This window comes from Lycorma delicatula, chromosome 1 (genome assembly GCF_047948215.1).
Source record: "Lycorma delicatula isolate Av1 chromosome 1, ASM4794821v1, whole genome shotgun sequence".
Classification (NCBI taxonomy): Eukaryota; Metazoa; Arthropoda; class Insecta; order Hemiptera; family Fulgoridae; genus Lycorma; species Lycorma delicatula.
In genome coordinates, this window is record NC_134455.1 from 63,731,108 (window position 1) to 63,875,286 (window position 144,179).

The window sequence follows — 144,179 nt, forward strand, 5'->3', positions numbered from 1 at the left end:
AAAAGTAAGATTAATCTTTGTTTATTGTTACGTAAAAGTATTTCTTCTGGCTCAATTCAGTGAAATGTAATTAACAATACAGTTAGAATAACCGACAGTCATATTACATAATGCATTCTTTCAGAGCTTAACTAATTCTAGTCATAATTCGATGCTCTTGAATTTTTGAAATTTTAATATAAAATAATATCATTTTTGGAACATGTATTTTTTCGTTGATAAAAATTGGGAACCCTAAATAAGGGTAACTGATATTTCATATTTTAAATTGGAAGTACATCTGAATTATTCAGAGTTACTCAGGAAGAATATAACAAATTATCAGATATGTTCTACTAGTGAAAATAAAGAAGAAAGTTCATATAAACATAGGTTCTGAAACGCTTCGTTAGCGAGTGTGGTCTGGCAAACATATGGCCCTGATTTCTGCAGCTTCGGTAAAATTAAGCTAGTTTGTAATTTTTGAGGCCCAAATTAAGGGGTAGGTTTAATGGTTTTATGTGAAATTTGAACTAATACATTGAAAAAAAGTCCTAGAACTGTAGTTTTAGTAGCTTTCGAGAAATTCCGGGTAAAAGAACGAAAATTGAGGTCGAAACTATTTATGTTTGGCGTAAAATGATTTTGTTAATTGGGTAAAAAACACATAAATTTCTAAAACAAGACCTCGAAATTATTACTTTTGCATTTAGTTTCTGTATAGTTTATTCTTATCACTATTCTGAATCAAATCCTCTACAAGTTTTGCTTAAAATATTTATAAAACTTCCGACAGTTTTTTTAGAAGACTAGAAGTTTGGAAAAAATGAATATTCTCTGGTCAGTCTAATTTTATCAAACTAGAAAAATTAATTGAGAATTTAAAATTCCATTGGAGTCGTAATAATCTTCCAGAAATAATTGTAAACATCTTAAAAAATATTAGAAAAAATTATTTGCATAATAAAAGATTGCGTAGGTAGAAGAATTTTGTTATTAGGGAAGTAGAATTACTAAAGATGGACGAAGCAGGAGCGATATAAAATGCCCAATAGCACAGGCGAAACGAGCCTTCATTCAGAAATATAATTATTTTACATCAAAAATTAATTTAAACGTCAGAAAAAGATTTTTGGAAGTTTATGTTTGGAGCGCAGCTTTTTATGGAAGTGAAACTTGGTCGATCGGATTACCTGAGAAGAAAATATTAGAAGCTTTTGAAATGTGGTGCTATAGGAGAATGTTAAAAATCAGTGGGTGGATAAAGTAACAAATGAAGAGGTGTTGCGGCAAATTGATGGAGAAAGAAGCATTTGGAAAAATATAGTTAAAAGATGAGACAGACTTATAGGCCACATATTAAGGCATCCTGGAATAGTCGCTTTAATATTGGAGGTACAGGTAGAAGGAAAATATTGTGTAGGCAGGCCACGTTTGGAATATGTAAAACAAATTGTTAGGGATGTAGGATGTAGGGGTTATCCCGAAATGAAACAAGCACTAGATAGGAAATCTTGGAGAGCTGAATCAAACCAGTCAAATGATTTAAAACAAAAAAAATATAATGTTTGTTTAAAATGGTAGGAGAGAAACTGAAATATTTGCTTGAAGAAGAGGTGTGACCGCTTTTAGAATAACTGACTATTACCATGTTAATTTAAATCCAGTTTTCATGTTAGATGGCGGTAAGCCTCTCCGTATTACCTATATTATACATAAGGAAGTGGTTGAATGAATAACTTAAATATAAATTAAGAGGACGGATTTTTTTTTTTTTTTTTTTTTTTTTTTTTTTTTTAAGTGTTTAAGTATATACATTTAACTTATATAGAAAAAATTTTGCAAGTCAAGCGACAAGCTCTGGCTTGTTCGTGACGTCATTGAAATACAAGTAAACAAGGACTTGTAAAATTTTAAGAAGTTTTACTCTGTACTAGTAGACATTTTTCTAAGTGTTTGCGATACTTTACACGGGCAAACTCCTATCCTCCATATCTCCTATAGTTTTTACCATAGAACCAAAATTCCCAAATATCTATCCGAAACCAAAAATTTCTGACCTTCTGACCCCCCTCATATTTTGACACCGGATTTGGACACATACATTTTACTTCCCCCCCAAACCCCCCCAAATTTTTTGGGAGGCACCCGCCCGTGTGGGGTATCATAGGACTCGGAATCAACCCCTGATTTCGAATCCGAGTCATGAGAAGACGAAGCTCGCTTCCAATAGAAGAAAAGGCCTCTCCAGAGGATGGGCCCTTGAGGGGAACTGCCGGAAGGAGGGATAGTGTTTCTAGAAGACATGGACATTACAGGATTAAATCAAGGAAAAGCAAAGTGGAAGACAGTAGAGGGGAGTACCGCCAAGCGGCCGAGAGCAGGCTTATCAGAAGAAGAGGAGGCCCCCCTTAATTTGAAGGAGGTTACGTACAGTCTGGGTAATGCACTATTACAGCTTAGGCAACTAACTGGCAAGGCCAGTGTAACGGCAATCAAGGCTCATGAGAGGGAGCTGACAGAAATTTATAAAGACTTATAACGAATAAATGATGAGACTCCAGACACAGTTGACCAAAGTACGCAAACCGAAAGTCATGGCAGGAACGAGATGTCAGATATTCTAGATGTAGAGCTGACAGATGAACAACTGATAGACAGATTACCCACACGATGGTCAACCTGGGTAATGAACAGGCTGACCCAGGAGAAAGATCTAAGACCAGGAGATGACAGCTGTTTTTTCATAGATTTGAATGGATTAAAGCCATCCAGCCGGTATGCTGGGACGGCACCTGGGGCAATGATCTTACAAGACTCCACCAACCTCGAAGATGGAAAGATCACAAATACCGGAACTAGGTACACGGTAATCTATGACTCTAGAGAAGGAGATAAGATAATGGCCTCTCATATTATAAGGGCCTTACGAAGAGCTGTAGGTAAGCCGGAGTCAGCTGTCTTTGTGGTTCCCAGTGGTCCAACGGGCATCATAGTGAGAAAAATAGTAATATACATGATGAGGAAGGGTAAGACCTTGCCGAGGATGTTACTCTCCAGCCTGAGCGAACAAGGGAGGGCAAGGTCGAGGTCGGTATCAACAAGAAGGGGAACCCCCCCGGTCGATGAAAGTAAAACGGTAGTAGTAAGGCCCCCCGGTAAATCTTATGCCGATCTGTTGAAAACCATGAAAGAAAAGGTTAAGGTTGAGGAGGCCGGCGAAATACTGTCAATTAAACAGGGAAGGGATCAACAACTAGAGGTCCGAATTAGTGGGGCGCAGAAGGCGAGGGAGTTTTCCTCCCTGCTGAAGAACAGAGCAGAGGATCTCCAGGTGGATATAAGAACAAGAGGGGACCGCAGAACAGTCGTTCATGTAAAAGATATGCTGGGCGACACTACTGAGCGAGAGGTCAGGGAAGCGGTAGAGAAGGTACTAGGACAAGGAGAAAACTTTCAGGTCACATCACTAAGGGAGGCATTCGGAAACACAAAAAATGCCACGGTGGTCACAAGTCAAAGGTATGCAACGAAATTAATTGCAGCAAGGCTGAGAGTAGGGTGGGTGAGTTGCAGGCCTACATCCGGACGGATATAGAGAAATGTTATCGATGTTGGGATGTCGGTCACAGCAGAAGAGAGTGCAGAGGCCAGGACCGTTCAAACCTCTGCTTCAACTGTGGTAAACCCGGCCATGTAATTAAAGATTGCAAGGAGGCGACCATATGCCTGGACTGTGGAGCCACTTCACATAGGACCGGGAAGCCGTGCTGTAACAAAGGTCATGACTAAAGTAATACTAGTTAATAATAACAGGAGCCTACTCTCTAGTTATTTGAGCATAGAAATAGCAGATAGATACGAAGCGGACTTCCTGGTGGCCACCGAACCTAATGTGTATTCGGTGGCCAGAGAACAGTGGCTGACCGATGGGAACGGATGTGGCAATTAGAAAGATCGTTGGAAATTTGGATTATGATCTGTATGGTAGAGGTGACGGACTCATTGCTGTTGAGGTAAGCGATAAGATTATAATTGGTGTACGTATCAGCCCTAACTGCAGTAGGGAATCTCTTAAGAACAGACTCGACCTTCAACAAGTCATTATACGAGCTCGGAAGAGAATAGTAGTCCTTGGAGACGTTAACTGCAGGACTGTTCTAGCTGGAGCGGTCTCCTCGAACGCTAGAGGAAAACTCCTGGAGGAATTGCTGGCAGCGACAGGAATGACATGTATTAATGACCGGACAGCCACCTACCAAGCAAGAGGGCATCAATCGGTCCTGGATTTAGTTATAATTGATGGAAGGATGCGCACTGATGCAGGTGATTTCATGGTTCTTAATGACGAAACAGCCAGCGATCACAGAGCCATCTTTGTTAACTTCAGAGTGCAACGGCCAGAAATAAGACAGATAAATAACAATATCAGACTGCCTGTTCAACAGATATATAGAGTGGCTAATAATGCGGCAAATAGAATTAGAAATAGTACTCAGATAACACCTGAAATATTCCAAAATATAGTTAAAGAAGAGATGGCGAACATACCGAGGAGAAATAATATTAAACACAATATGGTCTACTGGTGGTCCAGGGAGATAGAGGAACAGCGTAGAATTATGCAGACACAAGAGGACGGCCCAGAGGTTGCGAGCTAGAGTTGGTTCGGAAATAGGATGTAACATTGCGACAGAGCAATATAGGCAAGCGAGAAAGACGCTTAACTTCGTCATAAAGCAGGACAAAAGAAGGAAATGGTTAGAACTATGCGAGGAGTTGAATGCTGATCCGTGGGGAAATGCTTTCAAAATAGTAACCAAGCGGCTTGGGAGACAAGTGCCGACACTGAATGAAGAAACGGCTGCGTTGCAGATCAGAAAGTTATTCCCCAGAACGGAGGAGCAATATAATAGAGAGGTGATAGAATGCCAGGGAGGAAGATTTACACAAAAAGAGGTCATGGAAGCTATAAATAAATTAAAAAATAAGAAAAGCCCCGGCCCAGATGGCATCCCAGCGGCCAACATTAAGATAATAGCTAGGATCGTACCCTGGAAAATAGTCGACGTAGCCAGCTACGGCCTACAAAATAGAAGCTTCCCTGAATGCTGGAAGGAAGCAAGAACAGTCTTCCTCTCAAAGGCAGGACAAATTCAAGAGAACACAGCATATAGACCGATTACGGTCATAAACAATATGGGAAAAGTAGTTGAAAGGTTGTTAGAAAATAGACTTAGAGAGGAAATAGAGGAAAAACAATGTTTACATCCGGAACAATACGGATTTAGAAAGGGACGGTCCACGGTGACCGCAGTCGAGAAGGTAAAAAACTGGGCATTAAATTGCAGAAGCGGTACATGGAGGACTAGAAAAATCCCCATGATCATAATGCTTGATGTTAGAAACGCATTTGGTACGGTCTCCTGGACAGCCATCATTGAGGCGCTTCAAGCCATGCAAATAAGTAAATACTTAGTAAATCAGATAGATCAATATCTGCAAAATAGGTTCATAGAGGTCAAAACCCTAGAAAGGAAAGCGATATTTCAGGTATTCGGAGGGGTGCCGCAGGGATCTGTCCTTGGCCCAACCTTATGGAATGTTTTCTATGATAAAATCTTCAGGCTGAACTACCCCGAAGGGGTATCGATAGTAGGATACGCGGATGATATCGCAATATTAGTAGAAGACAGAGATATTAATGAACTGGAGAACAAGGCAAACCAAGCGCTTAGAACAATAGATGAATGGATGGAGGATAACAAATTAGAAATAGCTCCTAATAAATCCTGTTGCCTGGTCCTCTCGGGTAGAAGACCATTAAGAAGTGTGAATCTAAATATCAGAGGACAGAAAATTGATGAAGTAAAAGAACCAAAATACTTGGGGGTACTTCTGGACAAACGTTTAAGGTTCAGCAAGCATATTGATATGATTTGTGGAAGAGTTACTCCTGCTGTAAAGGGATTAAGAGGATTATTTCAAAACCACGGCACACCTAAAATGGTTATTCGAAGATTGATAACCGCGGCTATCACTTCGGCGGTACTGTATGCGGCTCCCATATGGGGGGCGGCAATGAACATACAGCGAAATAAAAAGAAGTTGAGAAGTGTCCATAGACTGGCATTGCTGCGTGTAGCTGCTAGTTACTGTACGGTATCGTATTACGCGCTGTGCGTACAGATAAAAGCCAGAACCCTCAGACACAGCGGTATGTCGAAAGAAGAGATGGAAGGGATTATAGAACAAGAATGGCAAGAAGAGTGGGCAGGGTCCAGAGTGGGAGAATGGACCAGACGTCTAATCCCTAATATTAAAACCTGGAATAACAATAGACTCGGAGATGTCAATTTTTACATGACACAGTTACTGTCGAGGCACGGCTCTTTCGGTCAGTATCTGTATAGGATCGGGAAGAGAGCAACCCCGCAGTGCATCTATTGTCCAGAGAACGACGATGCCGAACATACGTTGTTCATATGTCCAAGATGGGCCGTTAACAGAGGTCAAATAGTAATTAATGGTCTTACACCAGAAAATCTCATAAACTGGTTGGGGTACAACAATGAGAACTGGGAATGGTTCCGCAGGTTCGCCGGGGAGGTCCTGCGGGCCAAAGAGGATGAAGACAGAAGAATGGGAGTATAAACAGTAGGGTAGGGCGGGCAGTCACTCCATGGAGGGCCCGTACGCCTTGGTGTGCGGGTACCTGAGAAGGGGGTGAACTCCAGGGGAGTTTGAGTTTGGGTTAAAATAAAAGACCAAGTCCCGGTCGGCGGGGTCGTCCCTGCGGAAGCCTAGGCTCTTTGTGGGGTCGGCGCTGTCGATTAGAGGCCAAAGGCGTAAAGACCGAGTCCCGGTTCCCTGCTGAGGTGCTGGGGGACGGCATAGCCGGACCTTGGCTCTAAAGCGGGGGATTAGAGGTAGGCAATGTAAAACAAAAGTTCCGGGACTGGAGAGGCCAACCTGCCGTGGCGGACGTATAGCCGGCGGGTGGGGGATGCCTCCTTTGAGAGTAAAAGGACACTCTCCCCGACTGAGTATACTTAATTGGATATCCGGTCGGGGAGAGTAGGGGAAAAAAAAGAGGACGGATGATGCATTTTAGTGGTCATCGCTCTAAATACCTAACCTTGATATCTTCTTTTAGGGTTATCTTAAAATTACCATTTACCCAAATAAAAAGTTGATATTTTATTATTTGTCTTCGTTTATTTTTTTCTTCACAATCTTCGTTTGTGAATATAAAATAGTATTCAAAGCGAAATAAAAACTTTGGAAATCATGCAGTTAATATGGTTTTAAAATTTTGATTATGAATGAATGATTTTATTTTGAAAATTATTATTTTGTATTTTGTGAGTAAATCTATTCTTTTCTTAAACTATATTGTTATTATTATTAACAAATTGAAAACTAAATTTAATCGAAAAACAATTTAAAACTTCTTTTATCATTTTTTTACAAATAAAAATCCGTGGTATAATTTCTCTATCACTGTATTAATGTATAATTTTCATGTTTTTAATTAAACAGATAATTAAATTATTATTAATAATTAATTCTGTTTATCAATTTAAATATAAAAATTGTTTTCAACAAAAGAAATTCATAAATTTATCAATATTTAGGATGTTTTTTAAAATCTTTAAAGTTCTAGTAAAGAAATTTCAAACAGTTTCTAATTTAATTCAAATTTAATGTTTTTATCATGTATAATTAAATTTTAATTTACGGTGAATGGTGGTGTTTAATTAGTAAACCAGAATACAAATTTGAATGAAAATTATCGGAGCGGCCTATATTTTATTACAGTATTTGTTTCTGAACAAAACAACTGAAGCAATGTAAAGCTAGCACAAAGTGAAGTGTTATTCTACTTTGAAATTTAAATAACTGTAAGCATAAAGTTTTACTTGGAATTATCAAGAAGGTTATGAGACTCACTTTATAAATTATATGTTTGAAGTTTTCCTTGAAATTTCAGGAAGATAAGTTCTAAATGAATCTTAAAATAATTTAATATAATACATATATAAAACGAAGCCTTATAATTACCGTAGCGTAATTCCTCAGATTCATCACAAATAATCCATAAGGTTTGATCTCCATTGGTTTATTATTAAAGCTTATCACAATTGATAACATTTTTCTAAACCATTTCGGTTTGTTTAACCATTGGCTTCCATATAAGGCTATTCTTAAATTTTCCCACTGTAAAAAATAATAATAATAATAGTAATAGAACATAAGAATGCTTTATAATTTGAATGATAAAAAACTATTATAATTTATATCTTCATAGTATTTATTCATGAAAAAATACACAAGTTTATCTTTTAAGATTCATCTTGCAGGTGAGATCCGTCTCTCTGTAGACATTCCTGCAGTCTCGTAGTGAAACTCTACATGGTTCGAGGCAATATTTCAACTGGAATTTCGGCAATTGCTTGGCCTTTAGTTTTTCAATTGAAGCAGCTCAACTATTATACACTTTCCTTTTAAGTTGACCCCGTAAGAAGAAATCACACACCGACAGATAAGGAGGCCTGGGAAGGCATGGAATATCACTAGTTATCGAAATTAAATTGTTGCCAAATAAAAGGCGTACAGCAGCCATCGATACTCATTCCGTTTCAACGTTCATCCATCTTGTTAAAAAAAGTGTTGTCAATAATTAATGGAAATGTCTCTGTAGTTCTTGCGCAAATATATTTTGCAGTATCGCGACGTATCGATCTGATGTGACTAGTTGCGAGGCCATCCTAGTTTTCAAAAAAAATACGGACCTATTATGGCATACGATGAGACAGCACACCACTCGATAACCTTGTTGTCTGTAACGAGTTCTAATAAAGTATAGTATAGTATAGTATAGGTGTATAGGATTCTCATATGTACAAAACTGAAAAATTTTTATTAAAAAATCCTTTCAGGTGAAAACGGGCTTCATTCTAGCCTAAGGACCCCGGAGTCCCCGGTTGATCATAGTAACCGACACACCTCGGCATGCCGGCCCTCACGACCAGGGCTATCCGCCCTTCCCTAACTATAAAATCCACGCTGGCGCCCCTTCTCGACTTTTTTGCGTAGCACTTTAGTGGCAAACGAATTAAAAGCCCTCCAATTTTCATGTGATGTCAAAATAAAACATATTAAAGTCTCTGGCTGAAGCCCATTCAGGCTAACCTGAATACGTAAAACGCGCTGTTCCTCACACTCGAAGATTGTATGTTCCTCAGTATTCACCCTAATACAATACATGCAGCAGTGGGAACTACGTCTGCCGAACCTATGCAAATAGGTGAAAGTCCCATGACCTGTTAACATTTGTGTCATGAAGAAATTCATTTCGCTATGATTCCTATTTAGCCAAACATCTGTGTCTGTAATTAGCCGCCTGATCCAATTAGAACCTCCAACTGTCATCCATATCATTTTCCAGCAATTTCTTGTAGCCGCCATCGCATCACGTTTCCTCGTACCTTCATATCGCTTAATTCGTTCTATCACTTGCAACTGAATTGGCGGAGCTGAAGCTAGCAAACAGTCTGCGTCATATGAAACGGTCCGATATCCACATATCACGGCTAACAACGTACGGCGATGTAAACTTTGAAAAAGAGTTAAATTTCTTTTAACGTCTACGGCGGCATCCCAAACATACAGAACAGAAGATATAACTGTAGACACTATTAATCTCGTTTCTTGGAAGCTCTCGGAGCAGACTGAGTAGAAAGCAGCATGTTCAGCGACTTGAAAGTCTTCTCAGATCTCGCGCAAGAGTCAAGAATGTGTTGCGTAAACTTACAGGATTTAACAATCCTGACATCCAAATATTTAAAGTTTTCACTGAATTGCAACGATTGGTCACCCAGTCTTATGTCTATTCCACCAATACGTCTTCTTCCCGTTAGGGTGGTGAACATACATTTCTGTGGAGCAAGCTCCAGCCCTTGATTAACCATCCACTTAGTAATACTAGTTAACGCCATATTGCCACGTTCCTTTATATCTGCTTCCGTCCTGCCACTCACCAGGACTATGAGATCGTCGGCATACGCCACTAATTGGGTATCTATCGGCATGGAAAGGTTAAGAACCCCATCGTACACCAATAACCATAATAGGGACCCAGGACTGACCCTTGAGGCACCCCGCCAAAGACTTGGAATCTTAATTTACCTCCCAATGTGTCGGCCTCAATCCACCTCTCAGTCAAGTACCCTGCTGTTTGTCTTCTTAGATAGCGACTAATTCCCTTCCTTGCCAGCGCTGTCATTATTGAATCCCAGGTAACAGACCCGAACGCATTGCGTACATCCAGTATAATGATCGTAGGTATCTTCCTGGTCCTCTAGGTGCCCCTTCTTTTTATAACAGCTCAGTAAACCACTTTCTGAATAGCCTGCATCGTGGATCGTCCTTTCCAGAAGCCGTACTGACTTGTATGAATGCCAACATCCGCATTAAGCTTCTCAATCATACGAGATGCTAGCATCCTTTCCACGGCCTTCCCCATGTTGTTAATCATAGTGGTCTATAATCAACATTAGGCACGTTTTCAGCAGATTTTGGAAGGAAGACCAATCTTAAATCCTTCCAACTCTTGGGATAGCTTTTGGTCTCAAGACCGAAAGTAGCAATGTCGGTCAGCTCCCAGGGCACTTTACTTGCTAGACCTTTTAAGACCGCAGCAGACGGTATTCCATCAGATCTGGGGCTCTTTCGATCACGTAGCAAATTAATCGCTTTTTAAACTACTACCTCCTGCGTGAATCTCTTACGATCCGAATGTGTAGATTATACGATTTCGGTTAAGTCACTCTCTTCCCTATTGAAGAGTTTAGATATCTATTTAGAAGCAGACTCTTCCATAAGGACGGGTAATCGCCTACCAAACCGCTTCATTGCCATCCGATAGGCTCGCCCCCACTGATCCGCGTCGAATTCACCACATAACTCCCACCATTTCATCTCTTTTGACTAATCTCGTAGTTCAGAACGCGTCTCGCATTCACATAACTCCTGGTAGCCTCTTCATACCCTTCACCACCGGTTCATACTCTAAACCGCTGCTTTATGCGTCCAACTGCTGTAAGTTCCTCCTAAGTTGATCAGTATTTTCGGTCCACCAATACACCGAATGATGCCTACCCACTGCCTTTGGTATTTGCGCAATATCTTGAAGAACTTCAGGTGACAGCCTTCCACCATCTACCAGCTGTCTTGCGACATTGTCAAAAACTTTTGCAACCTGTCTCCGACTCAATCTCGGTGGCTTCTGCACTCCAGCTGTCTCTAGACAGGGGGTCTTCAATCTCTAACATCGTGGCAAGATGGTCACTGGCAGTCTCGTCCTGCAGGAACCTCCAACTGCACCTGGAGTGGTCCCAGCCTCCACCCAAGATGGTCAATTCCAGCACGGACCGACGCTCTCTCGCTTCAAATGTAGGCATCTGATTATTTAAGCAGTACAAACCAAGACATCATAAATTCTGTCAAGATTTTGCCTCTTCTATTCGTATAAGAACTGAACTGCCTGCCGCGACAGCCTTACAATTAAGAATGCCCATCAGGATGACCTTTTTCGATGATCTTGTGATGACGTCATGAAGACTCCAGATATAATTTTCGAAGGCTTTATAATCGCAATTTGGGCTGACACAAGCCCCTATCGAAACAGCATCTGTCAATTCAATAGCTATGATACCCTGAGTTCTATGAAGTAATTCAAAGCCCCATCTGCCACTGATATTGCGTGTGGCAACATCTCCCGTCATATCAGAGAGAGCACCACTCTCTTTGGGGCTGTAAACTGATTAAGCTCCGTCGTGATCAAGAAATCAGCTCCCAGACTCCGTTCCCCCCCACTAGATCTTGGGAGAGAATAATCCTATTTACATTCGATAAAACAGCTCTAATCATGCTTCCGTAAAGCGCACATCAAGTGCGATGATCAATACTACTACAATCCAGACATTTCATTTTTTCCCTACACTCTCGAATCTTGTGACCCTGCCGCTATAATTGTAACAGAGATCGGCCCGATTGGGCTTATGACAATCCGCACTCCTATGATCGGTGTTCCAGCATCGGAAACATCGATTACTTTCTTCGCGTATATAAGTGCGACAATGGACCCAGCCTACCTTGATGCGTTTGCTCACTAACTGACGGGCCGAACGATATGTCGTCACGATCGTCGCGTTGAGCGTGTCCCCATACGCCCGGCGAAACGACTTAACGCGGAACTCCTCTGTCTTGTCAATATTATTCTCAACGGCCTCTCTAACCTCCTGTTCTGTGGCATCATCTTCAATATCTCTTATATTCACCACAGCGCGTCTGCCGCCTCAAGATCGGAGGTCCACTTGTAAATCCGCGGCCTTATCGCGGAGTGTAGCTGTAACTTGAGCAGACTTCTCTGAGCCTTTGATTCTGACTTGTAACTCGTCCTTCCGAAGTGAAAGTACCTCACCGGTTTCTTCCTCAGTAACAGGTTTTAAGTAGGTCAGCGTAGGATTTACCTTGTGTCTTGACTGTGACCACCCTGGTGTCCTCAGCGGGAGGATCTCCTTACAGATAACGATCTTGATCTTGATCTATTGGATATCTTGGTAGCGCTATGAACAGCCACGGCCATCGATTTCTCACTTTTCTTAAGGAAAAATACTAAGATCTTTCTTATTATTATCCCAATAGAGCCACCTGGCAACGCAAACACCGAAGCTGGGAGACTTTACTAACACTCACCTAATAGACTTCAGGATTACTTCCGACTCCAGACGATTACTTTCCCTCGGTACCCTCCAGACGAGTTATAATAAATATTTTCATTTCAACGACAGTTGAACTAATAATTCCACATCTGTCACATTCCCAGCAAGTGCATCTCAACTCTCAACTCATCAGTGAGACTGGCTGGGCTAATGCTAATTATCGGGGGCGAAATCTCACATAATTGCCCGAATTTTTTATACAGTTCACACAAACCCTTAAGATATTCTATAATATATCTTTCCATACCTCTGCCGAGATTCTGTTGCAGTGCAATAAAACACTTACCCAATTGTGAGGTCAATGTCTCTTGTGCCACCGGGGGGGAGTTCCTCCTCCTCAGGTGATACCTGCCCCAAGCGTTTCTGCCCCTTTCCGCCCTATTCTCAACGTCCATCTCTTCAGTCAAACGTCGTGAATCACCAACACTTTCAATAGTCGATTTCGTGGGTTTTGAATCACAAACCACTCTCAACTGCAAGCGTCTTTGACTCCCACTCCCCGCTGTTTTGCTTGCTGTTGCGTCTCGCCATCTTTAGCCGCTACGACCTTTTCTTTTCATTTAGGCTTCGGTTCCATGTTTTTAATCACCTCTTAGCTTCTATACGGTTTCATTGGGATTGAAAAAGAGTTCAGCTACCAGTAACGTATACTACTTCTAAGTCCGAGTAATTTGTTACCCACTTGACTGCGTTCGGAGGGGCCCTTTTTGAAACCCCCCGAACTTCTCACTGGTACTTCCAAATTAAAAACTGAAACCGGATTCAGAATCAGCTCTCAAACTTTCTTTCAACGACACCCCATTGCGCCTTTATTTGGGGAGCCCAAACAAATTTGGAGGGGTCCTAAAATGTATCCGTCGAAAAATGAGGTCGGGGAAAACAATAAAAAAATAAAATTACGTATCCATGTGATAATTGCATGTGCTGACGGTACACGCGGGCCCTAAATTAAACTGGCGGAGAAATTGTTTACGCGCAGCCTCTTCAGTAACTATTTTTTAAAAACGTTTGATGCCAAAAGCACGTCGCGCAGTACTCAAAGTACCCATGAAAACTAAATGGAAAACAGGCATACTACTGTTCCAGGGCTGCCAACACAAATTTCAAAATTTCTCGTTTCCCTGAACCACTCTGTAGTCGGATAATTTCCTAGGCCATGCGTTATTGGGGGTGAGCAAGTTTGTTTCTTTAGGAACGCCTATTTTCCTGTGGCTTAAGAAACACAAGTTCTGTTTTCCCTTGTAAAATAGAATGTTGTTATTTTTAGATATTTTGACTCAAGCTTTTATAGTACGAGATTTGCATGATTTTCATGTAACATACCTCAATATTGATCCTTTCACCACTTACATCGTATAAGTACATAAGATAAAATAGGAGGATACACGTGGTTGCTTCGGCTAACTGAGATATGATATCATTTTTCTAGACAAAAAAAAAAGAAACATATATAATTTCTTATTGCATTATATAAAGAAATAATTTATCGATTTTTCTACTGTATATTCAGTGAAATACTTTTAGCAGCAATAACATATATATTTCAAGAAATGCACTACACTTCATTAAAGGCACAAAAACGATTGCTAAATGTAGTAAAGAGAACTTTTAAGAAGACAAACGTGAATTAAAATTCGTGAATTAAGAAGGTGAAATTAAAGATAATTTCATTAAAATGGTTTCTTAGAAAATTTGGTTACAGCATCATTCATTGTAGGTGATTCCAGTTCAGATAAGATAAATGAAATGGATATGTCCGACAGGAATACATAATATAATTTAGAAAGATGTAAATTTTATTAGGACAAGAAAAGATAAGAATTTCCCTTTGCAACAATAAAAAAAAATTGATGTGGACACGACATGACTTCCTTGTCCGCCTATTAAATTACATTTACACATTTTTAAAAGTACATAATTTTTTTTTATTTTTTGATATTATTGAATTATTATTTATTGTAAATTTTCGTTTTACTTCAGAGGTTAATAATTATTAATAAATCAATGTATTTATTTTTAAAAAAAAGTTAAAAAGGGAAATTAAAAAAAGGAAAAGTAAGAAAATGTTGCAAACAAAGAAAGAATATAAAAAAGATTAAGAGAAGATAAACATAAAGAGGAAGAAAACGTTAAGATCAAGGAAAGAATAAAACGATTAAGAGAGGATGATGAGTGAAAACAGAGAGAAATTTTGAAAACTACAGAATGCGTACAAAAATTAAGATCAGAAGAATTATATCAAACAAATGAGCAATTTAATAATTGGCAACAAAAGCAAATAAACGAAATGATGATCAACTCCGACTCGGGAAGTACACTTTCTGACAATATCAGAGTAATGAACTAAACAATAAGAATTTTTTTGCAATTTATTAAAGATCGGGCATGCGTCTCAGTGTATACTTGTGAGGGTCTATTTTTTCAGTCACTCAGTATTAACTTTAATGTAGATAAAATTAAACAGAAAATTCTAGAATAATAAAATAAACAGAAATTAAACTAGAAAATCCTAAAATAATACGATTTAACTCATAATTTTCAATTAATATTAAATAAGCAGATGTTTCACCAAATCTTTTACATATACACATATGCAATAATGCCTATTAAATTACACATACACATTTTTAAAAGTACATAAAATTTTATTTCACTAGTAACTTCTGATTTTATTTCATAATTTTTTATTATTATTATTGAATTATTATTTATTGTAAAAGTTTTTTTTACAATCACGGGTTAATAATTATTAAATAAATATATTTAAATAAAAAAAAAAAAGAATTAAAAAAGTATATGAAGTCGGATTCGAGCCGATGTGCCTTCCCCTTGTAAGATCCGAATATTTCATTAATTAAAAGATTATTTGGCTATTACTCTGAAACCAACGAAAACAAGTGGCACTTATATGAAATGTTGTTGAAAAGCTCTCAATGTGAGGGCTTATTAGTGCAGTTAAGAAAAAGTTCAAAATCTAAATCTATTTGAATTTTGGGCTTTTTTTTGGACGAAAAAACAAAAAAAAAAAAAAATGGGAATGAACCAAAAATACGAAATAAATTAGGTTCCTTTAAATGGTTTTTTTTTTGTTTTTTTAATCGATTCAATACGAATAAAATTTACACTTATTTATAAATTTCAATAAATATAGGCGAAAAAAGATTGGAATGCAATAACTTAAGCATTCGGTGATAAAATATTTAATTATTTTTTAAAGGATAGATTAATGAAATGATAAAATAAAACAGGAAGCAAAATAAGTTTCACTTGAATAAACAGCCGATTCTGAAAAATATTTTAACCTGATTTTTTATGCGGTTGAATAATATTCTTAGATTTATTTACGTTGGTAACAGAATGTATCTTATTTTATTACCACCAAAACTAATATTTTATCTAAAAAAAAAAAAAAAAATACAAATACAAATAAAAAAAACATGTATTTCAAAATACTACGAAATCAGAAACAATAATAAAAATAATTATAAACAAAAAACAATAATAAAAAAATATCGAACATCCAACAAAAGCTAAAGATTACTCACAGCTTTCAAACAACAATAATAAGGTTTTTGCAAAATGTAACTTGGCTATAGCACCCTATGTGTATTGTTTCGTTTGATTACATCAAAAGAAAACAAAAAATATGTAAACGAAAACTAGGCATAGTTCATAGAAATAAATAACTACTAAACGTAATCTTTTACGTTTATTTGTATAAATAATCTTTACTCTCTTAGCTACATCTCTCTCGTTGGTGAAACAGCAAAGCTAAAAAAAATCTACAACGATGGGGAAACATTTTTTTCGAAATATTTTGCAAATATTCTCGTTTAAAGATTTTCTTAGTCCAAAAGTTATTAAAAAAAAGGTGATAACACAGTTAGTTGTGTGATTTTTCCTCACGCCGCTTTTTTCTGATGCAGGGCTTACAAATACAACTTAATTAAAAATATTTATCATTTTATTTAAATATAATATTTATTTAATTCAATGATTCCAACTAAAGCGTGCGCGTATACTATACTTCATTCGCGCGGGTGTGGCGGTACTAGCGGCCACTTTAAATACTTTTTTACATTTTACTTATTATTCATTTATTTAATTCTATCGCTCACCTGTCACGCCACAACATACTAGGCGACTACAACAGCTGTTCATCAGTACTACACTAGTGCTCGTTGTGGTGAGTACTATTGAGACAGTATCCGCTAGTGTACCCACGTAGTTGCTAGTTTATTTAGATAATTTTTTTGGGGTGGTGTGTGATTTTGCAAAACGTTTTTTGGAAATATTATTTTTTAATTGTAGGTCTTGTTTTTCTTAGGCACAAATCTGCCTAAGAAAAATAAAACCTCAATTAGGCAAAATCTTGGAATACTGACGGCGACCTTGCTCTACAGCCTCACAGCTTGACCTTTTAAGTTGAAAATTTAATGACATCAATGCTCCATATATAGAAGTAGTCTGACCAAGTTTGGTAAAAAATGGTCCAGTAGTTCTGGAAATATAAGGAATGAAAGACCGAATATACACACGTACATACTACGAACATCCGAAAAAATTCCCGGTTTTTGGGGTTCCTTAGATGTCAAAACATCAACATCCGGTGAAAACTGCACATGCCCAAATTGGGCCGATTACAATGCTTTCCCTTTTAAAGCTATAGCACTAGACGGGAAAGTAAAAGTTATAGAAATCTCCGGAAGATGCATTTACTTATACTTATGTCGGCCAATATATTAATTATTATCTTTGAACTGGCTCAAAAAATTCTTTGAAAATGACCCAAACTTCTTCTATATGTGGGAAAGTGGTGGTATTAAATTTTGGGAAAAATTAAATGAGGAGGAGTAGGAGGTGTAATTTTCGCATTTTTAATTTATTTTTTTTGTAGTAGTGGTAGAAAATTGAGTTTTACTACAATGAAAGTACTTAGAAAATTATTTAAGATTCGAAAGTTTTTAGTCATTCATATATAAGGATAAGGGGTTATTCAAAAATAGTTTATAAACAATTTTTGTCTCTTCGTTATTCCGCTGTCCAAAAATGTTGAAGTTCGTGATTTTCGACCCCATCCAATAAAGGGAAATCATTCCACTTTTTTTTTTTTTTTTTTTAGTAAACATTATTTTTTTAGGCTTGTTGAATAAAATTGCACCAAATTGGTGAAATTAAAGTAAATTAAGTAAATTTAGTATATTATAGCAGTATATTTATTATATTACTACTAAATATGCAATTTAGTGTATTAAGTAAATAAACCTTTTCTCTCCAAAAAGCAAGTCAGCTAATTGGGACCCGTACTTATTTTATATCTTAATTTTCAAGATTGAAAATTCAGGTGTATTTAATAGTTATGTGGTTGATGTAGGGACTTTTTTTTTAAAAACGTAGATGCCATAAGAAAAGTTAAAACTTTAACATTTTTTTTACTTTATTATGAGTTTTATTTTGATTTGTACTGAATTAAGTTATGAAAATTTAACAACACTATCACGTATTTGAAATAAAAAACTGTCAAGGGGAGAGCCGGGGACGTTATGAAACCCTTGGGAGGGTTTATATAAGAATTGTGTCTTATAAAAATAAGTTTGATTTTACGATGTAAATATATTTGTAAATATAAAATGAATTTCTTGAAGAAGTTATACGATTTAAATTCTCGTATTTTAAATTTAAAAACAAGTAAATTTTTTTTCAGTTTCTATTGAAACATTTCAATCCACTTTTTTGTCATTGCTTACAAACATTACGATCGAGAATAATGTTAAATTAAATTTAATTTTTAAATTGAAAAAACATCGGAAACTGATCTTTTGGGTATGAACAGAAGGGAGAGGATAAGAAAATTACCATTTACATAATTACACTATATGAAATCCTGCTACCTATATGAAGGCTGAGCATAATATGAAACACCAAAGAAATGCCCTTTTTTATCTATCGATATTTTACACCTTACATTTTTTTTACTTTTAATGTTTTTTCTTTTATGTAGAAAAGTTAATTTTGTAACTGTTAATTAATGTTTTTTAATACAATTAAATACCTACAATCTATTTCCTCGGAACAATGAACAGACATGATGGTTTTTTAATTGAATTGTAGGAAAGGAACTCAACAGTCATTAACTCTTCTATATTTCATTTATTTTATCTGGACAATGCAAAAACTACCGAAATTAATTGTTTTTAGCGTGTGAAAAAGTGCCATCCCTGACCAGGATTCGAACCCAGAATCACCGGATAAAAGGAAAGGGTACTACCATTCCGCCAGACAAATCGACCCGAACCATAATAATGTTATTTGTTAAATAACTATTCATTTTTACCGTTATTATTCTTATTTCATAATTAGATTCTACTTCTTTTAAAAATTTATTAATAAAACGTTCTTTGATGTAATCTGAAATATTTCGATTTGATTCCATTAATGAAATAAAATATATCTAAATGACGTAATCGTCTGGATGTGGCAAAGAATTAAAGTAAAAACATTAAAATTTACTTTTTATATACCTTCACAATAAAATAAATAGACGTACAGCAAACAAAAGCAGCGATAGCTTTAAATATTACTGATATAGCTTGAATACCTTTTTCAATTATATGAAGTTTCCTGAAAATAAATCACATATTTTGTTATATAATACTGTAATTGAAAGTAACAAATTATTTTTTAAAATTTAATTTCCAGAATTTCTAACGTATTGAAATTAATTGATATTCTACACGAAATTAATAATATACACGATTTAAAAACTAGATTATTTTTTCAAAGAATTGTCATTTAATTTCTTCTTTTTTTATTTTAAGAATATACCGTTCGTTCTCCAGTCCGTCCGTTTCTCCAATATTATCATACTTGTATATTATTCTTATAGGTATAGAAAACATTATACAGTGTATAATATACCTACATTATATTGCATACCGTATATACGGTCACCCAAAAATTTTACCTTTGAGGTATTTGCTAAAATAATAGCATCGCCTGTCAGCATTACTAGGTAATATGAAGAATGAAATGGTTACAAAATTGTTTTTTTTTTACTCAGCCGTTGTCTTCTTTACTGGTGTATTATTGCAAACCAGCATGCCAATAACACAAAACTTCACTTGAAATTCAACACAAGTTATATCTTCATTCTGTTTTCTTAAAAACTGGCTGTTGTTATTACACTCCTAGAACTCATAGAAAAGAACACGAGTCAAAGCCAAAAAAGATTACTTCGATAGATATTGCAAAGTCACAAATTAATGCGTCGCTACTCTTAGCAACGACATATGTATACAATTCGCCACAGTAGGAAATCATGAAGTATCTCGGGTTGTGGATTAAAAAGAACGCTACGCTTCAAGACAAGTAAGAGACGTGTCGATCAAGACCAGAAAACGGCTATCACCATCTGTCAGACAATGACCAACAGTGGGGGTCCCTGCACTTCAAGGCTGAGGGTCATGTCCCAGGTGGTACTGTCGCATCCTTTGTACGGAGCATCAGTCTAATCCGTTACGCTGGAAAGGGGTAGAGTCCGTGCAATTCTTAATCAGGTATCAGGAGGAATAGGATCAGTCAAAGAAGATCAGATCAATAGACAGATTGATCCCGGATCTCCAGAGATTACTGGTTCGCAAATACGGGAAACTAGGGTACGAGCTGACCCAGTTCATTACCGGTCACGGTTACTTTAAGGCATATCTGTGTTTGCGTACATTGAAATCCTACGAGGAGTGTGGTTATCCCGTGGAAAAGGATAGCGCAGACCACACGATGTTTATGAAAATGGATCGGTTCCTGCAGCATACAGAGGTATGCCGAAGAGAATTCGATGTTTTTACCCCAGAGAATACCATTGCAACTCTGCTGCAGACCGAGCAATCCTGTTATGCGGGTCCAACTTGTTAGTTAAGATTATCTAGACAAAGATGGCGGAAGAAGTAGGAATTCGTTCTGAATCTCCCTTGGGGCTGTGTTTATATGAAATCAGGCTCCGCGTTAAGGTGGCGATACCAAAATTAAAAAAAAATCTAGTAAGGAATTCCAAAAAAATAACACCGAAAAATAATTACAATATACAGAATTATCACGAAGTTCTCCCGGGTCATTCAGAAAATAATGGAAAAATTTCATACAAACTTATGTCCTAAAATGTTTTGTTTGCGAGTTACGACTAGGGAAAGATTTCGGTCGGATTTCAGTGAAATGAGGTCGTCTGAAATTTTAGGACGTTAATTACGGATTAGACTTAATGATTTCTTATAGTTTCTGACCTGAAAAATCGAATAAAGTATGTCCCAGAACCGTAACTTCCGTAGGTTTGGAGAAATTCGGGGTGAAAACCAATAAATTGGGGTAAAATACCGGATCTGTATGTTTGACGTAAAATAAAATTTGTTAAATGGGTAATTGACAAATAAAAATTTTAAATGTAGAGAATTTAATTCTGGGTAAAATGGTATCAGATAAGTTGAATAAAACGAAAGAAAGTTAGAAAAATTCGAATTCTATTCAGAATATAAGATAACTTAATCGGATATAAGAAAATCATGGTTATCGAGGGTAAAAAAGTATGTTGTGGGTGTGTGTGTGTGTGTGTGTGTGTGTGTGTGTGTGTGTGTATGTAACAAAATTAAATTAAAAAATATAATAAAGTAAATCCTGTTTTATTATTTTTAATTTTGAAAAACTGCTCAATTCCATAAATTTTATTATTAAACAATTTTTTAAATTATTTTTGTACTTCGCCTTTTGTTTATTTATAAATTAGGCATTTTTATAATAGTGAGTTCTACATCAATAAAAGTAAGAGTTACATACATTTTTATATTTTACTGTTTCAACCTTTGAAAGTAGATTTAAAAAAAAATATTTTTTCCTGAATGAGATTTATTAAACTGGGAGGAATCATGAAATCGTAACAGAAAGTAGGGGTAAAAACACTCTTTGCCTTTAAAATAAGACATTTTAAAGGCTATTTGCAAAGTTATCTAAAGTTAAGTAGCCTTTTTTTTATGAACCGTATTATACTGTAATTTTTCAACCTTTTTTATAGTTTTTAGAAGACTATTTTAAAATTAGAACAAAAATGTATGTGTAAAAAAATATAGGCTTTGAAATCTTTATAATTCTATTAAGAATCTTTGTCAGAATAATAATAACAAATTATTTGTTTTTAAAAATACATTTTTATTTTTAAAACAATCTAAAGACCAATTAACAGATTCTTATACCGAAAAACGACAAATTCATTGAAATACTTTTAAATTCATGTACATGAAAATCATTGCTTTATTTTTGGATTTTATTGCTCCTAAAAAAAAGATACTTTGATGATTATCTAAATAATCATTTAGATAATAGTTAGCTATTTAGATAGTACTCTATTTTATATTAGTTGTACTTAAGTAAATAAATATCACAATAATATCTGAGATATAAATAAATTTTCATTTATCGTAATAATTATTTTCCTTTTTAATTTTAATTCTTACCTGTAAATTAATTGATGATATTCAATAATATATATGAGATAATTTTTCAAAAATTTTAATTCCGTTTCTGAATATTCTTGTCTAATATTTTCATCGTATTTACTTTTTTCTGAATTATTATCTTCAACATAATTTTGATAATTCTGTTGATTATTAATTGATTTTATATCTGATTTTAAAGTTACACAATCTAATTCATTTACTGTTAAACAAAGTAATTTTATATCACTTACTACTATTTTAATCGATAAAAATGGTACAGAAGTCATTATGTACGAATAACAAGAAATTATAGACATAAATATTATTTGTAATAAATACCACATAAAATAAACGTATAATTTTCTAAAATTCGATGGATAATATACAGGAAGAATTAAAGGTAAGTTTTCAATTTCTATGGTATTAAAATCTTCTGCAGTTATTATATTCGAAAACGCACTCATTAAAGTTAAAATATTGACTGCTGTATCATATATTATTACTGACAAACACATTTGTTTATTACTTTTTAAGAATTCTTTGGTAATAGATTTTACTAAATTCTTTCTTTCATCTGTTATTTTATACGGAAATGTATTTTCAATACCCTGAAAAATTATTGTACAAGCTGCAAAAAATTCTTTCCATGTTACAGCAAACACAATAGTATACATTAAAAATGCTGCGTAAATACTGATGGCGTTTGTCGCTTTGATTGTTTTATCCAAATCATTCCAGTAATTTTTGATATAGAATATAGAAAATGAGAAAAGTAATATTATTTGTACGTTAAACAGTACAATTTTTGCACTGAATTTTCCAGAATTATAAGAATTTAAACCTAAAAAATTTAATATAACTTGTATTGTAATAGAAGCTTCCATTTTTAATTTTTCGTCGCTTAATGACGAGTGGATCTGAAAAATAAAGTATTGTATAGTGAACTTTTATTTACTCACTTATGTTATTACTGAAAACCAATTTTTTTTTAAATAAAATGTTTCTTTAGAAAGTAAAATAAATTATGAATCCAGAAATTACAAGCGATGTTAATTTGATTTCAAAATGTTGACAAACACTTCTAGACATTTTACTCGAGATTAGATGATTGTTAACATTAAATTCACCAGGAATTGGTTTGCTTGGCATTTCTCCCGTCATCACCCCTTTCGGTCGCCCTAAGACTTAATACTAAGCCCTAAGTCTTACACTTAAGCATAAGACTTAAAAAGTATAAGACTTTGCTACAAACGGCTACTGAGCCTCGAACAGTTTAGCGACCAGTATCCTAACATAGCTCCTGGAGCTTACCTAACAGCGTGAGCGGACTAAGCGTGGTGCCATATACCACCGGATTATGTGTCCCGACTGCTCACTTGTCGTATATTTGCTAAAATGGGTAGGCGTACCCCGTGAACTACTAAAAATTTGTATGACATTCATAAATAAAATTTATTTCGTCTAGACAGCAATTAGCTACCACGCCTAGGTCACTGAATTTCCTCCATATTATAGCGCTTGGAGCCATAATAATTGGCTGGCGGTCAGCTATACTCAGGGTTAGCTTCCCATGGCAATGCAGTAAGAGTCATTCCCTTAAGTAAACTACAGATGCCTGTTGAACATAGGAACCGCATCTAGGAACTCCCACACGGTCCGACAATGTGGCTCTCGCCACATTGACTTGCCGCTTGTGAGTGGCCAATTTTCCCCTTGAACTTTAAGTATCAGGGTGGTCCGGTCTCTGCTACCCACCACCAACAGCAGTGCAATCAAACATCAGGTGTTAGTTTGACTGGACCTACTCGCAGACGCACAGCTCATCATTTTAAATTGAAGTTTTAAGACAATTTTTTTTGTTTAATTTATTTTTTTCTGAGCTGCCAGGCGGTACCGAAACAGATATTGGGTCAACTTTACGTGGTTGGTGAGCAGCTGGGCATCCGTTACCTTTAAAAACGTGCTCGAGGCATACCATCCCCCTCAGATCCCGTATAAACATATACAAGGATCTTCCCTTAGTCGTAGTGTCCCATTCTAGCTGCCATGCTTCCATCACGAGGCTCTTCCGCAGGTGGGAGATGGGCAACTGAACGAAATTTAGATCAGGTGCATTGTGATCACCGTTCCGCTCCGGTACTGGCCCGGCCCAAAACCTCATCCCAAATACCTCGGCCTCCCGGCTTCTTCGCAATCTCCACATGGCTGCCCGAACTTTCACCACTAAATCGACCGGGAGAATCTTTCCCAATACGGTGGTAGCCTCGCAAGAGGTTGTTCTAAAATACCAGTGCATACAACTAAGGTTCTGCGCTCGGCACATCTTAAATTTTGAATAAATGCTCTATTCATATCCAACCAATGCGTCCAAACCGGCGCCGCGTAAGAGGTCATGCTTTTGAAGAAACCTCGGTACACCATGTACACTTGACGGTCCGACTACCCGTAGTCTTTCCGAGCAATCCTTCTAAGTTTGTACATCACTGAGACGGCGTCCGCCGCTATTGCTTAATGTGGTTGCTAATGTGGTAGCAACTTTTCATCAAACAAAACACCTAGGTACTTATGAACTCTAACTCGGCTGATTACACAGCCTTTATATTTAATAATGGGGTTACGACTGTACGATAATTTTTCTGCGCCCTTGAGAAGCATAAACTTCGTCTTGGGCACAGAAATATCTAAAGTTTGCATGTTCATCCAGCCCTCTGCGGTTGACAAGGCCGCCTGCGCTCGGTCTTCTAGCTGTTGTCATAAATTACCACGAACTAAAAGTTGACAGTCATCGGCGAAAGCCTGGGCTGTGACCCCTTCTGAAAATTTCAATTCCAGAAATCCGTCGAATACAAGGTTCCACAGCAGGCGACCTAGGACGGAACCCGGCGGACTTCCCCTGGTAACGGACTTTTCCACAGCTAGATGCGCATTCTTAAACAGAGCCGTACGGTTAGACAAATAGTCACGTACCACGGCCTGCAGGACTACGAGAACATTACGGCGTTCCAACTCATAGAGGACAGAACTCCAACACAAGGAAGGAAATGCTGTCTCTATGTCTATAAAAATTACCAAAACTTACAATCGCTGCTTTTCACCTCGGTAAGAGCATTTAAGATGCAATCCTCGGTCCCAACCCTTTCATGAGCCATACTGGCCAAATGGGTAACATGTACCTAGATCGCGAAATTGCCCAATGTATACAAAGGAGGTAGCTATCTAGGATCTGAAGAACTTACAGAAAATTACCTACTTTGAGGCAAAGAAAATAATTCCTAATAAATCGCCAAAATCAGTGTCTTATGCCCAGGTTGCAGCAGCTCCTTAAACTTTTCTGAAACTAAAAGAACTTATATCCGAGTTAGCACCAGCCTTGGCGAATATGGTCGGAAGGATACTCAATCAGAATCTCAGAATTCGACCAATTAGAGAAATTAGGAAAGAAACTCGCAACAAGTTTATTAAACTGGCACCAATAGATCATGAAGTAACAAAGGAAAATAATTCTCAACATAATCATGAACCATCGACCAGTAATATAACAAAGCAGGGTAAGAGAAAAACACAACAGCCTCAATATGATTTGAGAAACGTTGAGGTCCAGTTAGAGAAAGTTCCTCTCAGGAAGATCAGAAAGACGAGTCAGTGATTGATTCAAAAGAAATAGAAGTTAAAGTTGTGAAACATCCAAAAGAGCAGAGACCACCAAAAGAGAGGGCGAGCATCTTACCCGCTCCTATAATAACTTTGGACTTTGGACATCTAAGTCCAAACATGGACTTAGATGTAATACTCCCTTCTCCATATGGGTTGGTATGATTAGATGCTTGGCGCAAAACTTCCTTCCCACCACCATCGGTGGCATCAGAGGGGAATAAGCAGATTGTAGAAGATAATGTCTGCGAGGCTTAGGACACCCTATCTTCAGAGGTAGAGATGTGAGAAGAATAGAGAAAAAATTAGCCTAAGGGAAGCCCTAAGCGTTAAACCTTAAATTGCAAAATGGTCTGTGTAAATGAGTCGATTTTGTAATGGAACATCTATGGATGTTTATTGAATTTGAGTGAGTTACAGCTACTAATAACAGAGTTAAATCCTTTATGCGTTTGCTTACAAGAGACGCATTTAAGAAATACTGATCCTTTGAGACTAAAATGGTTTAACATAGTTAAGCTTGAACAAGCGCCTAACCAAAGATCAAGACGAGGAGTTGCCATCATCTCAGCAATTTGTTGTGCCTTCGAAGAAGTTCATGGAATCAATACCTCGCCTCGGTTTCAGACAACCACTCCTCGGTGTTCAGGCTAAACAAAAAACTATGGAAGGAAAGAAGCCCCGCCATCCGGTTGTGAGGCAACGAGGCCTTCTGGCACATTCGGAGGCGGACAGCGCGAAGGTTTTCGCCGACACTCTGGAGAACAAATTTACTCCAAACCCCCCTCCCACCACGAACGATGACCACACAATCGAGGTGGAGTTATTCCTCGTAGATTATTTAGCACAGGTGAAGGAGCCCCACTAGAAACAGACCAAGTCACTGAGGCGGAGATTTCCGCTGCAATCAAAGCGACAAGCCCCGACAAGGCTCCGGGTGTTGATGGGATCGGTGCTCGCGCATTCCGAATGTTTCACCCGCTTTTATAGCAACCATAACCACAATATTCACGTCAATTTTGTACGTTGGATATTTTCTGAATTTCTGGAAAACTGCAAAGGTTGTATGCCTACCCAAATCTGGGAAAAGTCTGCTCTTTACCCAGAATTACAGGCCAATCTCCTCACTACTAGTGTTGTCAAAGCTAATCGAAAGGATTTTCCTGGAGAGACATTTGGGAAAAGAAGTACAGCCTGAGCAATTTGGGTTCAGGGAGGGTCACTCGATGACCCTCCAACTGTTTAAAATAATCGACAGTCATGTCGGAGGCCTAAATAGAAAAGCGGTAACTGCAACCATTTTTCTAGATGTGGCTAAAGCCTTTGACAAAGTTTGGTATAGCGGCTTGCTACTCGCGCATACGACGATTACCTGTCGCTATGTCACATTGATACGGTCTTATTTACTTCACCGACAATTTGTTGTACGCGTAGGGGAAACAATCTCCTCCACCAGAGACATAGCCGCTGGATTCCCCCAAGAAGCAGTGCTTTCACCGTTCTTGTATACGGCCTACGTCAACGATATGCCGCTGTCAGAAGGAGTCAAAACAACTCTATAGTAGACGACACGGTATATTATTATAAATACAGAAGTGTAGATTACGCGATTGAGAGACTCCAAAGGCAATTGGATCTAGTAGAACCGTGGCTCGATATGTGGAGAATCAAGGTCAACGGTGAAAAATCGGTGGCAGTGATGTTCACATACAAGACACGCGCTCCAGCCAGGCAAGCTGGAAATCTCTGGAGAGAAAATCCCATTTGGAAAAACAATCAAGTACCTGGGAGTAGTCCTGGATAAACGGCTTACCTTAGGAGAATATGTTAAATATGTGACCCAAAGGGCAAAGGCCGTCAGGGCCTCACTATACCCAGTACTGAACAGTGCCAGCCCATATCCACTGGCAACCAAACTGCTCATTTTTCGGCTATACGTCCTGCCGATTCTAACATATGCTTACCCGGCATGGGGAGCTTTTTTGAACTCCACGCTTAAAGAAATTAGAAGCCGCCGTTCCAAAGAAGTTCATATACGCACTGATTTACAAGCGGTAGCTATATGCATACACAGTTCAGTCAACATAACTTTATGTAATGTGTATCTGCCTAAACTAAATTGGAGAGAAGAGGATTTACATAACTTAGTAGAACAAGTCCTCCTGTCATCTTTGTGGGGGACTTCAACACTCATAATCCTCTTTGGAGATCTAATCGCTTGTAATCCGCAGGAAGATTAGTTGAAGGTTTCCTATCAAAATCAAATTTCGCACTATTAAATACCAGTACAGGAAACATCCTGCATTGATTTAGCTTTTGCCAGCGCCTCCATATCGCATAAAGTGGATTTCAAAGTAAATGAAGATTTACATGGAAGCGATCACTTTCCAATCGTGGTGTCATTAAATACACCAATTAAATTGTATCCCATACATAAGAATGGGTTTTTGACAAAGCTGACTGGAATAGTTTCACTAGATATGTCCATTTTCAAAATCTATCTGGAGACGTCTACAGCAATATTGAAATATGTGACAAATATTATCGCTAACACATCATCATCAAGGCACAACCCTCAAACCTCAGGGATGATGCAATGTCCACCTATTCCTTGGTGGTCGGATGCTGTACGAAAAGCCATTAAGAAGAAGAAAAGAGCTTGTAACATTTTTAAGAAGCCCTACGCAAGAAAATTTAATAAAATTTAAAAAATGCAGGGCTAGCGCCAAAAGAGTTATTTTAAATGAAAAAAGAGCCGCCTGGCAAAAATGTCTCCTCAATAACAGGACAGATAACTTCGGCAGAGGTATGTAGCAAAGTCAAACGGTATCCGGTGGATCATCGTTCCACCAAGTTACCTGTATCAGTGATGAAGAATAGCTCCTTGACTCGCCTTTGGACGTAGCTGAGAAATTTGCGAGTCACTATGAAGCTATCAGTGGAACGGAAAATTATGATGATGATTTTAAAAAACGTAAGGTTGTAACTGAAATTGATATATGATTTGATATTCAGACTAATTTGTATTATAATGAAGAATTCACTAAGGAAGAATTTAATTATGCTCGAGTAAGACAGCGAACACTGTTACTGGTCCAGACAACATCCGATATGAAATGATCAGAATGCTAAACGTCATTGCAAGGAAGAAAATGCTAGAACTCTTTAACCATATTCAGATTTCTGATGTATATATCATGGAAAAAAGCGATTATAGCTCCTATTTTAAAGAAAGGGAAAAATCCCTTAGATGAGTGGAGTTATCGACTTATCTCGCTTACTTGCGCTCTGGGAAAAATTTTAGAACGCATGATAAATTATTGACTCATTCGGGTCCTTCAAAAAGAAGAATGGATTTCACCCCGTCAAACGAGATACCGTAAATTTCACTCCACCTTAGACCAGATGATTAACGTTTACAATTTCGTATTAAATAGTTTTATAAATAAAAAATATTGTGTTGCCGTATTTTTCGATTTAGAGAAAGTCTTAAATATGACTTGGAGATACGGCATCTTAAAACAACTAAATGATTAGGGAATAAGAGGAAACCTCCAAGCTATTTGAAGGAAAGACACATTTGCGTCAGAATTGGAAACGAATATTCCTCGCCCAGGAATTAGAAAATGGCGCATCCCAAGGATTACCGCTTAGCAGAACCTTGTTTACAATCACAGTGAACAGGCTTATTCCCGCTCTACCATCTGGTATTGGAAGAAGTCTATATATGGACGAGCTTGCGATTTTCTTCGCCAGCAGTCAAACCGCAATTGTCAAATATAAACTACAGATGGCTATTAACGAACTCATGAATAGTTACCTACCGGTTTTCTGATAGCAAACAAGTCTGAGAAGGCTTGTAGTGTGCACTTCACTAGGCAGAAATTGGCATACAGAAGTCCAGTTCTGTCAATGGACAACATATAAAGAAACAGTTTGTTAAACTGATATGATGTTAAACTTGATATAAAGAAACAATTTGTTTCTTAGTTCTCACTTTGGACAGATGTCATCATCTGAGTGCATATAACAGAGCTCAGAAAGTGCATATAAAAGTGTCAGAAAGCCCTAAATGTTTAAACGTTTGTCAAATTTGAATTGGAGCTCTTATAAGGAAGTATTGTTGAGACTCTACAGGCACTGGTCTTATCTAGAATAGATTACGGATCAGTGGGGTGTGGCTCCACCAATAAGTCTCATCTTAAGAAACTCGATGTGATCCATAACAAAGAAATCAGGCTTGCTACAGCAGCTTTCCATACCAGGCCGTTGACAGTACTTTCTCAGAAGCAGGAGTTATGCTGTTGAATTACAAAAGGGAAAAAATTCCACTAAGAAATGCAGCTTATGCCTTGGCTTTCCCAAGACATAACAACTTTATTTCCGTTTATAAATACAGTTTGGCTGAACAGTACTGGAAAATACCCACTTTTTCTTGACCACTAGACCAGCTGGAATAAGATGAATGGAGATCTGAGGAAGCTATGGTATTGATCTGCCAGAAGTTCTCCCGGTCTCCAGAAGAGAAGCCCCGCCGTGGTTGGTGTCTAAGATGAAGGCCGCATAGACTTGAAGGAGAAGATAGAACAGGGATTACAAGACGTTTATATTCAAAATGATTTTCGACGACTGATTGCTGAATATAAAAACTTTACCCATGTATTCACTGATGGGTGAAGATCGACAACAGAATCGGAAGCTCTTTAGTCGTGTTTTGACAAATTCCACTTTTGGGGCTTATCCGCAAGAGCCAGTGTCTATACAACAGAGTTATATGGAATATTCAGAAAGCTTTTCGTTATGTATTGCGTACAACGAGAAGAAAGTGCTCTGCTCCGATTCCTTAAATGCAATCAATACTTTAAGGAATAGTCTCACGCATGATGTACTCATTCAAGATATACTGGCAGCTTTTAAAAACCTTAAAGATAACTGTAAACAATGCATCTTGATAATGGACACATGGCCACGTCGATATTCCTGATAATGAAGCAGCTGATAAAGCAGCCAAACAAGCGGCAAATTGCAAAGAAGTCGACATTTCATTAGTTTGGTTAGATGACCTTAAAAACTATAGGAAACAGGTCTTAAGAAAGGAATGGATAATGAGGTGGGGTGGACTTACTACAAGGCTTAATTCCATTAACAATACCCCACTTCCTATTAAAAGAAGAAACACTTTAACTCGTCGATAAGTAGACCTTACAAGACTTCGACTAGGTCATACTAGACTTACTTCGACCTATATGCAGGTAGGGGAACAGAGACCAATATGTGGTGGAAGCTGTGATACATATGATACAAACTTCATAGTGAAACATATAATAGAAAAGTGCACGTTGTATAGAGACCTCAGAATGAGGCTCAAACTAACCGGCAATTTGGCTCACGATTTGTCATATAATGATAAAAGAGAAAAGAAAATGATCAAGTTTCTCTGGAGAAGCGGTTTACTGGAACGACTATGATCCATTAATTAATTGAATAAACATGGAAATCACTTTTAGATGCGTTTGTATCTTAACTGTGATTTTTGCTTTCTCCAGTTTCGTGTACTAGTGTATTAGTGTAGTTGACGAATTTTTTAAGGATGTGTTTTAATAGTTGTGGGCCCTTTACACCCGCTTTAATAATTTTACGACATTTCTACAGAAATGGATTGCACATTTTAAGTAACAAGGGTCCCATACACCCTTGTCATGTAATGGTATCTGGGAGTTTTTTGATTTGCGACAAGTCTCTTTTTCCAGATGATTTATTTGACATTTGGCCTAGTCACATTCACGAAAGAGGGAAAGTTTTAAATTTGTTACAAGGGCTAATGACCGTAGTAGTCATGCCCAATATATTCTTAAACAAAAAAAAAAAAAAAAAAAAAAACAATATGAGCGGCTCTATTTACCCAGGAAGAAAGGTATGAGAAGTTTCATTGATTCCCTTGAGCTACAAGAAAAATCAGCTGCAGAACTTAAGAGATTTCTTTAGCGAAAGGAGCATCCTAACTTACTCCAGAGGAAGGTAGCAGGAGGTGATACTCATTTAACTCCTTTACAGCAAAATAAGGATGATTTCCAACCCTTCGTGGAGGCCCCAACGGTTGATGATAAGATGGATGGATGAAGAGGAAAAGAGCTCTCCGTCGGATTCATTGCATACCTTATACGAGGTGTGTGAGAAAAGTAATGAGATTGGTAACACTGCGAGCGATCTGGCAAGGCTGTGACTACCGGTCTGTGCTAGACCGGTTTGTTCATCCCTTCCACATGCTCAGTACGATTTTCAACTTCGTTTAGCCAACACAGTGCCATTTTTGACAGCGCCATCAGAAAATGGAGCACCGAAAGTTTGAGCAACGTTGTGCAATCATGTTTTGTGTTAAACTTTGACAATCTGCGTGTGCGACCTTTGAAAAATTGCAAAAGGCCTATAAGGAACATTGCTTATCAAGAGAACAACTTTTCCGCTGGCAAAAATAATTTTTGGAAGGCCGAGAACACGTTGAAGATCAACCTCGCTCAGGGAGACCTTCAACTTCAAAATCTGACGTAAACGTTAGCGTGTGAGGGTTCTTGTGAGATCAAATAGTCGTTTAACAATAATGATGATGAGTGAACAGTTACATTTAAACACTTTCACCGTACATCAAATTTTGACAGACGATTTGGACATGCGAAAGGTTTATACGAAATTGGTGCCGAAAAACCTACAACGGAACAGAAGGACAATCGAAGAAACGTGTGCGTTGATCTTCTTGAGAGGATTGACAATGACCAAGAATTCTTCAATTGTGTGATCACAGGTGATGAATCCTGGATATTTGAGTACGATCCTGAAACAAAGCGGCAAAGTGAAGAGTGGCACACTCCGTCATCTCCTCGACCGAAAAAATGTCGAATGAGCAAATCAAAGATCAAAACCATGCTGATTTGCTTTTTTCACAGTAGGGATATTGTGCATAAAGAATTTGTTCCTTCAGGACAAACTGTCAACCAAGTGTTTTACAAAGTTGTCCTTGAAAGGCTCAGGAAAAGAGTGATTCGCGTGAGACCAGACATTGCAGACAAGTGGATGCTTCATCATGACAATGCCCCGTGTCATACGGCCATTTCCATCAGAGAATTTTTGACCTTAAAACACAGTCCTACGGTTTCTCAACCCCCCTATTCACCTGATTTGAGTCCTTGTGACTTTTTCCTTTTCCTGAAATTGAAACGTGTCTTAAAAGGACGTCATTTTGGAACTCTGGAGAATATTCAAAAGACTGGGACCGACCAGTTGAAGCCCTACCAGTTGAAGCCTTCCATCGCTGCTACCATGAGTGGGAACAACGACTCCGCCGGTGTATAGCTGCCCAAGGAAACTACTTTGAAGGGGATAATATTGTTTGAAAAAATAAAAACTTTGGTAAGTAAAAAGTCAGTCTCATTACTTTTCTCACACACCTCGTAAACGGGGTGGTGAACTACGGTTCTTCCTTTCGATGGCTGAAGAGTGCAGGGCTGTTTGCTGAAACTGAGAGCCTTGCATTCACCATACGGATAAGGTCGTTAGCTCCCTCAGTTACAAAAAACATACAGTGAAAGATCCTATGGTTCAGACTTATGCAGTCTATGCGACAAAACCAGCGAATAAATTGAACATGTAATTAACAGTTGTCAGGTTTTGGCCCCGAGAGACTACACAATGAAGTGGCCAAGATACGCATCAATTAATACTTCTGGATCTGAAGATTCTTGAAGATTCCCTCACGTACTTTCGACACGCTCCTCTATCTGTACTTGAAAACAAAAGGTACCGTGTTATTATGACCATACGATTCTCACAGATTAGTCAGTGAATCATAACGGACATTATAGTACAGACAAGCAGGAAAAGATTATGAGGCTTTTTATACTGGCAAAAATTTTGAGAAAGAAATATTGTAAAGAGGTGAAGTACAAAATTTGGCGGATTAAGAAATGTGTTCCAGAAAGAGGAATGAACTGATCCTGCTCTTCTGGGTGCGATGGGTGAGATTCTGCACTTTCTATGTAGAACTCTAAAGCCGCTTCATCTTCCAGCTGGTTTATTTCTGTCGATTTCAAAGCCTATGTTCTCTTGGACATGTGTAGATTAGTAAGGAGGCATTAAACATCTGATCCTGCGACTCACCAGTTTGTGATACGGGATGGGAGACTTGGAAGTGTAATGTAACAGCTCTTTTGGCACACAGTTAGTTATTGTCTCATGTCTTTGTAATACCGGTCCAGTATAGATAAAATAGATTCCGGCGGTGACTTGTCACAATTGCTGAAAACTGGTGGTAAGTCATGGGATGATTTATAACAACAAACAACAGCAAGCTGTGCTGCTGCATACATACATGGTTAGGGTATAGGTATATATACATCCTAAATATATTGTACTTTTTTTGGGCAGTCGTATAATAAAAGGTCTTCCCTGCTATCACGAAACAAAAAAAGTTGTGAGATGAAGATAGTAAATAATAATATGTAATAATGGAAATAAAAGACTAAGGTATGCTATGTTTTACAGTTATACAACAGTTAAATACGTTTACTTAAATATGTATGTATTGTTCAGTTTCATGTCCTCCTTATTAATGATAAACAAACTATGTAACTCTTTTATTCTTACTTATGTAAGCCATATGTTAATCTAAGTTGAATTCTACAGTTGTTTTGTAATATATATTTTGTCTTTAATACTCTTGTTAATGATTCCGATTCAGTTAAAGATGTTGTTAAGTTAAATCAGTTCAATAAAAGATGTATTAAAGATTAATTCAGTTCTGTTAAAAATGGAACTTAAAATGTGAGTCTAAAAAAATACTTAGATATAATACTACTTAAAATATAATAGTGTACATGTACATCGTAATTAACCTAAACAATGTGAAATAAGTTACTAATAATATGATGAAGTAAATGAAATGTATCTAAATCTGTTATAAATTACGTATAATAAAAATATAATTGATCACATTCACAATGAATTTATTGAAAAAACATTAATGATTCAGCGGCAAAGTTCTGAATATTGGAAGGTGCATTTAGGCACAGTTATTCGAACATGTATATGTTATTTAAAAAAAAAATAGTTTCAATTCTTTTTGACAAATTATATATTATTAAATAAAACAGGGGGATAGTTATCAGTGTACATTTTTTCTACTTCAAATAACAGATGGACTTTACCGTTTTAAAATTACGTAATTACTGATTCGTTTTACTTCCAGTTCAGTTTTTTCATTATATGTTTTACATATTTTTTATTTTCATTTTAAATAAAAAAAAGTTATTTAAGTACAATTATGTTTTACATAATACCATAAAACTAAAATAATTTCTCTCATTTTTTCTCAAATTTACTACGTATTTTTAAATTATATGTAAGTGATAATGTTATATATAAATATATATATTTATATATAACATTCATTTATATATAAACAAACAAACATTCATTTATATATATATATATATATATATATATATATATATATATAAATGAATGTTTGTTTGTTTGTCCCGTATGCGTTCCTGTACTATTCATCCGATTCCGATAAAACCTTTGTGAGTTGTGCGCACTCCCGCGAAGGATTCTGAATTAGTTTGGACCCGCTAGGTGTCGCTGGGGTTGAGGTATTTCGAAAAATTGTATTTATGGTCTCATTTGGCTCATATTAAGAATATATATTAGTTACGTGAAAAGAAATATTTTTTGCGAAAAAGGGATGGAAAGAGGAATATTAGTGAAGAGGGGAAGGAGTGAAAACGGGAAGCGGTGAAGAAGGGAAAAGGGAAAGGTTAAATTTTGTGATGTTTTGTAATGTTCAGTTTCTTAATGTTTTATCAAACATTTATTTGTGTTCTTTAATCTATATATATATATATATATATATATATATATATATATATATATATATATAGGCAGATGATATCCACTCCCTCAATATTTTTATGTCATCGTGTAAAAAATGTATTTCTTCTCAATTTTCGGTTACATCATGGAAGATCTTTAAGAGATACTAAAGATATTTAGTAATACAAAACCCTCATCGTATGTGCAACAAATTTTATTTTTCTAAATTACGAAATTACGTAACATTTAAAAAATATCATTTTTCAACGGTATTTAGATGTGTGTTCAAAGTAGTATGGTAAACGTTACATTTATTTGTCGTACATCAAGTTCTATTTCTAACATTCGTTTCCTGGTTATAAAGATTTGATCATTTAATACAAATATTTTATGCACATAGAATCTAATTCAGTTTCCACTTCAGTGCCGCAGCTATCATTAAATAAAATAATTCAATTTTAATAACAATTAATTATATTACATTGAATAAACTGAGATTGTCATAAATCCATTTCCCTAACTAAGTGGGAAAGTTACTTTTATACGGATTTGAATACTAGATCGTGGATACCGGTATTCTTTGGTGGTTGGGTTTCAATTAACCACACATCTCAGGAATGGTCGAACTGAGACTGTACAAGACTACACTTCATTTACAATCATACATATCATTCTCATTCATCCTCTGAAGTAATACCTGAACGGTAATTCCTGGAGGCTAAACCGGAAAAAAGAAAGAAAGACTAAGTGGGTTTACGCCACAGGGTTCTGATATTTTTCTAAAATTCATGTGTCTATCTTAGATCTCTAACTGGACGAAGATACCAACAGTACAACACAAAAAAGAGCATAAATATCAAATCCACGATATAATAATATTTTCACGAATTTGCTATACTAAAAAACAATGTATATTTTACTGCAATTAAAGTGGTAATAACTAAAATATTTAAATAAGGAACCAATCTGTGTTGATAATTCTGTAATAATGAATTACGTTGATCTACAAAAAAAAAAAAAAAAAAAAAAAAAATCAGTTACATTCATTCAATAAGTTGTCATATACTGATTTTAAATCTGCAACCTAAAGTTTAACGGAGGGCAAGAAGTTTTTAGTAACCCGAATTTAGGAAAAGTTATGGGGAACTTCAGCAAAATCCAACGTAAGTATATTACAACGTTTTCAAGACAGATTTTTACAAAATTATATTTAATTTTTTAACATTACACGAGTACATCCAGATCTTGACATACCTATGCCGAAGAAGAGTTCTTAAGATTTGCTTCAATTTGCAATTCAACACACAATGTACCAGCCAAACATTCTGGAAATTAACCTTTTGGATAACAGTGATAACACTCGATGTCTGCGGCGTTTACATCCTACAGATTTTATTTTAAAATTCAAGACTTCTAAGGATTAAATATACATATAACATTTAATTGCTGTTGGGCTTTCCTCACTCAACACATTTAAGATCATACACCTCATTTACTCATTGCTCCGACAGAACAGATTATGAATTTCTAATCGTTAAAAAAAAATTATAAAAAAACTTAACCTATATTATGTATCAGATTATCTTACCTAATATCTACCTTTCTTTTATTTTCTTCTGCATTCAGCCTCTTGGAATGTCCTTTTTCCCAGCGGTAATCGGCAAGCATATTCAGGCTCCGTTTTCTCCTCTAGATTGTTTCCATCATGATATATCCTGGTTGTACCGTTTACTGTGCTCATCTCTTATATTACCGAGATTAGGAGGGAAAAAAGCTCAAATATGAATGTAACATTTATAGTTTTAGAGATATATTGCATTCCAGTTTTTTCTAGTTTTCAAGAAGTTCACTTACCAATTTTACATAATTCCAATTTTACCAATTATTTACACAAATACCGATAATTACACAAAGTATACAAATATCGCTCTCTATAAAGTATTTAAATATGTTAAAAAATAGGGTTACATGAAGATTTTATTATAAACAGCTTACATTGTGTACTGTGAAACCGGTTAAAATTAATTAAATACTTACTAAATTCAACATTTTCATGTTGAAACCTAGATAGCTAGGAGTATTTGTGACCAAACTTGATTTATTTGCGGTCTTAAAAGATTACTATCGAGAAAGGACTTGTAAAATAACATTCGCTTTCAATTTAAGCTTTACTGCGCACTGGCCCACTGCTCAGTGCAGAAATCTTAACAATTTAACAGCTAGATAAGTTCATAAAATTAGTCAGAAATTCATAAAAAGATCATAAAGAGAAATCGTCACAGCGGTTCTTGAGTTTTAAGCAAATATCTTTAACTACAAAGTTTCAAAACAAAGTACATACAGAGATATTCAGGTTTGCATTTGCTTATTAATCAATTCGAACAACTTTGTATATTAGATTGGTTAAATCCTAAAATTCTTATTTAGAAACAATAAATCAGCAATACTTTTTGTGGTTTTGTGGTGAAAATGAAAACTGTCTGATCGGTTGGTATATTCTAGTAGCTATGAAGTGTAACGTGTTAAAGATAATGTTCAACGATTTATCGTTTGTAAAACCATAATAATTTTGTATTAGAAAATTTATATTAGCCGCCCGTAAAAAAATATCTATGAATAAATAAAAAAATTGGTCAAGAGCAATCACTATTTCAAAACCATACAAATTTGATTATAATCGGATTAAACATTTTCAAATTTAGCATGACGGCTTTATACATTGGACTTTTGTTTTATTACTTAGCCCCCCGATCTGCTACAGTGGTTAACTTGTCGTCACAAATTTTCGTTCGTTAAATCTTAGTACAAGAGATAAATATTAAAAAATAAAAAAACATGATCGCCAAAAAACATTCCGATAACATTGCTCTTTATTATATATTGATCTTTAATATTGGCTATTTAAAGAGCGTACGGGTGACAATTTTGTATATAGTGTAATTTTTTCAAATGTTTAAACACACACACACACACACACACATATATTTTTTTATTTATTGATATAGCCTTTGACACTCCCGGTAACGTAATTTATTTCACAACCGATGATGAAATGAATAGACCAATGGGAGAATCTTAATTGTATTAATTTAAAAGTTAATCACGATATGTACTTAATGTTTTCTTTCCTTTTATCAGTTGTGGACCAACAAGTAAGATGTATTTCTCATAAAAACAATTGAAATGGGTCTTTACTACTTCAAAAAATTGAATAACAATTACATTAAATTTACAGCGGAGGTTTTTGAACAATTAAATTTATTAATTTAAATATTTTGAAAGTTTTGTATAATAAAATAAAGTGAACTGAAAAAATCATTTATGATTGTAAAGAACAATTACAATACAGTTCCATAATTATAAAATTTACAGTTCAGTGAAAATTATCGGTTATCAGAAATGGCTATATAAACATTTAATAGAGATTCAAATCTACCATTATGTTAATTTGAAATTTGTTTATATTGAGTCCTGCTTCTTACTTTACAAATAAATATATTCATATGAATAACATATGACTACAAAAAATTGCTCATAATATGAGGAACAATTGGTCTTTAGAAATAAAATACTGTAATGAAATGAGTACAATAATTATGAGTGTGAACAAGTTCATTTGGTTACGAAAAGAAAGTAAGTTAAAAAAGTAGTGGAAAATAATTTAATTAAAAAAAAAAAAATATAAAGTTAGTTATCTTGACAGTTCGTCTTATCAGTCTGACATCTTTAGTAAAGTAAATTTTTTTTTTATTGGTTTAGTGAATATCCAAAGTAAAAAAGCTGTTCTCAGATCAGTCCAGTTCCAGATATTTAGAACTAAAACATGCAAGACATATTCCAAACTTTATTGTTCGAGTGTGTGTGTGTATACACATAATCTACACTATATCTACTATTATATGAAGAGGAAGAGAGTTTTTGTTTGTTCGGGATAAACAAAACATTTACCCGATCAATCGCAACCAAATGTTTACCCATTTTCTTGCATAAATAAGAAGGTTTTTAGATACATTTGATCTCAAAAAATTTCGGAAAAACAAAATTATATATACGAGTATATATATAAATCGGAGATTTGCCGGTTGAAGCACAAACTTTAATAAATTGTGAACTGTGATTGTTATCATTGTATGAGATGGTTTGTAACTGAATTATTATGAATATCTATAAACCAATTTCTAGATTTTTGAAATTCCGGGTTTCAAGGGTTAAATTTACTTTTTTGAATTCCTATTTTTTTTTTTAAATTTCTTCGTCACAAATTAAGAAATCAACCAGATTATTGATGAGTGCAATCTTCATGTCAATATAGCAATTTCTAGATTTTTGAAATTCGGGCTTGAAAGGTAAAAAAAATCATGAACAATGATTGCAAATTTTCCCAATCCCGACTATAGTAAACGAGATATTGACTAGGTCTGGGCTTGCAAATATACTCTTCAGGTAAATATTTAAAAACTATTTTTGGGTTTTTTTAAATTCTGATCTTTTTAACGGGTAAAAAAGTATACTGCGCTGTAGTTCAACAAAAACAGCCACTGCCACCGTTACTGTACGTGTGACTGGCTGCACCTGCCTCCAGTTACTTGACTAAAAAAATATAAAATAAAACAATTGACCGCTACAGGAACCGCAAATAACCGTAAAGCGGGTGAAGCTGCTGCGGGGATATATATATCTCACACGCGCGCGCGCACACACACACACACACCCTCAGACAACACAGGTGTGATATATATGTAGTGCTTTTAGATTGTCTATATATGTATATATATATATATATATATATATATATATATTAGTTATTTTACAGTAATATCCTTTCGCATTGCATTCCATAGACCATTGTTTTTCATATCAGTTTAATACATAGAAATCTACTGTGTGATGGAATGCAATGCAGCTGCATCCTTTGTCCAGCATGAGAATAATTTAGTTAGTTCTATAGCAGCTCTCATCGGGTGAAGTCCTGTATTAGTAGATATGTTCGATATTGCATCTCCTATTAAAGTCATTTGGATGTACACGTAATGACATTTACAACTGATTCTGAACAATTAAATGTATAATAATTATAACGATTTTATTTGTATAAAGTTCATGTTTTTTAAAAACGCAATCATTTAATCTTAAACTTCATTTATATATATATATATATATATATATATATATATATATATATTTGTGCGCGCGCGTGCGTTTATGTATGTATGTATTTTTATTTACCAGTTATTTACTGTTCAGGGCTAAAACGATTTCAAAGACTCAAATTATAGGTAATTTGTTTTTAGATTGATATAGCATTAAAAGAGACTATAATAAATTCACTTAAAAAAGGAAAACGATGTGCTTAAATACATTTACAGAAATTATAATATCCTTGTGGAGATAACCTTTCAACTCCTTTCAAAACAAATAGAGCTGCTAGCAGTTGGTTAAACTTTCATTTGAAGTAACTAATTATTAGAATATGTAGGCAATTATTTTTATATGATATAAATATGATCCTATTATAATTATACGATAAAGTATTGATTGAAAAGGTATCATTAAAGTGCTCTTCTGATAAACTGGATAATAAAATCAAAATTAAGTATATCAAAATATTTAAAAAATGTATAATATAAATATAATTTCAAGAGAATTTAAATGTATAATAAAAAATCTGGATGATAAAACAATACCTAAAACAGCTGCTTTATTTTAAAAAGGTGGATTTCAAATGGTCATTCTAATGTTCAAAATTTCTTTTAACATATAGATTAACCTTTAAAAAAAATTCCCCTGTTTTATAGTTATATTACAACCACAAATAGTTCATCTTAGAATCATGCTGACAAAAATTTAGTTCTTAATTTCTATCTCTCTATGAACAGAATCTTTTTTTTCAAAAATGTTAATTTCTTGCGTTTAATAATGACGTGTTTTAGTCTTTGTTCAGGTCATTAGATTGCATAAAAATTAAATAAAAATTTTTTATGAAGAGCTTTTAGAATAGTGTAATTATAAACTGATTTATATTCACTAAAATCATATTTACCTGAGAAATAAAATAATTTTTTTATATTTTTCTGAAAAAATTAATTTCTTCAATAACGCTGTTTTGCACGCAAAAAACTGCTTTACTAACTTGTTAAAGAAATTCAATTTAATAAAAGCTTTTTCTCGGAGTTATAGCTTGCGAAAATTTTGCCCCGATTTCTCCTCTAAGGGTAAAATGAATACCTCTCTTTTCCTGTTTAGCCTCCGGAACAACCGTAAGGTTGTTCAGAGGTTGATGTGTAAATGAAGTGTAGTCTTTTATAGTCTCAGATCGACCATTGTCTAGATGTGCGATTAATTGCAACCCAACCACCAAAGAACACCGGTATCCACGATCTACTATTCAAATCCGTATAAAACTGCCTTTACTAGAATTTGAACCTTAGAACTCTCAACTTCGAAATCAGCTGATTTGCGATGACGAGTTCACCACTAGACCAACCCGGTAGGTAAAATGAAGACTACTGAAATTCGTAGAACTTAAATTAAGAGTATATTTTAATGATTCTTGTAGTTTTTGACCTGAAAAACTGAATAAAACAGATTCCAGAACTATATCTCTCGTAACTTTTTTTTTAAAGACTAATTTAAAATTCAAAAAATTAGCGTCGCAAATCACAATTTTTTAAGTTTGAAATACATAAACTTTGTTAGATTGCCAGTAAAAAATAAAATTTTGCTTAAATATTTATAGACGTTAAAAATTGTACGTAGGAAAATGTATATGTGTAATGTCAACTGAACATGAAAGAATGTTCAAAAAATTTGACTTAACTTAAAAAGAAAGTAACCGAAATCTTGCAGAAAAATATATTATAATTTTAAACCGAAATAAGAATCATTATAAAACTGGAAAATAAAGTAAATTAATTTTAGAAAAATGATAAAAACCTATTGTAAACTTATATATATATATATATATATATATATATATATATATAAATGTAATTATTTAAAAATAATGTTTAATATTCCCCATCCAGATGGACGATTGACTTAAAGCTTTGTAATTTTAAACAAATTTATAAGTATCATCATCGTATTAAAACTCAATTTTCTACGATCACGATACAAAGAACATGGCAAGGTTCAACATAACTATTCCGGCTACAACGGTGAACTTTTATGAACTGATGAAATAAATTGCTTTTCATTTTGGGTCCATAATATAACATAGGTCCTACAACTACTTTAATCTTAATAGCCCTTTACTTTATAAAGAATAATTTTATTTTTAACAATAACAATTAGAAACTTTAGAGCCAAAAATCAGAATATTTCTTTTAGAGTTGGGGAATAAATTTTAAGAACCTTTTTTTAAAAATATACGTACATAGGTTAAATTTAGCAAATTTGCTTAAGTAAATTTGTATCTAAATTCAACACACCCTTAAATAAAGACTAATAATAATTAAAAAAAATTCCGAAAATTATTTCTGGATTTTAGGTCCAGGGTCTAAATTTAAAAAAAATTATAGACATTTCATGATAGCTGTAGTTTTAAACAAAAATCTCCATACCCAAAATGTTGTTCTATCAATATAGTATCTACTATGATAAAGCAGTAATAGATTTATAGACGGGAAAATAAAGATTTTTCTTATATAAAAAATTTGTACATACCACAGTGGATCATTATTTTTAACTTGAATATTGATAATATATAAATTTAATTTATTATGAATTATAAATGTATTATCATTTCGAAATAATATAATTTTACGTTGTAAAACTTGTATAAAAAGTTAATACAGATGTAAATATAATAAGTGTTCCATTCAGTGTAAAACATACTAATCTGAATGGTGTTTGTAAATGCATTTCTATTTTTTAGATAATTAAGTGATTAGATTTAATTATACAACAGTATAATTTAAATAAAATACATTATTATTCAATTTATACAGAATAAATGATATATAAAGTATATTTCCTTTAAATATCAAGAAAAATATAATCAAAAAGTAAGATTTCTTACACGATAACTTAAAGTACTGAAGGAATTTAATTTATATTTTTGCCTTATTTTCAATCAAATTGATGGACAATATTTTGTAAAGACAGGAGAAAAAACTTCAATTATAATTAATCATATTAACTATACTTTTAATTATTTTTCGTATAAATTAATGTATATTAATTAATAATATTTTTACACGAGTTATATGGTTTCTGATTATCTTTTCGATACACAATAATTAATTACGTACATTATTTACATACATTATGCTTATCTTAAGAGAGTTGAAAAAAAACATCTTTGTATTAATTACCAATAAATTAAACATAACATAAATTTTTCATGAAATCATTTAAGAACTTTAAAAAAAAAATGGAAAATATTTTCTTAACGAAACAAGTAAATAATTTACTTTAGCTTAATTATAATAAAAATAAAAATAATGAAACAGAAACTTTACTTAATGTTAATCATATTAATTATAATTTTCATTATTTCTGGTGGAAATTAGTGTATATTAATAATATTTTTACACGAAGTTATATGGTTTCTGATTATCTTTTCGATAAACAATAATTAATTGCGTACAGTAATGCACTTCTACATTATGCTTATCTTATGAAAATTGAAAAAAGAATATCGTTGCATTTACTAGATTTAAACATAAACATAATTTTTTTCATGAAATCATTTAAAAAATGGAAAATATTTTCTTGACGGAGCGACTAAATAATCATCTACTTTAGCCTAATTATAAGAAAAAGAAAAATAATCAAACGAAAATTATTATTTTAATGTTCAATGCAACCAATAACTCTATAAGAAAACTCAATTTTTAAGGTACTTTTAAGTATACTGTTTCAAAAACAGTTTAATAAAATTATTTCTTTACATTAACACGATAAATATTATTTTTTTTTTAAATCTCTAGTCTCATTTAAAAAAAAATTAATGAAAGAATAAAAAACAAGCATAATAGTTAATTTAATTGAAAATACATTACAAAGAAAAACTTACGCCATTTTAGACTGACAATATCCGTGTGTTGTTTCCAAAGGAAGAAAGGAGATACTGATGAAATTCGTTTTTTTTTCAGTAATAATAAAATAATAAATATATGTAGTATATAGAAGATTCTAAATAAAATTTCCTTTTTTAAACTTATAAATAATGAATTTATGATATACTATTTTGATTTACTGCTGAGGACTTGACGGTTATAGAATTTAAAAACATCGCGTGTTTAGGATTTTATTTTCAATACCTTAAATTATTATTTATTCACTTGACTTCTATGATATCAAAATAAATTTATTCATGAAGTAAAGATCAGAATTAATTTTTCATCACCCATCCCAGACAAAAAGAAAAATATTTTTCTTTAAAAAAAAGCATTTTTTTTATTACACCACATTTTTACTAGAAACCTAATATTTAAATTATTGTTCAATAAAGTTGAAATCCTTGTACGTTAATTGATTTACAAACGTAAATTTTGCTGTAGAAAATTACATAAGAATCATTATTTTGAGTTGTTGGGTATTCTTTATAACAGAAACAATTTCCTTATTCACACTTCAAAATCTGATTTTGTCTATAACAACAACAATGTTAATCACTTATTCCTTACGCACAAACAACCCCCTCCTCCCGCCAACACACACATCTACAATATTATACAAAGAGGAAGAAGGTTTTTTGTTCGGGATAAACAAAAAACTACCCGATCTTTCGCAATTAAATTTTTACCCATGTTTCTTGGCATAATAGAAAAGGTTTCTGGATATATTTAATTTCGAAAAAACAAAAAAAAATATATATATAAATATAGTAGGGATGTTTGGTGGTTGAAGCAAAAACTTTAATAAATTGAATTAACAGGATTAGAACTGAATGATTCGAAACAATCGAATGAATAACATTACATAATAATAGAATTAAATTTTTTTCTCTTTTTTTGTTGTTTAGCCTCCGAAACCACTTTAAGGTATTACTTTAGATGATGAATGAGAATGATATGTATGAATGTAAATTAAGTGTAGTCTTGTACAGTTTCAGGTCGATCATTCCTGAGATGTGTGGTTAATTGAAACCCAATCATCAAAGAAACCGGTATCCACGATCTAGTATTCAAATCCGAATAAAAGTAACTGCCTTTACTAGGATTTGAACCTTAGAACTTTCGATTTCGAAAGAAGTAAAGTTCTCATAATTTTTTTGAAACCCTGTTATTTTTTTAATTTGTTGGTAACAAATGAAGAAATTAATTTGATATTTGTTGAGTGTAATCTTCATGTCAATCTACCAATTTCTAGATCTTTTGAAATTCGATCTTGAAAGGGGATGAAGAAAGGTAAAAATATCTTTGAACAACGATTGTAAATTTTCCCAATCCCGACTACAGTAAATGACAAATTTAGTAGATTTGGGTTTGAAATACTCTTCAGATAAATATTTAAAAACAATTTTCAGGTTTTTTTTAATTCCGATTTATTTTTTTAAGGGGTGCGAAGGTATACATGTGTGACTGGCTACACCTGACTCCGGTTGCTCGACTAATGATCATAAAATAAAACGATTGACCGATACGGGAAACGCAAGAAACATATAGTGAAGGCGAAGTTGCGACGGAGAGCTAATAGCTAATATATATATATAAGCTTAAGAAGTTAGTTTTTTAAATTTGTTTTGTTGATTTACAGGACTATTCTAGTTATTTCTCAGAACACCTGTACAAACTTGTCCAATATTTCATTAGTACATTCCTTACATCAAATTAAAACACTTTTAGAAATATAGGTTGGTTTTCGTACCTTGTTTAAATTTTTTCTTATAAACGTATTTTTCATCCATCTTTTATTACCTTTACAGTACCCTAACTAACTATTACCCATAATAGTTAAGCCTAATGTTCCTAACTAACTCTGATTATTATCATTGTTATAATATTTTGTATGCTTATTTACAGTGAGATTCTCTAATAAATAAATAAAAATGGTGAATTTATAACTTAAATTTTCAAAATGGCGACTTTTATAATAAATAATCATTAATACTTATGTGTTACTTTAATAAAATTATTTTTTATTAGATAAATATTAATAATTTTATTGTTAAAAAGAACAATAAGACCTAATTAAAAGTTTAATTAAATAACAGGTACCCAAAATTAAATCAGATGATTACTGCACTAAGTACGATACAACAACAATAAACAGCTCTTGTCCAAGCCCGCAAAAGAACGATATTTCAAAATCAACCAATTGATGCATCACAATTTACACCTTTTATTTTTACTTTCCTGACATCATAGCTCTAGAGCTGTGCTGCAACGATAGTTCAGTATTCAAAAACTGCGGTATGGGTCTTTTTACATTTCTCGAGCTTTCATCATCCAGGAACCCCAAAAAACAGAAAAAAGATCTTATCTTACCATTTAAAAAATAATTTTATCCCCAATTTTCCCCCTTCCCCAAAAGTCAAAAAAAGGTTATCTTTTTATTTATTGAATATTTTTTAATATTTTTTTTCCTAAGAATAGTAGTAGGGAAAGTGGTCCGAAAAGAATATTCTGTGACGGAATATTGTGGGTGGGGGAATCGATCGAAGGTTAAAAATATCGATTTTTTTAAAATCCTTTGAAACTCTTTTTGATTTATATAAATTTTTAATAATAATATTACAATAAAGTTTTTGGTAAATAAATTTTAGGTAATTTTTTAATTGTTGTATATTTTTCAGTGGAGTTTTTGTTGCTTTCTTCCATTTAACAAAATAAGCGTAGAAAAGTTAAAAAAGTTTTCTTTGAACCGATGTGCCTTCCCCTTGTAAGATCCAGATATTTAATTAATAAAAAATTTATTTGACTATAACTCTGCAACCAGTAAAAATAAGTACCACTTTTGAAATATCGTTGAAAAGCTCTCAATTAGAGCATTATTACTGCAGTTAAGAAAAAGTCCAAAATCAAAACCTTTTTGGATTTTGGGCTTTTTTTGACATATTTGGATCAGTCGATTGCAATCAAAAGGGAAGGTGCACAACTAGATGTTATAGAAGTCATAAATTAAAAATTTCAACATACTACGGCTAATAGTTTTTGAGTTACGTGAGATAAATACGTACATAGATACATACATTTTACATACATACATTTTCACTAGTTTCGACGTAACATGTGACTAGTTTCGACGTAACACGTCGAAACTAGTCACATTAGCAAAATGGAATCAGGGATGGTCAAAATGGATATTTCCGTTGAAATCTGTAAACCGAAATTTTTCGCGATCGCAATACTTCCTTTATTTCGTACAAGGAAGTAAAAATGCGTTGTTGCAGAGTGGCTCTGCGATATCATTTAGTAAACTTAGGCGCCCTGTTGACTTAGGTAAAAATGACGAATAGAGACGGAAGTTCTTTCAGAGACAGAAGGTCTTTAGGTTCATAAGGAAGAAGGAAGTGATGATGGAACCAATAATACATTAAATTCCAGCAAGGGAATCTTCTGCCATGACTGGCTGGTATTGAACCTTTTGAGATATCAAAGGTACTCTCCCTGCAGTCAGTCACTTCTGTTCAGAGGATATTGAGGAAGGAGAATGGTGTTGATAAACCAACATCCTCACTTATTACAACCTTTTCTACTCCGACGGTCTCTGAGCGAATAAAAATAGTTTAGCTGTCTCTCCTTGTGCAACCATACATACCGAACTGGAGACGCTGTTACCAGTGTCCCAGTTCAGTGGGTACCAGTTGGGTGTTCAGTTCAGTGCTACCAGTGTCCAGTGGGTTTTGGTCCCACCAAAATTGGTTGCACTAAGGAAAACGTTGCAGCTGTATGGGACATGATAATAGCGCATGTAGTGAAGCTGAAAAGTATGTAAATTGTAAGGGTTCATATTTGGCAAGGTCTCGAAAATGCCTCATTTACAAAACAGAACAGACAATATTAAAGATAATCAAAAGAAAGTGTCCTTTCTTGTGGCACGTCGGGAGTACGGAAAATCCCTCAACATGAGGAATCCTGTACAGCTAGGTGTTAGTTTTCTAAAGACATACAAAAACTTTACATGTCCAAGCAGCCCAATTACTTCTAAATAAAAGTGTAACTTACTATGAAATCTCTTTCGACGGACCGGTCAATACGGTCAAAGTCGTGTGTTTTCGATTGAAAGTAAATCTAGTAACGATGTGAGTTGGTAGATTCCATTTTTTCTGTAGGGATTGCATTTTAATATGAGAAAAATTTTTCATCCTGCAACGAATTGTACAGGATGATTTAAATGAGATGCGAGTCACTGATTACCCATACTATTTAAAAATAAGTTGTGATACATTTTGTCTACTACATCTGTTTCGTTAAGATGTAGTATATAATGGGTTTGATGAAAACATTAGCTCAACATAAATATGTTCAGGCATAGAGTTGTATGTAGAAAAAAAGTTCTATATTGAAATAAAAAAGAAACTTTATGTAATAGGCAAATTATTGAATGAAAGTTTAATCCGCAAAGTGGTGCGAACCCTTAAGTCACACTTGCTCATAAATAATCTTTTTTTTTATAAAAAAGAATGATCACTTATTTTGAAAATAAATTTGAAATAAAACAATTTCTGTTTTGAAAAAGCGTGAATGTATACGTAAACAGTATTCAATATAAATATTAAATAAATCATGAAAATACTTAACGGGATGTGTTTTATATAATTATGTCTATGTATAAAATTTTGAAACTCAAAAACCTCTAAACTAGTACATCATTTTCATTTGAAATTTAGATATGCATGTTAAAAATATTTTATGTAAATTGGTTGAGTCGTTTCTGAATCGTTCTTGATCGATCAGTATCAGCTGAGCTCAGCTGAGCCGATTTTAAAAGTAGTCTGACTACTTTTAAAATCTAGATAATTTTTTAATAGTTACAGTGGGATTTTAATACGCTCCAATAAAAAATCAAGAATGCTAACCGAAAAACTCTTTTGCGCGTAAGATTATAATTTTATTCAGGATTCTTAAACACAAAAATTCATAAAGACATCATTCTTATTTATTTAATAAAGTGAATTTGAAGGTACTGAAGGTGTCGAAATACCCTATTTTAAAAATGATAGAGGTAGCGTCGCCGCCCCTCTGTTAATTTATCATATTTGTCAGATGAGCCGCAAGCGACGCCCCTCGATTATGGTTCTATTTTACTTTTTGAGTATTTAGTTTTTAATTTAATTTTTAATATTTATTTACGTACTATATAAATACCGTATCTGGGGGCTGATAACGACACTTCATTGAGCGCCCAGGGAAAAGAAATTAAAATAATGTGACATTCAATGAAAGAGTATGAGTTGTTAAATTTTTCTATTTGATTCAATTAGATTTTTGTTTTTAAAAAAAGTTGATAAAAAATGTTGGCAGTCCTCAGAGCATCGATTTCTCACTTATTCGAGCATATTTCAAGATGCTATTGATCTGCACCGAGTTCTCTTAATTTACACCGTCGTTAAAAACGAGATCGACTTTCGAAATTTTCTTGAAACAAGATAAATCCGTTTTAGATAATGATGGATCCAATTCATTATCTAAAACTTTAATTTAATTTAATTAACAGAAAGTAAAATTATCGTTGCTTTTTATATTATTTAAACTTTTATTTTCCGCTTTTATGTACTGCACGTTCAAATTAACACTGCATCTGGAATTGATCGCCATAGTGTGGCGATCAATATTAATCTACAACGTAACCAACTTCCATGGCGGAGTGGTAGCGTCTCGGCCTTTCATCCGGAGGTCCCTGGTTCGAATCTCGTTAAGGCACGGCAATTTTATTCGCTACAAAATTCCATTTCCGTATCCCACGCACAAGCTTCAAGCTTATCTGGTGATTTAATCAAGCCAAAAAACAAATGTCACATACAGGAAATATGTGAACTGCTTACGATCAAAGTAAACGAATGAATATTCTTCCTGTTTTCCCCCTCTTCGTTAGAGTATTTTTTAATCATGGCTATTAATACTTCTATCTTCTCTATGAAAACAGGTTTTCTTTTAACTGCGGACATTTCCTTATTTTTGGGTCTTAACCATTGCTAAATAAATACTAAGAAGACAATGATGACAAATAATAGAAGTCTCGTAAACTACATCTAATGATAACTGAAAATTACAGAAATAGACAATTAAAAATTAATATTAATATTCGTAGTGAAAAAAACATTGTTATATATATTATAAAAGAAAATAACAATGTTTAATATGCAATGTATTTCTTATGTTGACGTGAGGAATATGCCAGTGAAAAATATTAGATGACCTTCATCATGTAAAATAATTTCTAAAACCCTACATTTCTTTACTGATCGAGACATTTTCTTTACTTTTTTGCATTTATACGTTTACTTTTATTTTTCCAATAAATAACCTATAATTCAGTACAATTCTACAGGGACGCCCCTAGCTTTTGCGAGGCACGGAGCAAATCTGAAATTGCGGAGTCCTTTTTAAAAATAAACTGAGCATTAGTAAAAAAAAGAAAAAAACTAATCAGTAAAATAATTAACTTTAACTTTTCAAATATTTATTTAAACAAAATTGCGGAAATTATAAAACAAAAAGTATAAAAAAATATATTTGTTTTAAGGTTATATGTTTGTTTTTATTTATTTTTAATCTTAATTTTTTTAATGAATCTTTCATACTATTTAATGAAATATTAATTTTGCAGGCTTTTATTTCAGCAAAACCTTTATTAAATCATCACGATTTCATTTTTCACATATTTCGTGCTCAATCGATAAAAGTGTCAGATTTGTTAATCGTTGTTGTGACATTACTGTCCGTAAATAATTTTTAATTAGTTTTAATTTATAAAAAACTTCGTTCTGCTGATGCTGTTGAAATCGGAATTGTAAATAATATTCTTAAACTAATGGCCAGATTTGGAAAAGAGTCGTGGATATTTCTCAGCATATTCAAGCACTGTACTGGTATATTTTCAACATTAGTACAGATCGAACAAAAAATTTTAATTTCGTAAAAAACAGCCCTATTTATATTTCGATTATCATATTGCCTTAATTTTAAATCTAAATCCATGCAAAACTTTTTAAGTTGGTTGTCTTCCATTGTTCGTAATAGTGGAATATTGTAAAGAAAACCGAAAATATTAATATGATTTTCAGTTTGTTCAAATCTTTCTTGTAATAAAAATATGGCTTGATCTATTATTGCTAAACCCACCGGGTTGGTCTAGTGGTGAACGCGTCTTTCCAAATCAGCTGATTTGGGAGTCGTGAGTTCCAGCGTTCAAGTTCTAATAAAGGGAATTACTTTTCACGGATTTGAATAATAGATCGTGGATACCGGTGTTCTTTGGTGGTTGGGTTTCAATTAACCACACATCTCAGGAATGGTCGAACTGAGACTGTGCAAGACTATCATTTACACTCACACATATCATCCTTATTCATCCTCTGAAGTAACTCCTGAACGGTGATTCCCGAAGGCTAAACAGGAAAAAGAAAGTAAGATCAATTATTGCTAAAAAATAATTTCTGTAGAAGTTTCTTTATAGATCATTTATACATTCATCTGCTCCTGCTCCTTCATAATCAAATAAAAGTTTACGTTTTCTTATTCTTACGGTTTTTAATTTGTTTGAAATATTAGTTTTTTCACAAATATTATTTGTTTCCATTTTAGATTTTAAAAAAACCATTCTCTCTAAATTCTTTAAAAAACCCATCAACCCTTTTACAAGTTTAGTTACTAAAACTTAAATCACAATTACGTTTTTGTACAGTTTTACTTACTGTATTGACTGTCAATAATAATTCGTACCAAATAACTGTAGATAAAACAAATTCAAAATTAATTGCACGCTCAAGTAAGGAATCTGTTTCACTTTTCACACTAGAATCATCTGTCACGTCATTTAATTTTTCTAATTCTGATAAAATTTTGTCTAAATCAAATCTAACTGTCTTCACAGAATTTATTCGGCATTCCTAACGTGTATCTGATAATTTTTTTAGAGTTGAATTTGTTAAATGTTTCATTAAAGTAGCCCACCTATCAGCAGCCGTGGAAAATAGTGTATACAGTCGTGAAAGTGTTCCAAAAAATGTCTAGCCGTAGGAACCGAGGAAGCCATATCACCTATTAATAAATTTAAATTATGCACAGAACATGACACAAAAATGTTTTCGGATTTTTTTCCAAATCCTTTCTTGCATGCCTTTTCTTCTCTTGCCTACCTTGTTAGCCCCACTGTCATAAGCTTGTCCACTGCAATCGTTCAAAGAAATATTTAAAGTTTTAAGTGTTTACATAATTCCTTTGATAAATCAAACCCTGTACTTTTCGACATAAGAGAAAAACCAATAAAATAATCATCAATTTCAATCTCATTTCGTTCTTGTTCGTCAGGCATTTCTACAATTCGAACAATAAGAGTCAATTGTTTAATATGACTTTATCGGTAGTACAGTTTAATTGTACTGCATTATATTTACTTTTATTTTTATTATTTAATCTTTAATTTTGTTTACCAACAAATTAAATTGTTTTGAATTTTCCAACCTAAATAATGATCGTTTGTTTCTTGATCTTTGATACGTCTCATATGTTCTACCATTCTTGTATCGAATTTTGAAATTAATTCAATTAAACCTAAATATTTACCATTTCTTTTTATAAAAATTGTCTGATTTGTTCCACAAAGTGGATTGTAGTTTTTAGCTAAATACTGTATACAAAAATATAATATTTCTAAGAACTTCACGCCAATGTTCTGCATCTTCATTTAATTGTCTCTAATGAAAATAGTCAATTGTTTGTTCTTTTTGCAATCTGTTTTTTAGCTCCATAAAATCTTTAATGATTTTTGTATGACAACGATAATTCATGTATATTTAAGCGAGTTCCAAGGTGCTTCCAGTCAGAAACACCTTCATTTACCAATGCTAAATAAGGTATTTAATCTTGACAATCGGTTAGGACGTAAATCGCAGTAAAAACAAAATGCCTTATCTTTTAGTTGCCAGTTTCTGTAAAATTTTTCTCTACTTAAATGTACTCTTGTATAATAAGATATATTAAATTTTCCCTCCTCTATGAATCATGAGACCTTGCCGTTGGTGAGAGGGCTTGAGTGCTCAGGGATACAGAGTAGCTGGACCGAAGGTGCAATCATATCGGAGAGGTATGTGTTGAGAGCCAGACTAAGGAATGATTCCTGAAAGAGGGCAGCAGCTCTTTCAGTAGTTGTTAGGGGCATGAGTCACAATGACTTAAACGGCCATATCAACATCACTCAGTCCTCTGAGCACTCCGCAGCTGAAAGCAATAAAAAACTACAGCTGTTTTTTTCCAAGAAAATATGGCTCTATGCATTTTCACATAACAATAATGGAGGCGCCTTCCTTGGTAAAATATTCCGGAGGTAAAATAGTCCCCCGTTCGGATTTTTGGGGAGCATATCGCAAGAGATCTGAGTAAAAAAGATAAGGTAGAAAATGTAGAAGAAGAATGAGAGAATGTTAAAAAGGAAATTCTTAAATCAGCAGAAGCAATCTTAGGCGGAACAAATAGAACTGGTAGAAACCTTGGATTTCAGACGATATATTGCAGCTGTTGGATGAATGTAGAAAATATAAGAATGGTAGTGATGAAGAAAGTAAAAGGAATTATCGACAATTAACATATATTATAAACAGGAAGTGCAAACTAGCGAAAGAAGAGTGGATTAAATAAAAGTGTTAAGAAGTGGAAAGAGAAATGAACATTGGTAAAATAGACGGAGCATACAGGAAAGTTAAGGAAAATTTTGGGGTACATAAATTAAAATCTAATAATGTGTTAAACAAAGATGGTACACCTATATATAATACGAAAGGTAAAGTCGATAGATGGGTGGAATATATTGAAGAGTTATACGGAGGAAATGAATTAGAAAATGGTTTTATAGAGGAAGAAGAGGAAGTTGAGGAGGATGAAATGGGAGAAACAATACTGAGATCTGAATTTAAGAGAGCATTAAAAGATTTAAATGGCAGAAAGGCTCCTGGAATAGACGGAATACCTGTAGAATTACTGCGCAGTGCAGGGGAGGAGGCGATTGATAGATTATACAAACTGGTGTGTAATATTTATGAAAAAGGGGAATTTCCGTCAGACTTCAAAAAAAGTGTTATAGTAATGATATCAAAGAAATCAGGGGCAGATAAATGTGAAGAATACAGAACAATTAGTTTAACTAGTCATGCATCAAAAATCTTAACTAGAATTCTATACAGAAGAATTGAGAGGAGAGTGGAAGAAGTGTTAGGAGAAGACCAATTTGGTTTCAGGAAAAGTATAGGGACAAGGGAAGCAATTTTTGGCCTCAGATTAATAGTAGAAGGAAGATTAAAGAAAAACAAACCAACATACTTGGCGTTTATAGACCTAGAAAAGGCATTCGATAACGTAGACTGGAATAAAATGTTCAGCATTTTAAAAAAATTGGGTTCAAATACAAAGATAGAAGAACAATTGCTAAGATGTACAGGAACCAAACAGCAACAGTAATAATTGAAGAACATAAGAAAGAAGCCGTAATAAGAAAGGGAGTCCGACAAGGATGTTCCCTATCTCCGTTACTTTTTAATCTTTACATGGAACTAGCAGTTAATGATGTTAAAGAACAATTTAGATTCGGAGTAACAGTACAAGGTGAAAAGATAAAGATGCTACGATATGCTGATGATACAGTAATTCTAGCCGAGAATAAAAAGGATTTAGAAGAAACAATGAACGGCATAGATGAAGTCCTACGCAAGAACTATCGCATGAAAATAAACAAGAACAAAACAAAAGTAATGAAATGTAGTAGAAATAACAAAGATGGACCACTGAATGTGAAAATAGGAGGAGAAAAGATTATGGAGGTAGAAGAATTTTGTTATTTGGGAAGTAGAATTACTAAAGATGGACGAAGCAGGAGCGATATAAAATGCCGAATAGCACAAGCTAAACGAGCCTTCAGTAAGAAATATAAGTTGTTTACATCAAAAATTAATTTAAATGTCAGGAAAAGATTTTTGAAAGTGTATGTTTGGAGTGTCGCTTTATATGGAAGTGAAACTTGGACAATCGGAGTATCTGAGAAGAAAAGGTTAGAAGCTTTTGAAATGTGGTGCTATAGGAGAATGTTAAAAATCAGATGGGTGGATAAAGTGACAAATGAGGAGGTATTGCGGCAAATAGATGAAGAAAGAAGCATTTGGAAAAATATAGTTAAAAGAAGAGACAGACTTATAGGCCACATACTAAGGCATCCTGGAATAGTCGCTTTAATTTTGGAAGGACAGGTAGAAGGGAAAAATTGTGTAGGCAGGGCACGTTTGGAATATGTAAAACAAATTGTTAGGGATGTAGGATGTAGAGGGTATACTGAAATGAAACGACTAGCACTAGATAGGGAATCTTGGAGAGCTGCATCAAACCAGTCAAATGACTGAAGACAAAAAAAAAAAAACATCAAATATGCACTGTCATATCATAAATAACAAAATTTATAATTGAAATATTACTATAACTTTAATGTTAATAATGATAAGCTTTGGGTACTTTAAAAATAAATTTGGGTCTCGTTTTTTCAGATTTTGATGTAATTGCAAACGATATCGAGATTTTTCAAAATCCTTTTAATGCCGATATAGAAACCCTTGGCTTAGAACTTCAGATGGAAATGATAAATTTGCAGTGTAGCGACATTTTTAAAGAAAAATAATTAAAGTCATCATTGCTGGAATTTTATACGTATTTTCCACTCACGCAGTTTGATCAGCTACATAAATTTTCTCTTGGTTTTTTCCGATTTCGGCACTACTCAACTGTGTGAAAAAACATTCTCCAAAATGAAATATACAAAAAATATTTACAGATCCAAATTAACGATGAGAAATTGAAATCTCCTAATAATTTCCATAGTAAACTTGATCCACAACTATAAACAATTGTCAGCGGAAAGGTACACTACATAAATCTCATTAATCATAATTATAATGTTTAATTTCATTACGTGAATTACCTATGGATAGCACATTATATTTTTTTAGGATAAATCTCATATCATTAATTACAGTTAAAATGTTCAATTTCATTATGTATGTCAGTTATTGTGTTTCTTAATCGGTCGTTAAATAAAAGCATCTGATTATTATTTTGTATGATTTACTTACATTGTAAATTTTACAATGTAATCGAAATAAACTATGGCGCGCCGGATACCGGGCATGTCCGCGAGCCGGTCTTGGCCTGCGGGCCGTAGTTTGGAAACCCCTGCTCTACCGCAAGCTCTTTGCTAAACAGAAAGAGCACGTGGGCAATTCGAAGAAAGAAAGAGTGTAGTACTGTGTTTATACACACTCGACCACCAGATCAAAAATAGCATTGAAAAAGACTTTATAGAACGCAAATCTCTGCTCGTGAAAAGTAACCAGAGATTACCGTGTTTATACAGTCAAGAGTACGTCAGTTGAAGTATCGGCGCTTACTTTTTGTCCAAAAATCAGTACGACTACAATGTTTCGTTGAAAGACTTAAAGCTGGGATGAGTGAACGTACACAGCACATTACGTCACCGCCAGGAAAGGGTTAGCGTCTGAGGTTGTGCAGACCGGCTTACCAAAGGTTAGTGCACGGCCGAAAGTTTTGCTTATAGATAAACCTACAGGGGTAACCTCTGCGGAGTTTAGAGAAGAAGTTCTAGGTAAGCTTGAAGCAAAGAAATAGGGCTTACGGACAGTTAGCTTGAAGAAGAATTCAAAAGGTATCAGAATTTTGGCTAGCAATAGTGAAACCGAATGTAAAATTAAGAATAGAGAAGGACTTTAACATTTTTCAGTCAAGACTGTGACGGCGTGGCCTCCTCTGCCACGCAATAATTTATGACGTGCCGAGAAATCTGGGTGAACAGGGTTTCAGTGATGCCTTACGATCCCAAAATACGGGATATTAATGGATGAATTTAAAGGTCTGTTTAAGGTTACATTCAAGGCTGGAAAATGGGAAAGTAACAATGACCGCCATGTTTATAAATGCGACAGGCGGTTGCGGGTTGTTTTTAAAAGTTTGGCTCGAGTTTTTATCGATCACCAATCATCTAAGATCAAAGATTTTCTGTAGATAAGCCGTTGCTTTAAATGATCCGCATTGGGGCGTGTGGCAAAGAGCTGCAAACAGCAGGATCTCTACGGGCTTTGCAGCAAGGAGGGACATTTTGTTGCAGATTGCCCTCATCTCTAGCCCAGGGCTGGTGATGAGGGACTCCTTTGGGATTGTTCCTCTTATTAAGGCCCATGGGGGACTCTGTTTAGGGTTGGGCGGCACGTAGCTATTGATCTGTGTTATTGGATTTCAGTTTGTAGGCAGAGCATACGGAGATGTTAAAGTTATGGGGTTTTAGGACGAATGCGAGGCCGAAATAACGGAGATTGCGTTAAAAAAGATGACTGGATCGGTAATATGTACCAGCCCAATGTATATATGTATGTACCAGCCCAAGTCACTGCCCGAGGAGGCCGGAGGCATTTGCCGAGGATGGCTTAGCGAGGATATCATAGCCCGGCAACTGCTACTACATGGAAAGACCGAGGGAATTTTGAGGAATGCAGGTTTTAAAGGCTTGAGCCAGCCTTCGTGGCGCGAGTAGTAGCGTCTCGGCCTTTCATACGTAGGTCCCGGGTTCGAATTTCGGTCAGGCATGGCATTTTCACACGCTAAAAATCATTTATCTCTTCCTCTGAAGCAATACCTAAAGTTGGTCCCAGAGGTTAAAAAAAAAAAAGTAAAGGCTTGGTCCTAGGAACTACAGAAATAGCTCAAGGTGGGTGCTTCAAAACAAAAATAAAAATATAGATGATGTTCCATTTAAGAATCGACTTGTTTATAATAGGCAGTTAATTTCAAGCTTTGTCCATTAGCCAATCCATTTTTCTCTTCTTTTCCAAACTTTTTTAACTATTTCATGTTCTAAAATTATGTCATTGCTTGTGTAGTTGCCAGCCTCTGAGTTGGAAACCAAGGAAGCAGCTGACGAGGACAGGCATGGCTTGGCGCTCTGTGTAGGCACCAACTCAGAGGTGGAAACAAAAAAGAAACCGCGAAGGGAGTCGTACTAGCAATCACCTCGGAAAGGGGTGAAACTCACCCCTTATGTGGTTTAAGGTGGCCTCTATGGTTGTGAGACCACCTGATAAGAACATGTCTTCAAAGCCTCCTTAGGCAGTTCTGAAGCAATCATCTTCTTAGGAGGTTCATCTGACAGGTAATGTAGCTGAACCTGTACTTCAAGTTTGTCTTTCTTTCTGTTCTGGTCTGATACGATTTTGCTTTTATTCAAAACATTTATTGGTAGCTGTAACCTGGATGGTCTTGTAGCTTCCTTTACATTTCTTGCTCTACTATATTTATTGTAAGAAAATAAACAAAAAAATTAAATTATTGTCATAGATTGTAAGCATAGACATTGAAGGGTTGGACTAGTAGTGAACTTGACATCGTAAGTAAGCTGATTTCGAAGTCGAGAGTTCTAAGGTTCAAATACTAGTAAAGATAGTTGTTTTTATAAACATTATCATGAATACCAATGTTTGTTGGTGGTTGGGGTTCAATTAATCAAACATATCAGGAATGGTTGACCTAAATTTGTTCTAGACTACACATTTACCAGTATATTTCCACCTAACACACCAGACTGTGTGTAGATGCCTTGGCAACTCTGCAGAGTACTGCTGACATCATGTCACAGTGCTATGTTACTCTGTAACCTGGTATTACATAAAATAAATAAATAAAATATATCATTAGGCTAGCAATAAGAGTTGTATCTCAAATTGGTAAAGCAATAAAAATTGCAATCTTTTATGAAAGTATCCATTTATTTTATAAAAAATGATGTATTACATTTTTGTTATTTATTACACATTTTTGACAAAATCATTTATCTACTTTAGAAAAAAATGTTACATTATATATTTACATACATCACTGATTACAATATTCTTGAAGATTGAAAATTCAATGAGAAGGATGGTGCTGCATGCTTGAACAAATGAAGAGATATCCAGTTCAGTTGAACCTACTTTTAAACACAAATGTAGGTCAAGGTTCAGCTTATTATGAATTATGTTTTTACTTTCACCATAATAGAAAATCCAGTTTCACAGAAATATGTGATAGAAAAAGGAATTAAAAATAATAATGCTTTTCTGGACAGCAGTAACAACTATTCATTTTTAACTTTTAGCCAAAATTCACAAAGTACTAATTTACATTTTCAAACCTCCATTGAAAGTAGTTCTATCAAAGGTTCTGGTTCATTGTTAGTTGGAGTTCTAGGAATGATATCCAGTATGAAAGCGTTTTGTATCCATATGAATTCAGGATATTCTTCTTTAAAATGCTCTTCAAATGTTTCAGCAAGCATTAGGCAATGACATTTTATATTACTAATGTTATTATCTTTCATTTCAATTTTGTGCAGGATCACAAAATTTTCTAGTTTGGAAAAGACTGCAGGTTTTCATTCAAAACACTATTATTCGTCATTTGACATTCTTTGATAAGTGCCTTTATTTGTTGTCTACTTAAAATCGATTTGTTGTTCCACCTTGCACCCTTTAATTTAAGTTATTGAGACAACTGAAAATCTGATAGGTAGGCTAGTATTATGATTCATAGCTTGTCTGTCAATTGATCATGCGGTTCAAAATTGGTATTCATTAGGAACACTTGCATTGAATGTAGCTCAAATAACCTACTTAGAATTTTTCCTTTAGAAAGCCGATGTCTTCCTGGAGAACATGTTTAAAATGTTCAGGCATCCGTTTTACTATTACAGCTTCTCTGTGGATGCTGCAATGAGTAAATGCACAATTCTCCATAACCAATTTTACTTTAGTGGCAACATCACTATATTTTCCTGTTATAGCTTGAGCACCATCAGAACAGAAGCTGTCGTTACAGAAGATATCATTACTTCCAGTCCAGTCTATTTTCTGAAAAGAAGTCATACAGTTTTGTTAATATTTCATCAGTGGTAATTTGTGTTGATAGCTCGTCATAAAATACATAATAGACTTTACTTGTACTTTGAAATACATACAATATGTAAACCATAAGTTTACATTTCTTACATTTGTACTCTCACAGAGTTGTATGGAAAAAAATGAGTAATTTTGACATCAGCTATTGAGTTCTCTTCCAAGTTTAATGTCATGCTTTCAATTCTGTGATGCACGATATCATTTGACAATGTTATCGCATCTAGGTATTTAGCTGACAATTCACCCAATATACAACTCACCATAACTTTTATAGCAAGTAGAAACAGCTCTTCGCCAGTTGCATATGCTAATCTTATGCTCACTAAGAAAGCCTGACTCAACTGCTTTTGAGTACTACCTGTAAAGACATAATTATCTTTTTATTATATCTCTGTCGATTTTTGAACAAAATAATCCTTAGGTATATTTACTAACGTTGAATGTTTAGTATTAAGATGAAGTTTTAATAATGAGAGTTTCATGCTTTGGTTTCGAAAAATTTCATAGTAGATTACATATTAAGATCATTGCTCATTGTTTACATTCGTGACTAAATCCAATATTAATGTACGCAGGATCATATTTTCTTATTACTTTTCATAACTTAATAGGATAAAGATCTTGAATCACTGCAAACTCTGATTCTGAAGTAGAATCAGATTTGAGAGTATAAGATTATTAACTGACAATGTTTTGTCTGTTGTTGCTCTATTAAGCCATTTTATCCGTGTCAATTTATATTTTATATAGACTAAACTAACTAAACATACATAACATGTACATACAAGATATGTATGCCAACACTAACAGTTCAGTTTTATCAAATGAAAAAGTTAGACAGCAACAATGTTTTCAAATCAGATTATCACAGAGTATTTAAAACACTGGAAGCAATTGTAATCATCTGTCTGTAGGAAAACCATGCCCAACTCACCTAACTGCTAATGGAAAGTATAGCAATCCTTTTATACTTACCATTAAGAAACTTGTTCTTACTTGTGCAACAGATAATTTGCTATATATCCACTGTGACCTGTTGGCATTGCATGTTCATTCTTGCTAGCCGAATAACTGATATTCTTCTTATTATTGCTGTATTCAAATAATTTCCTCAAATTAAGCGAAAAGGAAATGCATGATGAAATATCTTTGAATTATATTATAGCAAAAAAAGGTTGAGAACCGCTGATCCACTGTATTAATAATAATAAATATCATACTAAGGCATCCTGGAATAGTCGCTTTAATATTGGAAGGACAGGTAGAAGGGAAAAATTGTGTAGGCAGGCCACGTTTGGAATATGTAAAACAAATTGTTAGGGATGTAGGATGTAGAGGGTATACTGAAATGAAACGACTAGCACTAGTAGGGAATCTTGGAGAGCTGCATCAAACCAGTCAAATACTGAAGACAAAAAAAAAATGTGCTAATAATTTTGTATTATAAGAGAACATTTCTGAATTTTTTTGTGTTATAATAGTTTTTTTTTTACTGATGTGTCTGTATACCACTTTGAGAAGCTCACCAAACCACTAATGGTACATGGTTTGAGATCTGTTGATCTAAGTGATGTATCATTGTGCACCGATCAAAATTAAATATATATTTTTACTTTATTACTTACCAAACAAGAAAATATTTGACTTAAATACTAATTTTGAACTACAGTTGTGTTTCATTAAAAGCTAGCGTGTTCTGAATGGAAAATAATTCATTTATTTACAAATAATGTCAATCATATGAAATTAAATTTGTGGCCTGGATGTAAAAGACACCATGTCCAATTTTGTTAAAAATGAATTTATGAATTTATCTTATGTATTTTCTCTGCTTTTCCAGTGGTAAAAAACACTTTCTTCAATTCTGAATGCATTCAGCCACTTTTAAATCAACACCATGTACTGTTTTTTTTATAGAGGGAAACAACACTACATTCATACATATTTGTTTACTTCTAAACAGAATAATATTTTTGCATATCATCTATACATAGTGTTGTGTGCTTTTGATTAATATTATTTTGGCTTGGATTTGGAGTGTTCTGTTCTAAAAAATAAGTCACATTATGACATTATTTATTTAACACACATTGTGATAATTTAAAATGGTTAAAACAATATTTTCAAGTTTTTAATATTAAGCTACTATATTCTTATTTGTGTGAATTTGCATATCAAACATTGTAGGTCTTCTTGCACTGTTACTATAATTTATTTTTTTAAATGTTTATTGAACAATAGAATATTTTTCTTATACGGAATTTTAGTTAACATTAAAACTCTTGACTTTTTATATTTGAAAAAAAAGAATAGATTTTCTGGCAGTATTCAGAATCAGAAGATGATAAACAAATAAACTCAACAAAAGGTATTAAAGAAAACTATAACTGAACATCATGGTAAAAACATGAGAGGAACTCTGAAAAATAGGTTTGTGATATAAGAAAAACAAAGCACTTAGCTGCTGAAATCTACATGTAAAAAGGGTAAAGATGTTTCAGCAAAAGAGTGAAACCTTTATGCTTGAGTAGAATAGAATGCTATGAAAAAACTTCAGATAATAAAAAGAAGTAAATTATTTGTCAAACTGGTGTTCCAATAAAATCCATGACCTGCAAAGACAATTTGTATTGTCAAGTATTGAAATAAATCTCAAAAAATAAAGTAGGGTGAAGGACAGTACAAAACCAAAGGAAAATTCCATTCTTTATACTTTTAAAATTAATGAGCTCAAAGTAAGGATTTTTAAAGTTATGGTTTTGAACAATCTGTCCACATCTAACATTGGTGTTATTAATGTAATTAAAAAACGAGATCCTGGCAGATTAGTTGAAGTAAATCAATGATGATGACATATAATAAGTAACTAATTTCCAAACACGGTAATTTGGAATATGATACAGCACATAAATTTGGTTCCAAAATATGTAAGTCATTAATCGTGGGTAAAGATAAGCAAAGAGTTTTTATTTTTGTATCTAAAGTTTTTTGATGAAAATAAAATAGACAAAAGAATTGTGGCAAAGTGGCTTTATACTGGATTTTTTAACACAAAATTCAACTACAGACATGATGTGATGTAAGCAATTTCTTTGTACCATAACTGAAAAGGGAGTAAAATCCAACTGAAAAGAAATCAATTCAGGAGAGTTATGATTAATACCTTTCGGATGTAGAACAAAGATATACACTGAAATCTATTGATACATAGGCTATAAAAAACAGCCAGACTCACAGTCCTGACTGCTGTTTTGCAGAAATATCTCCCCACTCCACTATTAACTAATAGCTTAAGTTTTTATAAAAGAAAGTTGTGTTCATTTAATTATACAATGTATGATATAGTTCAAGTAGGACCGCATATTGTATGACATGGGATGAAACTAAGGCAGGACGCGGAGGGAATTAAATAGCTTCAGTTGCTCTAAAGTGGTCTTTTTTTTTTCTCCTGTTTAGCCTCCGGTAACTACCGTTTAGATAATACTTCAGAGGAAGAATGAGGATGATATGTATGAGTGTAAATGAAGTGTAGTCTTGTACATTCTCAGTTCGACCAATCCTGAGATGTGTGGTTAATTGAAACCCAACCACCAAAGAACACTGGTATCCACGATCCAGCATTCAAATCCATGTAAAAATAACTGGCTTTACTAGGACTTGAACGCTGGAACTCTCGGCTTCCAAATCAGCTGATTTGGGAAGACGCGTTCACCACTAGACCAACGCGGTGGGTGCTCTAAAGTGGTCTGATCAAAACATTCCCAACTCAACAATTGAGGAAATAACTTTACGATCTGATAATTATTTTTGGCAAAACAAAAAATATGACTGTTGCGATGTGCTTCTTTTATATTTCACATAACTATCCACAAGAGAAATGTATTAACCACAATTTTTTTTTTTGAAAAGGCACATCCACATGGAGGCACTGACTGAAAGGACAAAAAAGAAATGGATTTTTTAATGATACTAACACCAAAGCAGTTAATGAATTGCCACTATTATGCAACATGGAACTAAATGACTTCAACAATTTCAAATTGCTCTATGATAAGCTGAAGTCATGCTCTGTTTATAAAAAAGATACCACTAATAAACAACCACTAATGCTCTGTTAATAAACAACCACCAATCCTTTCAAAATTTGTTCATCTTTAATTAGAGCAACAGAATATTGAAACATTACTTTTCAAATACAAAAATGATGCACATTTAGATTTTATGGAAATTAATTTAAGAAGAAACTTAAAAAAAATGACATAATATTTCCAAATCCACTTGATAGTAATAGGAACAATCCAAAACTAATTTCAATGCTAATATACAATAACATATCTCCCGTAGATTTTACCTTGTGCATGTCATCTTTTTTACCACAGTATTCTGAATCAAAATGATTTGCAAGATTACTGTAAAGAAACAAATGATCAAGACCTACAAAATTATTTATTTATTTTTTAAAATATTACTTGTAGCTCATAATTCTATTTTTAATTGATCTCATTATTTTTTAAATTGAAATGTGTAATATTTTCGTTTTTTTATGTTTGGTATTGTTGTATACTTATTAACTACTTTAAATTGTGAATTAATAATTCTTTTTCAAAATTATGTAAAGTATGTACATAATTATTATGTAAAATTTTTCATAAACTTATTACAGTGTAATGATTTTATTTCAAATCAAAAAGTTTATTTCTAATCTTTTTTATTGTTTTGTGTGCAGTTTTGGTTACAGTTTTTTTTTTGTGATTTACTTTATTAGTAATATTTGTCGTTTTTTCTTTACATTACTTTGATTTTACAATTCATGTTATGATAAATCATTTTGTCATTAATGTGGTCTTGTACCATTCGAATCTGAAATTTTTATGAATTGATGTCATAGTTGAGTTGTGTTATTAACTATTTAATATTTTTAAAATGTTAGTGTATTAAAGAGGTATTAATTAATTACGAAGCAAGATATACAGAAATAATTATTTTACATGAAAATAACTTTTTAGAATTCAGTTTTTTACAGTTGGATTAGTAGAATTTCGATCTTACATTTACAGTAGATTTTATTTACTTGCCGAATATGTAAAATCAGCTGGTTTTGAAGCTAAGACAGCTATTTCACTGGAAAAACTTATTAAAGATTAACAAACACATTTTCACTAGTACTGTTACTACTCAGCAATTTAAATCAACAATATATTTTGTATGCTAAGATCAAATTTAATTTGTTCAAGTCCTAACAGTTTGTTTTGCTAAACTTATACAGGAGTAATTTGCATTAGGTTTGGCCATACAAAGTTAAGATTTTACTTATTACTGAAGTTATGTATAATTTTTAAAGTGTTACCAAAAATCATTTATTACCAATAATAATTAATTTTTTAAATGGTTAATTATTTGTAAAAATAAAATTGGAAAACATATGCTGTTGATAATGACTACTGAATCATGGAAAAGTTATTTTATTTTTTATAATAAACATCATGATGTTTACCACTTGTGTTATACTAGTAAAAAAACTGAAAGAAATTAATAAATAAATGTAGAGCTTTTAAAACTTATATCTTTAGGTAATTCTCAGAAATTACTTGATCAACTTTAATTTTATTTATATTTTAATATACCACAGTAGATATGCTTAGGATTAGGAAAATATAAGATCCAATTGTCAGAAATAAGGTTTGCAAGCAAATAACCCGTGCAAGTTCGAAGTATGTCCCAGTTCTAGGGTTAAGGTTAGAGTAAGAGTTAAGTTTAGAGTTTTGTGGAGAAAGGAATAAACTAATCATAATAGTCATCACAGTCAGATCTTACTGAATCAGCCTCTTTTTGGTGTTGGTTCTTAAGGAAGCTTCCATTCGACTTTTGTTTCAATATCATAACCATACATCAGTATTTGTTGTGATGAGTTTGAGTAATTCTGAATCAATAGTGATGTCAGCTAGTAATTGTTCTGCAACATTTTTGCATGTTGCTTTTGTTGAAAATTCAGCAGTTTTGGAACAAATTTTGCTGCTACACCCAAAAGTCAATTAAAATTGTTTCACATGAGCTATAAGTAATTACCTCCTCTTCAGCAAGTTCTCTAATAGTGATTTAACAATTGTTGATCACAATAAACTTTATTTTGTCCTTATCTCCATTGGTAGTTGATGTGGTAGAATGATCAACTCTTTTGTTATCTTCATGGCCTTCTTGAAATCTTTTTACCACTCATAAACTTTTAGTGTCAACTATCTATAGTGTCAACTATCTTTATCAAAAACCTTTTATAACATCTTCACCACTTCAGTGCACTTTATTAACTTTTTATTACAAAATTTAATGCAAATCCTTTCAGTCATTTTTAAACAAAATGTATTGCCACGTGCAATAAAAGGTTTCCTAATTATTTGGCTACCAAATTTGAACTACTCCTCAATATGGACTGAAAATATTGATATACATTATGTGCTGTTGTGTAAGAAAAAGACATAAAAAAAAGACAATGTGCAGAATTTAAAAAAATTCCCTCACGTTTAACCATGTTATTAAAACAGTATTGTACATTCATTAAAAAGTACCAATGGGGTTAAACTGCAGTTAATTAGATATACGAGGGTAAGTCAATTATTATCCGCAATTTAGTTATATTTTTGTTTATGTTGGTAGTACTGTCGTGTTGCGTAGATGACGCATGCGTGGTTTAATTGTTATGTCTGTGCAGGTTTGATGCTGCTAGGTTAGTTCCATTATCGCTGCCCTGCCGTTAAGAATGGCTGCTCCGCTTTCTGTTTGCATCAAAGAAGAGCAACGTTCAGTGATCCGTTTTTTTGTGGTCGGAAGATGTATCAGGGGCCGAAATTCATCGAAGACTTTCGTTACAGTACAGGAACAGTGTGTTGCCGCAACGGAGTGTCTACGAATGGATTGAAAAATTCAAAAACGGTCACACAAGTGTTATGCATGACGAAGGAGCCGGACGACCGTTTACCGTCACAAATGAGGAAAACGTTGAGCGTGCACGTGACATGGTTTTCTTAGACAGACGAGTAACTATTGATGAAGTGGCATATAATCTGCAAATTAGTACGGTTCTGCCTACAGGCAGAACCACAACAAACTTCATCATCCACAACAGAGTTGGGCTTCATAAAGTCTGTGTAAGATGGGTCCCAAAACAACACACACATACACAGTTGCATAAACAAACGCGCTTGGGCATCTGCCAAAAACATTTGGATCTCTATGGTAACGAACGGAGATCTTCTTAGACTGACTCATTACCGGTGACGAAACATGGATCCATCATTACGAGCCGGAGAGTAAACGGCAGAGTATGGAATGGAAACATCCAAATTCGCCCTGCAAAAAAAAGTTCAAGACCCAACTGTGGTGTGTTGATAGTTGAAGTTAATATAAAGTGGACTGTAGAATAAAAACACTTGAATTAAACATACTATGATACTAATAACTTTACTAATAAAAGAATATTGATACATAGTTGGCGACACGGCCGTATAGTATGGTTGCTAGTAGCACACAAACTTATTACTATATGATACAAGAATAGTTCACTCTTCTGCCGCAAGGAAGCGACGCAACATACCGCACACCAGAAATCGATATGATTTCTCAACAAAATAAAATGTTCGATAATTAATTCACTTAACAAAAATAGTATAAAGACTTAAAAGAACATTAGATGATTAAAACATTAAATGGTAATAAACATAAGTAACATAATAATAAACTTATGTAATCTTAAAAAGAATGATAATGAGAAAATTATTAACGAATAAGAACAAAATATATAAGAAATAAACAATAATAATGTAGAACAAGATGATTATTTTCACATGGGTAATTCGGTTATACTGTTTAATTAACATAACATTAGTCACTGGTGGGTAATGGGCATAATTTTGTCACTGGCCTTTTAAACACTCCTAAGGAGTTTCGAACTGTTACCACACGAACTAGATTGTCTGGACCGGGATGAACGTTCTCAACTATTCCCAGCTTCCATTGAAGAGTAGGAATGTTGTCTTCCTTCATTAGCACCAAATTTCCAGGTTTCAGAGATGGTGATTCGGATTTCCATTTAGAGCGTTGCTGGAGCTGAGATAAGTAATCAGCGGACCATCGATGCCAAACATGTTGAACACATCGCTGAACTAACTGCCACCTGTTAAGCCTGTTTATAGGGATGTCAGTTAGGTTTTGATCTGGCAAGGAAGTAAGTGGGCCGCCTACAAGAAAATGTCCAGGTGTCAAAGGTTTTGGGTCGGATTGGTTGCAAGATAAGTCACATAAAGGTCGAGAATTAAGACAAGCTTCAATCTGAATCAGAATAGTATTGAGCTCTTCAAACGTAAAGGCTACATTTCCTACCACACGTCGGAGGTGAAATTTTACTGACTTTACAGCTGCCTCCCAAAGGCCTCCAAAATGAGGGGAATTGGGAGGTATAAAGCGCCACTGGATGCCATTTTCAGATGCAGAGTTTACTATTTTTGTCTCACGTGGCTAGTATTTAAAAATGAGTACATCGAGCGAAGCAAATTATTTGCGCCCACGAAGTTCGTTCCATTATCGCTATAAATGTTTGAACATAGACCTCTTCTTGAAGTAAATCTCCTCAGTGCTGCTAAGAACGCATGAATTGATAAATCGCTGACTAATTCCAAATGTATCGCCTTTGTAGAAAGACAAATAAATAGAGCGACATAACATTATGTTTTTATCTTTGAATTCCGCCCACCATGCCGAATTGTCAGAGGTCCGGCGTAATCTATACCAGAGTTTATAAATGGTTTGTATGTTACCCGAGTGCGATGGCTCGGCAATTGACCCATTAATTGTTGTGACTGTTTTGCCTTAAACCGGAAGCATAATAGACACTTGTGCAAAATTGATCTGATGACATTTTTACCATTTATTATCCAGTACCTCTCACGTAATTGAGAATGAACCAATTGAGATCCTGCGTGTAACATTCTCAAAATTCTCAAACGTTTACTGACTATTAATTTAGTTATATTGGATTTGGGTGGAAGAATAATCGGATGCTTGCCATCAAAATTCAATTGAGATAGCAGTTATCTCAACTGAATTTTGATGCCAAGCATCCGATTATTCTTCAGGAAGATTGCAGTAATCTTCCTCCTACGCTTAAGCAGTTCGTGCTGTCTAGGAATGGATGTAACGAATACAATTTACTATCTTTGGAGATGCTTGAATTGGTGGTCAATTTCTTGATTTCAGTTTGAAAATTAATGTTTTGCGTATGTATGATACAACGTAACAAAGTAGATTCCTTTTCCTTAACTGATAAGACATCTCTATTGATACTATTATCTTTAGTTTTCAAAATTTTTTAAAATACAATAAGAAAGCGTATTTATCATTTTTTGCAAAGACGAAAATGAGTCTGATAAATCTGACAAATTTGTGGTTACCGCAAATGAAGTAGATAAATTGCGAAGTTCACTTGAACAATCAGCTTCTAAGTTAGTTTCATCAAAAGGTTTATGATTCCAGTATTCTGACGGTTTGTTAAGCCAAGAAGGCCCATCCCACCATAATTGATTGATCTGTAATTCAAATGCGTCGTTTCCACGAGAAAGTACATCAGCTGGATTTTCATCTGTAGAAACATGTCCCCATCACCTGTCCCTCCAATATTAAAGCAACTATTCCAGACTGCCTTAATATGTGGCCTATAAGTCTCTCTCTTCTTTTTACTACATTTTTCCAAATGCTTATTTCTTAATAAATTTGCCACAATACTTCTTCATTTGTCACTTTATCCACCCATCTGATTTTTAACATTCCCCTATAGCACCACATTTCAAAAACTTCTAATCTTTTCTTCTCAGGTACATCGATTGTCCAAGTTTCACTTCCATATAAAGCTACACTACAAACATATACTTTCAAAAATGTTTTCCTGTCATTTAAATTAATTTTTGTTGTAAACAAATTATATTTCTGACTGAAGGCTCATTTCACCTGTGTTAGTCGCCATTTTATATCGCTCAAGCTTCGTCCATCTTCAGTAATTCTACTTCCCAAATAACAAAATTCTTCTACCTCCATAATCTTTTCTCTTCCTATTTTTGTATTCAATGATCCATCTACATTATTTCTACTACATTTCATTACTTTCATTTTGTTCTTGTTTATTTTCATGCAGTAGTAGTTCTTGCATACGACTACATCCATGTCATTCATTGTTTCTTGTTGGATAAAATTAACAAAAAAACACACAGCTCGTATTTGCCAAAAGAAATTGGACTTTAATGAGAAAGAAAAACAACTGAACTTATGTTAAATCATAACTTTAAAAACTAAAAAGAAATTATGAAATTAACACAACTTAATGATACATAAGAATATCAACTGAAATCAGCATATCAGTAATAATAATATTAAATGAGATTTACAATTATATATTTAGAAAAACAAAACATCAAATAAACATAGCATGTCTGAAAAACTATTGCATTGCTGACAAATGCTGTAATATTGAAAAATTAGCCATGAACAAATGTCATTAACTTAGAAAAACAAATCTTAATTGGCACTGGCCTTTCCTGATTTATGAACAACAAACTTAGCATTAAATAATATAAACATGTAATTCTAGTTTAACGTAGAAAAAGGCCACAATAATATTATAGCATAAAAGGAGTTAATTACAATAATCCAATTGGAATTAATAAACATATAGAGTTCCTTTACTAGTAAGCTTTCTTGAAAAATATAAATTACAAAGTCCTAAAACATAACGGCACATCAGGAGTAATTTGCTTTAGGTTAATTTAAGAAAAGTATTATGAATACAGTTCATGAATAGAAAAGAATTAATCTCGGCGATTAACAAGTTACAGGAATTTAAATGATAGAGTTAATTACAATAACAACAAATTGAAATTAATTAAGCACGTAAAAATAAGGTTGCAGCTGAACGATGACACAACCTTATATAAATCACCTGTCGTGACTGTACTTAAGTAAATAAATGGTTTTTAAACTAAACTTGAAATTGAAAATGCATAAGGTACGATGAACTGAATGTTCCATAAATTTTTAATGATAAACTGTTTAACGTAATAAATAATGAAAATTGAACTTGCCTGTAGTACACAAATATTATTAAGAGACGAACTCGTAAATGAAGGTGAATGAATACATACAGTAATCCTGGGCGTAGCCCGCAGTGTTGTATCAGGAATACGGGGGTGAGACGTGGTTTATAGGTAGACTAATACGTAGCATCTCAGATATGTAGCAACGAGTTTGGAGAGATTCTGCATCGATGAAAATTGTAGTAAGCAGCTGGAGAAGATTCGGCGTCGATAGAATTGGCAGTTTGTAGTGATTGGAACACTTTCCACAGAGACGTAAATAGTGAATTTGAAGAATAACTTAACAAAGAAACGAGGCTGGACGAACATAGAAAACTGTGAAATCACGAAAAACTGACGAGTAGAACTAGAGAATATTTTGACGGAGAAATACCGCAACGCTTATAAATGTATGAAGACGACGAAAGTATTAACATTAAACGAGCGAAAGAGAACATCGAAGCCTGGTCCTCCAAGGCGGGAGGACCAGGATCCGCACAGCGTGTAAGTCAGGACTAGAATGAAAAAACTGTCGTGGTGAGAAGTAGGGGAAGCGAACAAAGCAATGGACAGAAGAGTGTGTGTGTTGACAACAAATGTAGTGTCTAAGTGTTAGTATGAGAACGATTAGAGAAAACGTGTGGGATTCGGGAAAGAAGACAACAAAAATAATTTACAAGCAAGCAGACCACTAAAGAATTACGTAAGACAGATAAAATAAATTTCTGAATACGAAAGTTGAAGAAATGACATCAGGGCAAACAAAGAGAAATAGACTTCTAGGAACTATGACAATATTGAAATTGTTTGAGAATAAAAAACACTTAAGAGTAATATATATATATATTAAGACTAAAACAGCAATAAAATAATGCGTAATAGAAATAAGCTAACACCAATATGATGATGCAACAGCCAGTCAAGCTGGAGCCTGAGAGAAATTGATATCGAAAAGAAACCCAAACAACCTATTATAAAATACACGTATGATAAGCCTTACAAAAATGCAAAATAAATTACCGACCTGTAACCTACAAGCCTCGACCATAACCTTGAATTCATTGGAATAAAACGACTTTACGCAAACGGCGTAAACATTTCTTCTAAATCTTTTTTACTCTCAGCTAGAATTACTATATCATCAGCAAACCGTAGCATCTTTATCTTTTCATCTTGTACTGTTACTCTGGATCTAAATTGTTCTTTAACATCATTAACTGCTAGTTCGATGTAAACGAACTAGTTAAAAAGTAACGAGGATAGGGAACATCCTTGTTGGACTTCCTTTTTTATTAGGGCCTCTTATGCTTCTCAATTATTACTGTTGCTGTTTGGTTCCTGTCAATGTTACCAATTGTTCTTCTACCTCTGTACTTGGACAAAAATTTTTTTTAAAATGATGAACATTTTATTCCAGTCTGCATTAACGAATTCCTTTTCTAGGTTTATAAATGCCAAGTATGTTGGTTTGTTTTTCTTTAATCTTCCTTCTAGTATTAATCTGAGCACTAAAATTGCTTTCCTTATTCCTGAAACTAAATTGATCTTTTCCTAACACTTCTTCCACTCTCCTCTCAATTCTTCCGTACATAATTCTAGTTAAGATTTTTGATCCATGAGTAGTTAAGCTAACTGTTCTTCTATATTCTTCAAATTTATCTGCTCCTGCTATTTTTGGTATCATGACTATAACACTATTTTTGAAGTCTGATAGAACTTCCCCTTTTTCGTAAATAGTACACACCAGTTTGTATAATCTATCTATTGCTTCCTAACCCGACCTGCGCAGTAATTCTGCAGGAATTTCGTTTATTCCAGGAGCCTTTCTCTTTCTGCCATTCAATTCTTTTAACGCTCTCTTAAATTCAGATCTCAGTATTGTTTCTCCCTTTTCATCCTCTTTGACTTCCTCTTCTTCTTCTATAACATCAGTTTCTAATTTATTTCCTCAATATAACTCTTCAATATATTCCACCCACCTATCAACCTTTCCTTTCATATTATAAATCGGTGTACCATCTTTGTTTAACAAATTATTAGATTTTAATTTATGTACTACAAAATTTTCCTTAACTTTCATGTATGCTCCATCTATTTTACCAATGATCATTTCTCTTTTTACTTCTGAACACTTTTCTTTAATCCACTCTTCTTTCACTAGTTTGCACTTCCTATTTATAGTACTTCTTGATTGTTGATAGTTCCTTTTACTTTTTTCATCACTAGCATTCTTATATTTTTTATGTTCATCTATCAGCTGCATATATCCTCTGATATCCAAGGTTTTCTACCAGTTCTCTTTGTTTCGCCTAAGTTCGCTTCTGCTGATTTAAGAATTTTCTTTTTAACATTCTCCCAATCTTCTTCTATATTTTCTACCTTATCTTTTTTGTTCAGATGTCTTGCAATTCTAAATTGATAATAATTCAAGCATAATGGAGTGGAATCATAGCAAGTGGAGTGGAATCATAGCAACAATGGAGGCGCCTTCCTTGGTAAAATATTCCGGAGGTAAAATAGTCCCCCGTTCGGATCTCCGGGTGGGGACTACTAAGGAAGGGGTCACCAGAAAATTAAAAAATAACATTCTATGAGTCGGAGCGTGGAATGTTAGAAGCTTAAAAAAGGTTGGTAGGCTAGAAAATTTAAAAAGGGAAATGGATAGGGTGAATGTGGATATAGTAGGAATTAGTGAGGTTCGGTGGGAAGAGGAAGGAGACTTTTGGTCAGGTGATTTTAGAGTAATTAACTCAGCGTCAAATAATGGGCAGGCAGGAGTAGGTTTCGTGATGAACAAGAAGATAGGGAGGAGAGTGGAGTATTTCAAAACGCATAGCGATAGAATCATTGTAATAAGGATAAAATCAAAACCTAAACCGACAACGATTGTTAACGTTTATATGCCTACAAGCGCCCATGATGATGATGAGGTAGAGTGTGTATACGAAGAGATTGATGAAGCAATTAAACACGTAAAGGGAGATGAAAATTTAATAATAGTTGGAGATTGGAATGCAAGCATTGGAAAAGGCAAGGAAGGAAATATAGTGGGTGAATATGGGCTGGGCAAAAGGAATGAAAGAGGGGACCGACTTATAGAATTTTGCATGAAGTATAATTTAGTAATTGCCAACACCCAATTTAAAAATCATAATAGAAGAATATACACTTGGAAAAAGCCAGGCGATACTGGAAGGTATCAGATAGATTATATCATGGTTAAGCAAAGATTTAGAAATCAACTCGTTGACTGCAAAACTTACCCTGGAGCAGACATTGATAGCGACCATAATTTGGTGATAATGAAATGTAGATTGGGGTTTAAAAACCTGAAGAAAAGTTGTCAGATGAATCGGTGGAATTTAGAGAAGCTTGAGGAAGAGGAGGTAAAGAAGATTTTTGAGGAGGACATCGCAAGAGGTCTGAGTAAAAAAGATATGGTAGAAAATGTAGAAGAAGAATGGGAGAATGTTAAAAAGGAAATTCTTAAATCAGCTGAAGCAAACTTAGGCGGAATAAAGAGAACTGGTAGAAAACCTTGGGTTTCAGACGATATATTGCAGCTGATGGATGAACGTAGAAAATATAAGAATGCTAATGATGAAGAAAGTAAAAGGAACTATCGGCAATTAAGAAATGCTATAAATAGGAAATGCAAACTGGCGAAAGAAGAGTGGATTAAAGAAAAGTGTTCAGAAGTGGAAAGAGAAATGAACATTGGTAAAATTGACGGAGCATACAGGAAAGTTAAGGAAAATTTTGGGGTACATAAATTAAAATCTAATAATGTGTTAAACAAAGATGGTACACCAATATATAATACGAAAGGTAAAGTCGATAGATGGGTGGAATATATTGAAGAGTTATACGGAGGAAATGAATTAGAAAATGGTGTTATAGAGGAAGAAGAGGAAGTTGAGGAGGATGAAATGGGAGAAACAATACTGAGATCTGAATTTAAGAGAGCATTAAAAGATTTAAATGGCAGAAAGGCTCCTGGAATAGACGGAATACCTGTAGAATTACTGCGCAGTGCAGGTGAGGAAGCGATTGATAGATTATACAAACTGGTGTGTAATATTTATGAAAAAGGGGAATTTCCGTCAGACTTCAAAAAAAGTGTTATAGTTATGATACCAAAGAAAGCAGGGGCAGATAAATGTGAAGAATACAGAACAATTAGTTTAACTAGTCATGCATCAAAAATCTTAACTAGAATTTTATACAGAAGAATTGAGAGGAGAGTGGAAGAAGTGTTAGGAGAAGACCAATTTGGTTTCAGGAAAAGTATAGGGACAAGGGAAGCAATTTTAGGCCTCAGATTAATAGTAGAAGGAAGATTAAAGAAAAACAAACCAACATACTTGGCGTTTATAGACCTAGAAAAGGCTTTCGATAACGTAGATTGGAATAAAATGTTCAGCATTTTAAAAAAATTAGGGTTCAAATACAGAGATAGAAGAACAATTGCTAACATGTACAGGAACCAAACAGCAACAATAACAATTGAAGAACATAAGAAAGAAGCCCTAATAAGAAAGGGAGTCCGACAAGGATGTTCCCTATCTCCGTTACTTTTTAATCTTTACATGGAACTAGCAGTTAATGATATTAAAGAACAATTTAGATTCGGAGTAACAGTACAAGGTGAAAAGATAAAGATGCTACGATTTGCTGATGATATAGTAATTCTAGCCGAGAGTAAAAAGGATTTAGAAGAAACAATGAATGGCATAGATGAAGTCCTACGCAAGAACTATCGCATGAAAATAAACAAGAACAAAACAAAAGTAATGAAATGTAGTAGAAATAACAAAGATGGACCCCTGAATGTGAAAATAGGAGGAGAAAAGATTATGGAGGTAGAAGAATTTTGTTATTTGGGAAGTAAAATTACTAAACATGGACGAAGCAGGAGCGATATAAAATGCCGAATAGCACAAGCTAAACGAGCCTTCAGTAAGAAATATAATTTGTTTACATCAAAAATGAATTTAAATGTCAGGAAAAGATTTTTGAAAGTGTATGTTTGGAGTGTCGCTTTATATGGAAGTGAAACTTGGACAATCGGAGTATCTGAGAAGAAAAGATTAGAAGCTTTTGAAATGTGGTGCTATAGGAGAATGTTAAAAATCAGATGGGTGGATAAAGTGACAAATGAAGAGGTATTGCGGCAAATAGATGAAGAAAGAAGCATTTGGAAGAATATAGTTAAAAGAAGAGACAGACTTATAGGCCACATACTAAGGCATCCTGGAATAGTCGCTTTAATATTGGAAGGACAGGTAGAAGGGAAAAATTGTGTAGGCAGGCCACGTTTGGAGTATGTAAAACAAATTGTTGGGGATGTAGGATGTAGAGGGTATACTGAAATGAAACGACTAGCACTAGATAGGGAATCTTGGAGAGCTGCATCAAACCAGTCAAATGACTGAAGACAAAAAAAAAAAAAAAAAGTCTTGCAATGTCCTCCTCAAAAGTCTTCTTTACCTCCTCTTTCTCAATCTTTTCTAAATTCCACTGATTCATGACACCTTTTCTTCAGGTTTTTAACCCCAATCTACATTTCATTATCACTGAATTATGGTCACTATCAATGTCTGCTCCAGGTTAAGCTTTGCACTTGACGAGTTGATTTCTAAATCTTTGCTTAACCACGATATAATCTACCTGATACCGTGCAGTATCACCTGGCTTTTCCATGTGCATATGCTTTTATTATGATTTTTAAACTGGGTGTTGGTAATTACTAAATTATACTTTGTACAAAACTCTATAAGTTGATCCCCTCTTTCATTCCTTTTAGCCAAAATATTTCCTTCGGAATATTTTTTTCTCTCAAAATAATTCATTCCTTATATTTTCCATTGCTCATTCCAAAGTCCAACTGTTATTAAATTTTCATCTCCTTTTATGTGTTTAATTTCTTCGTATACTCACTCGAGCTTATCATTATGGGCACTTGTAGGCATATAGACATTAACAATCTTTGTCGGCTTAGCTTTTGATTCTATCGTTATGCATTTTGAAATACTCTACTCTCTTCCCTATCTTCTTGTTCATTACAAAGCGTACTCCTGCCTGCCCTTTATTTGAAGCTGAGTTAATTATTCTAAAATCACCAAACCAAAAATCGTTTTCCTCTTCCCACCAAACCTCACTAATTCCTACTACATCTACATTTATCCAATCCATTCTCCTTTTTAAATTTTCTAACCTACCAACCTGTTTTAGACTTCTAACATTTCACACTCTGACTTGTAGAATGCTATTTTTTAATTTTCTGGTGACCCCCTCCTTAGTAGTCCCCACCCAGAGATCTGATTGGGGGACTATTTTACCTTCGGAATATTTTACCAAGGAAGGCACCTTCAACTTTGTTACATGAAAATGCAGAGTTATATTTTCTTGGGAAAAAAAGGAAGCTGTACTTTTCCATTGCTTCAGCTGTGTAGCATTCAGAAGACTGAGTGATGTTGATATGGCTGTTTTTAAGTCCTCCTGACGTGTGCCCTTAACTACTACTGAAAGAGGTGCTACCCTCTTTCAGGAATCATTCTTTAGTCTGGCTGTCAACAGATACCTCTCCGATATGGTAGCACCTTCAGTGCAGCTACTCTGTATCACTGAGCACTCAAGTTTCCTACCATCAGCAAGGTCTCATGATTCATAGAGGGAGAGAAATGATAATATCAAAGAAAAATAAAATCAGAGACCCTTAATTATTTTCTTATTATATAATTTTTGGTCTATTTTTATTGTAATAATCTAATTTTATTAAAAACATTTTTTTTGTGCATGGTTACAGTTTTAGAATCATAAATATGTTTAATTTTTATGCTTTAGTTTTAACTAAATAAGTACTTTTAATTAAATATTTTTTATAATTATTTACATTTTTGATAAATTGGAACAGAAAAAAAGCTTGTTTGATATTTATTGTACTTCTGTTTAAATGATCACTTTGGGGGCAACATGTAAAAATCAGGAAAACTATTTATTAGATTCGATTTTATGATAAAATGTTCATATAATAACACAATTATATTCATTTCTTATTTTTAATCAAGGAAAACCTTTACGTTTTTCAATGTATCGTTCTAGACATAATTAAACTCGCACGATGCAGTTTCTGTGTCAACTTTAAAGATATTTCCTTTTCATACAAAAATTATTTCTTTATCAATAAATGATTTATAATCCTACTTGTTAAATGTATTAAAATATTCTGTACATTTCTTTATTTAAAACATTGAAATTTTTTAAAATCAGTTTGCCTGAATTTAATTTACTTTTACAATCTTGAGTTATATTCACTATTCTAATGGATCCCTTTGCACTCTCATCTGATTACTTTCTGGTAGTTTTGAATATATATAATTATTAGTTAAATTATTACTCACTTTTATTGCTTTATTTTTTCTAATAAGTAATTTTATAACCCAATGTTGCTCTACCAAACATAAGTTCAATATATTATGAAAACAGTACTCTCTGTTACCCTGAAATGAATTTATAGAAAATGTTTCCCTTTTTAAGATTTATTAATTTATAAAATAAATATCTAATAAAATAAATAAAATTTTTATTAGATTTATTTACATTATATAGATCATATTAAGAATAGGTAGGTAAGTTCTTCTTTGCGTAATAAAGGGAACTTCTCTAGTAATTACTCTAGTAGATTGATCAAGGGAAATCATTGTAAAACCTGGATCAGTGCAACACTACAAAATATATAAATAATTATAAAAAAAATAGCAGTGGTGAAAATTCAAATTAAATTATTCAAAATACATATTAAATAGTATTATTATGTTAATACTGGAGATTCTAAATATATCTAATAACAACAAAATAAACCACATTCACACATTCAGAAGACATTAAGAAAAGTAATTGAATGCGTATTTATCCAAATACTGAATGGAGATGATGAAAATTCAGGTTTTTTTAATTTTAATTTTTTTACATTAATATTATTACTAAAGCATTTATTTTCAAAGTAATATTTTTTCTGTAAAAGAAAATTTTTTTAATTTTATAATATATAGTTATGTAAATATATAGTGTATCACGAAGTTCTCCCGGGACTTTCATAACCTATTCTACTCTGCTTTGTTTGCTCTATTATTTTACTCTGCTTTGTTTGCGAATTACGGCTAGTGAAAGATTTAGCTCGGATTTCAGCTACCCCGGTGAAATAAGATCGTACTGAAATTTTTAGGCCATTAATTATGATGAGAATTAGGTATTTCTTTTGGTTTTTGTGCTGAAAATCTAATAAAATAGATCCCAGAATCGTATCTGCAGCAGTTTTTGAGAAATCTGGGGTGAAAACCAATAAATTGGGATTAAAGCCCTGTTTTTTTACGTTTGACGAAGAATAACTTTGTTAAATGGATAATAAACACACAAAACTTGTAGAGAATTTAATTCTAAACAAAATGGTGCAAGATAAATTGAATAAAACAAAGAAAAGTTAGAAAAATTCTAATTTTATTTACAAATTACACCAGACCGAAGTGCTTTGTACGTACCAGTTTATAATAAATGCTCAAAAATTAGCCCGCCATTTTCAAATGATCTCTTGATACGCTTCTGCACTGCTTTTGTTGCTCTTTTAGTTCTTCAGTGTTGTCCTTAAGTTGCTCAGCCGCATCTATAATGCGGGCAATTAATTCCTCACGAGAAAATTTATTTTCCGACAAAACCTTTTCGTATTTTACTCCGTTTTTCTTAAAACCTAAATGAGATAGAGGTCTGGGACCACTTTTATTCTTAGATCAAAAACCATAAGGTAGCACTAAATTTGCCTCTCGATTCGTATACCAAGAATTTTAATACGGTTCTATCTCACAGAGGAAGCAGATAGCAGGACTAAATGTTTCGCGAGCCGAAGTTCGTTAACGAATCGTTTTCTGACCTATGTTTAGATGTACTTATTTCTTATTTTTTGCTATAGAATCATCTCACGATTGATTGCCGTGCAATCGGAATCAGCATGTATATTTCTGGGAATCAAAACAGCGGTGTAAGAGTTCATATTTGTATCTTAAAAACTCATTCAGACTTTCTGAGGGAGTTTTAAAAAATATTATACTTCACTCAGGAATTTATGTAACCATAATAATTTTCTAACGATGATGATAAGCTTAAAATTTAATTTAGGGGTGCAAAGAATAATAAAGAACTTAGGGACTTTGGATCATTCCAAAAGAATTTGCTATCTTTAAGAATACCCAGAAATTTCTCACTTTGGACAATGCAAATATTATTGTTTTCATAAATGTGAATTTAATCCATGCAGTTAGAAATACTGTCCATCTGAGAAGCACAATGAAACAGTTTTATTCGTGTTTAAAGTTAGATAGTTATATCCATCCAGTGAATGATTTTTTTAACTATTAGCACATAATCTTCAAATTCTTTTAAATAATTATTATCTTTAAATATAAATACTCTTGTGTTATCAGCAATGAAAAACACTGTTAATTTTGAAAAATTAATAATTCAAAATTTTGAAGTATTACATTTAACCCTAGAAAAATAAATAATTAATTTTATTTTCTCATGTGCAAGCTTCAAACTTATGAGAATTAGTCATTAAAAAAAATAATTTTATTTTTTAGAGGTCTAAAATAAATTACTTAAAAACTATTACCAAATACCTATTTATCCTTAAATTAGCGCACTTTATAAACTCAAAATTCAAAGAATTGAAAAAGTGTTATTTTTTAATATTGAATGTTAGATTACTTTAATCGGTTTCATTTTTTTAAATATTTGTTTACTTTTTAATGGACAATTCTACAAAATCATTATGCACATGAATTCAGGCTTTCACAAGAAACCTGTTAGAAAAAATCTAGAGATCTGTGTTTTGATAAACATAAAAAATGGAATGTAGCTACTGAGTATAAGCAAATATTCCACAGGATTTGGGTTTTTATTATTTTTTTACCATAAGATCAACAAATAAATTTTTTAATTTAATTGCTTAGTGATCAATTTACATGTCATATGCTATAACAAACCATAATCAAGCACTGATAATGACAAAAAAATAAAAATCATATTTAGTTTCTTTAAAACAAAATTATCAGGAAACATTTACCACAAGACCATCAACTCTCTACAAAATAAAAGACTCATAAAAATTGTTCCATTTAATGAAGTGTCTGGTGTAACATATGTAAAAGGCTATAAAAATCAAATTGAGAACCTTCTTTTTTTGAAAATTGTTTAAAATAAATCTACTTTGGTTCACAGATTAAATTCTATTGCAGTTTTTTTATTTTAAACCTACTTTTTGTAATCCACTAATACTGTATAAACTTAATATTGTTTGCTCATTAACCAAAGAGTTGATAATAATGATTTATAACTTATATAATTGGAATTTTGATAGTTCGAAGTACAATGTATAAAAATAATGATATGACTAAATGTAATTAAATTTGGTTGTCTGTATTGAAATAATTTTCTATTTTCTTTGCAAAATTTGTACAAAAGTAATCTAGTATTTTGTTTTATAATTTAATAAGTTGGAATAAAATATTGTTGACAAGAGGTAAGTAAACATTTCATTAGTCTTTAAGTGGTTCAAAGAAATTAGATATAATTGAAAAGTTAATTTTATTGTATCTAATACACATTTTGGCACTTAACTTGAATAATTAAAAATATAAAAACACTAGATTTTATATTTTTAATTATTTCTTATATTATTGAATTGTTCAAAATATGAACTTTACCATTAACATGGAGTATGTGTAGAGGGGTGTGATTAACATGGGTATGTATGTATATATGTAGTTTATACAACAGTATAAACTACATATATATATATATATATTTTAAGCATTTTTATCAAAATAATTCAAATATAAATGTAATTAATTGTTCAATCTTATCTTAACAAAAGAAAATGAAGGTTTCTGAATTAGTTTGGACCTGCTAGGTAGCACTGGGTTGAGATATTTCAAAAAAAATTTATTTATGGTCCTTTTTGGCTCATATTCAGAATATATATTAGTTACATGTAAAGAAATATTTTTACAAAAAAATGAATCTGCTAGAATTCAGTGCTACAATTCAGTGCAAGGCACTGGGGTTGAGATATTATGGAAAATTGTATTTATGGTCCAATTTGGCTGATATTCAATAATCTGAATAACTGATATATAACTAAATAATAACTAAGAAATACTTTGTAAAAAATGGACCAGCTAGATGGTGCTGGGGTTGAGATATTTGGAAAAATTGCATTTATGGTCTGATTTGGCTCATATTCAGCATTTATATTAGTTATGTGAAAAATGGAAATAGGGAGATAGGGAAAAAAGGGGAATTGGGAAGAAGAGAAGAAGGCAGGAAGGGAAAAAGGGAAGATGCAAAAAAGAGGTGGAAAGAAGGGAAAGATTAAATTTTGTGAAGTTTCATAATGTTCAGTTTTTTAATGTTTTGTTAAACTTTCATTTAATCTATATATGTATTCAAATCTAGCAATGGCAAAGCATTACAAGGTCACCTAGGTTACTATATAAAAATAAACTTACATAAGACTGATATAAATCTGAACAAAAAATATACAAAATATGTTTATATATCTCAATAATATAATTAATAATAAAACCAATTTTTCTAATAGTAAAAATATAAAATAGCTAAATACCTAATTAATCAATAAAACGCTGTTTAAAAAATGCTCAGATTGATAAGAAACATGACTCCTCATCTGAATTTGAAAAACCTAATGATTGCAACTAAATATGTTTGGGTAAGACCACGAGTTCCTTTATTAGGTGGTTTCAGAACATTAAAAATTACTTCTCACTGATGAATATACCAAAGGATTTTGGGAGAATAAATTGCTAATGTTGGCTGAATTATTATGATTCCATGTTCAAACATCTTGTTATACTGCATCTACTGTTACTGATTAGTACTCTTAATGTATAACACACACACACACATATATATATATATATACACACACACACACACACACACTATACATATAGGTATAATAAATATACTTACGATGGTTTAATATACAAAATGAATACTCTTCACCTTCCTATACATCATATCCATACTGCCCTTCCTTTTCTAAATTCTCAGTATCATCATTCTTCCTTCAACTACCTTTCCTTATCATTTTGTGTTTCCCTCCTTAATACATTGTTTAATTTGTGATAAATTGTTATTTTACTTTCTCCTGTCTAATTCTTATACTGCTTTCTTTCTTCCACTCTTTAGCAGGAAAAGGAAAAGAAACAAGAGATGCTACTAAGGATTATTTGGAGGTAGATATTTAGAAAGAGAGTGTTTCATGGATTTAGAGAAGGCATTTGATAGTCAATTGAGAGAAAATGAAGGAGATTCTAAAAGAGTGTAAATTAGAATGGAAATACAATACGTTTAATTAAAAAATTATACATTAGACAAACAGCTGCAATCAAAGTAAGTAAGAATACAACTGACTGGGTAGGTATAGGTCAAGATTTTAGACAAGGATGCTGCCTTTCACTGACACTGTTCAACATTTACATTGAAGATATAATAAGGAATATATTAGAAGAAGGAGTAAGTACACAAGGACTAAAAATAAGATGCATAGTTTTGCTGATGATATGATAATTCTAGTTGGTGGCACACATGCACACAAAGATGGTTAACAGCCCTGGAGTTAGGAATGAAAGAGTATGAAATGAAAAGTTATTTATGAAAATAAATATTGGAAAAACTAAAGAAATGAAGCTAAATAACAAAGATGATTTAATGCTAAGAACACATTATGGAAGAATAGAAAAAGCAAAAAGTTATAGATATTTGGGTACTATTGTGACAGAGAACAGGAAGAGTGCAACGGAATAAAAGCAATAGTAGCCATGACTAAGGAAGCCTTCAGTAAGAAGAAGGAATTGCTATGCAGTAAAAGTATGGACTTATCAGTCAAAGAAAAGGTTGGTCAAATCATATGTATGATGCGTCATTTTAAATGGAAATGAAGCATGGAAGATAAGGAAGAAGGAGAGGAACTGAATTGTGACTTTTGACATGTGGGCATAGAGAAGGATGAAGAAAGTAATACAGACAGATAAAGTGAGGAATGAAGAAAAAATGAACAGGATAAAAGAAGAAAAAGCACTTGCGCAGAAAGTACATAAAAAAAGGAAACTGATTAGAGGCATTTGTAATCTTGACAACTGCACTGGAACGATCAGTAGATGGAGAAACGAAGCAAGAAAGAAGAAGGATAAAGTTAATGGGGATGAAGGAGAAGGCTTGGAACAGAAAAGGATGGAGAGAGCAGAAGTGTAACAGACGTGCCGCCAGGAAGAACACCAGATGGTGATGATGAAAAAGTAGGTCCTCAATTCAAGATGTAGATTGTGGAGTGGCATGTGGAAGTATCCTCTTTCCTTTACTCTTCGTATTGTATAATAATGATTTGCCTTAAAATCTTGAAGGATTCTTTGTTAGCCAGTCTGCAGATGTCATAAGTCTATATCCAAGAAAAGGTTTTTAAAAGGACTTAAAAATCTGCAAATTTTACTTTAATAGTTCAACAAATTAAGATTTGAAAATTTTACCTTAATAGTTCAAAACATTATTCACTGGATATGTTGTCTATCTAGCTTTAAATATGGATTAAATCATTACACTTTGCTTCTCAGGTAGACGCAACATTTTATTATGTAGATAGAATTCCCAGTAATGAAAACAATAGTATTTCTGCTGCCCATAAAGTGAAACTTCTAGGAATTCATATGGTTGCAAATCCTTCTTCGGTTGATCAAATTGAATTCATTTGCAGCAAAAACAAGCTTACAGTTTTACCTGGAAGTGTTTTAATAAAGTACTATGCTTTACATCATTATTAAATATTTATTATACATATAACGATTTCACTATAAATAAGAAATAATGCAGATAATATCTAATAAATTGAAAATGTTAGCTTATCTTTATATTCATTTATTATAATGCTATCTTTTGTAAATAGAACAGTCATTTATTCTTAAAAAATAACAATATCCACCTCTATCAAACCAGGCAGAAGAACTATTTCTGTTGTCTGGTTTCAATATATTTCAGCTTACCAGAAAAGGTCCTACTATACTTCCACTACCATTTTTAATAATTACCAAATCATTTTTAAAATTTTCCCATTACTTTATATAAAATAAAATTAAAAGATTTTATTCTACAGAAGCAATATTACTTTTTAATATTGTTTTTCTTGTAAAAAAAAAAATATTGAAAATAAAAAACTGAGTTTTCTACATCCATTCAATATTTGTATAAATATGTGCTCATATAATTTTTATGATGCCTTCTGTATCATAATTTATTTTTTAAATTATTTAATATATTTAGGATCTACAAATATTTACGCAATATTATTTAATTTGTTTGAATTTTTAATATCTAATATGGACTTTAATCACTTTTTTATTTTATAATTAGTTCTGCATTATAAACTGTCGTTTTCAAAACAACTGATCAAAGTACTATGTGTGGGTGGGCAATAAAACTTTGTGCAAGCAAATATTGAAGATGAACCTTGCAGAATTGTCCGGTTTCTGTAACTGTGAGAAGCACTAAAAGGAAATGGATGGGTTGATTCAAAATGACAGTCACATCACACAAGAACTTATCGCCTCCCAGTTATTTACATTGAAAGAACGTGCATGATACATTATTACATAACTGAGCTGCTGTAGAATCTGTTCATGGAGGGTGCCACGTAAACTCACAAAAAACAATAAAAGTAATGTTGTGAACAGCATCTGAAACTTATTGTGATGAGACAGATGACCGACTTCCTTTTAAATACTGTGATGAAAAACAAAACTTGGGTGCATTATTACAACCCATAAGAAAAAACAGTAAAGCATGGAATTATGGAACAATGAAAAAAAACTCAGAGGATAACCTTCTGCAAGAATAAAATTCTTTTGACAGTGTTGTGGGATTCCTGTTGGTGTATGAAACTGACTACCTAAAAGCAGGTAGATTGTAAATTTTGTGCGGTGGATAGAGAATTTAAAACACCTTAGGTGACATGTTCAACAATCCTCAGAGTCGATAATTCATGGTGACACACATCCTAAGCAATCACTGAGGTTCTTGTGAAGTTGAAATTTGAACCTATTCCACACTGTCATGCTCACCAGATTTTGTGCCCTGTGATTTTCCCTTTCTGTCATTTTCAATTAAGGGTTTTCATACCAGAAAGACCCAGTGAGACCATGAATCAAGGATTGACCGTCAGCATTCTTCATTGATGGAAAGAGAAAACTGGTTCAACGTTGAAAGAAATGTGTAGCTGTAATTGATGACTATGAACATGAAAATATAAATACTTTTTGTTGCAAGTAAAGTAAACTTTTTTAGCGTATTTATTTCATTTAACTAATTCTTTTCATTTACCACTTGTAAGCGACTGTGCATTATCTTTCAGCCACCCCTTGTAGTTTGCTGACACTCCAAAAAGGGAACTAGACTTGACTAATTTTTCCATATTGAATGTTTAAAGAATTGAAATGAAAATTGTTACATTATGTCAATTCGAACATTTTTAGTGATATCTTTGCTTATTTATAAACTTCCAAAAGGACGATTTTTTTTTTTTTTTTTTGGTTGGTTTTTTCTGGACGAAAACACGCTTCCATTTTATTATCGCCGGACACGATTTATTTGTTGAAATAAAAAAGGATATATCATATATTATATTTCAATTAAAACAAATTAAAATTTTCAGCTGCTGTACAGCAACTGGCATGAAACACAGAAAAAACACTACTGTAATTTAAGTAGTTGAGTATAAATGGGCGGCCCTAAGAAACCGTAGAACATAAGATAAAAATATTTCGTTACCGCCTAAAATAGTTCGCATGTTAACCCCTCCTCACGACGGTCATTTCTGCATGAGGAGCTCCACAGTGAAGCAGTGTTTTTAATTACGCGAAGTTTATTTCTTACGGCAGTATCCCACTCAGTTTGCCACTCATCATGAACTACCCTCTTCAGGAAACACTCATGATTATTAACAGCAACGCAACTAACTGGTAAAGGGATACTGAAAACAAGTCTCTTTTGCCACACTGTCTGCGCGGTCATTGCCTGAAATTCCTATATGGCTTGGATTCCAAAAACCCAGCAGAAGCTCACTCTTGTATTACATCAAGTCTTTTGCAAAATGACACACCGAATCTGACAAACAACAGGGTGTTTGCAATATAGTCATTAATTACCTGTATCTCACTCATAGAATCTGAGCAAACAAGAACGTGTCGAAATGTTTGGCCAACCATATGAAAGGCCTTGTTGATTGCATACAGTTCTACAACGAAAATACTGGTTAAGGCCAAACATGTATGTTCTGTTAGCAACCACAAAACCACAACTAACAGAATTAACGTTTCTAGAGACGTTCATAAGGACGAAAAAAGCACAAGCAAAAGGAGAAAAAGTTAAAGTAATAGATTCTGAATCCAGCTTTACAACTTGTCTGGAAGCGTCACACAGTAGTTTTCTCTTGTTATTTGCGTAGCTCGAAAATCATTACATTTAAAAATGTCTGAGAAATTTTTCTCAGTATATATTAATCTTATAAGTCCGATTTTACATGCTTAACTAGTGTTTAAAAAAATTATTTATCGATTAATTTCTACGGGAAAAACAGAAGGAGAAACTAGTTTGAATGAATAGACCCCATTAATAAACACGATTTTTAATAACGGACTACTGTAATAATCTATGAAAATTAGAAGTTTTTGTCAGAACAGCTGGTGCGTGTCGGGTTCCGGCGCTTTATACATTTTTACTTAATATAGATTTTGTTCAAAGAATCACAAGAATTCTACAAAAAAAAAAAAAATAATAATAATTCTACTCTAAGAAGAAAAGAGAAATTAAATCCTTAGCAACGGGGTTTTGGACAATCTAAATAGAAAAACTAGATTCCAATCAGTTTTACCAGGAAAGTTCCATTTATCTCGATTATAGAGATGCGGTTAAATTACATGATTATTGAAACGAATTAATTAACCTATACCTTCTTGATACCATTAATACTGACATCTGCCTCATTAAATACTTCCTTATGCAGTTAATACTGAATTACGTTGGCTACCCTGTGGAAAATATAAAAAAGTAATTTGATTTCCAAGTGCGTATTTAAAATACAATGTTATAAGAAGCCGGTGATAGCGATTTAGATAGCAGTTTTAGGACTGGTTGATGGGAAGTATAAGATTGGTTGCAGCAATCATCGTAGTTTAGTTGATAGTTGTTATTTTATTTCATATTATTTAGTAAATCTTGTTAAAGCCGAAAGTTACATATTGTACACTCACTTTGTGACGTTTGCTAAGATTTACAGAAATGGAAAAACAGGTTATTATTTTTAATTTGCTATTAAAAGCATCTTTTACTCAAGTTACTCATTTTTGAAAGAATTATGGTAATCGATATTGAACACGTGTTTTGTTATCACAATTTAATAGAATAGAGTGTTCTTAATTTTATATTAGGTTTTTTGACAAATTCTAATACATGGTTCCAAATTAGTATTATTTTCTGATACTATTAGAAAGGATTACCCAGCTTCTATTAATTTTAACTGTTTGTTGTGGTTTAACAGATCAGAAAGTTAATTACAGTTTTTTTTTTCAGAAAACTTTGTGTAGGTTGTGAGCATTAAGATTTTACAACTTTCTCTTCAAGAATTTTGTCTTTATTAACCTTTGCAGTAGACTGAAGTACAAAAAAAAAGTTTTGCTGTCCTTTTTTAGTCTTTTTTTTTTTTTTTTATCTATTACTCACTTGATTGTTCCAAGTTAGTTATATCTAACCTGTTTATTATGACTTTATGCTTTGGCTAATAAATGCCAAAAATTTAACCTTTCATCTTCTTTAGTTAAGGAAGCAAACCTCCAGATTATGTTTTTAGAGCTTAATTTTTGAAAAGTGGTGTTGTACATTGTTTCTAGATGTTATCAAATTGTGTTTTATTATGATTTGTGTTATGTTTAATGTTACATTGTTTTTCAGTTTTAGTTTGTAAAGCCAGTCAGTTGTGGTTTTTGTGTTGTATGTGACATTTCCATTTTGTGGTTGCTGTTGGTTTACAGTTGATTGATTATCTCCTTTTGTATCATGATGTATGGATGTGTTGTTAGTGAATGTAACATCTCTTTTATATAGCATGCTGTTTGTTAAAATCATCATTTAATTTATATATTACGCAGTTTTATATTTCATCTTTTGTTCTAATATGGAATTCGATCTTTTATATAATTTTGCTGTTTTGAAAGTAACAATATGTATTTCTATTTGAATATTTTGATTCTAAATTGATACAAGTTAGCATTACATTTTCTATTTTCTATTAGTGTATGCATTTTGGCCAATTTTGTGTATGTTGTTTTTGAAAAAAAAATTATTCATTATTCTATAGCAATATTGTAATGAGTATCTAATCATTAGTTATGCTAGATATTTTGTTGTGTTAAGTACTTAATTGCAGTTATCGACTAATATGGGCGTGTATTAGTCTGTTCAACATGTGTATTAGTCTGTTCAACATGTGTATTAGTCTGTTCAACATTGCATGAAATAAAAATTCAGCATGTCATGGAATGCTGGATTGAGGCGCTAGATTATTAAGCTTTGTGCAGTTTAACATTAGCAACATGCGTAAACTATAATAATTTTAGTGAAACTATTTAATTATTTACTTTGATTTCGCTTTTATTTATAATGATAACTTTAAATTAATATCATAATTAATTATGTTTTTTTGATGTTTCTACAATAAATTATTATTGCGCTAATGGTAGATTAAACAAATAATTATGAGAGGCCTACATTTTTAATAAATACCTTTGTTTTAATAAAAATCTCATTTCAAAAATAACTGACCTACCATTTATGATATTAGAAATATCATATATTTTATTTACTTGTCATTAATGATTACTTCTTTCATTCCTTAAAATAACCTTATCACTTATTTAAAATGTTACCACAAAAAGAAAAAAAAGAAAAGAAAGTAGATTTCCTATTCAAGTGAAAGAAACCTTTTTGTGTTTCTAAAGAACAGTTATTAATGTTCAAACCATTAACTGTTAAATTTAACAATTGCTGTTAAAGAACAGTTAATTCTAAGATTAGTTATCAATGTATCAGTTGTAAATTTTGATACTTTTAAAATTTGATAAAATACTATCAAAAAATTCCAAACTTTTTTATGCCTGATAGGCCAAGTAATTTTCAGTTGATTTAATAAATCCATTTAAAACTAATAATGTTGCTCGGGCATAAAGATTTATAAAATGTATCTAGTTATGTGATGTTTTACTGTATAAATTATTTGAGGCTGCATAAACTTTGTTTCATAACAGTTTAATGAAATTTTGTTAAAATGGAACAGAAATTATTGTTTTGCTGTGAAATTAAATTATTTAAGTAAGTGGAATAGCAACAATTTCACTTAACTTGCCAATGAAAGGGTTCTTAATTTATAGGAAAACTTATATTAAATAATATTTTATTATTTTTTTTAATTGGTGTTAGCACTTAAAAAAAACTTGTACTTTTTTTTTTTCAGCATCCAGAAGAAATGGATAAATTAGAATTATTAGATGAAGAAATAACTGCTGCTAAACTAGAAAATGAACGATTGAAAAGAGATTGCAGCGAGTCCATAAAAAAAGAGAGATTGTTGAGAGAAAATCTAAAGAAGTAAGTTTTTTTCATTGTTATGTATTATTGCAAGTGTTGTAAGGATTATTTTGTTTTAACATTTTATATCAATAAAAGAATTCCCTGTAAAAGAGTTAAGTCCCTCTTGTCCAGAAACTGAAACAAACAGCACATTGGCTATTTGCGGTAGGAGGTCGGTGGACCATTTGTAAGTAGTGGTTCAAAGTATTTGTAATGTCTTTTATCTTTAAAGCACAACGTGATCCATAAGTTGAATTAGACTAGCAACATTTCATGCTATGAGCAGTGTTCAGTAACTGTAATTATTTATCCACTTCAGACTCTTTTCTAATTAAAATATTTATAAAATATTCTGTATAAAATAATTAATAATCTTTATAAAATGAATTTTATTTATTATTTCAAAGGTCTAAGTAATATAATTCAGTTTTTCTCAATTATTAGTATGTAAATGCATTATATACAAGTGCCTTTTAATCAGTTTACTGTGTATCATTGGAATTCCATTCTGTGTCAAGTTGTAGCTTTGTTTAATAATTGTGCTGCTTTTGCTAATGCAAATGCAAGCGTATGTTAATTGGTTTTATAGTAATTCTGCAAGATAGACCAAAATTGAACTAGTTTCTAATTTTACATAGAATTATACCATCTGAACAAAACATATCTGATTGGTATTAATTAATGGTGTGTACTGCTGAAAGAAATGTGTGATGGTAATATATAACAGATAAAAAAAGGTTTTGAAATATTGTAATTTCACAAGTTCACAATTTAAAAATGTATGGTTCGAAAATAAGAATTTATCATGTGGAAAATTATATTGTTTTATTCTGTTGCAACTACTTTGACAGGATCTGTTGCATCTGTACTGGAGCTTTTATCTGTGAAAATTTTGCAACCAGAAACACAATTCTGTGGTCGACCTATGCTGAATTTATATTAACCCTTTAACAGTTCTTATTTTAGTGTAAAATCACATTATTATACTCTTTTGTTTTCACTAAATCTTTGTCATTTTTCCCATTTTTTTTTTTTTTTTTTTTAGATATTTTTGATCTGTGCAATGAAATATGACAAAAACTAATTTAAGGACTTATTTATGTACTTTTCTTATCATGAAAATCTGAATCGCTATCAGCTAAAACATTTAAAAGTTCAATTATATCAATATCATTTACGTTGTGTTGAATTTGCCATGTTGTGCCAATAAATATCACTTACAATACCTATTTGTCATATCAGTAATATTGTAAAACACTAAGTAAATAATTCAAACAGTAACGGGAAGATTGTTTACTAACAAAAAATTCTAAAGTTAGGTTATAATAAACAACTCTGTTATTTGTTTATTTATGTACTCACATCCACAGACACAAACAGTTGAAAATAAAAATATGACTGAAAATTACATAAAAATGATGAAAGAAAACAATAAATAATACAGAGTCATTCACGGGAACTGGATGTTTTTAAAATAACCATAAAAAATTGAATATTTAGTTTAAAAAAGTTTTATTGGTACTGAAACACTTGTTAAATCAAAGCATTTGTTACTTATTCATTTTGTATCAATTAAGATATAGTTAATATCTATTTAGCCTTGTTGAATAACAATGTACCAGATCGGGCCGACTTTCATTATTACTATAAAGTTTTAGTCCGAAAAAAAACAAAAAAAAAAACTGAATAGGACCGGTACTTAAAAATATCAATTTACGTTAACCTTCCAATTTCAATATTGAAAATCCACCTGAATGTATTATTAATGTAGACAACATTGAACATTTAAAAAAAAGGAGATCCCATGGGACCGCACTTTATTTTTAAATTTCTGATACTTTATCAATTTTTCAAGTTGTGGCTGTTATTAAAATAGTATACAAGATGGTTTTCGAGCAAGAAGACCAAACAGGACTAAATATTTTTTAAATAAAAATTTTGATTTTTTTTTTTAGGAATTATACTCTAAATCTTCCTCTATGAATCATGAAACCTTGCCGACGGCGAGGGGGCTTGAGTGCTCAGTGATACGGAATAGCTGGACCGAAGGTGCCACCATATCGGAGAGGTATCTGTTGCGAGCTAAACTAAGGGATAATTCCTAAAAGAGGGCAGCATCTTCAGTAGTTGTTAAGGGCGTATGTCAGGAGGACTTAACGGCCATATCAATCACTCAATCTTCTGAGTACCGCGCAGCTGAAAGCAACGGAAAGTCTCTTCGCTTTCTTTTTCGGGAGCGTAGCAGAGCCGGCTTTGCTACGCTTCCGAAACAGCCTCTCTCTCTCTCAGACCGGACATTGCTGTGTGTGGCCCCATAACCTCCCCTTACCAACGAATGCGTAATTTATACAGGGTCATTACGGGAACCGGTTGTTTTTAAAATAATCATAAAAAATTGAATAATACACTTGTTACATCAAAGCATTTGTTACTTATTCATGAACGAAAAATTATGTCCGGCAAGTGATGTCCATTTTGGACAATACATTGTTGTAGCCTTTCACGGTAACTGGCCTCAATTCTTTGCAGCATGTCTACATCAATCTGGGTGACGTGATGATGAATTGCGATCTTTAGGTCCTCCAATGTACGCGGTTTATTGCCGTACAACGCGATTTCAGAAACCCCCACTGAAAAAAATCACAACTACTCAAAGTCGGGGGACCGAGGGGGCCAAGGAATGTCGCCGAATCTGGAAACGATCCGTCCCGGAAACAAGTTACGGAGAACAGCCATCGTTGCCGTTGCTGTGTGCGCTGTAGCTCCATCCTGCTGGAATAACACATTTTGAAAATGGATTTCCCGGTTACGTAACTCAGGGATGAAAAACGTATTCAACATCGCAATGTAACGATCGGCTGTTAACAGTTTCGGCAGCGTCATTTTCTTCAAAAAAATATGGTCCAATAACACGACCTTTCCTATTGCACACCAGACCTTTGGGCTATGAAGTGGTCTCTCGTGAAGCTGATTTGGGTTTCTTTCTGCCCAATACCGACAATTCTGTTTGTTTGACGAAGCCATTCAGATGAAAATGGGCTTCATCACTCATTAACAATAACAAATTTTCATTTTCTTCAAAAATGGTAAGCATTTGTCGATAAAATTGTAATCGCTGCGTGAAATCTTGCTCGTTTAACTGCTGCACGACGGCTATGTGCTCATTTGAAGCACTGCTGAATGCCTCTGAATAGAGCGGCGTGGGCTTCATCCCTTACTCGTTCGATGTTCTCCAGAGTGCTAGCAGTTCGTCGGGGACCCGGTGGTTTTTTCTTCAATATTGAACCGCTTGTTCAAAGGTTGTTTACCCATAGCAATATTGTGTTATGAGAAGGGACACTTGCATTACGGTGGATATTAAACTGACAGCGGAAATCTCTGACAGCTTAAACTGACAGCTGAACAGTAGTTACGGATTCGTCATTTCGCTCAAAACTGTCATACGCGCACAGGCGTTGGTCTAGCGTCCATGGCTCCATCTCAACGACTAAAATGTAAATGCAATGAACAAAGGAAACGTCAGACACCAGCCGCGTGCCCCTCCCACCATGAACACCCGAGTACAACCCACTTCAAAAACATCCGGTTCCCATGAATGACCCTGTAAAACTAACATGAATGCAACTTACGGAGTGATCAACACAATGAAAACAAATGCATGTTAACAGCTGTTTAGAACGATACAAAACAAGACGTATAGGCTAGAGAACCAATATGCAGCTAGCACTTCACAGTTAAATTCTAATAAAAAGAATAAAAACGATAAAAAAACCCGAATAAAACAGGTCAATTCATAATGACAAATTAATTTGGCCAAGGCACTTTTCAGCAAAAAGTGGATGACAAATTGTTTTGTCAAAAACCGATAGGGGATTAAAAATGAAATATTTTGACACAATGCTTGTACTGGAATGTTAATTGTGGTTAAAAAAGGAAATACTGAGTTGTTAAAAGGAAATACTTCTTTGTTCAGTTAGTTGTTGATAATTTTTCAATGTGAGATTTAAAAAAATGAGAGCAATTAAAAAATTGCACCTAAATTAAATAGATCGGTTACAGTTAAAAAACAGGAAATTACTTAATAGATAAAACTTGTGGATGTACATAATTTAAGGTTTTAGAATATTTCTGCCAATTTCATTGTTCAATTAAGAAATCATATTTTTGAGTTTTTTTTTTAAATATGAGAGCTGTTAAATAAACTTTACCAATGAAAAAATGGAAATTTCGTGCTAGTTATTTTCTTGTTTTTTTTTACTTTATTACATTGGATTTTAGGCAATCATTTGCTAGTTCCATATTCAGTTATCAAATGCTGTTTTTTGGTAGGAGATTATTTGTGGAATATGAAAACTGTAAACTGTTACGTTGTTCAGTTAAATGCAACAAGCAGCAAATTCCTTAGTAGTTAAAATTTATGTACCAATTTAGTTATTTAAGATTTAAAATACCATCTAACTTTCTTGTTCAGTTAGCAGATGTTAGGATTTTATGTGAAACCCACCGGGTTGGTCTACTGGTGAACGCGTCTTTCTAAATCAGCTGATTTGGAAGTTGAGAGTTCCAGCATTCAAGTCCTAGTAAAGCCAGTTATTTTTACATGGGTTTGAATACTAGATCATGGATACCAGTGTTCTTTGGTGGTTGGGTTTCAATTAACCACACATCTCTGGAATGGTCGAACTGAGACTGTACAAGACTATACTTCATTTACACTCACACATATCATCCTCATTCATCCTCTGAAGTATTATTTGAAAGGTAAATTACCAGAGGCTAAACAGGAAAAAGAAAAGGATTTTATGTGAAAAATAAAATAAAATTTTCTTAGAATTATGGTAAAATAAATAGTTTAATGGTAAAATTACTGTTATAAAACTTATAAATACAAGTTTAAAAAAGTATTGTATTCTAAACGTAATCTACTGTCTGAATGTACATTTATTTATTGCTTGTTTATTTATTCAATAAACAACCTTTCATGAAACTTAAACATTTTTAGTGACCCATCCTCATCCAAGTTCTTATTAGGTTGGGTTTTCAGGACTTTGCCTGAAAAACATTAAAATACTTTATATTTTGGTGAGCAGTGTTCTTTAATATAGGATAAAAATAAACAATTATATTGTTAACTTATCTGTTTTAATATTAAAGTATCATTTTATGAATTTACTTTAAATAAATCCATTTTGTGATCTTATCAGTTCAAAATTATTAATTTTAATTGACTGTTTGTTCATTTTATTTATTGTTTTTCCTGAAATGTAGTAAAGATAGCTATTGCTTTATTATGAAAATTTAATTTCTATATTTCTTTTTTATGAAAAATTACTTCATATTAAGTTTTCTTGATAACTGTAAAAAAAAAGATTGTATCTGCAAATAGCCTTGCAGATACACTATCACATAGTATCAAATGTAAAATGTGATTGTTAGAATTGACATTTTGATACAAACCCATACAACTCATTGATTATGACACAATATCCTTGTTTAAATTATTCTAATAACTTTGTATGGGAGTTGGTTGATGTTTGTAGTGTTACATATTTTACTTGATTTTGATTTCAGTCTACATCATGTTTGTGAGTACAATGAACAGCCATTACCATGTGATATTAATTTAAGTTCCTTAGTATAAATGATAACTGTGAAGGTGTGTAATTTACAAAGTGATTCAGAAGGAAAGGGAAATAATATGTGAACTGATTTTAGAGCTTTAAATAAGGAAAACGTTTATGTAAATATATACTAGACAACACTTTGTTATCAAGTTATGGGTAACAAAATATTTTGCTCGGATTTCAGGATTTCAATATCTAGATTTCAAAACTTTGTTAAATGGTTAATGAATGTGTAAATTTTATTATAAAAACTTGTCGAGAATTTAATTCTGAGAAAATTGATTATAATAAAGTCTGTAGAAACAAAAAAAAATTATTAAAAACAAAACTGAACAGAAAAATGTTATGGATTTCTAAAAATTATAAAATTAAGTTAATTTTATAAAACCCTATTTATAACATGAAAATTGCTAAATAACCTTACATTACACAGACAACTTAAAGAATAGGTGTGGTCAATTAGTGTAGCCATAACATAGAAATAAACAAAAAAATTCCCCGTGTTTAGATAAATTTGCATGCTATTGTCTGTATCAGAGAATTTTGTTTTTATTATAATTCTTTATTTACTTGTTTTAATTTTACATAGCTTGCCATTTATTACATACTTATAATCTAAAATTCATCTTAAAACAGCTATTATAATTTCATCATTCCTATTATCTATGGAAATTACTTCCTGAAAATGGCACAGCTTGTCCCTGTAAACTCAGTCAAATCATTCTTGGAAATAAAAAAAGTTCACTGAGATCAGAAGACTAAGATCGGAAGGCATTTTAGTCCCTAATTGTCAAAATTTCTGTCAAAAGTTGTGTGTTTTGATTGATCATCTAGAGTTTTTTTTTTTCAGATTGAAAGAGTCCAAGCAGCTAGTTGCCAGTATTGTAAGTGATTTACAAAAGCAGATAGTACTGGAAAATATTAATATTGATAACAAAAAAAGAGAACATGATCAAATTTTAAATAGATATTATGAAATGATTGGTGTTTGTGAGCATGGAGTAATTATACTATTAAAAATGAACATGTTTGTGATAAAGTCACTGGAGGAAAAGGCAACAGAGTTTAAAGTTTCGGTTGATCAGTATTTATTGTCAGTTAAAATTGAAAAAGGTAATTTTTATGCAATTGTCTATTTTACAAATATCAAGTAATTTTAGCTGTATAATCATTTTAAAATAAGTTTTATTAATTGGCTAATCATACTTATTTGATGAACAACGGTTGGAAGACCAAACTCATAAAAAGCAATAATGTTTTTTACAAGTTTTACTTGGTTGATTTTTTTTTAAAGATTGTAGACAACTGTCTGCAATGATTATTGTAAGAGAACTCAAAATCTTTATTGGACACCCAAAAATAAGTGAAATTCAATAGACATTTGTCTGGAATCATTTTCCAAAATGATAATATATATTTCCTGCATGTTGCTAAAACCATTGCCTCTCTTTTGAAATGGTGCCGTTAGGAAATCATTATTTATGTACTCCTGTCTTGCCCTCTCTGGCTTTTACACCTACCACTTATTTTTTTAGAAAGTTAAAGGAAATAGAAGAATGCATTTTACCAGTGATGAATAAGTGAAAGAAAGAATAAAAAAATTCTTAAAACATTATTTTACAGAAACTTCTACAAGGGGTGGATTTATTAAAATCATTAATGAAGAGATCAATGGTTTATCCAGTTTTGTAATTATGTAGAAAAGTGAAAAAAGGAATTTGCATAGGTTTCATTTTTCCATTGATTTTTTTTTTTTATTAATATCAAAAAGACAGTATAATTGGACATCCATTTTGAACATATCAATTTTTTTTATCACCAGTAAATCAGAGGAAATTACAAACTAAAGAAATAAAGAAAAAATAAAAATTACTTTAATTCATTAAAATCATTTTGATTTGCTTTTTCAGTGCAAATTGTAATATTTAATATTCTTTTTTTTTAAATTTATACTGTATTTCCTCCTCTGTGAATCATGAGACCTTGACGTTGGTGAAGGGGCTTGAGTGCTCAGGGATACAGAGTAGCTGGACCGAAGGTGCAACCATATCGGAGAGGTATCTGTTGAGAGCCAGACTAAGGTATGATTCCTGAAAGAGGGCAGCAGCTCTTTCAGTAGTTGTTAGGGGCGTGAGTCAGAATGACTTAAACGGCCATATCAACATCACTCAGTCCTCTGAGTACTGTGCAGCTGAAAGCAATGGAAAACTACAGCTGCTTTTTTTCCAAGAAAATGTGGCTCTGCATTTTCATATAGCAAAAATGGAGGCGCCTTCCTTGGTAAAATATTCCCCCGTTCGGATCTCCGGGTGGGGACTACTAAGGAAGGGGTCACCAGAAAATTAAAAAATAACATTCTACGAGTCGGAGCGTGGAATGTTAGAAGTTTAAAAAAGGTTGGTAGGCTAGAAAATTTAAAAAGGGAAATGGATACGATAAATGTGGATGTAGTAGGAATTAGTGAAGTTCGGTGGGAAGAGGAAGGCGACTTTTGGTCAGGTGATTTTAGAATAATTAACTCAGCTTCAAATAATGGGCAGGCAGGAGTAGGTTTCATAATGAACAAGAAGATAGGGAAGAGAGTAGAGTATTTCAAAACGCATAGCGATAGAATCATTGTAATAAGGATAAAATCAAAACCTAAACCGACAACGATTGTTAACGTCTATATGCCTACAAGCGCCCATGATTATGATGAGGTAGAGTGTGTATACGAAGAGATTGTTGAAACAATTAAACACGTAAAAAAGATGAAAATTTAATAATAGTTTGAGATTGGAATGCAAGCATTGGAAAAGGCAAGGAGGGAAATATAGTAGGTGAATACGGGCTGGGCAAAAGGAATGAAAGAGGGGACCGACTTATAGAGTTTTGCACGAAGTATAATTTAGTAATTGCCAACACCCAATTTAAAAATCATAATAGAAGAATATACACTTGGAAAAAGCCAGGCGATACTACAAGGTATCAGTTAGATTATATCATGGTTAAGCAAACATTTAGAAATCAACTCGTTGACTGCAAAACTTACCCTGGAGCAGATATTGAGAGCGACCGTAATTTGGTGATAATGAAATGTAGATTGGGGTTTAAAAACCTGAAGAAAAGGTGTCAGATGAATCGGTGGAATTTAGAGAAGCTTGAGGAAGAGGAGGTAAAGAAGATTTTTGAGGAGGACATCGCAAGAGGTCTGAGTAAAAAAGATAAGGTAGAAAATGTAGAAGAAGAATGGGAGAATGTTAAAAAGGAAATTCTTAAATCAGCAGAACCAAACTTAGGCGGAATAAAGAGAACTGGTAGAAAACCTTGGTTTTCAGACGATATATTGCAGCTGATGGATGAACGTAGAAAATATAAGAATGCTAGTGATGAAGAAAGTAAAAGGAACTATCGGCAATTAAGAAATGGTATAAACAGGAAGTGCAAACTGGCGAAAGAAGAGTGGATTAAAGAAAAGTGTTCAGAAGTGGAAAGAGAAATGAACATTGGTAAAATAGACGTAGCATACAGTAAAGTTAAGGAAAATTTTGGGGTACATAAATTAAAATCTAATAATGTGTTAAACAAAGATGGTATACCAATATATAATATGAAAGGTAAAGTCGATGGGTGGAATATATTGATAGGTTATACGGAGGAAATGAATTAGAAAATGGTGTTATAGAGGAAGAAGAGGAAGTTGAGGAGGATGAAATGGAAGAAACAATACTGAGATCTGAATTTAAGAGAGCATTAAAAGATTTAAATGGCAGAAAGGCTCCTGGAATAGACGGAATACCTGTAGAATTACTGCGCAGTGCAGGTGAGGAAGTGATTGGTTTATTATACAAACTGGTGTGTAATATTTATGAAAAAGGGGAATTTCCGTCAGACTTCAAAAAAAGTGTTAGTCATGATACCAAAGAAAGCAGGGGCAGATAAATGTGAAGAATACAGAACAATTAGTTTAACTAGTCATGCATCAAAAATCTTAACTAGAATTCTATACAGAAGAATTGAGAGGAGAGTGGAAGAAGTGTTAGGAGAAGACCAATTTGGTTTCAGGAAAAGTATAGGGACAAGGGAAGCAATTTTAGGCCTCAGATTAATAGTAGAAGGAAGATTAAAGAAAAACAAACCAACATACTTGGCGTTTATAGATCTAGAAAAGGCATTCGATAACGTAGACTGGAATAAAATGTTCAGCATTTTAAAAAAATTAGGGTTCAAATACAGAGATAGAAGAACAATTGCTAACATGTACAGGAACCAAACTGCAACAGTAACAATTGAAGAACATAAGAAAGAAGCCATAATAAGAAAGGGAGTCCGACAAGAATGTTCCCTATCTCCGTTACTTTTTAATCTTTACATGGAACTAGCAGTTAATGATGTTAAAGAACAATTTAGATTCGGAGTAACAGTACAAGGTGAAAAGATAAAGATGCTACGATTTGCTGATGATATAGTAATTCTAGCTGAGAGTAAAAAGGATTTAGAAGAAACAATGAACGGCATAGATGAAGTCCTACGCAAGAACTATCGCATGAAAATAAACAAGAACAAAACAAAAGTAATGAAATGTAGTAGAAATAACAAAGATGGACCACTGAATGTGAAAATAGGAGGAGGAAAGATTATGGAGGTAGAAGAATTTTGTTATTTGGGAAGCAGAATTACTAAAGATGGACGAAGCAGGAGCGATATAAAATGCGAATAGCACAAGCGAAACGGGCCTTCAGTAAGAAATATAATTTGTTTACATCAAAAATTAATTTAAATGTCAGGAAAAGATTTTTGAAAGTATATGTTTGGAGTGTCGCTTTATATGGAAGTGAAACTTAGACAATCAGAATATCTGAGAAGAAAAGATTAGAAGCTTTTGAAATGTGGTGCTATAGGAGAATGTTAAAAATCAGATGGAAAGTGACAAATGAAGAGGTATTGCGGCAAATAGATGAAGAAAGAAGCATTTGGAAAAATATAGTTAAAAGAAGAGACAGACTTATAGGCCACATACTAAGGCATCCTGGAATAGTCGCTTTAATATTGGAAGGACAGGTAGAAGGAAGAAATTGTGTAGGCAGGCCACGTTTGGAATATGTAAAACAAATTGTTAGAGATGTAGGATGTGGAGGGTATACTGAAATGAAACGACTAGCACTAGATAGGGAATCTTGGAGAGCTGCATCAAACTAGTCAAATGACTGAAGACAAAAAAAAAAATACTGTACTAATTTTCATAAATAAAATATAGTATTCGTGATTGGTGGTTTTTTGCTTGTCTCATAATGGCAGTATCTTTAAACAGGCATTTATCCATATTTCATATGCAGTAATATTGTATATATGTTACACTGTTATACAGTATTGATTAGAATACATTAACTTCATAAATAGAAAAGTAAATATACTAAGTTATTGTACTGAAGTTAGGTTTAAAGTTTTTTATTTCAATATTATTATTAACTATTATATAAAGCCTAACTAGCAGTGATTAGGTGTTCTAAATTTAAGTCTTACAGAGTATTACAAGTTTGCAGCTCAAACGAAATTGAGAATATGAAGAGTTAAATAGTTTCACATTGTATTCTTCACCTATCCAAATAATTCCTGTTGGATGTCAGATTGTCGGTCCTCTGAAATGCAGGCGTTATATAGCCCTACCAGCAATACTTTGTCACCAAAGGAACTGGACAGTTCATTACTCCTAGAGAAACAACTATTAGTCATTTATATCTCAGATATTTTAGGTTTCTCAAAGCCATGTGAAAAATTTAATTGGTAGCATAAAGAAACAAATTAATATAGTTCTTTCTTTATATGGGAAGAATTCATTATGTAGTATTTCTCATTCAATAGGGGAACGAGTTATGACATGTTTCGATGAAAAGTACTTATTGCTAGTTTATGATTGATATTGTATTTAATAAATACAAAACAAAATTAACACTTTTACTATATACTGATTAACTACTATTTAGCTAGGAACATAATACAAAGACAAATAACACTGATCAACAATGATTTTATTACATGGTCAATATTTTCTGAATCTTATATATTTTTGGGTGCTGATTCTGACTGAATATGAAATCAGAATTCCCTTTTGGCCTAAGATTTTTGTAATTGCCCACTCTATTTTCCAGCAAGAATATGTGCGTGAACAATGCTAGTACAATATATTTATTTAATTTATTGCAGCAGTTAAGTTGCCGCTATTTAACTAAATATGGTTAATAAACTATAAGTTATTTTAGTTGAAAAATAGATGAAAAATAATTATTATTATTTACACAGTAATTAAAACAATTGAAAATTATACACATGTAATTCATGATCATACTTTTTTCTAAATGTAATTCTGTCGCTTAATATTCACACATTGGGCAGTGTGTATGAATTTTGTTTTGGTAACTCGGTGTTAGATGTAATAATGTAATCAATAAACAAAGTATCGTGTTGACTTAGAAAAATCTCTACTACATCAGTCAAGTGTGAGCTCTCATGCGTGTAACATTTAGTGATGCAGCTACTTTTCTTACAAATTTGGGATTTTATTTTTTGCTATAAAGTCTGTCTGTACTGTATTAATGTGTTTATAAAGTGTTTAAAATTTCGTAATACGTGTTTGTGAGTGTATTGCAGTGAACTTTTTAATGCATGCAATTACATTAATCTAGACAGTTTCTGCTACATTGTGATGTAATGTTAAAGTTTCAGAAGAGAAATGTAACTTGACTGATGAAAAAATCATATTTTGGATGTTAAAAATCCTATAATTTTGGATGATCATGATCAGAACAGGTCCTGGGCTTCTCATATTTGCTGCAATTCATGTATGACTGTTCGTGTCACATGACATTTTCGATTACAATGGTTTGGAGAGAATTGGAGGATAACTTCATGGGCTGTTAGTTTTGTATAATGAAAAAAATCTTTCTTGGAAATCGTAAGGCAGACAACTGCAAAGAACATATAACTGAGCTTCTTACAAACTATAAAGCACTTGGATGTAATATATCACTAAAGATCCACTTATTAGATTCTCATCTGGATTTTTCCCTCAAATCTTGGAGCTGGAAGTGATGAACATGGAGAATATTTTCACTAGAATATATCCACCATGGAAATACACTACCAGAAAAAATGGAACCTGTGAATGTTGGCTGATTACCGCTGAAATCTCAAGACTGATGTACCTACAGACATACTACTTGTTCCTACCAAACATACTGTTAAATATTTTGATATTCCGTCTGCTGTAAGACCAGTGCTTCACAGTCCTCAGTTTCCAATTCTACCACAAGAACATGAGAATTAGGTAAGGATGAAGCTGATGATGTTGATTTATCAGATGATGAGCAAAGGAGAGCCAGATGTTTTAGAAAATACAAGTACTGATGTAAGTAAGTGAAGTAAGTATACAATTACTGAAGTAGTTAGGAGTCAGAATTAAATGTTTTTTACGTGATCTAAGAATCAAGCAGAAACTCTCGCATCACGACTGAAAGGATGAAATATTTTACAGGACAGTAATAAAATAACTGATTTCTGTGACAGGCAGTGTGAATTTGAGAATTTCTTCTTCCTGTACAAGGACTTTGTTAACTGTAATTATGTTGAATCTTTACTAGAAGCTTTAGGATATATGCAACATCCTGTTGAATGGCATGTTTTTATTGACTTCTCAATCCATAGTTTGAAAGTAGTCCTTCATATTGGAAATAGTATCCCATTAGTCCCTTTATCTCGTGCAGCTCGTTTGAAGGATTCATATGAAATAAGAAAATAGTGTTGAATATGGTTCAGTATGAGAAATGTTTGTGGCATATTTGTGGGACCTGTTAGTGATAGCACTGTTATTTGGTTTATAACCTGGGAATACTAAATCTTTTTTCTTCTGTGAGTGGGACAGCAGAGATTGCTCCATATAATAATCTTATTCATATTCAATCAATTTTTCAGTTTAATTAAATTACATCTTACTATACTTGTTAAATTATATTAAACTAAACTAGATATAAAACTAAGAATACATACTGGTTATAATTATTCATTTGTTATGGCTAATGAGTGATTGTTGACACAACTTTATAACATGAGATAAACTATCATCAAATATATCAATGGTTGAATTTAATCATTTAACAAGAAGACCAAAATTCTGCAGAGGTAAGACATAGAATGATGGACTATACGAGTTCTTGGAATAATGAACAACATATCTAGTCTAGGTCTATTTGGAGATATAAAGAAACAAACATGCTCCAACAGCGTCAGAAATTCCACAAGTGATTCATAAATTTATAAAAGAAGTACCAGTGAGGTGATTTCTACCTTACTTTTAAGGATTCTATGTTAAATATTTTTCAGATTCTTGATCTGAAATTTAAAGGACAAAAGCTTTTGAGTTTCTTGTAATATAAGATTCTTGAAAATTTATTCTGCTTAATCTCAGTTGAATCCACACATGTATGTTGGAATGGATTCCAAATAACAGATCCATATTACAGTCTGCTCTGTACAAAAGCGTTTAAAATTATGTCTGTAAATCAAAAAATCCCCAAAATATTGGGATTATGTCTGTAAACTATTTTGTACTTCTAATTGCAAAACTTAGTAATTTATTGGCACTATTGATTAGAGAGTCAATCTGTTGTGAATAAATTAATTTAGAGTCCAGTAATATTCCAAGGTCATTCATCACAAATTACCAAATTTGCATATTTATAGAGTAATTGTAGATCTGATAATTTAATTTCCTGGTGAATATTATTTATTTATATTTCTTAATTCAAGACCATTTTAATGACTCCACCTTAAAATCATATCAAGATCCTGCTGGAGCAGAATGGAGTCATTAGAAAGAATCAAGCGATAAATTTAATATTATTTGCACACATCAACATCTTGAATATTGGAGGCAGCTAGGAAGGTTGTTGATTAATAATAAAAATAAAAGAGGGTCTAGGTTACTTCCTTCAGGAACTCTCGAATTATTACAAAACATATCTGATCTACAGCCTCTAAATAATACAAAAATACTGATGCCTTAAGCAAGTACTGAAAATTTTATAAAATTAATTTGGAACCCAAAATACACTGTCAAATACCTTTTTTATAGTTAAGGTAAATTGCATCTCATAAGATCCACAATCCAAATGATAAGATATATCATTAAAATGGCGACAGAATTAGTTATTCTGAACTAATGACAGAGTGACAGAATTAGTTACTGAAGAGTAGTTCGTAGAGTAGCCATGTTGAGAATCTGAAATCCAATACTTTGTGTGGGCAAATACTTTTCTATAAATGATACATTCAAATATTTTTGCCAAACAATTAATTATTCGAGATAACATCACCTGATTTAAGTACGGATGTAATTCTAGCTAGTTTCCATTTAGTTGGAAATTTGTTTTGCTTCAATGACAGATTAAAAAAATAGTATAAAGGATGGCAAAGAATACTTGCATATTCTTTAATTACAAAAGGCAGAATATTATCAGGTCCACAAGATCTCTTGGGTTTAAGATACTTGATAGACTTTTACAGTGAAGTAAACTTCTTGAAGAAGTATTTACTTCCTCACTTCACTTCAATAGTATAAGCATCACAGCATTCACCCAAAGAACTGACATCATCATCAATTTCATCATTCTCAGAGTTATCACAACGATAAGCTGAAGCAAAAAAATTAGCAAATGCTTTGAGATACCTTGTGATTTTTATACCATCATGCCCATAGTTTACTTGTAGGTAGCGTTTCATTCTTTTTCTGCTATTCACATAATTCCAAAATAGTTCAATATTAACTACTATTTTTCTCTGTATGTTAGTTAAATACAATTGGTACACTATCTTCGTTTCATACTTAACACAAGCTCTTACTTTCTTAAAACTATTTAAATAATAAACTGATATTTTCTTCTTATGAGCTAATTTATTCTTTAATTTGAAAAATATTTCTATTAAGCAGACAGGGTGATTTGGACTAATTTCTCTTATTGCAGTGGATATACTCTACTGCAATAAGAGAAATTAGTCCAAGAGAATGCCTGGTAAATCAGATTATAGAAATTATCAACCGCGAAATCCAAGTTTTTGCAATTGCACAATGATTGACAATCTGATCTAGATAATACCTTATAATTCATAAAGCTCATAAAAATTACTTTTCTTGAAATTAAAATACTCAAGAATAATTGATTTCTGCATAGATAATTGGGGACAGTTTACACAAGAAGTGATAGCTGGATAAAAAATATCTTCTATTACCAATAGAGCAGTTTCATGTTCATTTTCAAATAGACACTACTAAGAATCAGGTTTAAAGTATTTCCATGAACATTGTCAATCAAATTGTAAGATTTCAGATCAAAAAAATGACAAAATTATAGATTTGTTTACTTTTATTAGAACTTTTATAAAAATTATATTTATGATTACTACTTCAATAGATTAAAATCTCCAAATACAATATTATCTTCATTCAGTAATCGAAAATAATTTTGTGATATATCTATAAATTCATTATAATGACTTAGTAGAGCAGAAAGATGAAAATAAACAGCTACAAGGTTAATATTGTCTGTTTTCATTCCCAAACATGCTTGTAACACATCTAACTTATTGTCAATAGTGAATGAATTAATGAGGCCTTAATTTAGATAGATAAGCAATCAAGATCCCCACCACCACGTGCCATAACTGTAACCATTTAGTTTTTATTAAAAATGATAAACAGAATATCTATCGTCAAATAGTTTGCTAACATTAAAATTACTATTCAACCAGGTCTCAGTCAAAATAATTATGTCGTAATTTATAGAATTAAGTGACACAATTAGTAAATCTAATTGAAATATTAGAATTATTATGAAAATTATTTAAAGATTTATTACTTCCATGATATCAAAGTATATTACAACCACACAACTCTGATAAAAAACAAACTTTTAGTTGTGACCTCCAGAAACATCATTAATACACCTAATAAAATGAAGAATTAACTGTAGAATTTTCTCAAATCATTTTCACTTGATATTAACACAATCTTTGCTTTTTTGTCTTTTCTAAATTTAATATTTCCCCGAGATCTATCCACAGATATATATTTATAACCTTTTTCTTGTTTAACCTGTCTACACCAACAGATAAAATTTGACGAGCCTGTAGTAATGATTGATTAACATATATATTGGATTATCCATCTCCAGCCCAATATGTCTTGTAGAAAAATCTCTTTTCATATGTCTTTTTGGTTTTCTTTGTTGAGTCTCTTAACGAATTGAGTGATAATACCTGATGAAAGTAAGTTAGTTTGTTTTTTGAGCCAGTGACATATATCTATCATATCTTCCTTGATGTTCATATCCAAAGCCTTTCCCACTTTGATTACCGTTATAAGATATTCTCATCTGGTTTATCAGGAATACCGGAATATAAATATTTCAGTTTTATTCACCCTGGAATGCTGTTCGAAGATTTCTTTTACAGTTCAAAGAACTTTTACCTGCAGATCCAACTTCTTTCTTCAAGACTAAATTTTCTGCATGGAGACTTTGATAGTTTTTTGGGTAAAGATTGATAGAGCATGCAAATTTAGCCAGCATGTGGTTAGATGCTGTGACAAAGCAGAGAGGACCACTGAGGTCCTTAAAATACTGATGTTGTCATACAGTTCCTCGTGCTACTAAACAAAGACTAATAATATTGGTGGTAACATCTGCGATGCTGTATGCCTCCCCGGTTTGGAGCTCTGCCGTGAGAGTGAAACACAATCTAAATAAAATGCAGAGCGTCCACAGACACATGCTGTTGAACATGATTGCAGGTTACAGGACTGTCTCTTACAAGTCAGCATGTGTGCTGGCTGCAGTTCCTCAGATATATTTACCGATTGAGGAAAGAAGTAATAGGTACAGAGGCATGAATAGATCAGATACGGAATGTAGAATGCTCAATATTTGGAGTGAAAGATGGACAACAGGTGATAGATCATTGTAGAATAAATATCTCATATCAGATCTAGAGGTATGGATCAAACATGGCCATGGTGAGGTGAATTATCAACTATCCCAGATGTTTACAGGCCAGGATGCCTTTGAATATTACTTATATAGAGTGGGCAGGTGTGATTCTCCCTGCTGTATATATTGCAGTGGGATGATACAGCAGAACATACGATCTTTGAATGTAACAAGTGGGATGAATTGCGAATACAGGCAGGTGTAGAGGGCCTAAGACCATCTCAACTGTTGCCACATATCTTATCTGTAAATAATTAGAGGGCTTTTGATGAATTTGCGATGTTCTGTACACAAAGGATGAAGAGGCTTGCAGATATGGTTTTTAATAGTAGATTAGGGAAGGGTGGACAGCTTCAGTTCCAAGGGCTGGTATGCCGAGATGTACTGATTCTAGTGAATGGCTGGGGACTCCTGGAGCCTTAGGCTGGGAATTAAAAAATAAAATAAAACAAAGACTGAGTTCTGGTGACAGCTGGGGATCTAGGGGTGATATAGTCATACCTGGCACTCCCCTCCCTCTTTGTTAGAAGCAAAAGGTACAGGTAAAAATAAAAACACAAGATCCCACTGGAGGGCTGATCTGCCGTGCCGGACTTATTGACGGTAGGTGGGGAGGCCCCCTTAAAGTTAAACGATGCTCCCCTGGGCTGAGCTTTACTTAATTGTATGTCCGGTCCAGGTGAGTAGGGAAAAAACTTTGATAGTTTCATTTTGCTGCTCAATTATTTTTTACTGTTTGCTTAAAACTTTATTATTGTCACCCATCTTATTATGACACAACTCAAGAAAAGTACCCAAATTTTATTCCATTCTCATTTGAGACCCAATCAGTCTTCCTTCAAGTTCATCAAGGAGTTGTTTTATTGTTTTGTAATTATCATTTTTGATGTTTCACCTTCACTAACTACTGTATCAGATTCCGACTCTGATTTGGAGCCATTGGGGCTATAATTGGGCTTATGGTCATGTTTGCACTCACAACAAAACTAAGCCTGATTACTGGAGAAAAAAATTTTAATGCCCTTATCAGTAAGCAAAATGCATTTTGAATGATAATAATGTTTACAGTTTCACAGTGAACTTTATCCTTCAAATTGTGATTGACCAACTAAACATTTATTGCAATTACTCTTGATCTAACTTACACCATATGCTCTATGACCACTATTAATCAGGAACTTGCCTGTACTACGTTCATACTCACCAGCTGCTCGATATGTACTGCAAGTTCAAACATTGATGTTTTTTTATTTGTGGTTCTTTGTTAGCAATATAAAAAAAAAATAAAAAAAAAATATTAAAACAATTAAAATTAATATAAAGTTAATTTAATCTTGAAATTTATGTATTTAAAGATTTATAATTTTATACTTCAGTATGTGTTAGTGATAGCAGCTTGAATAGCCAAAATTTGTAGCAGATGTATTAAACAAATTTGGTTTGGTATAAACTCTTGAAGAGTTTTAGAATGTACATGAATCAAAGAGAGTTAAGGCATAGGGAGTTTGGCATTGCAATCAAACACATTTGTACTGTAAACACATGACACTAACTAGTAATTTTTCTTTGTATCAATTAAGACAGGTTTGAAGCATTAATTCATTTCTATGTATTCAGCTCTACCATAACTGTTTTAAGAGACATATTCTAAATTTTAGAAGAATGCAAATTAATTTAAAATGCACACTTAAATGTTTTGTTTAATTTCAATGTTTATTTTTATAGATTGCATAGTATTAACATTTAGCGCCAAGGGCGCCTCTAAGGTAACCGACAGGCTATCATCCTGCCACCTGGTAGCATCAAGAGGCATTCTATGCAAAGCTTCACTTATAGCAGTTGTAGTAATTCAGTTATACAGTTAAGCTTTGTTTCTTTTTATGGCGTGTTACTTGTGTTAGTAGAGAACATGTATTTGTTCTTTAACGTGGTTAAAATACATGTATTGTTCTTTAACAAGCACATCAGAGTTTTTTCTTATTCTATGACTATGGCTGACGATCAAATTGCAGTTCCTTCGCGATTTTATCGACACAAAATGTTATGACAGAGATGAACTAAAAGCACTTTTAGAGTGTAATAGTAGTGGCAATGATTTTGATAGGGGTGATGACTATGATTATTGTTGAGGGGGGGATAGTGATGATGAAATGGAAGGTGTAATGGATGATAATATTATCAGTATTATTGATGACAGTATTATTGATTATCAGTATTTTGAGCATATATAACCTGAAGAACTTTATTAAAGAAAATAATAATAATAATAATAATAATAATGTAGTTTATCCTGAAGGAAATAAAAATAAAAAGCAGTCAAAAGAAAAACCAAAAATTACGTGGACTAACTGACCACTTGACTTGAAGAAAATTGACTTTATTGGAAATTCTGGTATATTTTAGAGCATACTAAATGAAGGTAAGTTTATAGATATTTTTAATGTACTTGCAAGTGATGAGTTTTTTATCTTATTTTAAAGGAAACAGATTTATATGCCAATAATACAAAAAACTAAATTTCAAAGTCCAACAAATCAAAATCCCAAAATTCATCTCTATTATCTTGGAAAGAACTAATGAAGGAAGCATTTCAAATGTTTCTTGGTCTTCTACTTCATATGGGAATTATCAGATTGAATCATTTGAAAGATTATTGGCTTACTCATCGGTTGTATACCTTGTTTCTGTAATTACAGGGGGAGAAATAGATACATGACAATTTCGAGGTAATTTTTAGGATTTTTAGGACAGAATGAAGTTATAACTGACTGTTTAAAATAAGGCAATTATTGAAATTATTTAAAAATAAAATCAGTGCACTGTATTATTCTAAAAAAGAATTGTGCAGTGATGAATCGAAGAATTTATGGCACAGTCATTTGATCTATGTCAAACATAAAAAACAAAATGCATAAATATGGTATCAAACTTTATTGACCAAACCTGATGGAACATTTCTCAAAGTATCCATCTATATTGACATTTTTGATGTTATAGGTAGTCAGGGTCATTGCTGTTAATGTTGTCTTACATCTTGATGCAAGAAAAACTAATGTCATTTAATTTACATGGAAAATTTTTATAATTCACTTCATCTATCTAAAACATTATTAGAAATGGGCACATACATAACTGGAACTTTTCAAAAGACTAAAAAAATAAACCTATAAATGTTGCTGAGGCAAAACTTATGACTGAGGAATCTGTATGCCAGTATTCAGGAGGGTAGGAATCTGTAAGTGGCTAGACAAAAGAGATATCATGTACTTATCCACTGAATTAAAAAATAAACATATAGAGACCGAAAATAGAAGAGTTCAAAAGAAAATGAAACCAAAGCTTATAAGCAATTTACAATAAATATATGTTGGGCATATATCATTATCATATAGATCAGATGTTATCATATTATCCTGGTGCCTGAAAAATGATATGCTGGTATAAAAAACTAGGCTCTCATATTATTAAGATGATGTTACTGAATTCTTTCATTTATTGTAAATAGAAAAATACCAAAATTCCTTTTTGAGATTTCTGATTGGCTATAATAGAGAAATTATTACCTGAAAGTTCATCATGTGATGAAATAATGCTGATCCAATTATTCAAAGAAATCTTGTCATTAGCAAAAGTGATGATAGTGAAAAACAAGGTCGCGCACACTTCAGAAAAAACATCATCAATGTGCCAAAAATTGCAAGCGAAGAGATACAATATACTATTGTAAGACATCCTGATCTTCCTGGTTTGTGTTTTGATTATTATGAACCATACCACACGTAAAAATGTTAGGCCTAACCTCTGTTTTTGATAGTTTTAGATATGAAATTTAAAAAAAAAAATGTTCTACATTCTATGCATCAGTTTTAAAGCATTGAGTATAATGGCCTATTTCATTGACTTTTAATATTTTTTTTTATTTGTGTAATCTCTTATTTTTGCTTTAGTTTAAGTTTTTGGATTATGTAATTAGCAGCTCACTATCTTAATTTTTTCAATGTTATAGCTGATAATTCAATTATATTACTGATCATTATTATTTCTAATTTTCATGCTATTTTATCTACTTACATAATCATTAGATTTATCTAATAAACAAAATTGAAAAACATTCATTTTTGATGTCTTAATTATTATAAATTTTCTTATATTTTCCGTGTTAAATAAATGTACTTAATAAGCACAAATTTTGTATCAGTGTAGATAAAACAATGCTATACAAAACATGTTAAGTATTTTATTACCAAGAAGGCCAGCGCCACAGAGGCATCCACTAGTCTTGTAACTAATGTTTTCAAATTCAAGGAACCAAAGATGCCGTAGAGGTGTTTTTGAAAAATTATCTTTAAAAATTTAAAATATGTATCTTTTATTTATAAATATGTAGGTTACATTCAAAATTAAATCAAAATAAGAAAAATGAACAAGTTGGGTTTTTTTGAAGAGTGACAGTTTCCCAGTAGCACTGAATGTGCTAATTTAAGTTCTGTACATACTTATATTTTTAATTGAATAGTGTGTAAATACAGTGAAAAAAAAGCTTGCCATGCCCATAACTGATATTCTAAGACTAAATCATCAATTTATGAATTAAAAAACTTTTCTTTTTTTTTGAGTGATTACTAAAAACTCATTCTGGTATGGTGCAATTTTATAAAGATTGTTCTCGATTAACATGACTATTGAATAACATTCTGATTAAGTTAACCTTTCCAATTGCAAAATAATTTTTGTTACAGAGATGGTTACAATGAAATTAAATGAAGAAGTAAACAGGCTAAATAGAGTTTTAAAGCAGGTGAATGCTGCGCAACTTGAACTAGTACAGTAAGTTCTTAATTTTTGTTAAAAATAATTCATCATGTTAACTATTATAATATATAGCTGAACTTTATATTTGTATAGTCATGGTGGCCGTTAGATAATTTTTGGATATTTTGATGGCCATGTCAATAAAAAAATTTCTCGGAAGATTATTAAATGTTACAGTAAATCTTATCTTCCCATTTCTGATAAATGTTTTAGCACTTCCAATTTGTTACTTAGTGTGTTTAACCTAAATAGTTAATATTTGTTACTGTTCGATATGTGATTCGATTTAAGGAGTATGGAAATTAACTAATATGACCAGATTAAGACATTTCAAACATAAAAATGAAATTTCAGATATGGTTAAGAAGGAACCCTTAAATAGAAAATAAAGAGATCAAGGACGAAATGATACGGGCGTGTAAAGAAAGTGGAAGATTTTATAGCTGCCTCTAATAAATGAGTTTGGACTGATGATAATTGTTATCTCATTTAAAAAAATCTAATCTGTGCTTTATAACCATTAATACCAAATAAGTTATTTAATTCTTATAAATCAACATTCCTTTTTCCTGATAAAGTTAATTTGTAATGATTGTGAAATCGTAGACAAGTTGTGTTATTGTTGCTTTTAAAAAATTAGTTCACAATATTATATCGATAATTAGATAACTATGTATAATAATAATATTACCTTTCTTAGGGAGATAATGGAGCAAGGTGCTCCATTACCTCCCAACCCAAAGGAAAACATGGTGATAAACTGCTACGATAATAAATGTTACAAAAAAAAAACTGAAGATTGTGCAAAGTACATAAATTGCATAATTTTATGAGCAAACACTTTTTTTAACGAAGTTGAAACACTAAATAACTTCAGTAATTATGCATTTGTAAAATTGTAATTAAATATATGTTGTTTAATAACATTATAAATTACTTAATTTAGCAACTGTTGTTAGATAATAAATTTAATATAATTAAAAATGAATAATATTAACATACATTTTGTTTACTCTGCATGTTTCTAAGAATTAGTTTGTCTGGATAAATAATCTTCCAAGCTTGTGAGTTGCTGGCATGCACTACACAGTTTTCAAGAGGATACATGGGATGGGAACACCAGAAAGGAAGAAAGTGAGAGGTAGTTGAAGGGAGTGGAAGAATGGAGAGATCAAGGGTAGGAAGAGGTGGAGATTTTTTGTTTTCAGCAGACCTTTGCTAGGCAGTTGGAAATTGTCTATAATGAGAAGATTAGATTTAATCCAAGAAATTGAAATTAACTGAATTGCATTTTACATTCACTTGTCTGTTTATGTATGCGTCTATAGATCTTTTGAGAATAATGTATAAATAAATATTAAGTGTTTTTTTAAAAAAACAGCTAATCATTATCTACTGAACTAGGAACTAATTTCAGGGTTGAGGAAGATCAACACTGGGTTTGCCAGAGATGCCCACTTAACTCTTTCAGTTAGTACAGGAAAATTGAAATTCAGAATTTTAAAATGTTATCTGCTTCTGGGAGCTAGTTAAATATGTATGGTTTCAAAAGTAGTTTGAGACACATATCCCTTCCATTCATTATCCTGTAAAATTAAAAAAACATAATTTAACAAAATTTAAAAACATTAATAGTATCAGAAAATTTTGCAGTTCTTTGCCTTCAATTAAGTAAAATAAAAATATTTCTACTGTTCCCTTTTGAAATGTTTTATGTTGCAGTGAAGACTAAAAAATAGTATTTGATTTAATTTAATTATTGTAAAAAGTAAAAAAATTAAATAAAATCCAAGTTCGCCATAAACCAGAAACAGGCCAGACAGAAATATGGCAAAGGCTTCTGAATCAATTTTGATGAGAGGGAAATGATTTTTTAGTTACATGTGGTGAGATATGAGTGTATCTGCTCTACTGAATCGAAATCTGTTAGTATGGAGTGGCATAAAAGTTGAAAGCCTTGCCCTGTAAAGGTGAAAATGTATCTGTCAGCTGAAAAAGTACTAACAATTGTATTTTGGGATTGGAAAGGTTTATGTTACATGGATTTTCTCCGTGACTGTCACATTGTGAATGCTAAGTATTACTGCTAGCTGTTTGATAAAATGAAAGCCACCTACTATAACAAAGGAGCTGTTATCCAATGAGAGATGTAATTCTCCTTCATGACAATGCCAGGCCTCACACAGTCTTAGCTCTCTGGATAAACTGGAGGAAATTTACTGGGAAACCTTGGACCATCCTCTGTATAGTCCAGATTTATCCTCCTGCCGATTTCTTTTTGTTTGCACTGTTGAAGAAGGCACTGGAAAGACATATATTGCACAGTGACAGTGAAGTTGACAAGTTCATATACAATGTGTTGTGATGTATCCTCATGTTTTTTTTATAACATAACCTTGCCATGTCTACATCACCATTCATTATGATTATAAGTTCTCACTTATTTAGACAATTTTTATTTGATTTTTTCATACAAGCAAAAATTTGTGATCTAGGGGTTGGTATTACTAACCATATACGCTGTTTGCTCATCAAATCTGGAATTGCTTTGCTGGAATGCAACCAAGAACATTAACATGCGGCCTCACATAATCTGTCCAAACATCTAAGCAGGGACAGCATTATTTAAAATGGAAGATCAATTATCTACTGAACTGAGCACCATTTTTTAAAAGATGCTTATCTCTTTGTAACAAAGAAAGAAAGATATGAATATCTATCTTTTTCCAATTAAATACTAAACAAATTCATGGATATCAAATGTGGAAATTGGTTATTTACCTCACCTATTAAATTATTGAATTTCATACAATTTGATAAACACTGTTGAACAAAAACCACTGATATCACTACTCAAAAACATTTCTAGTTTAAAATAGAAGGGTGCCAGACTTATCTTTTACCAGATTGCACTGTGACAAAAACTAATGATATCATTGGAATACGCCTATATTTTATGTCAAATCAGAAAATCTTGTAACAAGATTGCTAGATCATTTAATTATCTTATATTTACGATAATATTTTTTGAGATTATAGAAATTTTTCACCCAAATTTTTATTAGTTAAATCATTTATAGTGAAAATAAAAAATGTGTACTTATAATTTACACAATTTGAACTTGTTGCCATTTTATTATAATATTTTGTTAACAGAATTACATCAATTACTGGAAATTATTTTTTCATGTTTATTAATTTAGTCTTAATTCCCAATTTTTCTCAAAGAGTTTAAATACTAATTTATTATGCTTAATGTATTAAGTATTCTTAAGCATCTATTATTTATATTAAGTATTATTTTTACTTTTACAGAAAAATTACCTGATTTATTTTTAAGTCAATACCTGACCTAATACCTAATTTAAACACAAAAATAATTAAACTTATGAGCAAATGGGAGATTTTGGAATCTATCCCAGTTAAATAACTGGAATAGATTCCAAAATCTTCTAGTTCTACATTCTAAAAAGTTCAAAAGTATATATTACCCTCTAGTATATCTACAGATAAAATTTACTATTATAGTACTTTAAAGAGTACAACTGAAAATTTGCTTTACTCAGTGTAGTACACTTGGGAGCAAAGAATGTTCCCAGATTGCCTAATGACAAATATTTTTATTGGCTATGCTTTTTAACAAATTTGGCCTCTGTTGTATCTCCTCTGATCCTCTAAATTTTGGACAGATTCTTTGCTCCTAAGTGCAGTATTACACTGTGAATGTAAATTTACTAACTCGTTAGTAATATTACTTGTTCTCAGTGTCAATTATTCTGTAACCTGCTTCATTAATGAGAGTAAAGTCCGCTATCTTCTGAAACATTTAATATCCAGCATGCTATTATACATTTTTTTCTAATAAATTTACCAGTTTAACTGACATCACTGGTAAAAATAACTAACTTTGGTGGAAATACATACACTGCTCATTATTTCTATACATTTAATGAGTAGGCTGTGACTATGAGTAGCACAAAACCAATGTGTCACATAAACACGTCTTTAAAGGAATTACAGTTTTATTTTTAATGAATTTTGAACTTAAGAATGATGTGCTTTACAAATTATACATTTTTTTAATGGTTTTAAATGAGAAATATAGTCATTATTAGCAGTATAAAACCAAAAGTAATGCTTTTCTGTGTTTTTCTATTACAAATATTAAATTTACTACCTTAGGACTGAATTTTACTAGTTTTGGATGCGAAATGGGTCGCTTATTTTTTTTTCAGTTAGAATGCTTCTATTAAAATTGCTAAATATATATATATATATATATATATATATATATATATATATAATTTCCTCCATGTGATTGACATAATTTCATGAAAGGTATATGAAAAAAGTAAATAATTGAACATTTCAAGGTGGGATTCGAGATATTTCAAGTACAAGAGCATTGCAATACAATTTTTCAGATTGCCCTATACCAACAACATCTCTCACTAGTTGTTCAGTATTAAAAATATCAGTCCTGAAAATTTACTGGTTCTCTGAATATATTAAAACTATGTATGATATTAGTTTTTATCACAGTGCAGTTTTGTTAAAGATACTAAGTCTGGCATACTCAATTTTTACATTGAAAATGTTTTGAGGAGTGATGAATTTTTGTAGTCAAAAGAAAAAGAGAGCAGCAGGTCTAATTTCTTACTGGCATTCTATAGTAAAATCCTTCATTAGCTTGTATACCAAATTTCAGGTTAGTAATTCTGTTAGTCTAGGTTAGACAGCCTATTGAAAAAGATAGAGAAATTGGAAAAACATGCTGTTATAAAATATCTGTTTGAAAGGTTTAACGTTTTTTGAAATCAAACAAGAAATGGATTCAACACTAAAACACTCTTCATCATATTCAACAATAAAACATTATGTTTCTGAATTCAAAAAAGCTTGCAAAAGCACTGCTGTTGAACTACACTGGATGGTCTGTTAAGGTCATAACTCCTGAAATGATAGAGAAAGTTCTTATAATTGTGCAGAAGGACCTCAGATTAAAAGTGCATGAGATTTTGAGACTGTTTAAAATGTCAAATGAACATGTAGGTAATATTTAACATAATTATTTGGGCATGGAGAAGCTCTGCGTGGTGGATGCCACTCTTGCCAACACTAACAAAAGTTGTGACGGAAAACTGTTTAAACTGAGAATTTGGTGCTGTACAGGTGGAACCCCAATGAATTTTTGTGTTGATTCATAACTGTGGATGAGACTTGGGTCCACCACTACACTCCTAAAACTAAACAGTCAAAACAATGGACAGGATCAGGTGAGTCAACTCCAAAAAAGGCAAAAACAACTTTGTCACTCAACAAGGTTATGGCAGCTGTTTTCTGGGATACAAAAGGAATAATCATTGATTACATTGAAAATGGTAAAACAATTAATGGTGAGAACTACATAAACTTATTGCAACATTTGAGCAACAAATTAAAAGATAATGATCATGTCTAGTGGAAAAAAATATTTTTCACTATGAAGGTGCACCAGCATATTCATCAATTGTCACAGTGTCTAAAATCAACGGACAGAATTTCTGATTGCTTTCCCATCTGCATTATTCGCCAGATTTAGCACCAAGTAACTATCACTTATTTCCTTATTTCAGAAAATGGTTTGGTGTGCAATAATTTGTGAACACTGAGGAGGAAGTCATTGATGCTGTAAATGGGTATTTTGATGAGTTTGATGAATTGCATTATAAAGTTAGTGTAATTGCATTAGAGCACCATTATGAAAAGTATATTAGTCTTTGTGGAGATTGTACTGAAAAAATCCAATAAAAAAAACAGTTGTTTTCTTTGTCAGGCCGGAAACTTTTCAGCCCACCCTCAAACAAAGAAAAATTACAGATCAAGGTAAAAATGTTAAACCAATATTTGTTCAGTGAACTGGCTGGAAAAAGGTAATATTTACCACATTTATATTGTATTGTGTTTGTTACTGGTTTTTAAGCGTTATTAAATCTCATTCTTATAATTATCTGAATTAATTTATTCATTCAATAACCAGCTAGATATGCAATAGTTAAGTTGTTTTGAATGAGCAGTTAGTTTAAAGACCATAGAAATGTTTCTGTATTCAGCTCAATTAATATTTTATTGGTATTAACATTTTATATAAATTTAATTATTCTTTCTTTTTGTTTCTGTTCAGACTTAAAAAATATGAAATTGCTTCTTTAGAAGAAGAAAAACAAAAGATTTTGACTATGAATAGACAAATAAAAGCAAGTTGTGATGTATCTACAATAACATCACTTGAAGTTGACTCATATGATTCAAACTGTAATTCTTTTAGCTGTCAAAATATTGAAAACCAAAGAGATATACAGTATAAAATTATGAAGAAAAATTATTTTTCTAAAATACCTGTTCTGAAAGATTATGTTAAAAGAAAAGAAAATGTAATCAAACAGTGTAAATTACAGAAACCTTCAAAATTAATTATTTCTTCGGGAATAAAATCTGGTGAATCTAATATTCCATTACGAGTAGCATATAATTCCTCGCCTTTTAATATAGATTGTGAGAAAAAATTAAAACTTCTAGAAAAATCACACCGGAAGGATTTGAACGAACTACATTGCATTAGAAAAGAATTAAATGAGGTTAATAATATTTATTTACAAAAGAATAATATGTTCATTAAAAATTCAGCGATTGAAAGTTTTGAAAAAAATGTTATTGATATTACTCCTATTAGCAATTCATGTAAAAGTAAATGTATATGTAATTCAGAGAATAATAATGAGATTACTATTGATGAAGATGTTAAAATGAACAGTAATAGTGAAGTAAATAAATTAACTCCAGAAAAAGAAAAGTTAATTGAAAAACAACAATGTTCATCGAATAAGTCAATGGAAAAAGATTTGTCCTTTAATATGGATAGAGTCAATAATGTACATAATGAAAATAACCTTGTGAAAACTTCACTTTCAGGTTTGAATCTTAATGACAGAATTCCTGAACTAATTGAATTGGAGAATCTAAGTGGAATAGGATCATCTGAAGTTTCCATTATGTCTCTTCATAAACCCAAGAATAAGTTAGATACGGAAGATGAAAGTAAGTTATCTATTTCTGAAACTAGTTTTAAACAAAAATATGGTGATAATGATTTACGTTATTTAAATGAATTTTGTGATAAACTTGAGAAAATTTTCTTTACGAATTCTTCCACAAATGACTCTGAAAGGTACTTTAAAACAACAAATACTTTTTACCATTTTCCAGTTTCTAAACATGTTCATAAAAGAAACAAAAAAATTACATCTATAGAATATAAAACTAGAAAAAATGGCTCCAGAGTTAGGGGGATATCTCTTTCTGGTTCTTTTAGACATTATTCTAAAAGTTTAATGTGTGTTGGAAAGTCTCGTGATAAAAATATTTCTGATGGAATGATATATGAAGGGAATCTCCATATGAACTGTGATGACAGTAAAAAATTACATGAAGGTAAGTTTAGTAGAAATATTTTTACATATTGCCATCTTCTCTTCTTGCCAAAGTTTTTATCAGTTGCTACATTCATTCCTCCAATAGTCTACCTTTCTTCCTTTTGTGAAGTGATGCCTTCTCTGACTAGTATTTCTTCATTTTTTTTTACCTAGTTACACCATTTTAACTGTCTGCCTCAATAACCTTGCAGCTCCTCATAAAATCTATAACTATTAACTTTTGTAATTTTTATTACTTATTTTTTATTTTTCCTTATACAATGATAAAATTAGTTTTAACTTAGATTTGATGATGAAATCAAACTGAAGTCCATTTAATGCTTGTCTGACTTTGATGATCTTATTTTATCCCCATTAGTGTACCTATTCTGAAATTACAATAAAGTATTTTCCTGCTGTCAGGTAGTACAAAGTATGATCAGAAAGTAAGTTACACCCCCTTTCTGAAACAAACACATATTTACAATACAAGTTTTTTTTATTGAACAAAACAGTACATATTTTATCTATTTTTTGACATAATCACCAAGTTTTTCAAAACACTTTTCATACCTTGAGACAAGTTTTTCAATTCCACTCATAAAAATTTTGTCCACCTTCAACCATTTAAGGACCACTTTCTTCAGTTCATCATCATTAGCAAAATGCTGTCCTCCCAAGACTTGCTTGAGAGGACCAAACAGGTGGTAGTTGCAGGGTGCTAGGTCAGGGCTGTAAGGTGGATGAGACCACACTTCCCACTTGAATTTTTGCAGTAATTCCTTTGTTACATTAGCTGAATTAGGAATAGTGTTATCGTGAAGAAAAACGACCCATCACCAATCTTTCAGGTCTTTGATCTTTAATGGCTTTATGCAATTGTTTTGAACTCCCACATTAAGATTCAGCATTGATATTGTTCCTCGAGGCATAAATGCACTGTAAACAACTTCCTCAGAATCGAAAAGGACTATCAGCATAACCTATCAAACATGTGGGGATGTTTTCACTTTTTTAGCTATGGAAAATCTTTGTGTCGCCATTCATGTGATGCTTGTTTAGTCTCAGGAGTGTAATGAAGCACCCAGCTCTCATCCCCTGCGATGATTTGTTTCAAAAACTGTCCTGGAATAATGCTGAAGAAAGAGCAGACGTAAAACTTTGATGTTTGTGGTTGCCGGTCAACAGGTATGGCAGCCATTGTGTATACATCTTACGGTAACCCAAAGCTGATCATGAATAATTGCAAACACACTACCATAACTGATGTTAAGTTCACTTGCAATCTTTCTAATTTTAATATGCCGGTTTCTAAAGATCATTTCATTCATGCTGTTACCCGTTGTCTGCAGTTGAAGGACGCCTAGCATGCAGTTCATCACTCGCATTTGTTCTTCCTTCTCTGAACACTTGGCACCATTTTGTGATCATGTATTGTGATCACATTGCATTCTCACTGTATACCTCAACAATTTGGCGATGAATTTCACAACAATTGTGATTTTTTGTCCACAAAAATCGGACTACTGAGTGCATTTCTATGCTGGACGAAACCTCTAGAGGACATGCCATATTGACACATGACACATGTACTGAATGTCATACAGAATTGCTGCTGAGAAAGTGTGAAGACAACAACACATACAGTGCTGTAACCACAAGACATTAATATATCCCTTTCACTTCAAGAACGCAGCAAGGGCGTAACTTATTTTTTGATCCACCTCTTGTAATATCTTCATTTAATTCAGAATGTTGTAGATTTGGAAGTCATTTACTTTATGTATTTTATTATAAAACTTTAAAGAAAACATTTTAGGTCATGGTTTGTGTACCTCATAAAGACATGTCTTCATCAAATTTTTTTGATGAAACTTTAAGATTGATTAAATCAATGCCAACATTTCATAGAAATATCAGCTATAATATTTGTATCTTAGGAGAATGGCTTTTTCAGTTGTTAAATTGGCAATAAATAGTTGTCTCTGTCATTGAAGTTACATTTTGTAAATAGCACGTTGAAAAACTGATATGCCAGTGGTAAGTTCTATTTTTTTTATACTGAAAACATGGTTGAATCTCATCAATTAAGGTATCAAATAAAAATGTTTGAAAAGAGAATTTTGAAAACTTATATGTATCTTCAAAGTTCATAACATTATGATGATTGCAGACTTAATTATAAAATAAAATTTTTAATATTTATCACTTATACAAAATATTCATGAAAATATTAATTCTGAGATTTGAACCCATAACCTTCCATAAGAAAAAACAAGATGGTACAATTCTGGTATAGACATCAACCATTGAAAATGTCTCAATGTCCAAATGGAAATGAAAAAGAAAACAATTTTCAGTGATCTGTTGTGGTGTTTATTCACAATTTGTTTTTCCCTTTTTCTCATAATGTTAATGCCTTTCTCTCTTAGTTTCAATTCCATGTAGAGTGTTGTTATTTAGAAGCTTATATCAAATGGTAAATTAGATAATTAAAAATAAAATAAAATATCTGATTACTAACAGTGTGTACAAGCTTTTTTTATAAAGTATATTAATAATGATAGTGAGAAGAGATTCTTTTATCAGTAAGTTTAGTAAATATTTATAGGAAAAATAACCATGTTGAAATGTTTTAAAAATAATCAATATTTAAATTTGTCATTAAATAATAGTATAACATTTCAGTAGTTAAAATATCTTATTAAATAAAATTTGTGGTACAAGTACACAGCTATTTAGACTACTCCAGTTTCACTCCAATAAAAAAGTTAATTAGTTATTTATGTGAACATATTAAAAAAAAACAATTCTTATGAATAGGACATACAGCAATAAAATTTTTTACATCTTTATTTTCTGTGTTGCTTAAAGCATATCCTTTTACAGTTTTTGGATCATAGTAATTTAAACACATTAATTTATCTCCTACTTTGAACGTGGATTTGAATAACCCAAACTGTTGCTATAAATGAAATTAATGCTTATTATTAGTATAAAATAGCTTTATTTGACCAATATACATTTTATCAATATATGTACATTCTTATTTCATCTTTACACCATTCAAAATATCTTTAGATTTAAAATTACCAAAAGTGACCAAGGTAAGTTGTACCTTGGTAAAATGAAATTGTTTTACATTTTAATTTGTTAAACAAGAGCATATCTATCTACATTCTAAACAAAAATCTGTTTGTAGGTAAATATTATATCTGTAAGATATTTAATGATCAATTTTTTTTATGAACCTTTAAAATTGATAATCTCAATTTATATTGGTCAAAAATACTAGTTTGTTGAGAGCATGCGATAAGTGATATTCAAATTTTACTTATTAAATTTAATCATATTAATTACATTATAATTATTATGTAATTACATAAGTTGCAGTGTAACATCTCACTTATTGTGATAAATTTGAAAGATAGTAACTATTGATTCCATCAATATCTGTAGCAGAATAAAATACTGTTTATGAGTTGTTATTGAAACCGAATAGGCATTTTTAGTTTCATTAACATTGTCCTCTCGTTGTTGGCTTTTATTACTGAAAGTCTAAATTTCAGGTTATTGGCTGCCTGTGAGTTGGGTCAGCCGAGTTAGAAGTTTGAAAAATAGATATTAAATGGACAAGTTTACTTCTCTGTTGTGTGGTACAAGCTTACAATTTAGATAAATCCAAAGATGCTGCTTGCCACCTATCTATTTTAGTTTATGAAAAAGTTGGGAAAGCTTTTATTTGTTGATTTTTTTACATTATTCCCATTAATGTCAATTTATTAACATGCAAGGATGGTCAGCTAGAGGGAGCGGCAGAACCCAGTTTTTTATGTAATATTCTGCTCCGTCAGCACAAAGACTCATTTTTTTAACAATTTGTTTTGGAACATTTTTCTTATGAAATAGCCCTTCCAGATAAATGGGAGAAATTTTTAAGCTATCTGAAAAAAATATGAGTGCATGGCAAAACATGGAAGATTTTTATTTTTAACTGTACTTCCTTGTTACGTGTATAATATCTGATGAAAACAAAATGAATCTAAAATATCATTGACAGTAATGTAGTCAGTAGCGTATATGCATTTTTCATCTCTTGATAAATCTATAGAAAAGTTGGGAAATTTTTCCAGTGTGACAAACTTCAAGTGTTTTTGGTAAGTGTTAATATTGTTAAAGTGTAATTCAACAAAAAGAAAAATTGAAATCTCTGTCAGATGACGTGATAAAATAAATCATTGCCAGTATCATCTTTAGCTTGTATATCTGATAGTATTTTATAGTTTCTTTCTGAGAAGTTTTGAGAAAACCATCGAGATACAGCAACCAAAATAACATTTTTTCCTGTAGTTACAGTTCACTTTTTTGACTGACCGGCTTGTATGTTCCACTTCTTTTGTTTTTAATTTCACCAAGCTTAAACAGCAGCCACTGCCTCGATTCTAATAAAGTTGTTAACTAGTGAGCCTCTCCCTAGTACATAGAATCGATGTTACAGGTATTGTATGCTCTCACATGATGAAATGTTGAAGTACTTCTATGAAATCTGCAATCTCATAGAACCATCTTTACTAAAATAGATAATATCTGGCTGAACTGGCTCATATTCAGAATGTTTAAAATTGTTACGATTCAGTATTATGATTGCTGTCTTCTAAACTATCCACTTTGCCTTCAACTTTATACTTTCATATCTGACATCCAAACAGTTCTCTGAAACAATTTTTATGTTTTTACTGCAATGTTTTGATGTTTTTCATTTTTCTGTCTGTGCACTTTCAGATCTCTTAAAATATGTTCTGCTGAATCGATTAACAAAATAAATTACAAAAATGCAACAAAAGACAAAAAAATGTTGTACAGTTCAAATATATGAAATTAAAAAGCAATCTATAAGAAAACATATAAATGAATCTATTGTACTGACTTTTTCATACCATAGGGCAAAAACCAGCTTCACAATAATCTATATGCTATGACTGTGACTTTGCAAAATTGCAGAAAGGATTAAGATGCTACAGTGTGTTAGATCCTTTCTAGAGCAACATAATGGTGGCAGGGAAATTGTAACTATTATTTTTTGATAGTCGAAAAGATTATGAGTAATGATGAGTTAATAAGTCTATTTTTATTATAGTCAGACATTACATATTTTAACACAGTATCCAGTTTAGAAATATTTATAAATTTGTAGAATTCAACCTGGAAGTATAAATGTGCATTCACCAATCAGTTATGTTTTAAAAGTGAAAGTAATCTGTGAAGCTTTATGGAAGTATCCAAAGATAAGAAGCCTTCTTTTGAAGTCCCGGTAAAAAGTTAATACCATTAGGTTTCTGGTTATACCACAATGAATTTCTTAAAAAGTAGTTTTAAATTATGGTTTTTTAACGTGCTGTTAAAAGTTATATTGTTAACCAAGTTTTGTTTGTTGATCTTTGTATACCATGGATTATTCCATTCTGTATTTTTTGATGGGTTTCTTATGCATCATAAAAAACCAAGAAAGTTTAGAAATTTATATGATTAAATTAAAATTGTAAAAATTTAAAGATCATTCACTGCTATTAAATTCTTTTCATACTGACAATAATTTTATTGAGTAAAGCCATCAATCTCCTGGCGTGTTCAAGGAAAGTTTTGGCTCTTATGCATCAAATGAAATGCTGTGATTACAATTCATAGTTAACATTACAGTGTCAATTTTCTAAGAAACTATTTTAAGAAACAATTTTTTAGAAGAAACTAATTACATTTTTTTTAGCGTAAATGTATCATCAGTGAACTTGAACTATCAAAACTGATTTTTCAGAAAACATTTCTCTTGTTCCAGATAAAAAAATGATATGTAATCAGATTCTATATGGTTGCAGACAAATATAATAAATAAAACCAAGTATATTTAAGTGGAGAAGTCTTCACTGAACTCAATACTAAAGCACACTGCTTTGCTCTTGTGATAATCTAATGGGAGAGGTGGCCTGCAAGAAAAAAAAAATTACCATAAGTCTGTTTTGAACAGATTGTTATATTACTAAAGACTTATCAATTATGATTTTAAGATATAATATAATATTTATACAATAATATATTATAATTAAATTTTAATATTTTAGCATTGAAGGAATGTTTATTATTGAAAAAAATCTAGTTAGAAGAAAAGCAGTTAAAAAACTCACCTTTTTTTAGATCAGTTTAATTTTTTTTAGGGATATTTTCTTATTATATAAGGTAATTTATTTAAAGATGCACACCTAAAAAATAATAATTTGGAATTATTCATCGCGTTAAGTATGAACATTTACACCTTCAATTTTTTTTGTCAAATTTTACATCAAAATGATACGTCATATGGCAATGGTGGCATTTAAAAATGTAGTTGAATCCATTATGGTGGCCAAAATTTTAGAATAAATTAAAAAATATTATTTGTGTCCAAAATAAATATAGCATCAGTTTGGGTTATCTAAATTAACAATATATAAATAGTATGGGGAGGAACTTTGTATACATTTTGTAGGTATGTACTGTTTAAGCAAAAATTAAACTGTTTACTTTTTCAAATTTAATTTCAATTTCTTATAACTTGATTAATATTGATTTAAGTTTTTATTTTTATTATCATTTAATCATCGAAATGTTCTGTTTAAACTTTAATGTGAATCTTAAAAATAAGTTATTAAGTAAGTAAATGTTGATATATATATAAGCGCTGAAAGGCTTCAACTGGTAGGGCTTTTAACTGGTCGGTCACAGTCTTTTGAATATTCTCCAGAGTTTCAAAATGACGTCCTTTTAAGACACGTTTCAATTTCAGGAAAAGGAAAGAGTCATAAGAACTCAAATCAGGTGAATAGGGGGTTGAAGAACCGTAGGAATTCGTTTTGGGGTCAAAAATTCCGTGATGGAAATGGCCGTGACAAGGGTTATTGTCAAGATGAAGCATCCACTTGTCTGCAATGTCTGGTCTCACGCAAATCACTCTTTTCCTGAGTCTTTCAAGGACACCTTTGTAAAACACTTGGTTGACAGTTTGTCCTGGAGGAACAAATTCTTTATGCATGATACCTCTACTGTCAAAAAAGCAAATCAGCATGGCTCTGATCTTTGATTTGTTCATTTGATATTTTTTTGGTCGAGCAGATGACAAGACTGTGCCATTCTTCACTTTGCCGCTTTGTTTCAGGATCGTACTCAAATATCCAGGATTCCTCACTTGTGATCACACGATTGAAGAATTCTTGGTCGTTGTCAGTTCTCTCAAGAAGATCAACGCACATGTTTTTTCGATTGTCCTTCTGTTCTGTTGTGAGATTTTTTGGCACTAATTTCACACAAACCTTTCGCATGTCAAAATCGTGTGTCAAAATTTGATATATGGTGAAAGTATTTAAATTTTACTTTTCACTCATCATCCTTCTGGTTAAACAATGGTCTGATCTCACAAGAACCCTCACATGCTTAATGTTTTTGTCTGATTTTGAAGTTGAAGGTCTCCCTGAGGGAGGTTGATCTTCAATGTGTTCTCTGCCTTCCAAAAATGATTGTGCCATCGGAAAACTTGTGCTCTTTATAAGCAATGTTCCCCATAGGCCTGTTTCAACTTTTCAAAGGTCACACTCGCGGATTCCCCAAGTTTAACACAAAACTTGATTGCACAACATTGCTCTAATTTCTGATGTTCCATTTTCATAATACACAACAAAAACATAACTTCACTGATGGTTCTGTCAAAAATAATGTGTTGGCTGAACGGAGTTGAAACTCGTACTGAGCATGTGGAAGGGATGAACAGACCAGTAGACACAGCATTGCCAGATCGCTCACAGTGTTACCAATCTCATTACTTTTTTCACACACACACACACATATATATATATATATATATATATGTGACAGCTTTGTCTGTTATTTAAGCTATGTTTCAAATTCATAAAAATTATTAAAAAAAAATTAATCCTTTATTTCATTTAATCTTAGGAAAAAATAGTCAATCATTCATCCAAATTTTTACCCTCTGTAAACAAATGTCTTTAAACGCACTCACTAACAAATTATATTGTAATGGAATTATTCTGTTATGTATGTTCTATGAAAAGAACAGATTTCATACTTCAACCATTATATATAATTTATATTTATACACATATTTAAAAAAACAACGTTAAGTAGAATTATAATTCTTAAATTTTAATTTTGGTGTACCTCTAAATTGCAAATATATTAAAACATGATGAAAAACTTAAGTAGTTTCTTATTCTGTATGATTAAATAATCCCTGTTTGGTATAAAATTAGCTGAATTACATTACCCAAAGAAAAATCTTCTTTTTATTTTACTAATATGAGTAGCAGACATACAGTACTTTCAAATTATCTTGAAATCGATGTTGAATTAATTTTCAAAATTATTATTCTATTGTAATATTATGCTTGCATTAAAATATATCATATTATAATATTGGCAAGTATTGCACTTTTATTTTATTTGATAAACCATTTATGTCATCAGTTTTAATTTTCTTATTTATTTTAGATGTTCATACTGGTTGTGGAGATATTGTAAGTGGTGATATTGTGAGTTGTCAACCTTTGCAATGTGTTGAAACTATTTCTGAATGTTTTTTGGATATCTGTACTAAAGTTTATACTGCTGGAGGAGATTTCTTGCCGGCTATTGAGGGTAACTCTTTGTAATCTATCATTAAAGTTTTTTTGTGGTGATAAAAAAAGTTAATTTATTTTTAATATTTTTTGTGCCATTTTTTAAATTACTGTGATAATTTGAGTTACTGTACAAAAGTTATGTTGACTTGAAAAGAAAAAGTTAATGTAAAGTGAGCCTTATTCATTCAGTGGAAAATAATGTTTAAAAATTGTGTGAAAAATGGTATTAAGCCTCTATCGAGAAAGTGAAATTTAAGCCAACCACAATGGCAATATGAGATCACATACTACTTCAATCATGGAGCAGTTTTTGCCAAAATATGATATGGCGGTTGTCATGGTTGTATTCATCCAAGTTGGCTCGGTATGTTATCCTTTCTCATTCTGAAGTTGAAGGGGCGAAGATTTAACATGGTAGATTTATTGTGTTAATTTTGGAACTGGTGGGTAGCACCTCATATTTGATTGTATTTACACTTCTTCAGCATTGGCATTGGCATGTTGCTTATAAAATTTTACTAAAATAATTTTAATTTAAAAATTTGTTGTAGTGTGTATAAAATGTTTGATAATAATGTGTAAAAAATTTTTATGAGTACATTTTTGGCCTGAGCATATTAACCAAAATATTGAGGTGAATTTGTTTTATCATATATTATTGTATGTATATGAAGGTATCTATCTCTATTGATAATTTTTAAAATAGTCGCATACAGGTTTAAAGAATAATATTTCAGTGAATAATTTGGTAAGATAAGTAGTTAAAATTAAATCTGACAAATGACCAATTTTTGCTTAGACAGTACATACATTTATCATTACACCACATTGTGGTATTTTTATTTTTAGAGTTAAAATCTTTATTTCAAACATAAAACGTTGTATACAAACACCAGTTATTTGGATGAGCAACAAAGAGATATATAATTAATCTAATTATCTATTGGGTTTGTCACCACCAAATACAAGACCTACAGCAACCATTGCTTCTGGCATATATTTATCAGAAGGTAGCTTTCAAAATAAAAAGAATAGAGACAAAATGCACTCATTATCATTTTTTAAAGATTATGTATTATAAACAAACTGTGTGGATGATATATTTTAATGTGATGGTGGATCAAATATAAATGAGATATTCATTGAAAATATATTTATTTGCAGTACAAAAAAAGAAACAAGTTCACTTCATTTCTCTACATAGTCTCTTCTATTGGAAATACATTTTTCCAAGTGCATTTATAGCTTTTTGGTCCTTTCATTGTAAAAAGAAGTGAGTTGTCAACAGCCAATTGTGCACAAACTTATAACCCAAACTAGTCTGTAGAGATGAAAACCACAGAGCAATAAATCTGGGCTATATAGAGGATATTGAGTGGTGTATCTCATTTCCTTCAATTTTTTGCTTGTGATAACTGCAAGCTGTATTTGTATAAGGCTTTGCCATTGTCATAGAGAAGAATCATTTCTCGTATTGGTTGGCCATGACTTTTGTGGTGATAAGCAAGTTTAGCTTCACTTAAAAGCTTGCATTATTATGCTGCATTAATGATGTGCGACGATCATGCAAAAAATGTGCTGGTTTCAAAAATACAACAAGCACCTTACCATCTGACAGCTGAGTCTTGGCTTTCAAAGGGGCTGCCTCACCTTCTTTCTCCACTTTATGCTGGCTCGTTTTGATTTGAGCATGTAATGCTATACTCACATTTCATTGCAGATAACAGTACAATTTAAAGATACACAGACTTATTGGGTAAACCTCACTTAGAGCTGTTCATACAACTGCAGATATGCCAAGTTCTGTTAGGCGAACAAAAGACTAGGAACCCAGGCAGATGGGTTCAGACACTTGATCAAACCCTAGGCCCTTTTTGATCTTAGATTGATTGCTCCCATAACTTAAATTTGGACTTCCAAGAAATTTTGAAAACTCAAATGTTGATTACCCTCCAAATCATGAATGAAGTGAATGTTCTTCATAATTCTGTAGGTGATAATCATGGTTCTCATTTGAACCTCTTCACAACCCTGCATGAATTTCTTATGCCAGGCAAACACATTTGGCATTGACAGTGTTTGATCCCCAGATTGTGCCATCAATCTTTGCACAATTTTGGCCTGTGTTACACCCTAACGAGGGAAAGATTTGATGATGTTTTGTACAACGGAAGAATGTATCTCTTTCGCAGAGATCATGTGCCATATACTGACAGGATCTCACAAAGCCAACTGTTCACTCTCCCCACACCTGACATCCCCATTCGATTCGTCTTGAAGTGGCAGCCCACTTCAATGAAAAGTCTAGTTTGTATTTGATCTACCACTTAAAAGCTTGCATTATTATGCTGCATTAATGATGTGCGACGATCATGCAAAAAATGTGCTGGTTTCAAAAATACAACAAGCACCTTACCATCTGACAGCTGAGTCTTGGCTTTCAAAGGGGCTGCCTCACCTTCTTTCTCCACTTTATGCTGGCTCGTTTTGATTTGAGCATGTAATGCTATACTCACATTTCATTGCAGATAACAGTACAATTTAAAGATACACAGACTTATTGGGTAAACCTCACTTAGAGCTGTTCATACAACTGCAGATATGCCAAGTTCTGTTAGGCGAACAAAAGACTAGGAACCCAGGCAGATGGGTTCAGACACTTGATCAAACCCTAGGCCCTTTTTGATCTTAGATTGATTGCTCCCATAACGTAAATTTGGACTTCCAAGAAATTTTGAAAACTCAAATGTTGATTACCCTCCAAATCATGAATGAAGTGAATGTTCTTCATAATTCTGTAGGTGATAATCATGGTTCTCATTTGAACCTCTTCACAACCCTGCATGAATTTCTTATGCCAGGCAAACACATTTGGCATTGACAGTGTTTGATCCCCAGATTGTGCCATCAATCTTTGCACAATTTTGGCCTGTGTTACACCCTAACGAGGGAAAGATTTGATGATGTTTTGTACAACGGAAGAATGTATCTCTTTCGCAGAGATCATGTGCCATATACTGACAGGATCTCACAAAGCCAACTGTTCACTCTCCCCACACCTGACATCCCCATTCGATTCGTCTTGAAGTGGCAGCCCACTTCAATGAAAAGTCTAGTTTGTATTTGATCTACCCTCTTGTAACATTACAGAAAATGAACTTCAGTAAAAAAAGGATTTCTTCTTTAAAGTTCTTACTATTAAAAAAAAAGAAAATCAATTAAAAAATTAACTTGTGTAGAATAATTTGTTCTTGTTTTTGGAATATTTTATCATTATGTAAGGTAATTTTTTAAAGATAGTAGCTTAAGTATTTAAAATGATTCTTGAATCTTCACTTGAAATTTTGATAATTTTAAATATCTGCCTGAACGAGTATATATATATATATATATATATATGTATAAAAATATTCGTAGATGTTTCTGCAGGTGTACCATTACATCACCTCAGCCTAAATCATGTACAATTATTGAAAATAGATGCAAAGAAATATGTCATGTATCATTTAGACTGAGGATTTGATGATTAACACTTGGTATTAGATGTTATTTTGAATCTCATAGAAACTGCTGGGCTTTTCTGGCTTATTTCAAACAAGTGAATTTTTTTTTACTCTTAAGGACAGATTCCCAAACTGTGCGCTGCGGCATGCCAGGGAGCTGCGGCCTCTTCATGGAGGTTCCACAAACTGTTGTAAAAGCTTAATAATTAATTGAACCAAGACATTTATAATTATTAATTTAATAATGAAGATACACGAGTTTTATTTATTTTTATCTCTTATGAGTGGTCATATTTTTACTTAGGGTAGGGCGCTATGAAAAAATATTAATTGAAAAAGGGTGCTGTGACTCAGAAAAGTTTGGGAACTACTGTTTTAAGAGAAAATTGTGTGATACTTCATTAATTAAAACCTTGCATTGCTGTTTTTCATCCGTAGCATCTGAAAAATTAGTTTTTTTAGAACAAAAAGATTGATTTAATTGTAGTTTATTATTTTAATTAATTAAATATTTATTTTTTGTTTTTAAAAAAATAATAAATATGAGTTCTTTATAGAAATTCAAATCTTTACAAAACATCTTTACAAAAACATTGTGTTACAACTTATGGGGTACTTGATGGGAGAAATTGAGTTTAGATTCTGTTAAATTATGTAAAACAATGTACTGGGATCATAGTGATTAGGCAATCAGGAAACCTGATTGTCACCTGTTATAGTATTGGTGCACTTTTTATAGTCTATAACTTCATTAATAAAATAATTATAAAAATCAGTCTCAAAGTATATTTTAGAAGAATTTTTACCTTCTGTTAAAACAGTGTTTAAAATTTTTGTGATGGTTGGTTTTAAAAAAAAACCGATTTAAGAGAAAAGATTTGCTATTAAAAATCTCAGCAAATAAAGGAAATTTGTTTTGAATTCTGTTCTGTTTTTTAATAATTATACAGTAAGTAATTAATGATACGAGGCATATTTTTTAATTAGGGTAATTTTGATATAAAAATTGAAATATGCAAAATAGAAAAAAACGTTATTAAAACAAAATAAACTTACTATTTACTTTTCTACATATTTGCCATTCATTGCAGTACATTTTATATATCGGCTTACCAGCTTCATTATTCTGTTACTGAAGAATTCTCCTGCCTGTGATTAAAACCAATTAATTACTCTATTTTGCAATTCTTCATCATCTTTAAACTTCTGTGATCCAGGCCATTGTTTTAAGGAGAAAAAGCTAATAACCACTTCGTGCAAGATCTGAACAACAGTAAGGCAGGTATTGGAAGATTTCCTAATGAAATCGTTGCTGTTGTTCATTGGTTTTGTTTGCCGTATGAGGTTGTGCATTATTGTGAAGAAACAAAATCTCATCTGTTAGCTTCCCACGCCTTTTGTTTTGAATTGAACGTTTAAGTTTTCTAAGTGTTTTACAGTTCGTATCGGCACTAATAGTTCTTCCACATTCAAGAAATTCAATCAGCAATATCCCTTGGTATCCCAAAAACCGTAGCCATAAGCTTTTTCATTGAACTTTCTTGCTTAAACTTTTTGTGCTTTGTGGATGATGAATGCCGCCATCACATTGATTGCTGCTTTGTCTCAACATTTGAATACGAGATCCACGTTTCATCACCGGTCACAATGTGTTTCCATAAATCTTCGCCTTCACTTTCGTAGCGTTTCAAAACGGTTTGAGCTGCAACAAATATTTTTCTTTGTGTGTTTCTGTTAGCATTTTTTTGTACCCTTCTGGAACACAACTTTCTGTAACCCAGTTTTTCAGTTAATCGTAAATTACTGATTGGGAAACAAAAGGAAATTCAGTCGATAATTGAAAAACAGTAAGCTTCTGTTTACAAGGATTTTTGCATTTACATTTTCAGTTAATTCATCTGTGATTACAGTCTGGTGACCACTACGTTCTTTGTCGTGAACATTTATTCTCCCTCTGTGAAAAAAACGATTTCGTTGGCGAACTTTAACTTTGTGCATAACACTGGGTCCGTAAACATTGACAATTTCCCTATGAATATCATCAGAGGATTTGTTTTTCGCCAATAAATAACAAATTACTGATTGCACTGTACAACTAGTGAGATTATTATATTGCAGCACTCATTTCAGTCAGACTATACACAGGAACTCACACAAATAACGTTAACCTATTGATGCAAACAGATGATTATTGATATAAATAAACATGGTATATTAGTGCATTCAATTTCCACCATATCTAATGGGCAAATTGAAAACTGTCCTTTCTTAAAAAAACATACCGTGTAGAATGGAAAAGTGGTAATAAAGGATATAAGTACTTAAAAGTAAGTGAAGATGTATGTATGCCCACTTTGTATGTATGTATTATTAGGAATAATGTTATCACTTAGCATAAATGTAAAATACAATAGTGGCATAGTCAAGTTTTTTTTTATTAGCTGATATTGCCAGCAGTTTTAATGGAAATTTTTCTCCTTCACAATAATTTTTCCATCCTGCCATACTTACCAAAACGTATAACAGAATTTTGGTATGAACAGAATGTACAAATTTGTATTTTTTTTTTAGTATATTATCTTAAGTCATTTTTAAACAATGGTCATAATATTGAGTTTTTAAATTGTTAAAATATATAATTCTTAAATAACAGTTAAAATACTTTTGTTAAATGTATATTAAAATTAATTCCAAGTTCTGTAAGTTATGCAGAAGATACCATGATGTGATGATGATACCATGAAGATACCTTTCATATCACAGTTTGTCATAATTCCTAGGTTTTCTTTGTATAAAGTGAAATTAAAAAAAAAAAAAAAAAAAAAAAACATATTTAGTATACTTAAAAATTCAATCTTTTCCATTGTGTGGTTCATATAAGTTATTACATTTTATTCGATTTTGAAAAGATTTTGAGATAGCTGATATATTTAGTGTTTAGCTTTCAGAAATTTGAAATTATACTCTTCTACTATGATGATTTTTAAATTTATCACTATGTCATGTCTGTAATTTATTTAGATATTGATTTATTATTTTATATATGCTTTGGTTTTTATTATTTTTTTAGGTAGCTGGAAAAAGATAAATAATGAATTTATGTCATTTGATTGTAAATTGGCTGATGATTCAAGAAGTAATGAACCTTGTCAGAGCGAGCTGTTTACAGTATCTTTTAATGATAATGACAATTCACTTGTTCCTTATATGTTCAAATTAAAATAATTACTGTAAAAAGTATTTTCATTTTTTTTTTTATTAACTAAAATGTTTTTTATTATTGATTGTTGTTAATTATTATTTTAATAACTTATTAACTATTTTAGAACAGTTAGTTTTCCTTATTAATATTTTTGTTTCAGTTGTAGTAAATACATATTTTGCATTATCAAAAATTTTGTAGTCTGAAGTTTAGAATTTTGTAATTACATCTAAAAAAGAAAATTGCAGCAGTAATGTTGAAAAATTTTGTTTTGCTCTTTTGTATTTCAAAATTTTTTTGTATGTATACCTTTGTTGAAATTTAGGTTAATGTATTTTCTTTTATTACAATTTATTACATTTTCCATTTTGATGTATTTTCCTTTATTACAAACTTGTCTCTATTATTATGTTTTCCTTTTATTTATCTGGCCACAAAAGGTTATAGAATTATTTTATCAGAAAATAAGAAAACTATAAATATATTTTAATGGTTTTATTTGATACGAAGCATAATAATTAACTTAATATGTTAAAATTATTTGAACAATTTTTATAATAAAGTAATAACCAATTAAAACCCAGATGACAAACACTCATGTAAGAGAAAGCTAAATTGTTAACATTGGTTTAGATTTTATTTGTTGAACACTATTGATATGCTTAAATTGGAAAAACTTAAGAATTACACATGAATTTTATTGTAATTACACATGAATTTTATTGTAATTACACATGAATTTTATTGTAATTACACATTTTTTTATTGTAATTTCAGATGATTAGTATTATGAATTTATTATATAAAAAGGTTCACTTCATGTTTGTAATTTTATGCTTAACACTTATCATAAATTTATATAAATATGAAAATCCTTGAAAACCATTTTTATGTTCTGCTGAGTCCACATTTAAGTGATGTAGTTGATATAGTGATCGTTTGTAATTATTATCCATAATCTGGATGTGAAAAATCCTTCTGGTTAATTTGTTTTAATAAACAAATAAAGTCTTTTGTTAATAACTGTGATGCAACTTACAACCTGTACATAATGATTTGAATATCTTAAATCTTCTGGCTTGTTTTAAGAGTTAGAATTCTTCTCATATTAAAGGTTTATTGTACTGAGATGTTTCTTTTGTTATCTTCTTTTCAGTTAAATTAATTTTTGTAGTACATGAATGTATATAAAAATAAATCAAATATGCTACCCTCTTTTGCATTCAATTTTATCAGCTGTTCAATTTGGTTATATTCATACATTCATTTCATTTTTGCTCAATTTTAGTTCTTGTCCATAACCTCAAGTGCTAAATCTGTTTAAAAATTTATTTGTGGTTATATATTATTTTTTGTTGACTGAACGTTTTCATTCACAGAATAATCATCTCTATGAAATTTATTGCTGCAACGATGATAGTGTAATATTTATGTAAATATTTAATGGTGTTTGAAATTTTTTTTACAAATATTTTAATCTGAGAAATAATATTTAATTTTTATGTTTTGTTAATTTCTTCACGCTATCATGAGTTAGTAGTATCCTGATCTCTTTTCCAGAAAAACTGCTGTTTTTAGAAGTTTCTTTATTTTCAACAAAAGATTCAAGATATATTTAAAAGGGGACTATAAAAAGTAAATGATTTTTTTTAATAAAGGAATAAAGATGTTCAATTATTAAAAAAAGATTAAATATATTTTTACATTTTATAATACAGACAGGTTTATATTTTTATGTACAATTGGTTTTTAGAAACATCCATGTACGTAATTCATGACAAAAATTATTTTCAAACAGTTATAATCATATTATATGCAAATCTTATTTGTTAAAGTGTGCTCTCTGTTTATTCTTCTTTGTTAACAAATTTTAAACTACTGTGACACAAATATAGATTGTCATTTGAGCCAGAATGGACAAACTACTGGTTATTGCATCATAAATTTTAATTTAGATTACTACGTAAAATATAAATAATAAAATAGTGTAATAATAATAAAATTTATTTGTGTTTTCCTTTATTTTTATTAAAATGGTTTATGGTTAATTATAATTTATCTGATAATCTGATAAATGACTTATGTTGTATCCAGGTATTTATAACAGTAATAATACTTAGTAATTATTTATTTACTTTTTTTGACTATGTTTTAAAATCAATTGTGTCTAGTTCATGTTAATTTCATTAGTTGAACTATTCAATTAATATATAATTATTTTAGAAAATAGTAAAGTTATGGTAAAATATTGAAATACTGTAACCATAAATTGTAATGTAATCTCTATATTTATATAAACAATGTTTTTTTAATTGTATAGAATGAAGTTTAGGGAGATTAATAAAATACTCTATGGAATCTAATTACAGATATAGGAATTTTTTTAGCTACATATTTTTATATCCTATTCATTTTTTTCATAAATAAAGAAGCAAAACTATTATCTTTAATTTGTTAATGCGCTTAGCAATTCTTTATTTCTAACACCTGTAATAATCCTTATTAAATTGAATTTTATTTTATAATAATCTGAGTCTTTATTCATTTTTTATCATACTAGGAAAATGTATGACTGTCTTTACAAAATTATGATATTTTAATTCTCAAGATTATGATAATTTAATCAATAATTCAGTGCTTTTTTGAAAAAAAAATGTGTTTTGGACTTATTTTTATTTGGTACAGATACAGAATTGAATAAAGACAAATTTTGTGTATGATTTCATGATTAAATTATAAATAATAGTTTGAAAAACAACATCAAATTTATTTCAGAACTCAACAGGCAAATAAAATTATTACTTTTGTTGTTTATTTTGTAAAATTAAATGTATTTTAAAATTTTTGACAAAGACTGCAGACCATTGGTATAATGACCATTTTGGTTCCTTAAAATTAATTGTAAACTTAGCTCTGCATTCAATACTTAATTTGTTTGTAGATTTGAGTACAGGACTATCAGTGAATATTTTAGTTGAAATTAGATTATAAATTTTTTGAATTGAATAATCTGTTTTTATTGCATAAAAAAAGTTTTTTAGCTTTTTCATGGCTTGAAAAAAGGGTATTTTTTCTTTGTTATGTATGTTTTGTATGTTCATCATAATTAAAACAGTAAAATAAATACTAAATACTCTAAATTAACAGTAAAATAATTTACTGTTTGTTTCCTTTTTCTACTTAATGTCACTAAGACTGATACCCTACAAAGAAAAGTTAATTTTGATCATGATAGTAATTTATTCAATGTAAGTTGGTAATTACAGGGATTGTAAACTACCATTAAGTAGTAAAATAACAATTAAATGTTCTAATTGATATTATTTTTAAATGTTGCACTAAGTAACATAAATAAATGGATATTTTTAAATTTTAAATCCCCTCAAAAATATGTTGATATTCAAAAACTACTGTTATGGGATACTATGCAATGAATGTTCAGTAGTTAAAAACAGATGTATGTGTACTCTTTTAACAAACTTCATTAGTAAGTTCATAAAACTGGAAATCAACCATGGTTGGACCCAACAAGATGGCGCCTCAGCCAACAGGTCAATGACTATTTTACAAAATATCTTAGGTGAACAAATTGTTTAAAGGGGTTAGTGGCCTGCATGATTGTCCAATCATGCAGATTGCTTTCTATGGGGGCCAGCAGAAAAAGCAGTGTATGCAGCAGACCATACACAATTGACTAAAACCTGCAATAATGGCATATGTATGAGACATTCTAGTAGTTCATCAGCTGGTTAAAGTGTTAGTAAACAAATGAAATAAATGTAGAGCTACTGTATAAGAAACTATGTCGCCCATATAAAAATGATGAAAAACAATTTTCTATTAAATCTCTGAAAGTAAGTTCCAACTAACTTTAGTAAAAAATTTAAATTGTGGAAACTAAAATTATCTGTAGGAGAAAGTGATACAGTGACAACATGAAAAATGAAGTAAAATACTGTACCTTAGTAAAACTTGTCACTAAAATTATGTAGATAAATTTAAAGCCGTGTTTAAAGTTCACCAATTACATTAGTAAAATAATAAATTAATACAGTCTATAGATACACATTATGTAAACCAAGGAAATTGGTTTCCAAAGAGAAAGTTTACGAATTAAAAGTACTTTTTAAAAATATTTTTGTGAAATTTTAAGTAAGTTTTTATTTCTCTCTCTCTCTCTCTCTCACACACACACACACACACACACACACACTCTCTCTCTCTCTCTCTCTCTCCCCCTCTCTCCCTCTCTCTGTGTGTGTGTGGGGGGGGGGGGGTTAAGTTAATGGTACCAAATTTGCTTTCATAATCTTGTGTATAAAGGTTTCTGATTTTTCTGTTTCTTGTCTTAATTCAATGTTAATCAAGTACATTGTTTCATTTGCTGAAATATGTTGTTTACTTAATACATTTTTAAATGCTATTTTTGCTTTATTCTGTTAATGCTTTTTTCTGTTTTTTTTTCTAATATATACTTATTTAATTTCTCTGAGGAAAATGTGTAATAGGAATTTTTTTAATTTTTTCAATATTTCAGTCCTTGTTAATTATTTTTATAAATCATGTTCTTTAACATGTCATGTCTTTTATCATGTTCTAACAACTGGATATCTTAAGGTAATAATCCAAAGACGTAATAAAATGCAGTAAACTTAATACATCAGTTAGCAGCTCAGCAACCTGAGGGCCCCAACTTAACAAAATTTTCTGTAGCCATCCAGTACAATATAGGTTTAAAAATCATTCAGTATAATTAACTTCCATTTAATATCTAGTATTATTGCTACTCCTTTGCTGATAAATATAAATGTGGTTAAATAAATAATTTGTCAGTTTATTTCTCTTTTATATATTATATTTATACTAAAATTAAATGCCTAATTTCTACTCACAGTTGTAATATAGAAAGATGCAGTGAAACCCTTACCACTAGAAGCAATCTTAATATTAGTGGTTATTCAATGCCTCATTATTTCAGTCTAGTTTTTTTTACACTCGCACGAGTGTTTACTATATGATACAAAATAGTAAACAATGAATGTGTCACATGTTTTTCCTGACCATTTGAAGACAAGATTTAAATTTAAATGCATTGCACTGTAAAAACTTGGCACTCTAAATACATTTTATATTTTATTTTGAAGTGGTTTTTATAAATGATATCTCAATACCACGTCAAAACAGAGCTCTTAAAATTGTTTTTATGATTGTTTTCAAGAAAACAATACAATTCACTTCAGGTAAAACAATCTGGTATAGATTTTATTTTAATATTTTAGAAACAGATAATTTTAAATTCTTTCAGCAAGTTAAAAGTTTATAACCAGTTGTATCAAGAATGTTATTACTAATTCTGTTCTTAAAATAAAATATCTGACAAAAATAACGTGTTCAATGAATGGCTGTAATTTCAGTTTAAGCCAGCGTTTCTCAACCTTTCAGTATTTGCGACCCAATTTTCAATCATAATTTTAATTAAGCCCTCCCCTCGTTCAATAATAATGTATTTTGACATTAAAACTACATTATGACTAGTTATAATTTCAGTCTCAGTTAATCGACTTGACTTGAGAAGGATTAGACGATAGTGAAACATCAAGTGCACAGACGAGTGTGTTTCTGAAAATAAAATTGAGAAAATATTTTCAAGAATACTTCAATTTTAAGTTTACCAGTACTGAAGTAAATGAAGAAGAAAGGCCCTTATGAGTCATTTGCTCAAAAATTTGGCAGCAGACAGCATTAAACCTAATGAACAATAACGACATTTGGAAATGCTTCATAGTGAGTATGTTAACAAACCCCAAGAATTATTCAAATTAAAGTTAAAATCATATGATAAGCAAATATCATTTTTTATAAAAAAACTTTGTGAATGAAAAAACTTTACTTGCCTCTTACAAAGTTGGAATAAAATAGCCAGATGTAAAAAGCCTCACACCATTGATGAAGAGCTTATTTTGCTAACTGCAATTGAGATTGTAGAAACTAAGTTTGGAGATGATTTTGCCAAACAACTGGAGTCCATACCTGTATCAAATGATACTGTTGCCCGTCGAATTGGTGATATAGCTGAAGATGTATAGCATCAGTCTTTCAGGAAGTTGCATGACAAATTGTTTTCAGTTCAGCTTCATGAGGCAACAGATAGCAATAAAAATCCTCATTTCATTGCCTATGTTTAATTTTATGATGGTATGTTAGCAGCAGAACTGCTTTTCTGCAAACCAATAGAACTCAAAGCAACAGCACTCACATTATATGCTATCTTAAATGATTTTATAAAGGAGGCAAACATAAGAGTGCAAAAATTGCTTTGGAATATGCGCCGATGGTGCTCGTTCAATGTCTGGAAGATTCCAAAGTATACAATCACTTATGAAATAAAAATTTCCACTGTGTGTCTTGACACATTGCGTGATCCTCAGAGAAGCTCCGGCTTCCAAAGAAATGAATTCTGGTCTGCATATTGTGCTAATGACGAATGTAACTGTAGTAATTTATATAAAAATGAGAGCCCTAAAATCAAGAATCTTTTCTGCACTTTGTAAAGACATTGGTGCACTACATTCAGTATTACTATTTTATTGCAAGGCAAGATGGTTGTCACATGGGAAATTTTTGTAACATGTTTATGAATTAAGAGATGAAATCCCCATTTTTCTAGAAGAGGAAGTTAATTTGTCTATTATTCTATTGTCTATATTCAAGAGATGGTTTATTTGTGATGGAATTGAGTTACTTGGTTGACATATTTGAGAAATTAAATACCTTGAATCTTCAAGAACCAAATACACATATGTTGGATACATGTGATAAATTTAATGCACTTTGTAGAAAATTGGAATTGCGAAGCGGAAATTTAAAGCAAATATCCTAGAAATATTTGCAGATGAGGATGAATGTATTAAAACTTACAAGTCTGAAGAACATGTGAAAGTTGTTTTTGTAACTATTTAGCCATGCGGCAAAGAATTTTAATAAGTACTTTCTTGCTGACAATAGCTTTTGTAGCAAGTCACAAGTGGCTTAGGGATCCATTTCAAAATACTCCCAAAGAGCTCTCAACTGCTGAAGAAGAAATCTTCATAGACTTTATGGCAAGTGGTGAAATCAAAAGACAATTTAGTAATAAATCACTTCGAATTTTGGGTATATGTGATGATGAGTTTTCTGTCTTGAAAACAAAAACATTTTGTATACTA